The sequence below is a fragment of the Pseudopodoces humilis genome, chromosome 6, assembly GCF_049639895.1.
Source record: "Pseudopodoces humilis isolate 2021_Gansu_Grassland_sample_001 chromosome 6, ASM4963989v1, whole genome shotgun sequence".
In the NCBI taxonomy this organism is placed as follows: Eukaryota; Metazoa; Chordata; class Aves; order Passeriformes; family Paridae; genus Pseudopodoces; species Pseudopodoces humilis.
In genome coordinates this window covers 24,082,362-24,226,540 of record NC_142205.1, presented here as the reverse complement: position 1 = coordinate 24,226,540, position 144,179 = coordinate 24,082,362, and positions in this window count along the sequence as shown.

Below are 144,179 nucleotides of genomic sequence, written 5' to 3'. Positions count from 1 at the left end.
CATTTCTTATCTTTATGAATAATTTTAAAGACTGCCATGTAATTAAGCTATTTTTTAATCCTATTTAAATTGCACAGTAAAAAACAAAAAATAAAAAATTTAATTTTCATCTTTATTTCCTGCTGTACCAACAAAAATGTTAATAAAAATATGTTTCAAATATCTCTGCATCTTCCTTGCTTCTCATACCTCATACCAAGGTTCTGCGAACCTTGTTTACTACCCTATACCACTGTCACAGGATACTTTTCAAAAGATAGTAAAAACTTTTGCCTGTAGCTTTCCAAATATATGGACTTAGCTTCATATGACTTAGATCTCCTTTACCTCCTTCTTCTAAGTGATATAAAGTGAAAGGGTCTCATCAGGACCTGATTTACTTATGAATGCAGTCTAAATCATGTAATCCTTGGCAAATTGCTGAGCCCAAGATTAAAGCAGACTACTCTGCTCAGCAAGACTCTGTCTGCAATGGGAATTTGAAAAGTACAAGCCAGACATCTCCAGACATGCACTGTAAAAATCTTCATCAACATAAAATTTACATATCTGCTGAATAAAAATCCCCGCCTGCCTTACATCAGGTTTTGGAATGCTGCTGTCATGAACAAGTGCACAGATGAAGGGTCTTGGAGAGAAGCAGAGTAAGAAATGCTTCAAATCAAGTTTTACACAGAAGTCTTGTCTTTTCTTTCACTAAAGGAGATGCTGGAAATGTCCATATGCTATCATCCACCTTTCTGTTACATAAGCTTAAGTGTGTGGCCATTCCAATCTACATATTCCCATACATCTATAGATAAGTAAATACATCTATTTTTATATAATAGAAATCTATAAAAATTAAAAATGAGAGTAAAAAGTGCATGAAGTTTGTTTTATCACAAACTCTAGTATTTATGTCTGGGAATGTGAATTTATTAAGCAATATCTGTCACAGAACCACACAATTTCAGACAGGTTGAGGTTTGAAGGGGCACCCATAAATCATCTGGGGCAAAACATGGAGTTATAGGCAGGATTAGCTAGACCAGGGGGTTCAGGGTCACGTTCAGTCAGGCTTTCAGCATCTCCAAGAAAGCATGACTGCATCTTTGGGCAATGTGTTCCAAGATTAAACCATCCTCACAGTAAAACAGCTTAAATAATTTTTTTTATATTTTGGTTGGCACCCATTGTCTCTTGTCCTAGCATGAAGGATAAAATTACTCTGTCTTATTTACTCCCTCCACCCCCATCAGCTACTCACACACAGTGATAAGATCCGTGGAAGTTTTTTCTTCTCCGGGATAAGCACTCCCAGTACTCAGCCTCTTCCTGACGCATCCTTAGATGCTGTATAAGGCTGAGATGCTCAATTCCTTCTTTGTTCCAGTCTTCACCAACACGGTCCTCTAGAGCCCTGTTCTTAGGGGAAAAAAAATAGGAGAAGAACCATTAGCTGTAAATAAGGATCTATTTGGTACTACTTTGAAAAAATTGACGTACACTAGTCTATGGCACCCTATGGAAGACAGCTAAGGTGCTGAAAGAGATAGATGGCATCTTTTCAAGGCCATTTTCTATCATTTTGGAAAAGTGATGAAGAATAGAGATCTCTGAAAGCTGGAAAAATGCATCACTATAAACAATCAAAATTGTGACTTAAAAGTGATAGGCTTCCATTGAAATTTTTATTTTTTTTTCTCTGATATGCTTATAATTTTCTGTAGAAATTGCTTCTAGTAAGTAGAAATTTTATAATGTGTTTATTATTGTAACATTGATTTAGACATAAGGTGAACATCCTTAACTGCTGGTGTTCAAACTCCCATCTGAATACCTTATTGTACTGATATTCTATCATAGGTATTTTGTATGATTGCACAAAGTTTTTGTGGTCATAGAACTTTTCTGATGTTCCAACATTTACTATTTCTCCCATTCCATGAAGTAGAATATTTTAAGAAAATAATAAACTGCATCTGTTGAATGCCACTTTTTTCCAGATTTTGAATCCCCATATTTTCCCACATTCTTTTATCCACTTTGCCTGCAATTGAAAAGAAATGTGTTTTTGTATACTGGCATTTACTCATGATCTGCCCATTTATTTAAGAGAGAGGGAAATTATTGAAAATATGATGGAAAACTATGCTAATTCTGAATCCTGAGATTTTTGTACATTGCAAATGTTTGACAAAATTCTGGGTTATGCTTCTTCCCAAATCATTCCCTAAATGTAGTTTTGAGGCACTCCCTGAAGAATAATCTTGCATGTGTTTAAAATGTATGAGGTTTCTTTTATTAAAACTGTGTAAAAGTTAAGATATTCCAGCTTTAATCTGTTTTCCCAATATAGCATTTATTTATATATTATGAATATTTTTTAATGATTTCTGATGTCTTCCTTTGTAAATGGAAGTTTCCAGTCCCCAAAAGATAATTTCAGGATATTCAGGTGACCATCTTAACATCATTGCAGCTTCTCTTTGTTTATCATATCTAATGCTACATCCACAAAAGAACTTTTAATTTCATGAACCTGTGTATTAAACCAAATTTTTGACTTGGGGGGTAACAACATTTATTCACTGCTTCCTACATGTAGAGCCATGGAAAACTTGTAAAGGGAACCGTTGCAAGTAGCATGTCAGGATGCAGCAGATAAAATAGATAAAATAAGAAACTGTGAGTAAAGGAAGAATTGACTTTAAGAACTTAAGGATGAGAGATTTGAACATCCATGGAAAACTGGGACTCATTGACAAAATCTTGTACTTAGTTTCTTTCAAAGCTGAACAAGATCATTCCTTCCTTTTTTTTGGTGGTCCTGTCCCTTTGCTAATATGGGCTGTAACAGAGAGTGTGTGGGAGATTTGGGAATAGAGAAGTAGGAACCTGGGAAGCACTGAAGCACTGGATATTATAAAACTGTGTCTAATGAGCTGGCTTCTATCTTAAAATTAATGTAGAAGGTGACCATTTCAAGACTCCTCATGCTCAATTTAGCTAGTTGTGTTAAGATGGTGTGGCACCAAAACAGAGTTATAGTTTCCTAAGGAGTTTAAGTGAAAAACACCCTTAAAGATTATGGATGGAATTTTGTGAATTTTTTCTCTTGAATCATTACTTGAATTCTGCTCATGTTCTACCTCCAAAGAATAAAACTGCTTTTATTTTAAAATTTCTAACCCCTGAATTCTGTCTTTATAAGGTATTTTTATTTGAAAGAAAGCATTTGACTTCCCTTGTTTTATTTCCAAACTATTTGTAACCCTTCCCAAGATTACTAAAGGGATCATTGTCCTTCGGAGTAGAAGAGAACAGACTGCTCTGTTTTGTTGATTAGTAATTTGTAGAGAGGAGGAAGAAGCCATCACTTACTGAATGTTCATGCATTTTACAGGTCCCTGTGGTTTTTCAGTCCACCTTGTTCACTTTCCTATCTTGCCTGGAACTGATGGCAATATTCCAGAATAAATACCAGTGTGTGCTGATTGCCATTTCTGGTGGCTGTCCATGAATAAATATTTAATTAAAAATTCCTGCAAATCATCATTATGTGTAATATGCAGTGTGGCACTGTAACAAGGACAGCTACTGCCAAAGACACTGAAGGATACATATAAAACATTTATTTTTTTTTCAGAAATTTTTCCTCTTTTGTTTCTTCCATGTCAACCAAAATGGTGCTGTTTAATGACTATGCTAAAAAGTTGCTGAAGAGACAGCTTCACATCTGTTCTGAAGTGAAATTCAAAGAAAAGGAAAAAAAAAAACAACACAATATATACTGATGTGTTCTATGAACTTTTCAAAACAAAGATGTTCTTGGTCACATACAATCATGCCTCTACACAACTTTTTAACACTATAGTGCAAATACATACTCTATTCCATGTATATACATTTATGAGGTACTCTAAGGATGAATGGTCTATATAAGTGACAGGATTCAGAAATTTGAGTTATTCTTTTGATATTCCTCTGAAAAATTCAATGAACATAAGTAGAGATCAGCTTAAAATTCCTTTGAAAATTAGAATACTTTGGGGTTTCAAATGAGATGAGAAACATTTTTTGGATTTACATAGCAGAAGCCTGCTTCCAAGACAGCTGCAGATATCAAACAGAATATAATTAGGGAGAATTAAATCATTCTAGGGCAATAATACCACATTCCCTCAATGAAGAAACAAACTATTTTAAAATAGTATTCCTAATGAGTTATTTTTCTGTGCTACTTCTCAAAGATGCCTATTTAGGGACCATTTATGCTGCAATAGGGTGTGCAGCACTTTACCCATAAATCACTTTAAACACTTTGTATTATTCTGACGAACTTATTTGCAAGATCAATAGAAGATACTTTAACAGGTAAGGGGGTTTATGGTTGCTATTTTCTTTTCTGGTTATATGAAGGCTATTATAGAGACTCCCTTTGGGATTCTCAGTTTAAAAATTACAGAAACATAGCAATATTTTGTGAGATGCAGCTCTGGTTTTATTCCTTTATATGGTTTTCAGATTCCTAGGTCAAAAATTTAAAAGGGTTTGCCAGGTTCTAAATAACTAAAGAGAGATTTGCGCATCTCTGTGATGCTAATGAAACACGAGTTCCAGTATAGTGGTGCAAAAAGCAGGACGGAGGAAAAACAGCCAGGCTGAGGAAACAGTGGAAAGGTTGTTCCTCATGAACAGTGTAGGGTTTTTGATGTTTTTCAAGGCACAATTTCTGTAAGGCTCAATTCTCTGTGTCCTCTGTAAGAGGCATTGCTTGAATTTATTTACTCCTATACTCATGACATCCTCAGCTTTTTCTGTTGATCCTCTCTAACCCTGAAGCTGTATCTGCCCCACAAAGTGACCGAGGGGTAACGTCAGAGAAGGATCAAACCTGCTAAGCTCTTGTGCCGGCAAATTCTCATTCCATGTAGCCAGCCTGTTGTAGCTCTGATTTGAAATGTCCACCTGGGCTTGGAGTTATGTTCAGGACATAAGCTAAAGAGCCCAGCTGGAGAGCAACCTGCCCCACCAGTACTGGCTCTCAGCCCACAGAGAGACAGATAAAATGCAAGTCTAGAATCAAGAGCTTGAGCTTTTCCCCTCCAGAGCATGGTGCTTGGTTTAAATCCAAGGTGAGAAAAAACATCTGCATGGGCTTTGATCCATCCTGAATGACCACGTGGACAGACACCTACTGAGTCCCCACAAAGCAGCCCATTCCAAGGATCTGGTGTAGCCTGTTTCTCCCAGCAGCTCAGCTAGAGTGCTGGCATATGAAGTCTGCATCTGTGAGGTTTTCAGCACTCAGGGAAAACATTCCTTTTCCTAACACACAAGTTTTTCAGACAGAAAACAAAACAGGCCAGCACTTCCCAAGGTGCCCCTTAAAAAGGCCATAGTAGGTCAGGGTATGGATCATTCATATTCTCAGCTGCCTCTTCTGCCTGTTCATGTGGCTGGAAGCACTAAGAGACTAAAACACTTCTCTGTGAGCATCTAGCACAGATGCATATTCTCAGAAATAAAGAATACATGGTAAAACTTTACAGAAGACAAACTTGAAAAATCAGTGTCTTAAGACAAAAGACTTTAAATAATTTTTTATTTTTTGTTTTGCTTTCTTTGATTAAAAGGTTTTACAGAAAGCTGCAGAGATATAAATTTGTGGAAGAATATTCTTCAATTTTCAGTTCATACTGTTTCTAAATTGTCTTAACATTAAGTATATGAGAGATTCCTAAAACAACTGTGTGCTCTCTTAGGCTTACCACAAATCCCTTTTTCAGCACTCTTCACAATTTCTTTTGTGAAGGAAATAAACTATGGTTACTTTACCTTTCCCTCTTATTTTCCTGTACATCAAAAATGTAACATCAAATAACAGTAGATCAGCATTAGAAAAAAAACAGCCTTTACCTCTCATCTCACCACAAGGTGATCTGAAGATTCTGTGAGCAGGGAGCAGCAGTATGTTCACTTGAACATATTCAAGATTTGCTGTTTCACAAGATTACTTTGTTGGAATTATTTTATTTGGGAAATTATTATTTTTAAAACAACTGTTTTTTTCCTCCAGTTCCTTGCACATGCCTAGTCCTCCATAGAACTGAGTTCTAGGCTAGACTCCTCAGAGAAACAAATGAGCAATAATTTACCTAACAATTCCATTGTAACACAGAAAACTGACACTGCTTGACCAGAATTGGCTTTTACTGACCTGTAGTGACTAAAGAATAATGAATCTGCCTGTGCAAACTCTTCCACAGAGAGGACTCTGTGTGTGGAGGCTGATTTTTTTTAAATTATTTTTGACCTGTCTCCAACCATCAAAATCAGTTTGAATTTAAATAATTATTTTTTTTTTTAGAAAAATCTACAAAAATCAACCTCCCCTAAAACAAGAAAAACATTTGGTCAAATCATTTTAGCCACAGAACCACAGCTAAGCTTTATTTAGTTGAAGAGTTTAAGAAACTGGGAAAAACTACCGAGATGAAAATAAACACAGCTCCCTTTATTTTCTCAGCAACATTTTGTAGTGGCTGCTGGGTAGTAAGAGCAAGAATTGCCTTAAAGAGATATAGAACATTTCTCATCCTCAGAAGTATCCATTTTCATCTACTTGCATTAATAACACCCTTGTGCAATGGCACTTGCACTTCACAGAATACGTTTCATGATATCATAACCTGACCAGAGACATTCACAATTCATCTGCACCAGTTTATGTAGATTGTACTTATGTGTGATGTTTTCATGATCATTGCATAAACCAATGGATTATTTCCTGTGTCATGGCTAGAACACTGCTGTCGTTGAAGGCAATACCTAGCACAATAAAGCACCAGAGCACAGCTCAGGAAGCAGAGGGAAATGTCAGAGCAAGGCAATAAAATGGTGCATCTGCAGAGACATAACTATGATCGATATGCAGGCTTTCAGCAAGGGAGTTTTCATCCTGCGACCTCACTGAATGAGAATGGCAGTCTGAAAACCAAAGAGCTGGAAAAAAGAAGATTTTTTCATTTCTTGAGGGAAGTGACCCCAGAAATTATATACTTTATGTTCAGTTTCCAAGCACAGTCAATCCTAGGTGAAGTATTTTTTTAAGGTATGAGTGACACCTAGTTCCCAAGAAATGAACAGGGAAAAGGCAGAAGGCCTAGAAGTCTGATATAAATAGCCAATAAAAGGGAAAGGGTTTTTTCCCAAAGGGAAAAGTCTGTTCATTTCACACAGTTTCATCACTTTGAAAATGGACATGATGAGCAGCTGACTAATAGTAAAGTATAAAAATTTAATCATGGTGTTGTCAGTACTGGGATTCAGATATGCAGCAATTATGAATCCAGAAAGTCTAAAACAGAGCAAAACTTATGCATATATATTTGTGTATATATATATATATATATAAATAAAATAAATAAAAAAATAAATAAATAGGACAAAGCAGTTGAGAGTTACAGCAACTGGAAAAATAATATTAGGCCTTCTCTTAACATCTATTTTCCAGCTTTGTCATATCACGTGCATTCAGACTGCTTTAGAAGTCACCTGTCTGTGGAAGACTCCAAATTCATAATTGCAGTGAAGAAAGTGTGAAAACAATCTAAAGGACAAAGAGGCAGCAAGAGAAAAAACCCATAACTTCAGGCATGGTTTTGGTCCAAGCTATGTGTCTGCTGCGTTCAGATTTGAACAAATGTACTGAATTTTTTTGAGATTTGGGAGTCAGCAGCAGCACTGTCACTCCATGTTCTCTTTTTTATCTTTCCTTCCTTCTTCAGATTCTCTCCTTTCCACATAGCTCCAACAGGTCCAAAAATGAACCCAACCAAGGTTTTATAATTATTCACCTGTTCTACAAAGAGGTGTAGCCACCCTTTTTTCCCTATGTGCTGCAATTTGTGAAGACCCCCATGGCAGCATACCAGGTGCAGATTTGTGTTTGATTTAGCTAAAATTAGGATTAAATAAGATCAGTAGTGTCTTCTTGTCAGTCTCTTACAGGATGAATGCATGATACTAGAAACAATTAAAACCTGTGTAACTGTTACAATAGGAACACAGGAATTAGGTCAAAGCTACTCATTGTCTACAACTATTTAAGGATTACTCAGCTTGGTATTTAGAAGAAAAGCAATGTCAGAGCCATAAAATCTGATTATGAGCCATTACACAAATTACCATGCTGTGAAGATAAGATTTGGCTGACACCTCATTGTTGGTTTTCAAATAATCCTTCATTCCTGTACCAGCTCACTATGCTAGTATCAGACCTGAGTAAAACCATTATTTTTTGGGACCAGTTTTGTTCCTAGATCTGGATTTGTGATTCACATCTTTTTACTTTTGTTTTTCCCTCTTTCATTTGCCTTCTCTGAGATTTCTACATAACTCTGGAGATGGAAATATTTCTTCTAAGCTTATAAATTACCTTCAGCCAGCTTTACTTCATCAGTTCCAGAAGCTCCTTGAGTGTGGTGTACTGAGAAGTGTATTACACTAGATTTAGAGATGCCACAGGGCACCCTAGACTGCATTTCTGTGACCATCTGACCAGTCGGCCTAAATTTAATCAGGTAAAACTCAGTATGCCTCTGCATTTCACAACTGGAGAGAGGAAAGGAAGAAACTTCAAGAACAGATAAATCCTGATGCAGCCTTCAATTTTGTGGATGTCACCAATAAAGAGACACACTGCCAGGTAAATGACATCAATAGTTTTTCCCTGATCCACCAGTGCCGTAACTCCATTTTAGAATGCCACCTTATTTTTCAGTTGTGATTTGTCCTCTGTGGAGCCATGTTGGCTGTCACCAATCACTTCCTTGTTTTCTATGTGCCTTAGCATATTTTCCAGGAGGATTTGGTCTACGATCTTGCTGTCCATAAAGGAAAGATCAGCTTGTAGTTGTGCAGTTCTTTCTTATTTCTCTTTTTTAAAAATGGAGGTTATAACTCCCCTTAGTTCACTTCTTGATTATTGCATTCTTCATAACATTGCGTGATAATTTTTTGGATTATATTTAAATTGATAATCTGAAATATCACATCAATAATTAGAAGTTTTTCAGGTCTAATTCAGGAGATTTTGCTAGGAGAAAACATTTTAAAGTTACCACCCCATTTTGCTGTAATTGTAGATAGATGACATCTCTGACCCCCTGGTAGCAATTTTAATTATGTCTCTGCATGCCAGAGAAAATAGAAATGAATAAAGTATGCCGTTGAAACCATTGAACCAGAGTGTGCTGGCTGACCCACATGACTATGGGCAGGCCAGCTAGACATCAGCCCCGGGGAAAATAATGAGAGAGCTCATATGGAATTCAAAAAATAATGAATATAAAGGGCTGTAATTAATATAAGACAAAGAGTAAAAATATAATGCAAACAATTGACATGCTTTCCTAGAAAATGTATCTTGTCAAATTATTCTGTTTAATTATCTGAGAAAATTGCAGGTTTGATTATTAGAGGTAATAGCAGCAGGCATCTGACATACAAGCACCCTGTGTTCTGACATTAAAAATAGGGCTGTATTTCAGATTTCAGATGCTGTTCTCAGATGGAATGGCCAGGGAATATGGGCAAGGTTCCCCACAGGCTCAAAAACCTTTAACAATTTCTGGTCTTTATGCTGCGTAAATATGAAATAATACTTATTTTTAGTCATAAAATGAAAAGACCACACTGGAAGTCTAATAATTCACCACGAATTCAGAGCAGACATGCAGATAAATTCGAGTCTTTGATAATTTGTTGAGCAAAATGTATGTTTAATGTAGCCAGTTTCAAACTTTCACATCTGGAAAGAGATGACAGAAATACTGGAGAAGACTGTGAAGGGAAGTAGTGAGTCTAAGATAGGTTTACAAATCTCATGGACCAAAGCAGAGAACATCAACTTCCAAGATGAGGAATGGACAAAAACTGCATAACAAATTTTCACTGCACAAGTAGACAGCACTAAATAAATTGAGGAAGTTTTGTAAGTATTGTAAGTATGTAAATTTTGTAAGTATGGTATGAAGAATATGCAAGTTCTAGTGTTGTATTTTAAAACTATGTACAAAGATGGAAGTTAATTACAGCACACACATACACACACACACCAGTTCCTGAGAAATAGTTTAAAGTAAAAAAAAAAAAAATCAAACCAAAAAAGAAGGAATACAAATCCTAAGGATCTTCTTAAACAAAAATCCATGGTTAAAAATTGACAGTCATTTCCTTATTTGTGACTGCAAATGTAATGATTCAGTATTAAATGTCTTATTCAGTGGAACAATTAATTCATACACAATCAGTAAGTTTAACACCTGTGGAAAAACATACAACCCAAAGGATACAGGAGATGAAACTAAGTAATGTAAACATTCTTTCTTGACTTAAATAACACAGTTTGGTATGTTAGAAAAGCCTCACAGACTGAACCTAGTAAAAGGAAATTATCCATAGACACCAAATTAATTTTAGAAAGTAACTACAACCCTCTTAGTGGGAAGGAAAATGAAATGTAGATAGTATAATTGAAATGACAGAAACAGAATCCATAACCTAGTGACTAGCTTAAGATATGATTAGTAATGGGTATTCTGAATAGTTTCTTGAACTTGCTTTGATTCCTACATTATTTTTATCTAGAACTCTTGATATAATAATACTGATTATTATCTAAGAAAAAATGTAGAGATAGAGCAATTTATAGAATGCAGGCTTCTGCAAAAGACTATTCACAGACCAAGTGTATTATTTCAAGAGATAAAGGAAAACTCATTCCAAAGTAAGCAAGATTCATGTACTTATCCCACTTTCTTCTAAGACTGTTTTCTGACAGGGAAAGAAAATATCTGCTTTCTTTAGCTTTGCTAGTGCTTATTTTAGTACATGTATGAGGCAGATACTCTTTTCCAAGCCCCATGGGTGCATGACCCATCCCTAGTCTACCTTGCTGATGCATGTCTCCTACCATGTGCAGGAAAAAGGTTTTTTTGCTGGCTCTAATACACTTTATACATAGCAGATGAATGATTTCCACAATAGCACCTTCCTGAAACCTACATTAAAAAAAACCCCAAAACCAATAAACTCAAGCTGTTTCTACATGGTTTGATTTTTTGCTTTTGGTCATTTTTCTTCTCCTTATGGACAATTTTGCTCTTCCTCCCTCCCCCCAGCCCCACTCCTGCATTCTCTTCTTTTAGAAACACAATACCCCAGTTACAGATGTCAAAATGAAAACATTCAGTTCTGTTCCTGTTCCGTTCTAACTGAACAGGGAAACAGAGTAAATGTAGGTTGTTACCAAACGTAAATAGTACCTGGTATGTACACTTTCCAGTATGATTATTCAATTTCTTGGCAGGATGATTCAATTTCTTGGCAAGATTGCAGCTTCCACTTCTTACTAGCCTTGTCATTCTCAAAAAAATACAGAAAAAACAACAACAACAAAACCAAAACCAAACAAATAAATAAACCCTCGCACACAACCAAAAAAGAAGGAATGTTCCAAAACAGGGGCAGGTATTGCCATCCTTTGAGATCATACAATAAGAGCCATTACACCATTTTCCATAGCTTACTTCAACATTTTAGACTAAATTATGTAGAAGGCCTGAGTACTACTGAGGATCTGAAGAATCAATAAATGCATTAAATTATTGTGCAGTGTTGATTTAGAAGCAAAATAATACATGATGTTCATAGAGCATTCATATGAGATAAAAAGAGCACTTTCACCTTCAGCTTCTTTCTTAATGAAGAATCTTCAATTTTTCTTTAAAAAATTTGTTTGTCAGCATAGAAGACGAAACACAGGAGGGAAATGGAGGCGACACGAATAGGAAGATATAGGAGGGTTAATGTTCTGAAATATCCCTTACCATAACATCCTTAGCATGCCAGAAAACTGGACTCAAGACCACCTGTTCTTGTTCCTGAGGATATCTTACCCTTTCACACCTTTTCACTTTTCAGATTCCTACTAAAAGTAATCTGAGAAATGTAAACCTAACATTTAGTTTATTTATTACAAAGGTAAGATATTGTTCATTCTTTATTGCCGATCTCCAAGATCAAAAGCTCACATGTCTTTCTGTGTTTGACAAGTGGAAAAAGAACAACCAGTATTAAATTTTTTCATATATATATTTTGCATTTTATCCATAATGTGCAGTTTCATCAACATTAACATTTGCAAAATGCATAACTATTTCCACTAACACTGAAAAAATTAACCTCCCAATTCCTTGTTGAAAGATTCATGTTAGGAATATAAATTCAGATTCATATGTAGTAACTAAACGTTATATAAAGCAATTTTTGCATGCAATCATATCATGTGAAGCTGCCAAAATGTAATAACTTGTCTCAGTTTGGGTCTCCTACAACATCCTCATAAACCAAAGCACTACCAACTCTCAATACCAAAGGAAACATTAATTTAGAATATTTCAGGTGGAAACAGAGGAGTACCATCTTCTGTTTTCAAAAGGTAGACATCAGCATATTATTTAAATGGGTAAAATCACTTTTTTTGTCACATTCTATTAAAGATTTTAGCTCTTTTGCAATAATGAGATCAGTCTGAAATGTAAGTTGTAAACTTCAATGCAACTACAAACCTAATATATTCAAAATTTTCAATGTATCATTCCATCAATTATTTTTTTCTGAATCTTTCTGTTAATTAAGGATATTTTTAATTAAGGATACAAGAAATTGACATTCAGAAGTGTTAATTACTTAAAAGCTGTTTAAATAATAATGAGAACATCCCTGAGAAGGGTAAGGAATGTGTCTAATTACACCTACCATGGATCTCCTAATTGACAGGATCCTCACCTCCTATGGATTGTGTTGTGTATCTTTACTAATAAGTCCTGAGTCCAGAAGTCCAAATCACTGCTGAACGGATAATGTAAATATTACAAGACCTTTTTTTTTTTTTTTAAAGCATTTATTTTCAAATTAATAATATTTCATAAAATAAAGTAAAAATAAGTTTTTGCTATATTTGGCTTTTTCTGGGATTCTGATAATTCTGCAATATAAATAGGCATTTATTGAAAAGAGTTCTTTCAATACATGAGGTGGCTGGCATGCCTGAAAATAGATCTGATACCAACAAATCCTTTTACCAGACTAATTATGGGTCAGGGCACCCTGCAGGAAGTAGAAAATTGGAAGCAGTTAGATTTGATACAGGGGAAACAACAATAAATTATTAATTAGGCAAGATTATTTCTTTCACATGGTTGCATTTATAAATAAAACTATTAGACTACAAGTAGAGTGAAAACACAGAGCTATGGCCCAAGTCAAAGCTTGTGAAGAAAATTGCAGATTTTATTTCACAGAATAATAACATGAAATGCTTACAGGCCAAGGTGCATGATCTACTTATATACATGTTACATAAAAATGCCTGAACTGTCCAGAGGAATCTGTCCTGTCTTTACCAAAATTTTTGATGGAAGGTCTAGGAAAACAAAATTTACTTTTCCTTGTTACATTCCTACTGCATGTCTGAAAACGTTTTAACTTATCTCTCTAACGCTGACTAGGAAGGCAGGTACATTAGCAGCACATCCCACATTTCAGGGTGATTCCAGGACCTGTTAGATCAAGTGTCATCTAGTTCTGACACAATGACCTCCCCCTGCAATGAAAACGGGGGTGAAGGAGCTGAACCCCTTCCACACAGGCAATGTCCTTCCATGCATGGCATGGAGCAAGTCTGCAGCCAGCAAGTTCTACCAGATCTGGGAGCTGCCAGGTGCTCCTGGGGCTCTCAGTACATATACCAGCCATGATTTAGCATGCACTATTAGTCTTGCACAGTATTTGTTGCCTCTAGGCTTACATCAGATACCCTCAGTTTGGAAACAGAGTCCTGAGACACTGTCTTTCTGATTAATGTGAAATCTCCAGTTTTCAGAAATACCTGGAAGAAGATGTTTTGTTCAAATGAAATAAGGTTCAGGTGGCTTCACTTTGCACAAGGCAGGCTACCCAATAGTATTATGCCCCAGGGTTGAAGGTCAAACCCTAAGGCCTTTCATTATATTCATTAGACCATGCAAACAGACGTGCATAAAACCCCCGTGGCCGTGCTCATCACTGAGGTACACAACTGTGATGCTGTGATCAGTGGCAGACCTGATATGTGGGGCAGCTTCTCAGACTGAAAAAATGGTCATTGATCCTCCACTCTTGGCTGACTTACCTGTCAGAGTGAATGAGTTGACACAAGAAATTTCCAATCAGTTTCTCCATTTTTGACTCATCTTTACAATGCAGTGCAGTCCAGGAACACACTATGAAGAACCTCTGAAGAAAACTCTGTTTCTCTGCTAAAGCTTTTTCACTTGCTCTCCTATTACTATTATTGGAGAACTAATGTGAGAAGTTCTCTCTTTGCACAGAATTTTATAATGTGGACCTATTGATGTCTAAGCACAAATTCTAGGCAAAGATGCTGAAACAGAGCAAGTATAAAGGCACTCTTCTACTACCTCTTGCTCTCAGGAAGTTAAAGACTTACAAAGGTAGAGATTTCATGTCTGAGTTTATACAGCCTTTTAGGGATTCTTTTAAAAAAATTATTCCAAAAGTATGTTAAATCATCTTTTGAAACCACATAAGCTTTTAACAACTATGCCCTCTGGCAATGGGTCAGTAATTAGACACTTTGTGAAAAAAAATGCAGGGGTGAATATATATATTCTGTATGAATATTGACATTACTGCTTCTAGAGTTATATTGCTAAAAATGCTGCTTAAGTACAAGGACCAGTAAGTACTGCTTAAGTAAGTACCAATATAAGTATTTCTTCGTTTATGCCTGATTTGATAAATTTCTGTTATTTTTGAGTCATTCTTGTTTATTAACTGAGGAACTTGATCCATTTCAGGCTTCCTGAAGAGACACTGGCCTATAACTCTGACCATCCTTCCTGTTTGTCTTTCTGCCTATTTCACTTCTGCTATACTCTTTTACCTGAGTTCATAAAAGCTTGGTATAAAATTGTGGCTATACCAAAGAGGTATTCAGTGGTATAATCATTTATAATTTATAATTTTCTCTCAATCTTTTTCTTAAAACAATGTACTACTGTCTTTTTACAGCTTCTAAAGATGGAGATGATGTTTTTGAATCCTATTCAAGATGTCTTAAAGATCTTCTTTCAAAGTTGTAATGGTCAAGTTAAAACTCATTATTAGCTATGTATAGTTTATCTTCTCTTTCTCTGAGAAATCTTTGTGTTTATCAATGTGGAATTTCATCTGCTACTTCACTCAGCATCATGAGATAAATCAATCTTTCATTCATTCAATGGAATATAATACAGTGGTGTAACCAGAAGATCATTCTAAATAGCACAAAAGATCATGGGAAAACTACTTGACAATTACGCTGAAGCAAAATTAAATATGTTTTCCCGGTTAGTGGGTTACAAACTTCAATTAAGTTTTGTGGTGTTAAGGAGATTATCTTTGAAATATCTTCTCAGTTTGTGTTTTAATGGAAAAGGTGATGTCAGCTGAGATGTTTCATTAGAAGCTGCTGCATGTGAAAGAAAGAAATATCCTCCAGGATTCCCAAAGGCAGGATTCCTTGTCTTGGTGGAATCCCATACAGTGTGCTTTGGGACACCTGCCTACATCTATGGCAGACAAGCAGCAATGACAAAAATAAATTAGGACATGTCCTTTGATGATTAAGGAAGTTCATTCTATTTCTATTTTACTTCAAAAATTCTTGCTGTTATATGTGTTTTCTCTTGTGAAATGGGAGAAACAAGCCGTAAATAATTATGCCCTAAATCTAAAAACAATGTGCTAACAATCATACACAAATCATCAAGCTGGTTAATGGACTCCTAGTTTATTCATGATCATAAAGGAAGATTAAGCAGTTCTCTTCATAGCCACAAAACTATCCTCTCCCTGGATAATATTGATACATTAAAGGTATGTTTTGAATATTGACTTTATTACAGATGAATTACGAATCCATTATGCATGTGCTTATGAGGAGATCTAAGGCTTTTTTTTTTTTCCCTTCAGTCCAATAGGAAGAGGCTTCAATATGTCTCATGAGGTTTTGAATAATTCAAAAAAACAAGATCTGATAACCTTAAATAGGGTGCTCAATATTTTCTACAAAAACCAGTTTGCCTGTGAAATTAGTACTCAACACTGCTGTCACGGCATGGATGAGAAAAACCTGAGAAACATGAGAAAAAACTATGTTCAATGATCAGTCATTTCAGTCTTTCCAATTCTCCTTTAGGAAGATTTTATTTTTGTTAACCTCATATTTTGCAGGTTAAGGAAAAGATAGTGTTCTGACAAAATGTACACAGTATTGAGATTCCCCAGGCTTAGCCTGCAACTCTGCTAACTGAGCCAGCAGACAGGTGCTGAGCATTCAAAGCTAGTGAAAAAAAACTGAATACCTTTTCTGTCAAGAATATCAGGCTTAAAAGAAAAGCAGGATGTCTTTTCATGGAAAAGTAGTAATTTCTGCATTTTATGTCATAAAATCCAAGGTCAAAGTCATCAGGGCAGTGAAGGATAGTGTAGTTTATAAGTTTTAAACTAAAACCTAACAATTCCAGTTACTAGTATGATGCAGTAAGTCACACGTCTTAATCAATCTATTATGTTGACAAAAATCTGGATCAATTACGCAAATATTCATCACAAGAACAGTTTTAAAGTATGTTTTGATGACAAAATCCTGGTCAGAGTCCAGGATGAAACATAAACAGAGTTCCAGCCACAAAGAACAGAAGAGAACAGATGGACTGGGTCAGCAAAATCTGCTTGCTCAACAACTTCTGTTCACAGAAGTATATTGTATGTTTACATGAAAAATCTTGTTTAGAAAATGTCCAAAGGCAGTAGGGACCCAAGCCTTTCTCTATACAGTCAAGCTGCTGAAAGCAACACTGAAAGGAATGATAGAAAATTCCCAAGTCCTTTGCAGTGCCTGTGATTTTAGAAACAAGTTTTACCACTTGACCCATTTGAGTAATAGGTAAGAAGCAGCAATAATAAGAAGTATATTAACAAAGCAAGCCTGTCATCACAGACAGATCTCTTCTGTTGCACCCAAAAAAGTAGTGACTGAAAATATTAAGTGCTAAGGAAAACATCCATCTCAAATATATAAAAATTTTTAGTATCAAAACATCTCAGATGAAAATTTCATACAACTTTACAAAGCCATTTCTAAAAAAATGTGCTTTCTAAAACACAACTTAATACTCAGGAAGAAATATGCTACTCAAGAGTGAAAGCTTTGACAATATAACAAGCTTTGGACTCTGAAATAAATGGAGACTTCATAAAATAGCAGAGGTCTTAGAAAATTAATTGGAATTTTTAAAATATTTCTTCCTGGTAATCATTTTATGCTTTCCAATTGTTGTTTGATTTTAAAAAAGATTGGTGATGCAAATTTAATATCACAACCATTGCAAAATTCGTTACAAAGATTTGCAACATATGTTGAATAACATTTTAAACAATCATCTGCCAGGTGTCAATGTAAATTGCATCAAAATGCCACAAGAAAGCTTTAAAACAACTTTTTCCATCAAGCTCTGAAAAATATTGAGTTTATATGCTTATCCATCTTCTGATTTTGATTATATAATTTCCTGTATTGTTCTTAACATAGTGTTGAGAATATTTGGATAGTTTGTTAAATGTATTTGATGCTTGCTGTGTGGTATTCATTTTCCATCCTGTTGTGCTTTGTGTACATACTTTGTACATTAGTTGGATATAGCTGCATTGAAGTTTTTCTAAAACAAAGACTTGTAAAGATGCTCTCTTCCAGCAGAAGGTTTTTCTTCCCTCTCAAAGGGGGTCACAGGTATGGGCTCCTCCTCAAATATTTCTCTTTGCCATGAGCCTAATGATGGAGATCCCTTAAGAAAAAAAATAATTGTCCAGAAAACAACTATTCACACTCTCTTTGCTAAGGAAATGAGGCATAGATGACTTGGGAAGCACCTTGGATCCAGAGAAAGAGATCTCAGAGAATGTCCCAGGAGGATCCCACTTACTTTCTCTCCTTCTTCTATTCCCCTGACACAAGATGTTCCAGGGTGTGAGATTGGCCTTGAGGTGAAAACTGCAGCTGAAGGACTTCCCACTTGTCTTTGCTACTTGAAATCTGAAGAAATATGGGCTTCTGTTTCTTGCTGGAGACACATGCTAGAAAGCATGGTAGCACTTGGTACAGCTGCTGCATGGTGGATGGCTGCTGCAGGCTCTGCACCCCTCAACAACCCTCCCTTTCTCCTCCACACAGCCCCAGTCTCCAGAGATTTCAAGGTCTGCAGTCATTGTCAGCTGCAAGGACTACAGAGATTTTTTTCTATGAGGAAAAATACAATCTGAGGTTTTTTTCACAGTTTATTGAAGATGATTTAAGTGTTTTAATAAAAAAAAAAAAAGATCCAAATATGTTGTAAGAGTGTCACTGAGAACAGGGATGCCACCAGTGAATGGCTGTTGGAGGTTAATTTTTAACAAATGGGAAGGGACTGCCAGGTGACACATCACAACTTTTTATTTTGGGCACCAGCCTCAGCTACTGATACAGGAGATGGCACAAGCTCACATCTGCCACAGATGTCATTGTTACATGACATTTTAAAAGTTTTTCAGCCGATAGCATATTGCTAAAGCTTACAGACAATTATTTTAGCCAATCACTAAAAGCACACATACACCTGCTTCAGACAGTGCTTGCTTGTTTGCTTTCTATTAACAATACATAATACTCTGTCATTAAGCTTAAAACTTTCTGCTATCTTGGGAAGCATATTTTTATACAGTCTTAAGGTCTGTCTTAGCCAAGCCTAAAAACTGATCTATTGTTTCATGTCCTTGCATATTGTGTTATTGTATCTTTACTTTCAGGCTTTGCAGCCGCAGTCAGCTCTAAGTTCTCTGCTTTTCTTTTCTGAGGCCTGTTTTCACAGCCTCTGAAAGTCTTAAATTTTACTGTTTCCTATAAGTGGCTGCTTCTCCTGCACCTTCCCTCTGCTTTTTGCCCATATGGAAGCAGGTACTCAGTTTTCAGATTTAGTCTCTGTGCTAGCCTGGTCCAGGAATGGAAACTTATTCATGATGTCTGCTGGCTTGTAATCCTCTTTAAGAGCCCCAGATGCAGAACATCACTGAGTGGTCTTAGACAGTTTCTCCAGGAACCAATGGTTTCAAATAAAATGGAGCACTTGGCCCAGCCTGCTGTGAGCATTTGTTTTCCAAGGTGCTGTGACTGGTTTTTGTTCATGCTGTCTGAACTATCCAGAGGTCCTGGGGAAGTGTTTAGTGTGAACCAAGTGAAGCCTACTGGTGCTTTCTGAAAAGAGAGCTAGCAGACGTCATTACTACTCCAGCACTGGGGCTGGAAGCACGCTCAGAGCTCACCTTGTCACTGTTACCTTTTGTTTCACTGCTTGCAGGAGAGATGCAGTTTATGAAGTACAGAGGAACTCTTTCAACACAGCCATATCGGTTAACAGGCATTGCTTTCTTCCATTTTCTTTCCCATGTTTCTTTGCATTGTCTATTCATCTACTCACCCTGCATTGACTGCACATATCCCCACATTTCTATGAGGAGGTTTCCCATCTTTTTATTTTCTTTGTTTTCTATTTCCCTGCACCCCCTTTCAGTCTATTTCAAATGCCCATTTGTGAGAGCACACAGTCAGATTTGACTAAAGTACACTTTCTCAAACACTGCATATGACAAGATTCTGCTCAGAATCCACAAGAATGATTGTAACCTCAATCCGGTAGAATTTGTTGACCGTCAGCAAGGTCAGAACAGGAGCCATTAGAGGAGAAGTTATATGTTATTCAATTTTTTTTATGCATAAACCTATTGACCCTTTAGTTGCAGAGTTAATTGAAAAGAAAAAAGCTCACAAGTTCCATTCCCTGCAAGAGCTGAAAACCCCTCAGAAGCTCTCAGGTGACCACCTCCCACTGGAGCCAGCAGAAGCTTGTTTGCATCACACTGAAATCTTCCCACAGAAGGTTCAGGAAGGAGCAGAGAGCATATTCACAGATACAACCTCCTTGAAGAAGAACAGTTATCCATCAGACCCTATTCAACAAGGAGAGAATCTAGCAAGAGCATTCTGCTGCTGCAGAATGTGCTCTAAGGAGAAACCTCATCTGAAAGAATGCAAGTGTCTTTCATTTCCTTCTTCCGTTGAACAAGGAAGGCAAAAGCTGTGGAAAGCATACAAAAAATAGCTAAACTGGAACATTTGTCATGTTCTGGTCAGACATCCTAGAGAGCTGATAAAGAAACTCTGACAAATTAACTCATACAGGAATGAAAGTATGATGAAAAATAACCAATTTAGAAAACAGAAAAATAAAAATATCTCCCAGTGTCAATACTGTGGCCATAAACTTAACAAATAGTCTCAAAACAATAGGATGACACCATGTAAATAACTGAAGGATATGACTTGTGATATTTCCAAAACATTTGATACAGGGAAATGTTTACAGGGGACTACTTCAATGGCAAAAAACTGAAGGTTAAGTTCAACAGATTTGCATATGAAAATTTCCAGTTTTTCTCACCTATTCTCAGAGATAGGAGAGAGAGAAGGCAGCGTGGTGCTGCATGTCCTTAAATACGGTCTTCCTTTGAAAAATGGGGAGAATAAATACTTGTACTTCACATTTAAAATGCTGTTCCAGATTAGAATTAATCTCTGGAGAGGCACACACATAAATGTTCTTTTCTGATTAATGCCTTTATTTCCCAAGTCCTGCTGCTATCCATGAGCCCGAGGCAGTGATAGATAATGGCCCTCACAACCACCTTAAAATGAGCTGCCTGGTGCCCTTTAAGGACTTCTGAGGCTTTTGTCTTATTTTATAGTGTACATAGCATCCTTTGCTTTTTCGTGACATAATTCATAAATGAAAGGCTTTAATGAAGCCTTGAACAGTGCATAGTCCTTGCCAAAAACTAATTTGCACTGAACCTTTTAAAGAACTCTTTTGATTGTTTGCCTTTTCATGGAAATGTATTTAAGTAATCATAATGTGAGTGAAAGTCTATTACTATCTGTTTACCTCAGTACTTTGACATTTGAATAGGAATTATCCTCTTTAATTTTTTATGCCTCAGAACACAAAGAAAAAAAACACCAAAAAAGCCCACCCAAACAAAAGAAAAAAACCAAACCAAATCAAACCAATCAAAATTAAAAAAAACAACCAAACAAAAAAACCCAAGCAAACAAACCCAAAAACAACAACAAAAAAAGGATAGAATTTTACCTTGATAGTAGTACTTGGGTACTTATGACAAGATTGTAGAAGAATTAATTATGAAATGTAAAACTCCTAAGTTATCTCTTGCCCTAAATCTTACCTTTCCTTCTGTTGATACATAGCAGGGAGGCCAGAGGTGGCAAATTGCCCTTCTGAGGATGTTAGGAGTCCTTGCCATGGCAAAGGAAAGTACAGAAGCAAATGGTCTCAGTGTACACAGGTTGCAGAGCCTGGTGAGACTTGCTCACACCATCTGAGCAAGTCTCATCTGCAACAAATACACTTCACTCAAAATAATTCAGCAGCAGCTTAGCACTTGCAGACATGAGGGCTGAATGTTTTTATTAGTGTATTCCAGACAAACAAGGAATAACACCAAATTTATGGGATTTATCTCCGTACAGGCTGTTCACTTAAGAGCTGGGCTCAATGATCCTTGTCGGTCTCTTCCAGCTCAGAATATTTTGTTGCAAGCCACAGAACAGGGGCAGCATGAGGAGAGGTTAATCAGCAGAAAGGGTCTGGCAAAGCATGGGGGCTTACTGAAGCAGCTGTGCCCCGGATTAGCTGGCAGGGATCATGTGTATCCCAGAGGCTGGGGTAAAAGGAGACACTTGCAGACAAAAGTTTGCTTAGAAAATAGTGACAGTATTTTTCATAAAATCACTTTTTAAGTATCTACCTTACTAATTTTCAGTTCAGGTTTTAATTAAACTTGGTAAAATTTTCCATGGAAAATGGAATAAACACCACAATTTGGTCAAGTCAGAAAGATTTTGCAGATATCTCAAACAGAAAATTCTATTTTACAAGTAAACCAGGAATAAATATAGCCAAATCTAAATATCGTACAATTTAACTGCACTTTAAGACGTGGTTAGGAAATTAACCTCTTTTTGACAGGGAAAGGAAAGTTAGTGCTAGAAAAACTTCAAAAAATAATAGATCTCAAATTACTTCAATGATTATCAGAATACAAAAGCTTTCAATAGCATTAATGAGTTCAGTTTTCAACACAGACTCCTAAAGCCCTAACATTGGTGGAAGTATTTAACAGAAAATCTGTATTAATAAATATTTTCATGATGTTTCATTTGATTTGTAAAATATAATAGATAGGAAAGCATATATCTTTAAAACAGACTTCTGAAAATGAAGTCTTTAATATCAACCTCATTAGTTACGTGTGCTTCCTCTGCATTTAACCTTTTTGACAGCTCAAATGCATTTCATTACAGTCCTGAGGTTAATGTGAATACACAATTTTTTCCAAATTGGATTTCAATAAGTACCAAATTAGAAATATACATAGTATTTTTCTAGGTTTTCATTGTTTTCAAATCCAAACTAAAAGAAATATAATGAGAAAGTCCAGAGTTTTTGGAGTCTGGAGAACAAAGATGGAAAATGAATGCTAAGGGGTTGATATGCCTTATTTAACCTATGGCAAAAATTTGTAGGTAGTGAACACACACGTAGAAAATCCACTTCCATTGATAATCTGTGTGTTGTTCCATTCTTAAATAAATTTATTCTGAATGCCATGGGAAGTAGCCATGCTGTACATTTATCTGAGATGCACAGGTATTGAGTAACCACACAACAGCTTCACGAGCCATATAGATACAGCAGTCTCAAGGTATTAACAAAGAACTGATGTCTCTGTATGTGTGCTATCCCCTGGTTTTCACAGCATCCTCAGAAATGATGACGTTTCCAAGACTTTGGTGCTGATACTTGTTATCTGTTGATGCTAAGATGCAAAAATAATTCTTCATTTATTTCTCATCACTTAATGCTTGTAAACAGTAATAAAAAGTCCGGTTGCAATCTTTTCTGCTCATCTTCCTTCAATACCATCAAAGCAGCAAGATAAAGTCCAGCCATTGCTAGATGAAAAGTATAACTTGTAGAGATAACAGTAAGAATTGCTATTTATCCTGAGAGCTGCTTAAACATCCTTGCAATCATGATTTTTTTTGTTTTTTTTTAAAGTCTGCTTGCCCAGGAACATAAGAACTACTACTACTGATACAATCAACCAAATTATAAAATATTTTTTGTCATCTGATGGAGAAACACCTTGAAGCATGCTGCAGCTCATATCAACACTGCCATCAACAAAATCAACCATTCCAGAAGCACTCCCAAGTTCAAATGAAACTGTAGATCTTTCAAGATGACAATTAACACCTCCTGGGGAAAAAAAACAATAAAAAAGTTGCATCCAATAGACCAATGGTATGCCCAGAGTATTTGGAAAGAGAAGAGAAACAACTGGGTAAGCAGGCTGCTGCAGTTCTGGCCACAGCTGTGGGCTTTGCAGTGACAGTCTCAGCTCCTGACAACCTGGTACATCAGAGCTGTAGGCTCCAAATTAAACCAAGTGTTTTCACCCATTTGAAAAAGAAGAAATTAACAAGACTCATGTAAAATGTTCATTTGACCTGGAAAAAAAAAAGATCTGGGGTAATCCAGGTTTTTTTTTCTTAATGTCTTTGCATTTCTAGATTGCACATATCTGCCCTTCAGTACCTCTGTTAGGTTTTTTCTATGATCTGACATGGACACACATCTTTATGAATCTCTCATCATGCAGAGGTGCAGAAGACAGACCTGAATAAAGTGTCAAGGGCATTGGCAGTGCTGCCTGAGAGCAGAGCTCCACCTGACCCCCAGTGCTCGGCTGGGAGCAGAGCTCCAGACTCAGCTCCTTCTGAACATTCTGTGTTAGACCGAACCCGGCTTTGCTGGAATGCCTGGTTTATTTTCCACTGCCATTTTACAAACCAAACTGGGCATGGGTATCTCACTGCCCATCTGTAACCTCCTGCTCCTATTAGTCTGTCTCTTCCTTAAACTTTTGATTTTTCTCCATCTATGGATTTTTCACAGGTGTTTCTTTTCTTCCTAAGTAACCACAAAGTTCTGGATTAATTGTGGACTTTAAGGATTGAGAAGTCCAGACATCATAAGAACATGTATTTTTCACTGTTCTGATTGCAAAAATTATTTCCAAATATTAACATACCACCTACACATACAAATTAAAAAATATTGGGCCACAGCATTCACTGAAGAGAGCTTGTAATATGGAACATGATCTGGTAATACTTCACTGACTCTAGTATTATGTTTTAGAAAATTCTGATGAATGCAATAATTTACAGACAGCAAAAGTTTCAGTTTTTCTTCTGCTACTTACATATCACAGACATATTAATAATTTTTATTTCAATTATTTTATAAATGTTAAAAAATCTTTTTGGGAAAATTTCCTGGCAATTTATGGGGTTTGGAAAGCTTGCAGTCCCACCTGCAGCTTATCATTATTTTGGCACTGAATTTGTTTTTGACCTTTCCAGATCTAGATAATGCTGCCAGGCCATCAGCCAAGAATGACATTGGACTGAGATAAGCTACTATTCAAAATTACTGGTGGGTTATGACACATCAAAATTATTATACAGTTTGTGAAAATAATCTGTAGTGAGGGAGTTTTCAGTAAACAGGAATCACTGTGCCAAGGGAAATGCCTGATACATAGTGTCTTGCCACATTAGGTTAACTTATTACTGAAAAAAGGAAGTTCTCTAGTCATTGAACTAGGGACCAGGGATTCTTGTGCGTGAATGAAAAGAAGCAAAAAAGAGACAATGATGACTCATATTACAGCAGATAGGGTAATCTAAGATTCTCAAGGGAAAATTCAAACTGAGCCTTGACAACCTATAAATAAGAATAATTCATATTAAGGTTTTCTTTAAAAACCCTGTATCATTGGCCAGAGCCAGAGTAAAAATCTAGAAGATAAGCTGCAAAATTGGGAATTTTGCTGAGCCAGAAGTGCAGGGAACCAAGCTTTTACTGAATGTGAGCAAGATCATTTCAGTCACAAAAGGAGTAAGGTGGTGGGATCAATGCACACAGCATGGCCAACAAAGAGGAGCTGGAAGCCATTACTCTGAGGGAACTGAGGTGGTTCATAATGGAGAAAAGAAGGCTCAGGAGGACTTATCACTCTCTACAACTTCCTGAAAGAAAGTTAGGTGTGGGTTGGTGTCTTCTCCCAAAAAAACAAGAAATGAAACGAGTGGAAACGGCCTCAGGATCCAGCAGGGGAGGTTTAGATTAGATATTAGGAAAAAATTCTACACTAAAGGAGTTGTCAATGATTGTAACAGCTGCCCAGGGAAGCAGTTGAGTCACCATCTCTGGCAGTATTTAAAAGACGTAAATGTGGCATTTAGGGATGTTCTTTAGTGGTTGACTTGGAAATGTTGGATTAATGACTGGACTCAATGATCTCAAAACTCTTTTTGCAGCCTAAAATATTCCATGATTTTGCATTTTTCTGTTATGAAGTATGTGCTTAAATACCCTCTTGCTCTTACCCTATCAACTGCAACCCTATCAAACCTGCATTTTTCAGGAAGAAAATGGTCTTAAATTCATATTTCTATTGATGATACTGCAGCTTAAAATCAAATTTCAGAATTTAAAATGATGGTTAAACATATTTCATAAATAAAAAGAAAAAAAATTTGTTTGAAGGACTTCAAACTTCAAACTTGGTAATTCTGGGTTAATTCTAAATAAGAACAGGAATCCAAACTTGCACGATCTGTAGAAAGATAAAAAAAAAAAAATCCCTGCTTATATTTTTAGCCATTCCTGATCTTTTTTTTTGTTAGATTTTCACATCAAATTTGTTTAGTTAAAGGATAATTCTAAGAACTTGCATTACAACTAATTTTTAGTTTAGGGAATTTCTTTTCTCAACCCCAGCCGTGCTTTAGTTTCCAATGTGCAGGCACTCTATTAGCTCAGCATGTTTTTTGCCATGGTGATGTCAAGTGCCAAAAGCAGAACAGCAGCGGTCCTCCTCATGGTGTTACATCTGAAAATGCTTAATGAATAGTGCAGCTTGCACATTTCAATACATTTTTAATTATATTTGGCAGAAAAAAGAAAGCATGACCTGGCTTAAAATGTATCTCAGTCAGATCCCTGGTATTTAAGCAAGAAGCTGCCTCACTGGAATAAAAAAAACTGTCTAATTGTTTTAGAGAAATCACACTAAGATTAAGCTTTCTAACTGTTCCCATTTCTAAATGTTTCTCACAGTATCTTATACATACTGTGGTCTGTTGTTTTTTGTATTTTACCCAGTCTTTTTCAGTCATGCCTTCTGAAGTGTCCACTGGTAATGAGAACGTTGCACGTTGTTTGTCAGTGAAAGTTATTGTGTCAGTCAGGGAAAGTTATGGTATAGTCCATGACAGCATATTATGACTCTGAGATGGCTCTTACCACTGGTGTGCTTACTTTAATAATGTTTTTTTCATAAGCAGAACTCCTTTCCCTCCTACCTTTGGCTCAGTCTACACTTATCATTAGTAGTAGAATTATTTGCAGAATGTCAACAAGAGTTTTTCAGGAAAAAAGGTACAAAAACAATTTTTCTCACTTGAGCAGATAACTTTGTCTGCAGAATAAAGCAGAGGATTGCACCTCTGTCCTGAGGAACTGACTTCTGCTGTACAAAACTCCTCTTCCAGGCCCAAAGCCTGCAGCCCAGAAGCCAGATGCTCTTCACAGCATCTGTCCCATACAAGTACTCTCAATGCCCTGGAGCAGAGAAGCTCACTTACCACCTGGAGATGTTTTCTCCAGAATTTTTCCTGCTTCCAAAATTTTCCAGAAATTAAGCTCAATCTGCTTTTCAGTCTTTTATCAGCATCTGTTCTGTCACCAAGTAGTATCAATTAAGAGGATTGTAATACATATCCAGCTCACATTACAACACAGTGGTCACCAAAGCACCCATGGGCCCATCTGGCCAGTGGCTGAGATACAGAAAATTTGAACTACAGCATCCCCTTTAGACTTTTTTAATTAATTTCTCATATATTTCATCATTCTTTTTCTGGCTGTCATCTTCTATTGCATATCTACAAGGCACTTTTGGAGCTAATTAATTATTCATGTGCTAGTTATTTAGATAAGCCTTATTGGGAGGTTTCTAGATCTTAATTCATATAATGCCATATCATTGATTTTTCCTGTAGACTTACACTCAATGTACTCTAACGAACACATCCTATTTGTTAATTAGTCATCAACCATGGTTAAAATACCCTGCTACCTGCTTGACACTGCTACAGAAATGAGACTTTTCATGTAGAGCCCATGGCCTATATCTAAGAATATTTCCCCCTATTCCCTTCAAAACTCCCTCCTGCCATGAAATGTTCCTCAAACTAGACCAATTACTATTCCTTAACTTCTGTTATAAATCCTTCTATAAAGTCTTCTAGAAAGCTGAAACATCATGAGAAACTGACCTAACAAAAGGTAATATATTCAAAGTGCGTATTTTTAATAATTCTGATAAAAATGTTTTGGATATGTTGTCTCATGTTTGCTCTTTCCATATTGTATGTATTTTGCTGCATTTGTAGACAATAATTATAATCCTTATGAGTTTAGGGGTTTTTTTTGGTAGGCTAAAAATCAAGCTTTTTTTTGGTCCCCTGTCACACAGAAGGCTCTCCAGCCTTTCCCCATCAATCTTTAACTCCCGGGTGATTCTGTATTTAATCAAAACATGAGGCTGAAATTGTATCATGTGGTATGCCCAAGACAGGGCCACTGTGTATTAGTGGGCTGTATTCCTTTTTTAATCTTTGTATCTAGAGAGTACCCATTTTGTCCAAAAGCCCTTTATGTGAACTTTGCATATTGTGCTGTTATTGGTATCATGCCTCTGAACTTTTTCACTCCAGGCTTTGAGGGATGCAGCTCTTCCTGTGTAACATCATAATCTTTAACAGTGTTTTTCAACCAAGATCTCTGACAACTTTTAAGAGTTCTCCTGCTCTTTGTGATGAAATCATTAATACTAATTGCCTGCTTTTCACAGCAAAACAGATTTATTATGCAACCAGTGTTCTCTAAATAGAATGCACAGGGCTCTTGATTTTAACAACCTGCAGCCAGCTTTCACAGTTGATAACGATTTGGAGATAAAAATCAATCAGCCATACTTGACTGGGCTGTATAACTGTCCTACCATGCTTAACTAGGCTTGTAAAGTCACCCCATATCCAAAATTCCTGCTGCTTTTATTTACATAATCTTTTTTCATTTCTTTTTGTTAGCAACTTGAGTACTCATGAAAGACAGTAATTCCTTAAACCAGAATTATGATCAAAGATAACATTGAATTATATGTCAAATTTTCAATATTTATCCTTAAAAAATCCCCAAACCAAACATAAAAATGCATGTGTTGCCTTTCAGAGAGGTATACTTCAGAGACTCTCAAATATTTTGAAAGCTGTTATAAAAAGAGAATTATCAGATGTTATTTTAAATCCCCTTTATAACTTCCCGACTTTTTACTAAGTTACTTTCTGTGCATGAAACTCACCGTGTATTCCAAAGGTCTGGGCTTGTAGTAGACTTTGTTGTTACAAGAAATATCTTTAACACTTTATTTCTGGAATGTGACACAGGAGATTTTAAAAATCTATAAAATCAATCAGATGATTTCTGTGAATGTGTTATGAGATACACAGCTGAAAATAACTTTATAACAGTAAGTTTATATAAATCCCATACTACATCAAGGAGAAAAGACATTAATTTAGCATTTTTATTACAAAAAGGAGTGACAAAGATGTATGGAAGAAAATCCAGAGAGGCTTTAAGCACAAGGATTGATCATTTTATGAATCTCCATCAGGAAGTGAGAAGCACTGGGGGGAAAAAAAATGATCCTACAATGTTGTAAAATAGGGTTTGCTTGCAGACTTTCTTATACACTTTGTGAAGGAAGTCAGAAAAGTTTTTTTTTCTCTGAGGAGTCACAAGGGAATGGCATGTGCTGAGGTTTGCTGTCTCTGAAGTGAATGGATACAGATACACCCATTTTCTTTCTTCTCTTTCTGTTTAGTTATCTCTAGATCCAAGGGGTAAAACATGTGCAGAAGGCAAACCAGTTTAAATGCCGAACTTGAGCATAACTTTCAGTACCCTGATGGACATGAATCAAAGTATACAACACTTTACACAATGGGATTTTTTAAATACTCTTTGGAATAGACTGCTGGGAAATGCTCAGCTGCCTGAACCTTATTTCTCCTGCAGCAGCAAAAAGAACTGTGAATTTACTGTTCTCCCCTTCTGGGGTCCTCAGCCAGGTATGGAAGTGGATGGTTGGTCTTGCTGCAGCAGCTGAACACCACATAGCTCCTCTAACACTGTGTGTCTCTGAGAAAATACTGTGACTGATGCTTCAGAGGAAATTGTAATCAATAATACTAGATATCTTGGGAACAATTACTCTTACTTGCCAGTGGAAGTGAGGAGTTAATATCCTAAACAATATGGAAGAAAGATATCTTCCACAGGGAGTTTTGTAGATAAATGTCACTGCGCAAAAAAGTATTTGCCTGAACCATTTAAAATACATTAATCTTACTGTCTGTGAAGGCTTTTCTGTATTTATATTATGGGAAGGGCGTGAACTAACATTCTTATTATAATTTCTTATTTAATATATATCTTTACCATAACAGATTTTATTGTCTTGTAACAAACCTTCTCCCCATTCCTTTCAAATTAATTAGTCCAGCTTCTTTCAATCTCTCCTTTTAGGGAAGTTCTTAATCTTCTAGACTTCAATAATTATAATTTGCCTTCTCTTTTCATATATGTGACAAATTTTAAATTGGTCCCTCTCCTATTCAATGCTTTGCATTTCTTCATGTTTAATTGCAGCAGCCATTATGTAGTGTAATTGCATAACAGCTTTAGAAAGTCTTTTTTTTCCTGCCCAAATCTCGTCAAACCTAAATAACTTCATCCTTATAAAGCCTTATGACAGGACTGTTTCTGTTAGATTGAATCAATGAGGAACATCAGAGAATTAGAAAGACCATGTCATCAATTACAAAGTAGAAAATAATCAGAGGATAGTAATTTCTGTGTATTATATTATGACTCAAGAGAATTTGAATTAACAGAGAAAATACAAGCTGTGCTGGTTTTGGCTGGGATGGGGTTAATTTTCTTCACCATAGCTAGTAAGAGGATATACATTGGATTTGTGCTGGAAATAGTGTTGATAACACAGGGATGCTTTTTCACTGTTAAGCAGTGCTTGCACACAGCTGAGACCCTCTCAGCTCCTCACCCCACTTCACCACTGATGAGGATGGGGAGTACAAATTTAGGAGGACACACATCTGGGATAGCTGATCCCAGCTGAACCAAGGGATATTCCAACCCATTTGGCATCATGCTCAGCATGGAGAGCTGACTGGTGAAGAAGAAAGGAAAGGACTTTCAGAGTGATGGTGTTTGTCTTCCCAAGCCACCATTACACATGACAGACCGTGACAGACAGGCGTTCCTGGGGATGGCTGAACACCTGCCTGCCCATAAAAAGTGGTGAATTTACAGCTTGTGTTTTGTTGCTTTTGTGCAAGGATTTTGCTTTACCTGTTAAACTGTCCTTATCACAAGCCACAAATTTTATCTGTCTGATTGTCTCCCATCTAACTAGCAAGGAGTGAGTGAGCAGCTGAGTGGGGTTCAGTTGCTGGCTGGAGAAAAAGAACAGAGTTTTCTTTCCCTGCTCCTCTAAATTTAGGACACATCTGTTGTTATACTTCATTTCACAAAAGATGGAACTTTGGTCCTCCAGTGACACTTGATCACACCAAAAATGAAAACATTCTTCCTATTCTTAAAACATTTTAATTACTTTTACTTATACATATACACACACAGAGGAATGAGGAAACAAATATAATTAGCTAATTTATCTAGAGAAAAGGCACAGGGCAATCCCACTGTAGTTGTCAAGAATTCTTTTTTTATGTCTTGACAAAAAAATCACAGAGAAAATATTTTGAATACATGAAAAACCTGCAGAATTTCTTGTCTTTCAAAGATATTTTGATCCAGAACACAATTTATGGCTGGTAGGGCATGCTTGACATTAAAGTTCTGTATGGCTTTTGTTTGGTGCCAAGTTTTGGTGAAGTGCATTGGTGAATTTTCCTGCAAAATGTTGGATACCAGTATTGAATGTCCAACAGCCTGGAAACCTCAGAGGGCTGAGAAGCCCCTAAGGACTGTGTAGACTGAATTTGAGTAAGGACTACTCAAACTGATGTACCTGAAATACCCGACACAGCACTTTCTGGGGCCGAAAAACTGCAGGATCCTAAAAGCAAAACTTTTAGATTTTTATGAGTTTAACAATCTCCCTAACTGAACAGCTAGTTTTGGGACTGTACTTGTCAGCTTGGATACTTACAGGTTGTTGTTTTTTTTTTTTTCATTAAGCCATTATTTTAGAGGCCCATACACATAACTTAGGAATCACCATTATGTTCTGAGATATCTAAGCATATTTATTTTGGTCATGCTACTCATTTTATTTTAATGGCAGTACATATTACAGACATAAATACAGTTCCACTACAGGTGATCCATACCTATTGTAAGAATACAAAACTTTAAAATCAGAAAAATATGTTTCTCAATTTATATATTCGGGAACTCCTGCCTCTGTATAACAAGGATACCTTGCAACAGGCCTTTATCCTTAAAGATCATTTGGATGAGGAGATTGAGTGCACCCTTCACAGATTTGCAGATGACACTAAATTAAGCAGGAGTGTTGTTCCACTACAGGGAAGGTTCTGCAGAGGGATCTGGACAGGCTGGATCAATGGGCTGAGGCTGATTGGATGAAATTCATGGCATGGTGGTGTTCAGGCAAAGGCTGGACTCAATGATCTTGGAGGTCTTATGTAACCTCAGTGATTCTATGGTTCTATGATTTTGTACTTAAATTAGTCTTAAATGGTGACAAACACTTCAATTTTAATTTTTTGCAATGAAAATTTCCATAGTCATTGTCTGGGCAGCCTTGTGTTACTGCTGTTTCTTTAGAATATCTTGGATCAAAAACTCTGAAGTGAGAAACATTTTATGCAAAGGTAATCCTGCATTATGTGATGCATCTGCAAAATTGTATTTACTTGTTTTCTCTACCTCCATATATTTTTCACTTTTTTGTGTTTTATAATGTAGAAAAGAAATACTAAATTCTTGTAATCATAATCAAAATTTGATTAAATTTGAAAGTTTACATCAAGAAAGTAATGAAAGCTTCACATTTTGAAAAAAACCCAAACTCATTTCCATTGTAAGGACCAAGGGAATGTTAGAATTGCTTTTCCGTGAAAAAGAAATGATCATTACATAGATACCTTGTCTCATGCACCTGCACAGCTTGAGTCTCTCAGCAGCATTTTTCTTGTTCAGCCAAGCATCCCTTGAGCTCTGACTTCAGAGCCTTCACCTCATTCTTTTTGCCTCCTGATAGACTTTCACTACCTGTGTGAATTTGTTATCTTCTGGAAACAACTTTTTCTGGTAAAGCAATAAGGGAATTTTACAGGACAGACTGGAAAATCACATCTGGATGTTGGCAAATGAAGCCATCAGAGAAATCTGAATACTGGCCAGGCTGCTAAGTAGTTATTTATGTTACTTGAGAATCTCAATCAATAATTAGAGTTCTACTGCAAAATTCTATGCATATATGTAATTATATCTTCTCAGCTCACAGGTACTCTCTTTTTCTGCACCAATATTGCCTTGAGTCCTGGAAGCTCCCACTGGTGCAATGAAGGATACATCCTCTCCTGGCCACGGCCACTGCAGGTGTTTGAGGATCTATTTGCCTCCCATGGCTGTGCCTGAACCTCTCATCAGAAAACAGCTGATGCGAAATACTGTCCCTGAAACAGAACAGGGGCAGCAGATGGAGCAGGTTTGGGTTTTTCTTACAGATGCTTCTCAAATGCAGCCTGGGTGTTATTACAGAAGATGTCTCAGAGCAAAGGACAACCTGGCAGGGAAGGAATGCACAATGGATTGCTGTGAAAAGAACACTGGGGTGGGAGGAAGGATCTGTTCTGCACTGCTCAGAGTAGAGGGTGAGCTGAGAGTGTGACTGATTCCCTGTGGTGGTTTCACCTTTCCCAGAGCCCACAGTGTGGGGACATCCCAGACTGGACAAGAGGGCCTCTGGGACCAGGGGCAGAACAGTGAATTCTCTAAAGTTCTGCCCAAGGAGCTAGACTACATAGAATATTCTGCAGAGGTGCAGGTTCAGGCACAGTAGCATTTGGTCTTCTCAAATCAGCATAATCTAAAAGACACTTTAGGAAATAAAAATCTCACATATTTGGCAACTGGGGCATGCAGACACATTTCTAGTGTCAATAATTTCAGTGCAGCTGTCACCTCACCCAGCTTTTACTGAGGTTGCCATTATGGCACATTACTGACACTTTCCAAATAGACTTATCCAGTCTTTATATACATATATTTATAAATACTTCAATTAAAATATAGCCAAATATGCAAATCAGTACTTTTGAGGAAGAGCCATACTATGCCCATTTCTGAGCTAACCCGTTTTTATTCTTATGGACAATGTTTTTGAAGATCAGGTTATATGCCTGAAAAGTGGGAGCTGCAACCATGCTTGGAATACTGCTTGAATTATAGTCTCAGTACTATGTTTTACATGGTATAGGAAGAGGGTAAAATAAGGATATGTAATAAAAGGGTTATCTAGTAAAACAGGTTACTAACTAGCTGCCTGTAGAGTCTCTCCATCCTTTCCCTTCTAATCCCATAAGGGAACTTTCTGTTTTTGCATTGCTTTCAGATTATAGTTGGGACATTTTTAAAATCTATATCATTTCTGTCCTTCAAAAAATTTGTCTTTGGAAAGCGTTTCCTAGCAACAATGTATTTATCATTCTCAGGCAAAGAAATGACATCTTGCCATTCAGATAAACTAACCGTGATTTTTTTTAATTTTTTTTTTTTTTTTTAAGATAATGAAATAGCATGCACTCAATGCAACATTAAATTAGAAGGAAGAGAATTAAGAAGAAATAATGGCAAACATGACTAGAAAAAAAAAAAACAACCTAATATTATCTGTTTGCATAGAGGGGTTTTCTTGCCAGTGAGGCTGTCACTGCCATATAAAAACAAACTGATAGTTCCCAGACACACATAGCTGAGTAGCATACATCACATTTAAAAAGCAAGGAGGTAGAATAGGTTAATTTAATGATTTATAACTTGAAATACATTTTTTAATGGAAGCATACTTCATCTTCCTTTGTTAACATCAGTGGTGTGTCCTCTGCTTGTATCTGATGCATGTGAAGAGCTGAGCATGTTACCAGCTGGTGACTGTAGGTCCTTAATTCCACTGATGTCATACACTACTCTCAGAGTACTGTCAGACATTTTATCCTTTGCTCTGTGCTTGTAATGCATCTGTTTTAAAATACTTTCTCAGCATGAATTTTGGAGACACTAAATGAATTAAACTTTAAATATATTCAAGATTATTCTTCATGTTTTGTTACTAAACAGGTGAAAGAGTATTATCATGATGGTTTATCCTTAGCCAGACCATTTTGACCTTCTGATAACTGGGGATGCTCAGCAGGATGGCTGTCCTAAGCAGTTCTTCAAAACTGCGTTTGTTTGCAGCTGAGGACAAATATTGCCTGAAGGTACAGTGGAAAGCAATTCCTCTAACACAAATTTATTACTACTAGAACCTGATAAGAGTGTTCATTCTGAAGTGTGTAGATATGCAACGTTTATTATACTTCAGATTACACTTTCCTGTGTATTGACACAGGTTGGATCTATATTACCTGAAATCACTGGATCTTAAGTGCTTAGCTGTATCATGCTGGACTTCATATTTCTTCTTTTTCTTTCTGAGCCTCCCTGTCCTTTTAGTGATAAATGAGGCAAACAATTTAAATGTGTAGGCATTGAAGGAAAATACATTGTGGTACTATTGGGGGAAAGTAAATTGATTTTACATGAGAGGAAAAAATTCATTATTAGTGGAAGAAAAAATATTATTCCTATATTTCCGTTTAATTACACAAATCACGGATTAAAATATGTGCTCAGAATATTAGCTTGATTGCCACATAGACAGATAATTAAACACAATATGTTAAATAACTTTCATTTAACACTTAAAATGTGTATTTAAAAATGCTCATTCTTATTTCCATCAACCTCATTTCTCATGGTAATTTTGACTGGGGAAGCAGGAAGAAAATTAAAGGTGGTGTCAGGAGTACATTTTGAACCTGGAAAGTCGTGCTATCCATGAGTTACCCAATTGAAAAAAAAATATCAATAGAGGAAAATTATTTATGTTTAAATCAGACCAGCTTTTTAAAATATGGAAAGTACTTCACAATAACAGTGTAAAAATCCTCTCCTTTCCTCACTTTGATGTTAAAGAAATAAATAACAGCAATAGCTGTCTGTGAAAAAGAGCCTATAGTGCCGCTTTTAGCATATTTTCATAACTTTTTGGGGAAGCAGCCATTCTCAAACAAAAATCCATTTCATTAATAAGCCAGACACACTGCGAAGAGTAGAATGACTGACAGAGCTGGATGGGGACTTTTTATTGCTTGAGTCTTATTCATGGTAGAGCTTTCTAGAGTTATTTATTTTTCTTCATATTAGGAAAGCAGAAATAACAAGTAGCTGCAAGAGTAATATAACAGTATTCTGGTATAAATGGGTTGCCCCATGTCAACATGTCAGCAGTATGAATCTCCACTCTCTGGAAACCTCAGTATCCCATTGGCAAGAAGCTGAATATTTTTTAGGACGTCTCTGCTACCACCAGCAGAGAGGATCCTTCTGAAATATAATGAAAATCCCTCAGGATGAAATTCCCTTATGGACTAGTAATTAGTCTCAAGGGCTTGAGGGCTAAAAATAGCTCTTTGACAGTATTAAATATGCTTGCTAGGATACTGGGTATTTAATTCAATTTGTGGGAGCATTTTAAACATAAATTAGCTGATTGGTCCCAGTAGACTAGTGGGTATAGTTTTAATCTGCAAAACTATCTCTCCCTCTCAGAGACAAAGCAGGAGCTGAATAACTCATGCCAGGCCAAGCTGGAATATGTAGAATTTCACAGGACTGGACTGGCTGACTTTTCATGAAACAGTTATTGTCTTTTGGGAAAGTTTGTCTTTGTCTCATCATCTTTTGATTAGAATAACTCTCACCTCCAAATAGAAAATTAGCTCATTTTTCTAATTGTTATTGTGCTATGCAGAAAAAGTTGTGTGCATTTTTTTCACTTCACTGATAGTTTTCCAACAAACTGAGCAATACACAGGAGGCATAACCACCAAAACTTTGGCATATATTTTTTGCATTATGTTTGGGAGAAAATTTTACAAACTGTAAAAGCATCTGAAATAGTAACTTGTTAATAACCAAATTTACAATAAACTTCATCAGCTTTATGCGTCTTTAGAAGGATTTGTGACCATCAGGTATCTCAGGCTTTTGAAAGACTGGTATTAAAGCTGGCAAGAGCTTAATTTTCATACTGATGCCTTTCCAATGGGAAAAAACCCTTATTACCACATTTTGAATTTTGCATGCTGAAACACATAGAGGAATACACAAAGGAAATTAGCTTTGTCTGTATTTGGCCAAGAAGCTGTGTATACTTTTTTCCTACCCATGTTGTCAAATTAATTTAGTGAAGCTTTTTTCACTCCACACTGGTTTATTTCTATATATTTTTTCTTGAAATGACATGTAGAAACCACATTAACATCTGAATGAACATTGAATTTATTTGTTTGGGGACCACTCTTGTAAAATATGCATTTATATCAGAGGTGAATGAAAATATTTCCTTTGAACTGTTCACTCAGTTTACACAGTTTTAAATATTTTGGGCTCCACACAATTGAAGTGCTTCTGCAGCCACACTAACACAAACTGTCTGAATGGTAGAATACAAACTGGTTGAAGGAGAAAATCAAGACCTGCATTAAAACCCCTGGTAAATAGTTTTTAATTGCAAACTACTGTTAAGAATTGCTTTGCAATGATACAGGAACCTTTTGTTCCCTATGCATGTGTGATACATATCTTGGATGTGTAGAAAAAGAGATACCTAACTATCTCTCTTTCATAATAGAGTGTTAAGCTGAATTCTGGGACATTAGAAGCAAATTTTGTGCATATACACATATGGAAGACACCCTCTTATGCAGAAAAAGAGAAGCCCTTAGAAATATCAATTACTGCCAATATTTCTTCTTTGAAGATAGAAAAATCAATTAACATATCTTAGGAAGCTGTCTTTCTAAAGCTGAAATAAGTAGTCAGCAAAAGATAATGAGTAAAGGTGAGGAAGTGTTAATAACTGCTGCAAAAAGTAAAACAAGACATTTAAAAAGTGTTCAGGACAAATTGGAAGTCTGACTTGCTAACGACTACTCAGCTACAGGCACATTCAGTAGCATTTATTTCAGTGGACTTCTCCACTACTGCAGGGCCCATGTATGTTCTTGTACACATGTGTGGGGCTGTGTATGCATTTGTATATATTATTTTATATAAATTATTATTATTATTATTATTATTATTATTATTATTATTATTATTATTATTATTATTATTATTATTATTATTATTATTATTATAAATGTGTATGCTTACTACACTGAGTAACATCCAATTCAGGCCTCTGGTTCTGGAAACAGGCCCCAACATAAAAATCTTTTACCAAAGCTGTGGATGAAGCTTTAATATTGACACCTTTTGTGGTTCAACTGGACATTTTGTGGAGAGGATAGGGGTACCATCCTCTTCACAAGCTGAGAGATTTCCATATACCCAGATCATACTCATCTGGTAGGCATCTTTACTGGGACTCACCTGTTTCCAGCAACAGACAGCATTAATGGTTCTGAACAGCTTTAATATCATTGCATAGAACTACAAATGGTAAATGAATGTCACAGAAAGGAAGGAATTCAGGCAAGAGATTTAAGAGCAGTTAGTGACAACATTAGAAATGGGACCTTCTTAGCCTAAGTAATTTCTCTCCATTCCATCTCCAGTATTAGTAAGTAACAAGTTTTCAATTCCCTTTTTAAATCAAACTTTGCTAAATGTCCTAAATTAACCATTAACCATCTGCACAACTTATTTTCCTACAGCTCAGGATTGATCTTAGTTTTAGCACTTTCATTCAGGTGTGAATGAATCCATGTTTGAAATCCGTAACTCATTCTCACATGGCTTATTTCTAACAATTTAATAGCATTAATAATTTACCTAAGTTATATTATGCAGCTGAAATTCTTCAGTATTGTAGAATATTTTAATTTGTTACAAATTATTTCTTTGGCCTCCAGTAATGTCAGCTGTTTATTGTTAATGAAAGATATTACTACATTAAGAAAGCAATTAATTTAGTAATTCATTTAGTGTTTTGTAAGTTTGCCATTAAAAAAATTACTAATTGGTGTTAGAGACAATGGATCAACGTCATTTGACATAACTTACTGTCTTCTGTGAGTCAAGAATTAAATAATTTTCACTGCACTGCCAAAGTCTACAATTCTTCCAGGGACCTGTTCTGCTGTTTTCTCATATCATTAATTATCTTTAGTGTTGAGGGAATTGCACCTGAATGCAACAGGCAAGTAAACATCATCCTTAAAATTTTAGCACTATAACTTGAATATTCTTTCATGATGCTGTTGGAAGTGTTTGTATTTTCTACGCTATTTTTTACCATCTCTCTTTAATAAAAAACATTCTATTGAATGGATCCCTGAGAGAATATTGCTGCTATCTCTTCAGCTTTCTGGTAGATGTTAGTCCTTTGTCTACCCATGTGTTGTGAGTACACAAGACAGACCTTCACTGATGTTGACTTTAAAATGCTTTGTGTAACACAGCATTTTTTTTTCCTCATATCTTACTTTTTTGGCTCAGCACATGGCAGAGTTATGCCAGTCCCAGAAACAACTGTTCAACAGGTCTTTTTAACAACTTTTAAAAACATCCTTTTCCAATAATCCTGTGCTCCAAACTGCTATTCTACCAGAGATGTGTTGAGACAGGGATTGGTAACAGAGGTACACTCATTTTTATAGAGATGACTTTAGGAAATGAATAGCATTTTAGCCACAAGATTTAGAAGTTTATTTTGCCTCTCAATGAGGAGAACAAGGGTCACATAGTGTATGTGCTTCTTTTTTTCTTTCTCTGAAAGACATAATTTTCAGATTTCACACTAAAAAGCAAATGTTTAACTATAATTCATAATATCACTTCAGGACATTTCACTATTCCCTTTGTGAGAAGAGACTTGGAGATATTAGAAATGCTCCTTAGTGCTTTTTAAAAGTTATTTTATTTTACTATAGAATGACTAGAAAAGACATAGAGCATGAATAATTAATGGTAAATATGAGAATAAAAAGGCCTTGAATCCATTTTTTTCTTTATATCCCTTGATGTAAGACTGAAGACTTGCAATACTTTGCCAATACACTTTTAAGTCTGCATTTACAGTTAGTGATTTCTGACATGAAAGCTATTGGTATCTTCAATCACATACAATATACAAAGACAATAGTCTATTAGACATCATACTGGAAATAAAGTAGACCACCCCTGGCTTTAAAGAATTAACAGTTTCCGCATACTTGTATTTTTCACCTGCAAAGAAATAGATTGCTTGTACTGATTCCATACCATATTAGTACCTATTCAAAAAGATACAGGAAGCTTAACACTTTTTGAGAGCTTGAAAAAACTCTTCAACACTGTGTGTGTATCCGTGGGAAAGCCATGTTTGTAATTTTAAACACCTTCATGATCCAAGCCCCTAAGAGCAAATACGCTTATCTGACATGAAAAAGCAGTGCTCACTTGCAAGTTATGGAAAAATAGTGGGATAACAAAGTAGGAGTGTCTTATCAGCAGCCTGATGACACCCTTTGACTAGAGGCCAAAAAAAGCACTTGGTATATCCCAGGTATATGGGGAAAACAAAGGCAGGATGACAGCTGAAGAAATACACCCCTCACTCACCAAAACCCAAACCCAGTGCCAGGAAGAGGATTAAACTAGCCAAAAATCCATGAGGGTAATAAATGAACTGGGCACTAACAGTAACATGGCCTTATTAACATCTCTTTATATGTTAGTTTTATAACATTCTCACTATGAAATGAATTTCTGATCTATTTTGTTTGGCACAAACCAGACACAGATTATTACGGTTTTATTTTTGGTTTCAAAGGTACTCAAGAATCTGCTTAGTTTGTTTCAGCCACATGATTTTTCATGCTTGAAGAATCAACTTACAGCGTGAAAAAATGTATTTGTGACAGAGAATATTTCAGTTGGTAACTACAGGCCTTGGAACAAGCCCAGAGGTATGTAATAATGATAAAACCTTTAATAATATCAAAGAGGAAGAATAAAAGTAGTAGTACACAAGATTCAGCTGCAATAAAATATTAAGCTGTTCTAGTAAAGCTGAAAAAGACATGAAGCACTGTAAGTCTACAAGTAGAAGATACCCTAGACATAAATTTTACAGAATAAAAAATTAAACCTGACTCATAATTTTCTCCAGGAATCAAAACTAACAGTAAAGGTTAAAGAAGTTACTCTTCTTTTGGAGAAAAAAAAAATACAAATAATAAAGGAAAAAGTAGGAAATTCATTGTTTCACACAAATATAAAAACATCACTAGCAAAAATGTAGTTATGAAATATTTTTCTTGATCTGTTAGTGAGATGTTCCTTTTATGCCCACTGTATGTCCACAGGTTTTGCAGTTACATAAAGTGTATTGTGTTAATAAGTTGCTTTTTTATTATTATTAATTTAAAGAACAGGCAATTAAGTTTTAAAACAGCTTTTTCTATTTAATAATGGTGATAATAATGGTGGATAAACTCAGTTCATAAGCATTTGGATTCATTCACCATCTAAATTCCCAGTGACGTGCTATAGAAAGGTAAACATCATTATTTGATGCCACTAAATACATAGCAGGTTTTATACAGAGAGATCATAAAAACTGAGATAACCATATGAGTGAAAATGCTGGATTAGCTTTACTGAAAACAGAAAATGTTTAAGGCAATACTCTCCAAAATAAACCTACATAAAAATATTCCTATACAAAAAGTAGGAATGCAGCATGTTATATGCAGAAGCAGGGGCCAGGCATTGGAAAGAACAACATACTTTTTCTGGAAATGCTGTATTTACTAATGCTAATAAGAAAAGAAATCCCTATTAAAATGTTACCTAAGGAAATTCGGGAAAATACAGAAAGAAATTTTAGACTTACTATTTAAAGTATTATTAGATTACTTTCAGAACTCCTTCAAAAAAGAAGTTGAAAATATATTTTTTAAGGAAAAAAGTCTATAAAATAGTTTTTATTGAAAAAAGTTCAATTAACATATTCATGGGAATTTGTAAAAAATGGTTAAATTTGTATAGGCTGTTAATTGTGTATTTTCACACACTTCTCATGAAACAGCTGACACATGGTAACTTGTTAGCGTGTCTATGATCTCGTACCTAAACCTTACTGCACGATTCATTAGTTTTATTACTGTGTGAAAGTATTTTATTCATTCCAGTGAGTGCTCATACATGAATAATGTAAGAACTCCAAGTGAACTATATGGGGGAAACAAAATTTCGATTATATGCACTATGAGACAAGCAGAACGTTTGACATAGGGTGGTGAGATGTTCCTATCATACAGACATACATCATTATTATTGGTGTTCTAGAGTACATGAGATCTTTATTGCACTGCTAGCATCTGCTTTATCATCATGTTATTATTTTTTAATCTTCATACCACAGCAGGTCTTTGTTCCACAACATTTGTCAAGGGAAGGGGAAAACCTCCATGTGCTGTGTCGTTCCAAGAGCTCCCTTTAACTGAAACAGGAGCAGAGAGAATGTTGAGTCAGTGGAGGATCAGAGGAGACCCTTCACCTGTGAAGCTGTTTGCTAAGTGACAGGCTTCTTCATAATTAAAAAGAAAGCTGTTTGCCCTGGGAGATTATATCAATTTTTTACTTGATAATTAGGTTAAAAGACAAAGCCTGAACAGTAATACAAAAACAACTGTACAGGATTTTGAAGGCACAATTACTTTGGTCAGCAGCTAAATGGAATGACAGAAAAGATTTTTAAGATGCTCATAGTAGGGACACGTGTCTGCCTTTTTCTTTAACCAATAACAAAACTTGAACTATAGAGCTGGTTTTTTAATGTCTTTGAAGAAAGGGACATTCTGAATTTAAGATTATTAGTGATCATAATTATGTAGTTAGAGCATAAACAGTTAAGCTGTGGTATGCACTCGAGATACATATATTTGATTTATTAAATACTTCTCCTGCAAGAAAAATCTCAAATATTTCTTCTTTTTTTCAAAATTTATGAAACAAATTTAAATCTGTAGTGGTTTTCATTTATTTTAAAAATAAATTTCTTCATTCCTTGTAACAGTGGCGGAGAAATTCTGCTCACAAAGTTCCAGGATTCAGCTTAGGGCTCTGGAGTCTGGTATTTGCCGTAGGCTTGCTTCCAAGCCAGGTTCTCACTGGGTTTAGAGCATTAAAGGGGAGAGGCATGCTATTCATTGAGACAAAAAAATGATGGCAGAAGCTCTTTTCTGGGGATGAAAGTAATCCCAGACCTCACTAGTTTCAGGATATTTTCTTAAAACTCAAAACCATCAAATTAGTTTATTTCATACAATTCCTGCAGTCACATTTCAGGTATACTTAAAAGTTGATAGTATTAAACTTTCTACAGAAACTATTAATACAGGCTTTCTTGTAGACACCACCATTCAGATAATATAATTTTTTGGCAATTTCTAATATATATTACAAAATTCTTCATTTATCTTTTCAAGGTTTTGTCATCTTAAATTTCTTTCTAGGTCAGTATTTTAAAACTGAATGTAAGTGCTTGGACTCATGTCAGTTTGAGGCTGAGGTCAGCAAAGGTGGTTGCCAACATCCCAACACTACACACATTCTGTAGGGATGTGAGAGTTACATCTGAGCACCCAATGGGATGATGAAATCAGCCACCTGAATCATTACTGAGAAACATTACAGAGCAGGATGGCACAGTACTGATGATACTCTGTTTTCTTATTTGTTATATAATTTTCAAAATGAAACTGTAGGTCTCAGGAATTGATGTAAAAGTTACAGCCTTCTTCTTCTTGCATAATCTCTCCTTCCATCTAATTTACTTCTCAGAAACACAAGCCTGAATCATCCTCATTCTTAGCATGGAGTAGATTCAGCAAAATATGTTCCCTGGTGTTGTCCAGAGCGCGCCACAGGAACCTGAGAGCACATTCTAGGTCTCTGAAGGACAGATCGTGTCTTTAGCATCTCCAAATCTAAGTCTTGGCTATCTGTCCTCACATCTTCAAATCCCACTTTGAAGTAAATCCTGGCCCAGGGGCAGAGCAGAAATCTTAAGTCCACTGCAGGACTGAATGCACCTTGAGCCAAAACAAGAGAAAGAGGATAATTTTCTGTTCTCACACCATGGACACAGACAGCTCTGGTCCTCTCCATGATGTCTGGGCCATGCATGTTTTCTTCCTGGATATGGGTTTTCTTCAAAGCTGAGTTTTAGCAAAGAATACTCACTGATTTCACCACAGCTAGCAGCAGGGCCACCATGAGCAACCTGTTCCATTTTTCTGCAAGAGCACCCAGCATTTGTGCTCTCACTGGAACTACAGCCTGGGAAAGAGTTGGGTGTTATATGCCTGTCACTGTGCTTTTCATTACAGTAGGCCTGCATGCTGCAAAAAAACCCAAAAGTTAATTAATTCTTGAGTGACAGTTTGATGATATTTTTGCAAAATTTTCAAAAAAATTCACCTAGGTCTAGGTTATTTTCTCACAGGTAACTGCTGTAGTTATAAGCCTTTATCAGTTGCCAAATGTGGCCAAAGCCACCATCAATCTCATCAGAGCGTAATTCACTGACACAAATCTGAGCATCTGCAAATATTCTCTAGTCATGGTTCTAGATGCCACAGTTCATGAGTGATGTCTTATCTTTAAAGATTATAGCCACACTCCTTGGAAAATTGCAATTGAATTGAAGATGAAAAGAACAATTGAACATGCTGGTTTTTCAAGCACTGGAACTAAGATAGCTCTGGGCTAGCGTCTTCCTCCCAACAAGAACTTCCACTCTTGAAAGTCTCTCTTGCCTTTTTTTCTTGTTTGATGTTATAAATCAGACACCCAAGAGACAGAAGGGAACTAGGACAGACTTTTCAAATGCCACAAACAGAGCAAATGTAGCTGGGTGGGTCAATGGCAATTCTCAGTGCCCCAAAGATTAGAGAGCAACACTTTTTCTGAACTGGCACAGAGAGGAGGGGAAGGAGGGAGCCAGGGTGAAAAATAAATAAATATCTATTTGTAATTCCTTTTACTTCAGCTGAAAATGTTACCATGGGAACTCCCAGCACAGGAGGTGGAGCACTGGACCTGACAGTTTCTGGGAGCTGGTTCAGGAGCAGCTGACTTGTTTCCTGTAATATTCAAAAAGGGGTGAAGAATATAAAAAATGTTTTATTTACTTTTATTTCCAAAGTAAAACTCAAAGCTGTAAGTTGTCAGCTTTGTCTGCCATAGTGTCTATTATCTCCACCCATTATTACTAGGTCACTGTCTCTGGAAGAAAAATGGAGTGGAAAAATCATTGGGCAGAAAACAATTGAAAGCTTTTATGCTGCTGCTCATTCTCTACACAACGAGAGTGATTTTTGAACAGAAAATAAATATTGGTATTCCTGAGAACTGGCACATGGTCCTGCTATGGTAGTTGTTAGATTGTCTGTCAGATGATTTGAAACTCTATGGTTTATATCGTACAACCTGTCAGAAACGAACATGTACATATTTTCTGAGTAATGAGGGGAAAAAGCTTACCATTGTTCCTAGGGATATTCTGTAGTGGTGCACCAGCTCTGAATACAATCCAGTCAAAAAGGCAAGCAGCAGTACACTTATTTGTGGTTCAAAAAACATTCTTACCTTTCTATGTGAATTAAAGTGTGAGCAGAAGACTTCAAATTATTAATTCATAAGATCAATGGGAGATGGAGCCTCTAACCATTAATACCAAACACTGTATTAGCCCAGCCAGACTTCAAAGTAACTTAAATATGTAATGTGAAAATTGCTTTGGTGAGAACTAGTAAGAAAGCATGACACTGAATGTGCTAACTGAATTCAGCTGAAGTCTGGAGAATAGGCTACCTAAGCACATTTTAAGGGCAGAAAAGTTTATAGAATTTTATAGAATTTTTTAGAAGACCCAATGATATCCTTAGTACAAAGAAAGAGAGACTGTTCATTTACAAGTTTACTGACTCATCCTATGCTCCCTCAGATTAATTTTAAAATATTGAAGGATCACTTCAGAGAAATACAAAAGATTTTTTCAGACACTGTTTCACCTGGTGGCTTCTCAATGCTAACAGCTAATATGGCCTAATAAAAGGATATTTAATCATTATATTGCTAATTAGTCTTCTGTTATTAATAATCTGCTGGTAGATTTTGAAATTTTATCTATAAAATATATATTCAAAAAGTTCAAAAGCTCTTGTAAGGGTCTGAGCAAATTATAAATACAACTCTTACTTTTTCCTGTTAACTACTAAAGAAGTGGGCAGGAATCCTGGATATATCCCAGGACATCCTAGGATAGCTGCTTAAATTCCACAAAAAAAAGCTTGGAAGAAAAACTGGTAAGAAATTTCAGTATCTATATTTTCCATTTTTTACTTTGGTGATAGTCACAGATCAGACAGGAAGTATAAATAATTCCCTAGGGGAAAGAAATTACTCTGTGATGGTATTTATCAGGTTTCTTTAGCTCAAGGTTTATTAGCAGCAATTGTTGTCCTAGGAATGACTTCCATAGAAGTGTTCAACCTACCCCCTGTCATTAAGGGATGTATTATGCTGCTGCTTAATTAATTTGGTACCTTTTCCTAAACCCAAATTAAAACAGGAGCTCAAGCATGAAAAAACCCTCATGTGAGGAGCAATAATGTAGATAGTTGACTCCAGATTCTAAAACTCTTCTTTCCATATCCCACAAATTAATGCAGGGAGTTTATTTCCCATATATATACAATTTTAAAAGGAAATCTCTACATCTTGGCTGCAGTACTGACTTTGAACTTAATATTTCTCCTCAATTCTTGAGCATTTTCAGGTTTATATTTTTTAATTTATTGCTTTTGTAACATGAGCTACTAGTCTTGACCAGCAAAAGTAACAAAGAGACTGCATTTCACACTGACATATCTTTTTAAATATCATGTGACTGCCAAATCATAGAAGCATAGAATGGTTTGGGTTGAAAGGGGATATTGAAGATCATCTAGTACTGATCCCCCTGCCGTGGGCAGGAACACTTTGAAGTACACCAGGTTGCTCAGAGCCCCAGCCAATCAAGCCTTTAATACTTCCAAGGATGGGTTTCCAAAGCTTCTCTGGGTACCAGGTTCCAGTACCTCACCACATTAACAGTGAAGAAATATAATTTAAACCTCCCCTCTTTCAGGCTGACACCATTCCCCTTGTCCTGTCACTACATGGTCTTGTAAATTGTCTCACCCCCTCTTTCCTGTAAGTTCCCTCAGGTACTGAAAGGTCATAATTAGGTCACCCCTAAGCCTTCTTTTTTCCAGGCTGAACAATCCCAGTTCACTCAGCCTTTCCTCATAAGAGAGGTGATCCATCCCTCCACTCATCTTTGTGGCTTTCCCCCAATAGCTCTGTGTCCTTCCTGTGCTGGGACCCCAGAGCTGGTGCAGCCCTGCAGGTGGGGTCTCAGCAGAGCAGAGCAGAGGGACAGAATCCCCTCCCTGGCCCTGCTGCCCACGGTGCTCTGGATGCAGCCCAGGACACGTTTGGCTCTCTGGGCTGGGAGTGCCCATGGCTGGGTCATGTCCAGCCTCTCACATCACCCCCAAGTCCTTCTCAACAGGGCTGCTCTGGGTCTGCTCATCCCCCAGCCTGGGTTGAGATCACAGTTTGTCCTGACTGAAGTGCTGCATCCTGTACTTGGTCTTGTTAAACCGCATGAAATTCCTGAAGGTCCACTTCTCAAGCCTGCCCAGGTCCCTCTGGATAGCATCTCATGCTTCAGGAGTGTTATCTGCATCACTCAGATTGGTATCTTCAGCAAATTTTCTGAGGGTGCACTCAACCCTTCTGTCTATGTCATTAACTAAGATATTAAATAGCTCGTCCCCAGTAGGGACCCCTGAGGGACACGTATCAAGGTGTCAAGAACAACAGCTGGGATGATTTTGAATTGTAAAATAGATGCTTGCTACTTTGTAGCCTCAGAGGAAATCTTTCTACCTAGTATTATAACTACCAAAAAAAAAACCAAAAACAACTGAAAACCAGAAAAGATAAAGAGGAAAAAAGGAATACCTACTGCATTCACAATTTATAGATTGATATTTTGGTATTTAAACTGGTCTACCAATATCAGAGTTTTGTAAAGGTCACAGCTCTGCAAACACAGAGGCCACCATGTAAAAACCAGTGTTTGACAATGAACCAAACCTTAAAATTTTTCACAGAGGTGGCAAATTATATTTGTAAAATATCAATTGCATGTCACATCCTACTTGAGTGCAACTGTAAACTTGTGACAGTATGTTGTTACTGTCATCAACTATCTGTCCATATTATTTCCAATTAAATATGAATTTGGTTGTTTGAGAGCTTGATAGATTATGGATGCTAGCTTTGGAGCAGGCTGCAGGCCCCATGGCCTCTCAGTCCTGCCTGAGAAGCTAGCCTGAGAATTCATAGGAGGATTTCAAAACAATCCTCAGAAACAGAAAACAACTGCCAGGTGCTGTTTGTCTGTCCTCTTGTTTTCCTTGCAGGAGAAAGTCAGGGGGTGGTGAACCCCACTGACCAATGATGGTGATGTAGTGATTTACTAACCAATAAGAGTTTCCTTTCTGTACTTTCCACAAACTAATCTATATAACAAGCCTAGAGCAATAAACTAGGAGATTTCTCCTGTTCTGACTCCTTTGAGAGTCTGTGTCGTTCTTTCCCGCCGTTCCCAATTAGAACGACAATAGATCTAAACAAAAAGATAGATACCAAATCTCACATGTTTATTTTCATTCCATAAACAAGCAAATTTCACTTTACGAACAATGATCTCATGCTCCCACATGCGCTTTCATTCTTCTGCCTTACACTGTGTCAGACCTTCCAGACAGATGTATTTATTGGACCTACATGAAAGAATTGGTGTAGACTACAATCAAAGCAGAATAAATAAAATATACCTGTAATAGTATCAATAGATCCCATTTTTAATTCCTCTTAAATAAATCAATAAATCTACATGGGAAACATGTAGTGTTTCAATCTACATGTAACAATGGTTGTTTATGAGTATTTTACAGAAGTAAGAGGAAAAGAGTTAAATAATCTTCCATAGAAGCTGAAATATTTAGAGAAACAACCTTAACAGTACCAGTAAGATGGACAAAAAAAAAAAAGCAAAAAGCCATTTCTAAAGAAAAGAGAACTTCTTTGAATTATTAAAGGGACAGGTTTGACTCAAGTGTCTTTTGTCTTTGTACTGAGTCAGAGAAGCATTTATTTCACCCAAATCTCCAGCATCAGAGAGAGCTTTTAACAGTGGAAGTTATTTATTGTGAGGAAGTTTCTTTAACAGTTTTTAGCTAAAGAGCAATGCTACACTGAGCAGAAACTGAAAAATTTTATCTTCACTTGAGGAATCTAATATCTTACTTTAATTTCCAATGTCTCCTTCCACTGTTGGTCTTACATTACCTCATAAATAATTGACAACAACCTTATGAATTACTGACTGCACAATTGTTGCCTCTTTGGTGCTGATATTTTTCATTTAATGCAGTTCTGACTTTTACAATTTCCCCCTAGTTGTAAGAAATATTTTTAGTTCGTTGCTAATATTAGAGATAAAAAATTAACTTAATTCTTTATAACAACCTGAAAAAGGAAAGAAAGCTGTGGAAAATTACTTGAATATATGTGGTTTTCAAAAGATTAAGACATTTCAAATTAAACGTACCCACAAAATATATAAATGAGAGAAAACAAAGGAGATGTACAAATGTCAATTACATGTGTTTTATTAATATTACTGTAGCTTACCTGATTTAGTAGTTTTGGAGGTATGACAGTCCCCAAAGTGATCATTATGTAGCTATAAAGTTGGTGCTGTTACAGACAATTAAAAGGTATGAAAAAAAAAATTTACACTTAAATATAGATGAATATAAAATACATATAAATGAGTTTTGAAAATACAGCTATTAAAATATAGGAACTCCAGAGTTTTAATCAATGTTAATTGACCTCTTTCTCTGCTCTGTGGGACAGCCTTCAGTTATAAGATCACTAATTTTTTTTTACAGTTTCACATATAACAGTGAATGTCTCTTCCACAAAATGCAAGCTTTCATGTTTGTAATGGTCTCATATCTATGTCATTAAAACTGATAGCAAATTTTATTCAACCTACCTTTCTTTCATTAATCATAACACAGAAATTCATATTTGACACCTCTCCATTCAGGTTTCCTGAATTAAGAATTCCATAATCTTCAAGCCAGACTTTTCTGGTGTGGAAAATCAGTCAGTCACAAATGAGATGATACACAGCTCATAACAGATTATTCCATCAGTTCTGTCAGACTCTGCAAAATATTTCATTTAATGACCAAGCATCAGATTTTAATGTAGAGAGGCTGTAATTGGTTCTAAATTTCTGAACCCCACATTGATTCAGTTTAATTTAAAGACCTGTCTTAATGTGTGCTGAATCATTCTTACATAAATTGTGATATTAAACCAGCTGCTCACTCTAAAGTGCAGTCAGAAATGCACTTTTTAGGTAAGAATCAAAAGTGCCCTTGCTAGGAGTGCCATGTCACATTGCTCTGTGAAAGAAACACTTTGAGATTAGAAGAAAGGACTTTAGAAGAATAAAAATGGAGAAAAGAAAGCAAAAGAAAATGCAGCGGCATCAGTATGGGGTTGATGATTCAATGTGCATCTGTTCCTTGATGAGGCTTAGATGGGCTTGCCCTTAGCCATCAGAATTTGGGTCAAAAAGACAAAACTGGTTGGTCAGTTTGGAAAATTTCCCTATGATTGCTACTGAAATGCCGAATTTTAGAGGTTGTGTTTGTGTCAGGAACTTTTAGGCTTCCAGCAGCAATAGGTAAACATGAACCTAGTTTTTTTGTTTGTGAGCTCGCCCACATGATGTTAAATCAAGCATAAATACCAGGAGAATAGTCTTGTGTAGGCAAGAACTTTAATAAGCTCCTTTGGTTTTGAGATCAGATAGGTAAGTGAAAGTCAGAATGAAAAGCAGGACTTTGGAGGAAGAATTTGTTTTGGTAAGTTTTCCCAGATCTATTAAGTCTGATTCCAGAACGTTGTCAAGCCCACAAAATTCAAATTTATATTAGAGAAATACACATTCATTTATGTAATAAACATGCTATTCTCCACCCCCCCGCCTTCTCTTGTTTATCTTCACTCTTTTCACACTTTTGTTTCAAGAATGTTCATGTAAAAGGTCTCTCCATTTATAACTGATCCTGGGTCTGGCTGGGTAACACTAATGTCCTTCAGAGAAGCCCATATGCTGCTGTATTTTCACTTTATGGCTAAAACAGTGCTGAAAACACACCAGTTAAGAGCTTTGGATGTTATGAACTGTGCTTGTGTAGCATCGAGGTCTTACCTTTCTCCCACTCTGCACTCCACATGATTAGGCTGGGAGCATGAAAGGCTAGAAGGGACAAGACCAGGACCCAAAGTGGCCAAAGGGCTATTACACACTATCACATCCCGTCCCTTCATATGATGTCATCCTTCCCAATAAATACTTAAGGAAAGGACATCGTGGGAGGTGAGGTACTTGAGTGGTTTCTTTCCAGGTAACCTTTGTCAGTACTGAGGTCTTCCTTTCCCAGATGTGGCTGGACAACTGCCTATATAAGTAGAGAAAAGTGCCATTTTTAAGTTCTTTGCTCAAGTGTACATCTTCTGCTTCACTTTATCTTGATCCATGAGTTTTCTTGCCTTCTTTCTCTTTTCTCCCCAGTCCAGAGAAATGGGAATGAGTGTGCTCTCAGTCAGTTTTGGGCTACCCAGTGCCCAGAGACCTGGTGATACTGTAGATAGTCCAGCAAAGGTGGCCACTGAGATGGCTAAGAGATTGGAACATCTTTCATATAAGGAAAAGCTGAGAGAGCAGGGGCTATTCAGCCTGGAGAAGTCAAGGTTCAGTGAGGAATCTTATCAATGTAAGTACCAGAGTGAAAAGCATAAAGAAGAGGGAGCCAGGTTATTTTCAGCAGTGTCCAAGCACTGTGGACAAACTGCAGTAGACACACACTAAAACACAGGAGGTTCTCTCTAAAAATCAGTAAACATTTTTTTATTTGTGAGGGTGACTGAGCAGTAGCACAGTTTGCCCAGAGAGGTTGTAAGATCTTCCTTCTTAGAGATATTCTAGCCATCCTGGGAAAGGAGCTGTAGGTGACCCTGCTTGAGCAGAATATTTGTACCAGGTTTCCTTCCGTAAGTCTTTGTCCTCAGCCAGACTGATTTTGTGAGCGGCTGTGTTGGTGTCTGGCTGATAGCTGGGTCAACCCACCACACCCTCTTTAGATTCTTAAATGCAGACAAAACTTAAAGGAATCAATGGGGGCTGAAAGAAGCTATACATTAGTTTACATTAGAGTTTCAGAGGAAATTCTACTATTGTACAATATGAGTCTTTAAGAAATAAAGCAGGACAAAGGACTCTTTCCTTACGTCTCAACTAAAGTCATCTGCATACTTGGATTCCTATTAATTGCCATATATTTTTTGTTACCATGAAATGAAATATTCTGTTTCAATGTGGGATATGATTTTCTGTTCAGTTCTGTGTGTCTAGCCTAATCAGTTCCCTGCTGGGAGCACGTCTTCAAGTTGCATATCCTGGTTCTGATTCACAGGTCAGCTTCAGAAACTTAGTCTAAAGTATTTAGGCTTCCTACTGGCTATATGGATAAAATTTAATATCTTGTGGCAAATGGGATCTAAGTAGATCCCTGTCCCTTTAAAGCCCTAAGCTCTCAGAAATAATTTTCTGGCATAAAGTCTCAGAGGAAGACTGGAGAGTCATCTCCAATTTGAAAAAAATTATTATAAATATTTAGAATCAATTACAATCAGCTGTTTTGTGGCTGTGTATGGCTAATAACAGGTATTGCCACTGACGTGAGACAGTACTGACATACAGTTACAGCTCTCATCCTTTGGAAACGGGAGAGGAATAGACCTAGGAGATGGAAATGTCTGCTTTCTTGGCAGAAAATTATTGCACATACATCAAAAATATCTATTTCTTCACTTTATTCCACTTAATTTCTTTTGTTGAACTGCCCACTTTCCTGATTTTCCTGCCCTCTTGCCTTTACATGCATAAAGTTACTTTGGGAAAACCTGTCTCTTCCACTGGGAAATCAGCAGTGGCAAATTAACCACGATTTGGCAACCTTTCACAGATGGTGCCAGCAGAATTTCAGCCTAAGTCAGTAAGAACAAGGCAATTTAAAAACATTAAAAATGCATTGACAGCAAAGAAATAAAAGCAGCCACTCAGGTACAAGCCAGAATAGTTAAAAAGCTTTTGGACAAAAACAGGCTTTTTGTTTTTTATTAAATACCTTATTTTGCACAGAGAACTCAGTAAGTAAAGAAAGGCATAGTAGAGTATTCTCTACTCAAGATATTTTTTTGGGAAAGAGGGTTGTAATATTTTTGTCTGCTCTAAACTGGTATCAAAATAAATATTCAAACCAAATGAATACATTTCTGTTTTTTATTTTATTCATGACGATTTCAGGTCTCGTCTATCATTTAACAGTCTTCTGAAAGCTATTGTCTCACACACAGGCATAAGAATTTCATCCACATTTGCAAAGCCATCCATTATACATGAAGAGCTGTGCTGTGACTACTATGGGGGAAGGGATTAGCAAGTGTGTAAGACAGTTCTATAAATATTTGTCCTGAACTGGGACCTCATTACGGTGTTTACTACAGGAATGTGAAATACTAGGCTTTCTGCCCATTGGTTCCTTTAGGAATGCATTTACTTCTGGTCTTAAAAAGTCTTATTTTTTCCTACATTACTACTATTCTAATGTGGATTTTTGGTAATTTCCATCTCTTTGAAATGATGGAATTCCATCAGCTAAAAGTGTGTATAACATATGAATATGTAAAAAGCACAAAAATTATTTAATATCTATAATAGATGTGATAGATTAAGATTTGATAAATCATTTATAAATGAATTTTGCTTTCTTGACAACATAGGTGATTTCAGTGTTTCCAAGTGCAATATCTTTTTAAATGGTTGCTGGCAGGCAATTTATTAGGATGTTTACTCACTATTTAAATTTTCCATATCTAGCTGGGTCATCTGCCATCTTTGCTTTGAAACATAGAGGGAGTAGGTAACAGGATAAAACTGCTTATCTCTGATCTTTTGAAAGTTGTGTCAATTCCTGGTGGGATACATAAATTTTCTAATCCATAACTGTATGTTACCATAGAAAAACCTGGTCATTGCACTTCCAGTTAGAATTTTCTGTGTGAATAAATCAGAAAAAAGCACAAATCTTATTTGTGAGAGGAAACATTATAACTTACAAAGGCTGTGTCTGCAGCCCTCTTTTATTCTTGTTTTCTGTTGCCAATATTTTATTTTTTTAACCTTTCTAAAGTTGATTCCTGATACATTGATTAAAGAGAATGCTCATACACTTAGCCTGAATTACCAAGATAAACCAACTGGGCCTTTTTAGTTTTGTCTCTCCATGCCACAAAGCACAATTCTAGGGTTTTTTACAGCAGTTCTTTAAGTGTTCAGTCTTTCTTTAAGTGTCATGATCAGCTTTTTGTAGAGTTTTCTCAATAAGCTCCTTCCACCACTTTTTAGTTTGGTTCCCATTATGTGGCATGCCTCAGAACAGCGACACAGGCAGAATGAGGGGAAATATCCCCATCTACCTTTTCCACAGCCTGTGCATAGCAGTAGGTCATAGTCTCACTGACAAATCTGTTACAGTCATATTTTAATGTTCCTTTGACATTTTCTGCTGGCTAGCCATGGCTTTATTGCAGAAATTTGTATCAGTCATTGAATACGTGACCTTTTAATTGTGATACTCCATTTGTATAATTCTTGCCTACAAGACACCCAATTTTTCCTGTAGGATATTTTCACCTTCTTTTGCAACAGTTTTACTGCTATTATTCGATTTTTGGAACACTTTACAGCCCTTCTGGACATTTTTTTTCTTTTATCCCTTTGTCCTGTTCCAGCAGTACTGACCAGAATTGCCATTCAAGCCTAGCTTTAATAAGCATCCTGTGTTTCATGGATATGTGGAATGAACCATGGAGAAGCTATATCAAATAATCAAGGCTAGCACTACCAAATAATGTAAAATTAATTAGATTTCTTCTGGTGAATTTAGTTTAAAGAACTTCATCTTTTAGTAAAAACTAACTGCAGATCTCAAGAAACATCTTTTTTTTCTAGAACTCTTTTCCTTTGCACATCTAAATTAAATCTGTGGCTTCATGTCTGAGACTTCATGAGTTACAAAAGTTACAAGAGGTATTTTTTTCTGACACTCTTAACTCAGGTAAAAAAAACAAAACAAAACAACATGCAGAAAACAGTTATAGACAATTTGTCTAAATCATAATTCTATGATTCTGAGTATTACAGGAGAGGAGGAAATTGTTTTTCCCTCAGCTAATTACCCAGCCTGTTTTGGGAATATTATTGTAGGTTGAGTGATAAGAATATGTAAATCCCATATCCTCATGGGAGCAACAGTGTTTCCACTTTATAAGGGAGATTTAATTTTGTTCATCACAAATTCATAGAAACAGTAACACATATACCCTCAATGATCACTGTATCCTGAAGACTGTATATATCTATAACCTGCAAATTATTTCCAAATGTCACAACTTGCAAGGTTCTTCTTTTCCAACACTTAAAATTATCTTGCCGTTAGTTTAGGAATTCTCAGTGGCCAAGCCAATTCCCTTTCTGCAAGAAGAAAATCCTTCCAGGGTGGCTAAAAGATGCAACTCAGACCCGAGTACTGTTTATTTTTATTTTTTTTAACAAAGTGCTTTTTTTTTAGCAAAGTAATTGTTTGTTATGCAGTCTTACAGTCAGAACACAATCTGGTTTTGTATAAACTAATATTTTTTTGAGCTGTGAATTATGTGAAAGGTAAATCAAAACAGCAGTAAAGTGTTTGCCCAAAAATGTAACTTTGACATAGAACCACAAAGACATGAGTATGGCTGCATCCAGAAATACACAAATTCTCAAACATTTATCATTACATTTTCAGTCAGAAAGAAAAATATATCAATTTGGCTTAATTAACCCACCTTTTCCAGAAAAAGTATTGAATTTACAGAAGGATAGAAATCTTAAAACAGAATTGATAGCTCTATTTTTCTTTTTTTTTCTTTTTTTTTTTTTTTTTTTTTTGTTGTGAGTAAAATAATATAAAAAGGATTTGGACAAGCCTATGGATGCTTCAAGAATTCTAGAGTTCCTGGTTCAATTCACAGTTTTATTAGGAGCTTTAAATTTTGTGAATCTACTATGTCCATCCCTATCTCAAAAGAAGTTGTGATATTTACTCTGTGCAAAAAACGTAGCATGTTGTAGAACTCTGTGAGATATGTGCTATGCTTGAATGACAGGTTTATTTAATTTACATATATTCTTTTATTAATTGACATAAGAACAAGTTTTATTGAAATGCATAAGAACTGATTTACACTTTTAAATAATAAAATTACCAAGATCGAGCAGCAGATTGCAAGGCAATATAAACATGTCTCTAAGAGAAAAATTAGAACATTATAGGGAAAATTGAATTTCTTTAAAGCACATTTTATACCTGAAATCTCAGATTTTTGTGTGAATATCCCCTGTGTTTATCTAAGAAAGCTAATTACCATATATCTTTTCCTCAATTAAAATTAGGACCAATTTTGCTGGTAATTTTTACAGGGGGTGAACATTTCATCCTAATTGCATGTACATTCTGACTTCTGATATTACATTTAAAACAAAATTCCAGTAAAGAGAAAATTACTTTCTTTGCATGCTTGCTTATTAAAATATGAAGTTATTTTTTTGTTTCTGAAAATGTTTTTACATCTCTCTTATCAACTTCTGTAATCCCATGCATTGACCTTGCCACAGCCTAACCCCAGCTGGCAGATAAGCCCCATTCAGATATTCCATCACTCCCCCCAGGTCAGGATGAGGGAGGGAATCAGAAAGGCAAAAGTGAGAAAACTCATGCAAACAAAACCTTTCAAGTGCCTGCACCACTTCCCATGGGCAGGGGGTGCTCAGCCATCTCCAGGAAAACAGGAATTCATCACATGTAATGCTGGCTTGGGGAGACAAATGTCACCACCTCAAACATCCCCCATTCCATCTCCATCCCTCAGCATCATATACTGAGAACAACTCCATATGGTCTGGAATATCCTTTCAGTCAGTTGGGGTCTCCTATCCCCGTTGTGTCCTCTCCCAAACTCTTGTGCATGCCCAGCCTTCTTGCTGGTGGGGTGGTGTGAGGAGCAGAAATGGCCCTGACTCCTTGTAAGCCCCACTCAGCAGTAATGAAAATTATCCCTGAATTTTTAGCAGTGGTTTAGCATTAATCTAAAACACAGGCCCATACTAGTGACTATGAAGAAAATCCCCATCCCAAACCAGTATAATCTCCATCTCAGAACATCAAAAAACCTTACAGAAGCAAGATTAAGATGTAAACTATCTGAAGAAACATTTATTTTGGTAGCTGCTTTTTAGGGGAAGCACTGAGCAATTCAAGTACTTCATCATGATTAATATCTATGTCTCCTCATCCCTTCTGAGTTTGTACAGTTTTTGAACACAGTAGGTATGATTACACCTTTTTTTGTGTATTAGAGATTAATTAGTAGACATAATAAACATTCACCTGATATAAAAGAAATTTTCAGACCTTAAAATTGTATCGAGGAAGACCACCAGTTCTTCAGTGACTATTAGATAGGTGTGAAATCACCAGAGCACGAAGCTATCCAGATTTAATCCCGAAGTGCATTCTGACTTCTTTTACCTTTGATTAGTCTCAGACAAAACAAAGTTCCACCATTATTAGAAATGACATAATTAAGAGCTCCTCCAATGTAATTAAGAGTCCTCATGCTTAGGTTAAATGAAATTTATTTCATGGTGAAAGCACTAAAATCTAGAAAGTGAAAGGGTCAATGGAAAAGAAAATTTAATTAAAATAACCCCCCCCTTCCCCATGCAGATTGAATATTATTTCCTCCACCGTGATTCATATTAAGGCTTTAGAAAGCTGCTAAGGTCTTGAAAAGGAGCATTAAATTAGCTGTTGACTGTAAGAAGGTATTTTTCCCTCCTTTTTGTAAAAAAAATATAAAATATACAAAATTTCAAGGACAATAATACAAATAATTAAGAGTGTAATCCATATGATTGCATCACTAGCTACAGCATTCATGCATTTTCCTTAAATAAGATGTCTAAGGGTTTGTTTTGTGATTGCATTTGGGATCATATCAAAGTCTGATCTTGTGACCTCTGAGAACACAGAATTCCTTTAATTATTTCTCCTGCTAATCAGAAAATTCCCTTATCCTCCTTTAATGGAAAGCAAGCCAGGGTTGCAGGGCACCCTCTTCTCTCTTTCTGTAGAAACTATTCTGCTACTGAAGATTAAAACCAAAAGTATCAAAAATCTTGGAGCAATTTCTCTCCTTCAGGGTAGCCAATCCCTGTAGTTTAATGTCCCAATTCTTTGCCCAGAACATTTTCACTACTATCTTCAAACTTTGACATGAATATATTTTGTATTCTGCTAAAGAGCAGTCAAGATCTTCATTAAGTGTTTCAATCTGACCAGTGAATGCAAGCTACTTCAGGCCAGAATGTTTTCTTTCAGAATTTCCTTCTTCTGTTCAAAGATGGAAAAAATATTTTTTTAAATGTTACAATTCTTTCTAATTAAAAACTTCAAGAATACGCTGTGAAATGTGAGATAATATTACAAAAATATAATAGATATTAACAGTAATTAGATTATTTTTGTCCCCTTCTTTTCATCAGTTCCTACCTTCTAAATAGAGCAAAAATTACATGTTCTTTTCCCCTGGGTTGGGAAAATTGCACTTTAAAAATATCTCTGCTTTGTATGAACGTTGCTCTTCTCAGGATTATTTGTTCAAATAAAAGAAAGTTTTCATTCCTTCTCATGTATTATGGAGAAATCTAGAGTACAGTAGATTTTCATAATCAGTAGCTTTCCTTATTATTGCCTTTTAAGTCATATATGAAGATGAAAAACTTTTATCAAGTGCTGTGTCTAGCTATGAATGGGCCATATTTATATCAGCAGTAATTGTTTTGGGTTTGATGCCACTCATTTTGTTATCTTCAATTAAATTTGTAGCATTATTCATCTTTCTGTACTTTCAGTTGAATTCTTGTAAAGAATCTAAGCTCAAAAAAGCAAAGCATTTTCATTCCCAATTCCAACATCTGTCAAAAGCAATATATAGTCTCTTCAACTGCTTTTATGTTAGCAAAAAATTCTTACCTGCTGTTTTCTTCACTAGTGGCAGAGACAGACAATGGAAAATTTCAAGCTTCTTTTCTTTCCAGATAACAAATGATGAATATCCAAATTTTATTAAACAATATTTATGATGTCATATTTGTATATGACTTATATGAAGTCACATCTGTTGATTCATACCATTTTATAAAAATGAGTTTTCTTTTTTCCTGTTTTACCAAAGCTTTCTAAACACAAAAGGTAGTTGAAAACAAAGACCTTTTTTTCTCTCTTCCATGGCAACATTTTATCGCAAACTAAGTAGGGAACAAAAATGAGACAAGTAGAGAAAATAATTAGCAAGAAAACAGTTTGATGTACCTCTGTTCATAAGAACAGACTGTCTGTAGCTAATTCATATTACTTAAATTTCACAAAATTCATATCATAAATTATCTATCATCTCCCAGAAGGAATATTAATTTATCTGGATTTACATTCCATTGTCTAAAAGTTGTTTGCAGTATTTACAATAAAGCTAATCACCTTGTATACCAAACAGAGAATACAGACAACAGCAGCGGTGTTAATATGTGATGTAAATACTTTTAAAAATAATGTTTTGGATCATTAGCCTTCAGTTATCTCATTGTGCAATGTGACCTGATATACACTTACCTTTTACATTTAAAAATATTCACATTCTTCCTTCCATAATGATAAAATAGCTTGCATTATATTCCCAATTGGAGCTATAAAGTAGTATCGAGGAATAATAATTTCAAGGAGTGACCTGCTAAATATATACAAAGACATAACTGAGTTGAGTATTGAATAGTTGAATATTATTTCAATTACTTATTTTTGTCTGTAATTGTAAAAGGATGTCATATATGTGCATAGTATAATGACAATAGAGTAGAATATTAAAAACTTTAAAGCTATTATTAAAAAATGAAAATACATTTATGTTTAAATATTGAATGTTCCATTTTTACCAGTGGAAGACTATTATCAAAAGTATTTTTTAAATGTAGGTTGGCACAATCAGGCTATTTCCCCTCCTGAAATGGAAAATCAATTAGTACAAGATTTTTTCTAAAGTGAAGCAAATATCAGGTGTAGCAGTCCCATGAGGATCTCATGATATTTAACAAAACCAAGGGTTATGTGCTGCACCTCAGTCAGGACAACCCCTGGTATCAGCACAGGCTGGAGATGAGCAGATCAGGCTACATTTGTTTGTTCAAGGACCCAATTTGAAGGCAAGCATTTTAAACTCTGATCTACCTCAGCTGTTCTGTAGCACCAGTCCTGCAAACTTCCCATCCCCTCCCACGTGGTCCAGGGGAATTGTGACTTGTGCTGACCTCTGTAGGTGTCACAAATTGAGCTCAAGGCTCTTCACACATGCACTGCACAAGAGTGTTGTAAGGATTAATTAGTTAGTGTTTAGAAAGAGCTTCGTAAAAGTAAAGTACTAAACATTATGGTCACATTAAAGACAAGCTGGAGGCCCTTGGACAGAGTTATTGTATTATATGGGCTCTTTGTGCAGTTAATTATACATCATAAGATATTCATAATTATATCAGTAATTCAAGTTACTCAATCCACGTTATGCATGTCTTCTATAAAGCTCCAGCTGTTATGTGATCCATTAAAGGTAGGATCTCCAGAACACAATTTCAAACCAATCTAATGCTTGTAAAATGTTTGATCAGAGAATTGGGATGCCTTTTTAAAACTTTAGGTGTGGCTCTGTGAGTATCTGTAAGTATCACCACCCATAATATGTCACACTAATTACTAAGGAAAGGCAATTATTTCCTTACAGACTGCTATTTTGACAGATTTTCAGAGATTCAAATAGACTATGTTGAAAAGTATAAAAATACTGGCAGAAAATGCTGAAGAAAAACTTTTTGTTTGTTTGTTTTTGAGTGTCTCATTTCTTTCTCTTTTCCATTTCTAGTTACCAGAGTATTTACTCTTTAGTCTTTAAATAGCCAACTTTTCATGACAGCACTGCAGGTTTTTTTAAGGAGTCTACAGATGAAACAGAGTGAAAGGACTTGAGTGAGTTCTTAAAATTTTTTTTCCTTCTTTTGTTTTTTTGCGGTATGTATTTACATTTTTTTAAATCTGGCTTGATATCAGCATCTTTTTTAACCAATTTAATAATTTTAAATCATGTTTACAGAGGATTAGAGGATACAAATGTTTAAAAAACATTCTCTGTAGGAAAGAATAATATCATAAGCTCCTATGATACTAGCAGGTAAATATTTCAGCCCTTAATGAGTTAAAACTATAATAGGGAATACAATTCTCAACATGGAAATCTTATTTTCTTCCTGCATTAATGCACAGATATTTATAATTACAGTATTACTTTGGTACACTGGAGATCTGGGGTGCATTGGGAAGGGCTTTGCCAGCAGGCTGAGGAAGGTGATCCTGCCCCTCTCCTCAGCCCTGGTGAGGCACATCTGGAGTGTGGCACATCTGGAGTGCTGTGTTCTGTTCTGGGCTCCTCAGGGCAAGAGAGACATGGAGCTCCTGCAGCAGGCTGAGCAGAGAGCAGCAAAGATGCTCTAGGGACAGGAACATTTTTAAAAGCAAAGGCTGAGTGAGCTGTTCAGCCTCAAGAAGACAAGAGGATATGTCTGGAGGGGAGGGTGACAAAAGGATGGAGCCAGGCTCTTGTCAGTGGTGCCAAGCAATAGGACAAGGGGTAATGGGCAGAAACTGATGCACAGAAAGTTTCACTTGAGTGTAATGAAGAACTTCAGGGTTCAGGTGTCCAAGCACTGGAACATCTGGATCCAATCTGGACAAGATCCTGTGCCATGTGCTCTGGGATGTTCCTGCTTGAGCAGGGCCGGGGGTTGGATCGGATCCAACTGTGATCCCTTCCAACCTGACCCATTCTGTCATTCTGTGGTTCTATGATATAAAACTGATTTTGAGAGGCAAGAACAGCTTACAGAAACACAGATATGTGGTATTAAGACCACAGGGCAAAACCACCCAGATAGTCTCAAAAATACCTAGCTCTGAACACAGGTTAGCTGAACACAAGGCCATGTGAGATGCAGAAGTTGTTGGAGCTGCATTAGAGTATTTTTATTCTTAATTTCAAACTTTTTGTTAAGTGATTTTCCATAGTAGGTTTTCTGCTGTTTTTACAAGCATGGAAGTACATACTACTGAAATTTTCTGTCCATTTATTCATTCTGACACTCAATAAATCAGAAAAAAAAATAGATTTCTTCCTTGTTAGAAAACAGCACTGAGAAACAGGTGTAGAAAGCTTTTCAAAAGTAAGTATTTGTTAAATTGCATTAAGATTTCAATACATGAATAGATCCTCAAAATATCTAATTTTTTTTTCAAATTGTATGAAAAATTTAGATCTGAACAATTGCTACTATATTTTCAGAGTATTAATTGGGTCAATACAATAACGTGTTTAACTGATTTATAAGGCAGTTTTCCAAAGTACTTGGCGGCTTAAATTTGCTTCACTAAGAGTAAGAGCTTAACCATGCCTATCACTGGAAGTTGATATGATACAATGTTGATATTTTCATTAAAAATCATCCTTTTTGTTATATAGTAACCCAAAGTAGAACAAAAAGGAGCCTTCCAATTTTTAGCATGCATTTTATTTCCCTGAGTCTGCAGCATGAGGTAAAAGGAGGTAGAAGGATATTCCCATTATTACTTGACCATAACTACATCAAGACTTGCAGTAATGGAAGCACTGAATTCATTCAGGAAGAAAACACTAGTCAAACAAGTGTGAATATATATTTCTGTAACCAAGCAGGAATTTCCTTATTTTCAGTTTACTATTGTTTTAAATGTAGGCAGACAGTAGTGAGCCAACAGCAGAACAAGTTTTGGGAAAAGGCTTTGCTTGTTCTTCATGAATAACAGCTTTCTGAATTGCAATGAATAGGCAAAAATTTCCAAAATTTCATCCCTGAGTTTTTCCTTGAAAGACACACAAAAAGGAGGGTTTTCCTCTTTTATCAATTGTAATACTAAATCCAAAATATTTTAAAAAGAAGAATTCCATTTACATCCATTTTACTCTCCATCCTTTAGATGTTGGTCAGCCTTCCTTCCTGCAAGAAAGACTAGCGATCATAGGTGATGGAGTTTGAGACTAATATGAACTTGAAGGAAAAGGTACCTAAAGATACCTAAACAGAAGTAGATGAGATCTTTTTTTGGGGAAAAAAATAAATCCAGAACCAGAAAAGAATAATAATGTGTGCTGATAAAAAGATACACTAACTTAAGTTCTCATCCCAGACCATGGGAGCTGCAGAGAAAATGGCATTACAGCTGCTCTTTTTAACACCTCAGGATTCTTCCAAATAATGAGATGTTGACAAAATTGATTTAATTTTTTATTTTAGAAGACGGGAAAAAAAAGTCCTATTAAAAATGTTTACCCTATTCATTTCCCTTCCCCCAGCTTCTGTTCTTTAGAACTATAATTCCCAGATATGACTGATAAGAAGATTTATTTTTCTCATCAAGTCATTAACATTAATGTAGAATAGCTCCTCTTTATTTCTCGCAAAGATATATATGCTGAACTTTTCACACTGTTAATTTGTATTTCACAAAAAATGCTGTGAAAAGAATCAATGGTTTGTTTGATCAACACTTCACCAAACCCAAAAACTACTCATTCCTTCTCTTTGGTCACTTCATCAAGAAGATATTTTACAGGTTCCTACAATAAGCATGAATTAATATCCAGCATCAGTGCAGTCTTAAAACCATGAACGTAATTTATTTGGTAACTGCTGTGAATAGGAGTAATAAAATCTAGTGAACAAAAGTTCAAGTAATACCAGAAGATGCTTCATCAGCATTTTTCTGATTATCTACCATAACCTCTGGATGAATAGCCATGATTAGCATCTCTAATACTACTTGCTATAGAAACAGTCCAGATCCATATTAATATTAAATTAAAATGGAGAAAGATAAGATAAAATCTACCAAGAAAATGTTACTTTTTATAATTTGCACAGGAATGATTAATGAAAGCCTGACAAATGCTTGGCTGGGTGGCACTAGGCTACTAGCAAGGATTGGTATATTCTCCTGCAGTTCTGCCCCTATAAATTTTCATTGATTATAGTGATAAACCACTGAAGGGTATAGTGTGTGTTTTGTACATATAGGTATTGAAAAATTATTTGCTAGGCTGCTGCACCATTACAAGAAGAACCTATGCAGAACAAGTGAAATTCAAGAATAACTTCCCTCTTTCAGGGAACACTCTACTGGGTTTTGTGGTAGGCTTCCCTGTGTGTCAGACACATCCCAGATTATTACAGAATTTTTTCAGATACCGAGTATCTGATATGTTTTCTCAGCTAATAGTTATTTACCACAGCTTTAGTGTGGCAAGCTTGAAGCGAGAACCAAGCTCTTTTCCTGACATTCATTTTGAGAACAGGTCTAAAAATGGATCCAAATATTCAGAGATGTAGAGCATTTTCCAGAAAATGAACAAATCTTATCCCATTTTCCCTGAAGTGAGAATTTTTAGGGGCTGTTGAGAAGTAATACTGACATCTCAGTGCAACAGTAGCTTAATGAGAAAGCGCTGCAAAACTGTTTTCAGAGATGAGCAGCACTCTTGGGCTAGCTAGTAAAGATTAAAATCCTTAGCACAAATACAGTTGTATTTGAACAATTTTTTCTTTCCTGCAATATGGCATAAATGAAGCAATCAAGACTGTAAGACATGAAGACATCAAGTCTGTATCAGTTAGTGCTTAGTCTGTTGGTGAGGAAGAATTGGAGAAAAGGATGCTTTTTCTTACACCTTTAAACTTCTTAGTTGAAGCAAAAATGAGTTTGTGAAAGAGAATAGGACCAGTTACAAACAAAAGTCTTTTTTTTTGAAAGAAAAGGTGAGTTTCAGGTAGACAATTTGCATGAGGCAAAGTGACAGGTACTAAACTAGAAGAGTAACTAAAATGTCTCACAACCAAAGGAAGTCAATAAATGTTGGCACAAAGCCTTCATATTTTGTAGTATAGATCTGTCACTGAGAGGAAATTGAAGATGTGTAAGTGCTATAAAAAGGGATGAGAAGAATCATTGTCACATTCTCTTGCTTCTCATATCATTTATGAAAAATAGTAATTCGTATGCCCACCAATCTTCATGTGAACGGTGACCAGTCTTTTATTTAAAATCAGGCTAGATTTTCAACACATAGGAAATAAGGAGAAAAGATCTAATAGACACCAAAATATGATCTACATATACTTTCCAAGGACAAACCCCTGTATTCAAAATTCAAAACAATTTCCCAAGTGAAAAAGTTTACATGGTAAATCTTATTTTTTTAACAGGACTGCGAGGAAAGGGAGAATAAGAGGGGTGAAATACGCTCTGGACAGTAATTTTTTTCTCTCATTTCTTTCTAAAATTGACACAATTTAAGCTGCTGCTTTGCAGCCATGAAAGTGGAAGTCATTGCTTTTCATGGATTCAATTCCAAATTTCTTCTGGAGAGTTGTAGGTGGGGTACTGTAATCCAGCTTTCAGGACAGTGAGCTTTTTAAGTGGACAAAAATAAGACAAAAATGTAAAAAAAAATGTCCAATTATGAGGATCCTAATGCATAAACCAATGGTTGTAGGATGTCCTGTTATAAAACTCTTGTCAGATAATAAAATCCTCCACAGAACCTGAGCTTCATAATAGCAACCAGTCAGGCAACAGCCATATTCTCATTGTGAATAAATACTGGTGTGGTTATAACACAGACAACCTTTTATGGAAGTCACTGCCTTAAAACAAAAAGATAATGTGCTCCAGAGGCAGTGTGGTATAACCCGCTGTGATTTTGAGAAAGCAGTAATTATAATGCTTAACCAAGATCCTTTAGAGTAATGTTTAGAGGTACAACCTACAGAACAATGATTGAATGTTCACTGCAATCAGTGAAAAGATTTAGTTTAGACTCAAAATGCTTTTAGTTAGATAAAATTAAAAAAAACCACTTGCCCTGAGAAGATGAGGAGATGAGGATGGCAACTGATCACAGTGGTGAAAAACCTTAGCTGTATGCTTGAACCCCGAGTTTGGTATCAATCATTATTTTCAGCACCCTTTGGAGTTTAGAAAGTTTGCTTCAGAATTGCAGCCCTGACTATTGTCTTCTAAACAGAATGACAAAATCCCTCAGAGGGGTAGTTATGAATTAATATTTATTCCAAATCACATAGGAATCGAGAGAGCAAGGCAATACTTCTTCCCATCCTTTTTTATAGCACTCACCTATGTTCAATTCCTTCACAGTGAAATCTATATTTCCAGCAGCTAGGGCAATACCCTGACCTACAAGTTCCTGTTGGAGATCAAACACTGTTGGAAATAGTTTAGGACTTCTGCAATCAAGAAGTACTTGAAAGAATAAGGTCTGGTGACCCCTCAGTGAGGGCACTTACTGGAAAGAAGGTGTTAATTTCTGCTCCCTGCTTCTTGGACGGGTTATGCATTTAGCCTGAAATATTAATTACATAAAATGCATGATATTGTTTTGTGGTTTTGTACAAACCAATTTTAGGACTCATTCAAATAAAGCTAGGTAGATTCCCCCTGTATATATACAGATGAACTTATTGGGTTTGTGAGGCTAACAAGCTTTTTAATGGTAATCACAGCTGAGAGTTTCAACTATAAAAATCCTTCCTTCATATAACCGTAGTGTATCTTGATATATAAAATCCCCATAAGTCTGCTTAAAGAAGCAGAGAAGTGTGAAAATTTATCCTCAACAATTTTCTAAAAATTATTTTTGTTAAAAGTGTTTTGAATTCAGAATTTCAGACAGCTTTTAATGTGTAGAACAGTAAGGTTGGTGAGGCTCCCAGGAACCATTTAGACAAGACATTGCAAATTCCCTTCCCTGGTTCTGAGCTCCAAGAAATACATCAAAACTGAGTAGCTAGGGCATGAATATAATTTTAAAATGCTTCATATTCAAACCTCCTGCTTTGTTTAAATGCATATTATGGGTGAGCTTTTCAGAAGAGTAGGACTCTTGTAAGGCAATGTTTTTATCAGGAAACAATTAGCTTTTAGGAGAGACTGGAGTGAATACTGTATCATATTATCACTCTCAGCATTCTCAAACTCCACAGAGGGAGTTTGGAAGTAACTAACAGATGTCTTTAGGAGACTTATTTCCTATTCAGGTAAAATAGAAATATAATTTTCAAAACATCATTAAATACATTAAAATAGGCAATATAATTTAAGATGTCTACGACAGATCAAAATTTTAAGTTAGACAGCAGACAACAAAATTCATGTCCTCTCCAAAGCCACAGTAAAATGAGAGAAGAAAGAGGCTTTCTGCTGTGCTTTTTCAAGCAAAGTTTTTTTCTGACAAAAAACCCCATTGCTCTGTGTTAAGTACAAATCCAGATGCTTCCCTCAGGAGCCTTGTACCCCTTCAAGCTCCTGTGTCCCGGAGAAAGACATAAATCTTTCTGCTGATAGTCTTAAATCATTGTTGGAAATACAAGTAACACTTTATCTTCCTTCATCAAATAAAGCACATGGTCACCAGAAAATGCACAAACACACACACAAATAAGTATTTTGTTTGTGAAGCATGTTCCTGTCACTAGTTTGGATATGCAGATAAGTGACAGATTTGCTAGTTCCCAAATCAGGCATAGTCTCAGTACAGTTGAAGGCAGACGTGCAGCTCTGCATAAGGCAGATGGCAGGTAGTGATATCTTTTTATTCTCTTTAAAGAGTTAAGAATTGCAATTGCATAGGCAATCTGTGCTGAACCTCAGAAAGAAGAAAAGGCTGTGGGGTAATAAAGGCAGATGGATTAATTTAAAGTAGTATATTCTATGAATACACAATCAAAATGTACTTTCAAAATACAGAATGAGACTTAGTGACCAGGGACTTCTGAAAGTGACCTCAGTTTTCAGAAAAACCAAATAATCCCCTAAATACACCATAAAATGACTCTATTTTGCAGTCATTGTAAAGTGTATTGTAAAGAATACAATCAGTGGAAAAGTTACACATCTTTAAGGATGTACCTCCTCTAACCTATAAATACTTAGAGAAATACAATTAAGATATATTAAAGCGGGAATAAGTTATTCTTCTTCAGTTTATTTTGTGCACAAGGTAGCACCCTGCATGTAAAAAATCTATTCCTTGATATTCTGCTTTATTCTAAAGTTCCTACACATTTTATTAAAAAACTTGCTATGCATAGTGCACATTTGCTTCAATGATTTGAAGGCTTGAGGCAAGGTGATGATGTATGCAATAGGGAAAAACTCAAAACTCCATTTTTTCAGAGCTGTTATCATTAGTTTTTCATATTGTTGTAATGCAAGCAGACAGAAGCTTTAAGAGTTACTTTCAAAACCATATGCAAGAAGCCAAGCTAAGACAGGCAGCATATTTAGTGCAGCTCAGACAATAGTTCTGCTTGGGAAGCAGCTATCTTCAGGAAATTAAATGGACAACAGGGCTGTCCAGTTTTAATTAAACTACAATTATGAACAAGGTTTCAAAGTTATGGTTATTGTAACACACAGAAAAGTTTAAGGCTTGACTAGAGACTAAAGACTTTTGACCTAAATGGAAATCACTTGAAATATTTTTTATGCAAATGAACAGATTGTGTAGTCTGTGGAACACTGTGCATAGATATACATATTCACATATCACAGGATCCCAGCAGATTTGACTTATCTATTTTGCTCTGAAAAGACATGTTTTAATTTCATGGTGATACCTCTCAAACACAACATGAAAAATGTGGAGTTAACACCTTAAATGAAATTTTATGTATTGAAATGTTATTAATGTTTTCAAGGGGTTTATATGGATCTTAGTTCTGGCATCACCTCTTCATGAGCTGTACCTGTGAGCTGCCTAATCAAGTAAATAGTAGGAGACTATTTGGTGACCATGGGTACATATTCAAATCCTAGCTCACAGTTGCAACATTCACTTTTGACATTAAAACCAGAAAGGATTGTATTACAATTACTTATTTTAAAAATCTATCTTCTGACATCACCACTGCAACAATACTGGTGCAGGATCTGACATTTTCTCACTAAGTACTGTCTTTTTCACAAAAGGTAGAATAGCCACACTTAATTTGTTGTTAGTTAAGCTGAAAAGATGTCACTGACTCTGACAGTGGATACCACTTTTCCCATTACTACAGTAATATTGTCACACATCAAGGCCCTTGACCTCTGCATTATTACTTCAGGAGTTCCCTTGCACATAATCTGATTTATTGCCTCAGTACCAATGCAGATAGCCAAGTGGATGAAGAAGGGAAGATGATCTCCTTTCATCTACACAAAGATATCATCTCTAATCAGGCTTTGCCACAGGACCCCTAGCCCATGAAATAACTGCTTCTTGAGAGTTTATTCTCTTGTCCTGTGAAACAAACAATAGGGGTTATTTTTCCAACTCCATCTGTGTGAGAAGAATACCTTTATTTTTGTTCTGTTCTCAGACACATTTTCAGCTCTTTCTTTACTTGGTGTCTGGGATTAACTCTTGGAGGCTGTATCATGTTATATTGAGTCATGTGCTGTGCAGAAATCATCATTTTTCCCTGCACCCTGTTTTTGGCAGAGATGAAACAAACCTTTTGAAGCTTACTCTTCTGAAAGAAATAGGATGACACTAAGTAACATGAAATTACTCAGTTTGAAAGTATTATAATAGGGAAACCTGCAATGATGGTATATTCAGAGCTGCTACTACAATCACTGGTGGTATCAAATGTACCAAACAGTTATTATGAAACCCATCTAAAATAACTTTGGTGAGTGATTGCATGCTTCAGAACATAACACTCACTGTGACATAACATATATTGAATGTGTAAAGAGAAATGTATAAAGATTTAATGTTTACAAATATGTGTGTATGAAATCATACTATATAGAGAATACACTACTTATGTAAATCCAGAGACTTTTTGCAACTTATTTACATGGTAGAACACAGAAATGTTATTCACTATAATAGAAAAATAAGGGCAGAGGAGACAAAGAAACTGTGAATAGATGGAACCACAAAATAAATGAGCTAAAATCTTTATAAAAGTTCTTATTTTTGTGTTCAAGTGACTACCATGACAAAGAAAGAAAAAAACTGCAAGTAAATCCAAATACACTAAAACCTGTTTCAAATGCACAAGTAATGCAAAGGTATTTCCATGGCACAGAAATTACCAGTTTTATTGGTGATAGAAAGTTTCCCTCTGGGTAAGGTTATGTGCCAGACTCCAGAACAGACCCAGAACAAATTATATCTCTTTATTTTATTGTTATTATTCTCTTTCATATTGTTCATAGCATTCTTTTGTGAGGGTTTGTGAACCTCATTGCTGCGTTCCCTCATCTGAGCAAGCTTTTATTGCTGTTTAACATTTTTCAGAGACATGCAAAATTAGACTCAGACTTGTTAGCTACAAGCACGCCACTCCAGGACAGGTGTTTTAATAAACCAGCTGCACATTCATGTGAGACTACAACCACCATTTGTGTCTGAGATTAAAACTGTGAATTTTTGGAACAGCTTCTCCTCCAACACAGTATAATGTACAGGTAACTAACACATTGCAATGTGTGGCTCTGATCAAAGGCTTGGAATATTTATATCAACTATCCTTCCCCCTACAGTTATCTCTAATAACAGACTTCATTTTTTGAGGCAAGGTCATGTCTACCTCAGAAGTCTTAGTTACAGAACTTTGTGTAGTGGTACATAAACCCATCTCTGTGGTGTTAACATACAAACTTGTGTTGCAAGGCTGTTCCCTGGTAAAGGGACAAGGACTTCAAACCTTTCAGCAATAAATTTGTGTTTCTTGCTGTGAGTGTAGGGTCTGAGCAGCAAAGTCAAGCTGGCTTCTATGTTTGTCTTGCATCGACCCCTTGAATGGTAAAATAAATCTTCTTGACTGAGAGGGTTTTTAAATAGTGAGCACTACATGGAAAGGACAGTGTTAATGTCATGAGCAGGTGCATGTGACAAAGCTTCTTCCCTTGCAGTCATTACCTGATGGACTTGTCCAGAGCCCAGAGAACATCTCTGACACTGTGGGAAAGTGGACTGAAGAAATGTGACGTTCAAATGAGAGTGATGAGGGAAGAACTGATGTAGCTTAGGGGACTACAGTCAAGGGAAGAGGTTTTCTCACTTTCCCCTTTGCAGTTCCATCAGTTCCTTGACAAAACTCATCTAAGTCAGGGACCAGGACATATTCCTAATATCTGCAGTGGAACATACTTTGTTCTTTATTCCACTTGTACTGTTAATTGTTTCTTCCTCTTGCACCTCCTCCTGCTCTTCTCCTGGTCCCACATCCTTCCTCTCGGGGCAGTGCCCTCCCTCATGTCCCCCCTTAAAGCCCTTTCTCAGCCCCTGCCCCTCTCCAGTGCTCCCTGCCCAGACCCTCACAGCCAGCCTGCTTTCAGGCTCCTGAGAGCTCTTTTAAATAGCTTTGTCACACAGCAGGTGAAAACTCACCTCAGCAGTGTCATTGGATATTGCTATTATGCTCCGAGAAACTCTTCCCATCTCTGCCCAAGACTTTCCTGACTTCTCCTGAAGACTCCATAAAACCATGTATGTGTATGCATGGTATAACCATCCCCACTCTCCTTTGCCACTAGCCCAGCATTTCCTTGAATATTGCATTAGGAAATGGTAAAAAAAATTAATGACAGAAGGGAAAACCCATGGCCTTATCACTTCTGCATAATTTTCAGATTGATATCTTCTGAAAAACTGGAACTTTTAAAACCTTGGGAAATTATTTTATTGTTTTAAAACTAATAAGTAAATGTAAAAATATGAAATTTAGACCTTCACTCACCCCCCTTCCCCCACTGTCTGCTAACATAAATACAAAAATATGTACCTCTTTAATTTTATAAAATTTGAAATATAGGGGTGTGAAAAAGAAATTATTCAAAGGCACCAATATATGTCCTAAAAATATGTTAATTGCTAAAAAGTAAGATATATTTTTATTTCTTTAAACAAGTTTATTTAAAAACATAAACAATGTCTTAAAAATTTTTTAATCAGTATTATTTGACTTCAATCATCTAGTTAAGATTTGTACTAAAAAATTGACTCACAACCTAAACACATATTCAGATTTAATGGAAAAGAAAATCACAAACAATACACTAAATAAAACTGACATTGATTTTATATCAAATATTCAGTGACAACATAATGTTTTGAGAATTTAAGTTGCCTTTAAGTTGAAAAGAGATTGTCCTGCACTTTCATTTCTGTTTACAACCTAATGAAAAACTGATTCTTACATATCAGAACAAGTTCTGAATGTGGATACATCTGGATATATGTTCTGAATGTGGATAGAATTAGCCAAGAAAGGAAGTTTAGCATGAATAGACTTTGAGTAAATGAAAAATCAAATAATACATCTGGACAAAAATAATTCCACTGACTTACTTGCACTTTTCAAATATCTTAGTTTTATTTATTAATTTACTGTTTTTTTCCCTCAATATAATGCATGCGGACTCTGTACTCATTACAGTATTACAATGCTGTGCATATACACCTCTGATTATAGAATATAAAGTCGTTTGTTTGTAAGCAAACACATCTTGAAAACTCTGGTACTTTTGTCCAAGAATAATACCTATCATGAGTTAATCTTTAGGATTTAGCCCTGCCATACACTTCATTATATCCAGAGCCCTGGATTACATTAGTTTGAATTTAGCTAGGAATAAATTGAAGTTAGACTGCCCCTTCTGGTTTTAAGGTTAAATTACCTTATCTCAGTAGTCTAAAGGAATATCTAAATACCTTTTCAAATTTAAAATGGAGACATCTTCTCATTGGAATACAAAAAAACCCATAACACATTCACATTTAGAAAGATGTGCTGTGCAAACATGTATATTTTGTATATACATGTATATTTTGCCAAAATTTACTTTTAAACAAGAATGAATTTCTGGAATTAGCAGGATACTCTATTTTTACATGTGAAAAAAAGACCTCTCACAAGTTCAAATGCTTCTGTTTGAATATGTAAAATAAAGGTGAAAGAATTAGACAATTTAGTGCTGTCAAAACAAAACTTTCTCACCATTAGTTTAAGAGATCTTTTCTTACTGAATTGTTTCAATTTTCTCACTTGCAATTCAGCTCAGATTAGCCCAAAAGTCAAAGTCTCTCATTTATATATGCAAAAGAACTTTCTCACTCTTTCTTACAACAGTAATCCCAGTGCAAATGTTTTTAAGGGTTTGTGAATATGAAAGAAGCTAAATACACCCCAGATGTCCATCTATAATTTTTCATAGTTAAAAGCCTCATGTTTTCAGTCCTATTCAGTGGAAGAATAAGAGAAAGAACTCTGACTGTGAGATTTCTAACACAGTTTCCAGATGAAGGTAACTGATTTGGTTATTGGGAAGGTTGAGAGGGGATCTCATTAATGCATACAAAAATATCACATGTGGATGGTGACAGAATCTCTTCAGTGATGCTCAGCAATGGGACAAGGAGTAATGGCCATAAACCAAACCACCAGAAGTTTCATTTCAACATGAGGAAAAACTTTCCAAACCCACCCCTGCCCAGGTGACCATCTCTTGTCAGAGAGGGATAGATTATATCTGGAGGTCGCTTTCAACCCTAGTGATTCTGTGATTTTGTAATTTGGGCAATTTTTGGAATTTTTTGATAGCTTTGAAGTGTGATTATGATTACTTATTATTTTACATCTTCTTTCACATGTCTTTGTTCATTATTGAAAAAATATGTAATGATATAAAACTAATGAGTTTAAAATCTGTTGGTTTTTAGTTGTGACTGACAGAGATATTGAAGTTTTAGAGAAATAAGTTAAACATTGTATGTATTCCACTGACATATTGTAAAGATGTAAACCCTCAAAGTACTCTTTTTGTGAAGCAGATCTGAAAACCCTTGCTAAAGCAAGTGGTAGCATTCCTGCAGCAAAACTTCTTATGCTATTTCTGATTACAGATCATTGCAGGTTTTATTCTAGATTTTAGGTGTTTCATAAAAGTTTAAGGGAACATACTCTATGGATTCCCCAGAGATACATAGAATGTTTTTTTCACGCTGAGAGAGTTTGAAGCAAATACCTGTTCCTCAGAGACAAGTTTTCAAATAAGCATCTGTTTTCTGGTGTGATCTCAACATGATTTTATATGTTGCTCTGCATTATTTTCTATTATTGAAAAATATGGCACAAATTAAAGAAAAATTATCTTCTGTTGTTTAGCAAGCTACAGGAGTTATTAAGTAATAGTTACTATGACTTTTTCATAAATATTTAACCAATTTATGTCAATGAAACTGTGGTTATGTGCCCTTGAAAGTGGCAGGTTGAACAGTCAGGGTGGTGGGAGGGAGGCATCAGTTGATGGAAGTGGAGAAGAGAGAAATATTCTCTGGATAAATCAGTTTACAAGGAGAAGAAAAGCAACCAGGTGTTTGGGAAAGAGATTGGCCCAACAGTAGGGCATGGAAGGTCATTGTTTGAACTTGTTCCTTCAAAAGACTTTGTGGGAGTGAGAACTGAAACTGCTCTTTCAAGTGGGGAGCTGACCAGATAACAAAGATGAAAAAACTGTCTTCCCTGAGAGCAAAAGAGACACTGGAGTGAAAAAAAACTATCTCCTAGTGGAGGAGAGTTCCAAAAGTGACAGTTGAAAGGGAAAGACTTCACAGAGATGACCAGCAAGAAAGGAAGACCCAGTGACTGCAGCACAACAGTAGACGGATGGTGAAGGCAGAAACTGCATAAGTGATGTGAAGGAACATGGAAAATGAGATGTGGGAGACTGAGCAGGAGACTAAAGAGCTGCAGTGTTTGAAACTGAGAAGTAAAGAGGAAAAAAGGATCTGAATACAAAGGGTTATCAAAGAGGTTGCTGTCTGTTAAAATCCTATGGCAGCTCAGACAAGCTAGTTTAAAGACTTGGGATGTTAGATTAATTTTGAATATGCATTACTCATAAGTTAAAACTGTTTCATTGGAAGCTTGTCACTGATGTTCATGAAAACAGTAATACAGTAATAGTGCTTTTAGACCTGTAACACACTGTTAAAGGTGTTTTCTCTGATCCTTGGGCAAAAATATGCACAAAAGAATTACACAATGCAATGCATGAAGAGCGATTTTCAATGCTGTAGAGTAATCCGAACTCCAAATAGAATCAACAGAAAGGACAGAACACCCCCTTTCTGTAGTAAGCATCAAACACCGAGCTTAATTCAGTGAGACACACTTACTTTGGCCAGCACAACACAGGCAGTCTCTCTGGATGCCTGGGGGATCCCAGCAGTGTTTAATCCCATGGGTGCTTCCCACAGCAGAAGCAGGAAGCCAGGACTGGCTGCAGTTCACAGGGATTTCAACAGACCCTTGACCAAGCCCTCAGCCACAGGGAGTACCAGAATGAAGGAAAAAAACCTACCATCAGAGGGGTAGTACAGATGAGGATTGTGGTGTCCCAAAGAGGTAGGAAGTTTGTATAGATGAAAAAAGAGGATATGAAGAAACAAAACCTGCTCTCTAGGTTTTCAGCTCTTGGTTTTTCTTCCAGTCTCAGAAAAAAACCCCAAGTTTTTTCCCTCTCAGTGTTCTCTGTGTGTCAAATTTCTTCAATTTTTCAAGTTTTTTTAGGTAGGTAAATCAATTCTTGCATTAAGTGAATTCCTGGGTAGTCTGAAAAACCTTTAGAATTATAAGGTTTTCAATCTTAATGAAGTCTATGAGATAAGGTTAATTAGAATTAGCTGCTTCTATAATATACTTACATTGAACACATAGGTTTCATGCAGAATTTAAAGGATGTAGAATAAAACTTTCATTCAATATGTATTGTATTTTTTAGATGATGGAAAAATTTTCAGTTCTTTCCACTTCTTCTGACAGCTTGTGTTTGCAACCAAGATGACTCAGAGCAATGACGACATTTATGCTGAGCTGACTTTCTGAAGTTGACGCATTGCTCCAGGATGTGTTACTGTTACTGTGTGACTGATTTCTTCCTGTTATAATATAACTACAGTTAGACCTACCTAGGAAGACTTCTATGTACATAATTTATGCAACTGCTTGCAACGAGATGATTCAGGGTTGCACTGATAAGTATAACAAGGATAATATTATAACTGATAAGGAATTTCAGTGACTTTGAATATAAAACCAGATTCTCTCAAACTCTTAAAAAGTATCTTAAAAAAATCAAGCCCTAGGGAAATGATGACTGATTTTTCACCAAACCAGTAATTTTTTCCTCATTTTGCTTTGCTACTGGGATGATAAATATGGTAATAGAATATGCCATGATAAAGACTTTTAGTACTAATTTGAAAATTCCATTAATGGCTAGTTCTTCCTCAGAACAGTCCCCTCCTAAGTTTTCAATGAGTGGGCATATAATAATAATGTTGTATTTTTAATTGTCTTAAAGAAAAGATTAAATAGATGCCCTGAAACGGAATTTTCTACATACAAACATAGTCATACCCATAAGCCATTTTGTTCATCGTCTGTCCAAAATGAACCTTAGACTATTCAACAAATCAATGTCTATATCCAGTCCTGCTGCATTTTAATAAAAGTAGAATGCCATAGGAGATGCAGTTGTCCTGATTTGATCCTCAAACAGGTTAATTGCATATTATCACAGATGTAATACAATTTTCCCCACTTTCTCAGAGACTCCAGTCCCACACCTCATGACTATTCAGGACTGAGAGGAAAGAAGCCACCAGCCCAAAGCTTTTCCTGACTCCTTGTGGAAATCCAACAGTGCTGAGGAGCTGGAACAGAATAAATGCTGAAGCAATAACCTGGCATGTGAAGTTTTGAAGTATGACTTCAGAAAATAACTTGGAAAAGAAAACATTTGGGTTAACTTCAATTTGGGATATCACTTACAGCTAAACTAAATATGTACATACAACTACAATATATACAACTAAAATGCACTGTCAAAATATTGATGGATATGTCATAAAACATGGAAATCAAGCTGTTCCACAAGAAGCATTTTAGAAGAATATGATGAGACAAAATTAAAGCAAAACATTTAATTCTGGTGGTTATTAAGTCTACCAGCTGGTAGCTGTGATGCTTCTTTCTTACTTTTCTTCCATAAAGACTTACAGTCTATTTCTCTGCCAGTTGTTAAAAATTTCAGTTGTCTTCATAAATTTAAGTCAGAATTTCAATTTAAATTTCATATAAGTAAGGAAAATTAGGCTTTGGCACTGAACAGCGTGTTTTAGGGAGCAGGACAGAATAGAGTTTAAAGGATAGTTTGTCATGTGTTACTAATGCAGGCCTTCCTCACCTTGAGAAAATTCCTGTTTTGGTCAGCATCAGAGGTAAAACAAGTCTAATAGCAGTGCATATGATTTCATTTATTACTGGCAATCTTCCAAGAAATGCCAGAAAAGTAACATTAGAACTGGGCAAACATCTCTATAAGTAAACTTGATAAACACAGTGCTTGTTATAGTGCAAATAGAATGTCTTCACAGATACGTAGCTTCAGTGACAAATTATATCACATAAAGTGCTGCATCCATTTGTTTGAGATCTTCATGGTTCTTACAATATTTTTTTAATTTATTTGCACAGCAACAAATGAGTCTTGAGTATTTAATAATAAACTTGGAGAGTAAGTTTCCAATCCATGGTTCACACTGGAAATCTAAGAATTATGCTTAACCAATCATCAAGCAAAGAAGCAAAAATATACTAGGTGATATATTTTGATGATGAACAGTACAAATTTTGAATAATGAATGCTTGCAATAAACTTCTAACAGACAATCTTCAGGGTAAAAATTTCTCAGAGAAATAATACAATGAATGATGAATTCATGAGAAAATAAAGGCCTGAATACAGACAAATATTGTACAGAAAAAAAAAGATCAAATATAATAAACAAATAAATAATTTGTTATGAATTATTCACCTGTATTCCTGCTTATAGAAAAGAGCAGGCTTTCCTCTCACTTATCCTGCCATAAGTCCTGAGCTACCTCATTGATTATATCCACTCTTTTTTCAAAATATATCTGGACTGTGCTAACTTCTGTGTTACCTGGCACCAGTGTTCCTGAGACATCAGTGTCCTGAATTAGTCAACACCAGTTTACACTGAGTGAGATCCTGGATTGTAGTTCCCATTCCCTGTCTATACTGATGTTCTTATTTGGGCCCACTTCTGTTAATGAACTACACCTTGTGATCTGAGTCAAGTACAAAATTATTCATATATTCATAGATGTGAAAGTTGAAAAACACTATTACATCACCCTACCTGCTCTCCTCTAAGAAAAGAACCATAAGATTTGTCAGTTTCGGAGTTGAATTTATTTTTTTTTAATAGCCCTTAGAGAAAAAAAAATGGTGGAAAGGAAAAAAAACCTACTCTCAAAGTTTAAATAGTTACCCTAGGTCACAGAACTTACTATAAGTCAGAAAGCCTTCCACTTTATACTGCAGTTAATTAAGCTACAGCATTTTTCACTGGATTTCCCAAAATCAGAGGCTGAAGGGAGCAAATTTAGTTGAGGTTCGTGACCTGGAGAGTATATAGGTTCCAAAATACAATTTCATGCTTAACATTGCTGAAGCCTTTTTGTTTTGAGTCACTGCAACTGTTAACATCCCTGCTTGGTGGCTATCTGAAAAACAGAATACCATGAAGGACTATTTCAAGACTTTATGTTCAAAAAGGGGTGAGGCCTAGGAAAAGGAGAAAATAAAGTTAGAAAAGATGTGCATATTTTATGAAAACATCCTGAAAACTCTACTGCATAATTCCAACTCCTTTTTGCATTGTAATAGTGTTGTATAATTCCATAGGTGGGCATGTGAGACTCAGAGAATACTTGCATTGACAGTGAAGGATATTTAAAGACCCAGTGTGCAGTGCTATAAAGGTTTATGTTGTGAAAGCATTTATGTATTTATAACACTTCAATTGCAGGGTATCTGCCACGTGAACAATGCTGTTATAAAATGATAGATTTTCTAGAATGACACAAAATGACAAATTCAGTGCTGACCCAAGGGGACAGATGAGGCAATCAGGTACAGTATCTGTCATTTCCCAATCATCTCTGGTTTTGCATCAAAAACAGTCTGTACATACCCGGAGAAACCAACATCATACACAGAGATTCCAGTGATTCAGCTCTCAAATACCTCCATTTCTTCAACTGGGCTCTCTATTTTCTTATATATTGTTAGTGCTGAACCAGATATGTTCTCAGAGAATTCTGGGTTTGGAGGGCCTTGTTAATTTTTGCACATAAAATCTGTTTTAGAAAAATATTAACTATTTCACACCTTGTCAAGAATTAGAGATTGATATAGCACTAATTTAAACAGACACATTCATCTTGTCCTACTCTTGCACTTCTTAGCCATTTATGTGTCATAATGACTACTTGCTCCATATGAGAAGGATGAGCTCCCATGAAAGCCTTGGAAGAAGCAAGCAGCCTGCCATTCCAGAAACTATACAGTCTATCTGATATCACATGCATTAGATAAGAAAATATAAACATCTATTTAGCACAGGCTTAAAGAGAAGTTTATATTGTCTCTTTTCAGTGTGTTCTTTGCGAAGCTGTCTAGTACAATTGCTCCTTTGAAAATGAGTGTACAGTCATTTAGCCAGCCTGGGTATTTCTTATTATCCAGGAAAGACATATTTTCTTAGAATTTACTGATGTTGGCAGAAGCTCACTTATTTTCAGAATTAATTTGGAGTCATTGCCTAGGGTCTTCCAGCTTTATTCTAATTGCATAACACTTCAGTTTGAAATAGAACCCTTATAGCCAGAACATAGTATCCTGAGTGGCAAAAGGAGAACCCGTGTTAGGGAACTCTTGCATTTCTGGGACGTCTAACTCTACAGCAAGCAAGAACACAGGGATATGGATCTGTCAAGGAAATGCTGATGTGATACCAAAACACATTTAACATTGTCTTGGTGGATATTTAGCATACTGAGCCATCACCAAATTTTGCCATTTTATGGCAATGGCAATGATAAGTGGTAAAACCATTACCCAAGAAAACTGCATGTATCTTGTACCCAGCATGTTCACTAAGATATTTGCATAATTTGTAGACCATGCAACATAACTGTCTCCTGTAAATTATTAGAAAAGAAAATTCTTTTTCCTTCAGTTTGTCAAAACTTCTTATCATCCTAATGATAACCCTACTCTAGACTGAATGTGAGATGACAAGTACACAAAGGTAATTGATTTATTTCTTGCATATTTACAGCTTATTTAGAGGAGTATGATGTAGATGCTTATGCAGTTTAGCTACATAGTTAGAAATTATAATTGAAGAAAAAAATATATCTTTTTTGATATAAATATAATGGTCAGAATATATTGTTTGATTTCCATTCCACTCATTAAAATCTATATTTGGTATGTAACAGAATATCTGTTCAGCTCAGAACCTGAGATAGGCTTACCCACCTTATTTACACACAGCACAGGTCTCTCCAGCGTAATTATCTGTATGCCTGCAGCAATCTTTCATGATTACTGTCAGGCTGATGTAGAACTGTTAGTTGTGTCCCTGTGTGCTACTACTGTCACAGAATCTCTGCAAAGCCCACATAATGCCGTGATGATTTTCTTCCCCTCTAATGAAAGTACCCTCATTTCATAGATTGTTTCAATAGTTCTAGTACTGCTATTCTATTTGCATAATGAAAATAAAAACTTCATTTTTTTTTTCTGTCATTGATATTAGGATTAATATTGCTGCTGTGGATGGTTTTCAGTTCCATGTGTTCACAAATATATAGTCTCCTTTTCAAAACTAGATTTCTTTCTCTCTGTTTTTATTTGTGTTACATATGGATAAAAACACAGCTATAAGATAAAATTAAGCAAATCATCATTTTAGGTAGGTCATTCATGATATTATGGGAAATTATTGCTCGACATCCCCAACTATCTCAGGAAGGACATCTGTTTTGAATATTATTGGCCTTGTTATGAAAAATAACACATTTCATGTGGACAAATGCACAATCTTTCCAATGTTTCTGATAAATGGAATTAGAGGGGTTTCTTTTGTTTTTTTCCCATATACAGATTAAATCCAACCAAATAATGAAGGATATTTTCAGTGTTACTTGCCCAAGGCTCCTGTTGCCTTGTCAATTTAAGTATTACCAGTGAATGTTTCTCAGAAATGTCACGTTTAAAAACCAGCAAGATTAGCAAAAACTCCCACCCAGTATGTAGAACACTTTTTTCAATGCTTGTATTTTATTTAAAACTTTTTAATTATAAAATTACTCTGTTCTCTTAATATCACTTTATAGAGTGCATTTTTTCTAGTCTTCCACCATGCTCAAGATGTGACATGCTTACTACTCCCAAATTTATCTTCATATAAGCACAATCTTAACTTTTAGAACTGGACTGGATAAAACAAATATAAGAAGTAAAGTACTGAATATATTTTTTAACCCCGTTCTTGGGAGTTTGTCTGGATTTACCAGGACTGAGCATCATTTGGAAATTCTGTGCCAAACCGTACAAAAAGTGACTCTATTATTTTTATTCTAAGGACTTTGATTTTTTTACATGTGTTAGAATTCAGTGATAAACACCAAATTATTAGATATGTATGCAACTATGACTTTCTAAAGACAGAATTAATCCTAAATGCAAGAGAAGACTTTAGATGTTGAAATGTTTTATATTGAGTGGTGCAGGCCTCCCTAACATACTCAGTCATGTTTGACATATTGGATGATTCAGCAATGACCCAGTCTGGTGGGGAAATCTGGGTATATATACATTAATTTCTGAAAGTATTATTTCTTTAGTGAAAAGCAGAAAGGTTCATTCAGAAGGCTGGATATAGATTTGTGTGTGAGTGACCGTGCACAAACGTGGGTGGGTGGATGGTTGTGGGTATGAAGGAGCTGTACAAAGGGAGCACAAGAGTTTGCAAGTAACCCCCAAGTCTGGATTTCCATGAAAGAAGAAACGTAAAGTACTTTATTACATTTTTTTACTTTCTAAAATTACTCTAATGAATATGTTTTGCCTTTCTGGTTGTTTAAATTTCAAATACAGCTTGTCTGCTTTTGAATTAGCAGCTTTATTTTTTTGAATTTTTTTACCCTTAAACTGAGTAATACACTTAAGATCAGAGTTTGAATGAATTCATAAAGGTAAAAGTCATTAGCAGATATTAGTGTAAGGAAAATTATTTTTAAAGTTAGGTTAATCTAAATGTATCAGATGATACAGATGACTGATACATTCCCAAGGAAGTGAGGGAAAGGGACCACACTGTATAACAGAGGCTTTCCTTGAAGCTGCTTTCTCTGTGCAGGGAGGAAACATAACTGGAAAAATTGTGCATATGAGCCCTTCCTTACTGAGGTTTGGAAAACAGGTCTGATCTGGACCTACCAGGTAACAGATAATGTGTTCTGGGATGGTGACTGACCTCTGTAATGTCTCTTTCCCTCTCCAGGAACAGAGTGACAGCAGGAAGGAGTCAAGGCAGTGGTGGCACCAAGAGTATGGAGCAGAACACTCTAGGGAATAAATTGAAAGAAGGCTAAGATAAAATTGAGGGGGGAAAAAGAGGTAGAATATGGAGGAAAATACAAATTTCAATCATTCAGTGGCTTTATTTTACCATGATAGCTGCTGCTGCTTAACACCCTTAAGCATCTTGTGACAACAGGCAACCCTTCCCAAACCTTCTACCAAAACCACATTTTTCCCAATCTTTTTTTGTCTTATCCATTTAATTTAAGTTTTTTGAGGCAGATCTGCATGCCAATACAAAAGGTTGTGGAAAGTTCATTGTGACAGCAGGATGACGTGGGTGATGGATATTGCAGTATACATAATAACAGGCAGCATAAAATGAACGTTCACAATTTTTTATATTTTATTGGGTAAATGGTAAATTTACCTAGTTCCAAAATTGTTCTGTGCACAGCTCTGTCTTATTTCTTAACATTCTTTACATTAGAACTCAATAGAAGTCTAGAAGTGATGAAAATGGACCAGCAGTTGTTTAAATTAAACAAATGAATCCCACAACATCATAAACTCCCTTCATCAACAATTTTATATCCTGACACTAGATAATTTGTTGCATTTTGATATAGTGTGTGTGAAGCAATGTAAATACTTGTTAGCATAATTACTAACTCCCATTTCACTAAAAGTTAGTTTAAATTTCATCTTGGCTTAATGTTTTGAGCAAAGAAAATTTTGCGTGTGAATGGACACTCTTCTTGTTTGGAGCAGAATTTTTCTGATTTCATGTTAGAATATAAATTTACAGAACTTCCAGAAGAATAAAAATGTCAAAGTATGCTGCTTAACAGTAGTTGCAGAATATTTAAAAGATGTACTATAAATTCAACAAAAAATTGACAATTCAGATCAATTTCATTTGCATTTAGAGATAATCAGTTCCAAGAATGAAATGTTACTTGATCAGGTAATGGCTTCATTAACAGCAGTTAATCACATACTACCTTCACCTAATTTTCAGAACTTGGAATTAGTTATTCAAATTATAGCAATTAAAATATCTCAGTCAAGGACTTGACTCATTTGAGAAAAATACTTATGCAAACGCAACACAGATTTATCGATCATTGCTAAGAGCCTGAATGTGAGTTGAATATTTAATTCTAAAAGAAAAAACGTGATAAATATGATTCTGCATGTAGAACAAATGGAACCATGAAAAAAATAGGGTTTTTTCTTTTAATTATAGGAAACTTGTCTTGAATTTTACTGCCTCTTCATTAACATGAAACAATTAGAATTTCCTGTGTTTATGAACCCAAATAGCATATTAGTGCTACTAGAAAATTAGTTAGTTACAGCTCTTAGAAAGCAGTGATCCCTGGAAACAGATTTCAAGAAATAATTAACAATCACAACAAAAAAACCCTGCTCACAGCTTTCCTTTTCCTGTGTCTTGAATGCAGTCTAATGGAAAAAGTCATCCTTTTGCTGTTTGGATACAGCACAAATAAGCAGAGAAAGTAAATAAAGAAAAGCTGCATTTCCCTAAGCATTATGGGATTTATGAATATTGTGATTTTGAATGCTTCATATAGTATTGTATTTTAATCACCGTATCTTCAAAAATAATATTCCAGTGTATTGGGTGCCAGGATGTAAACAACTGCAAGTTCTGTGCATTGAGGACTTTCAAGGGTGGTGCACATGAGCTGTACCATGTGTCTTGTGTACAGCCAAAGTAGTTCTACTGGCTGTGCACAGTGCATTGTCTTCTGTTGAGCAAGGACCACCTGACATATGCTCACGTTTTGTCACAGCAGTTGAAATTTCTAAGTGATGCTGCCTGACAATCTGCAATATACATCTAGATAGATAGATATTTAGATTTTATTTCTTTGCTTTTCTTCTCTCAAGAGGAAAACCTTAAGGTGAAATAGAGTGCTTGCAGGTCTCAGGTACACCGTGAGGAATTCAGTAACAGAAATGCAGCAGTCTTGTTTCATTTAAAATTTATTCAGAGTATCCTGAGAGCTGCTTAAAATATTTTTGCTACTCAATAAATATTTGTTATACAAATAGAACAGTATATGTCTGAAAATTTCCTGAACCACTGGTTTCAGTGGAGGTAAATCTGCCTTTCCACATTTTACATAAATGGATCAAATTCTTAAAATGCCCTGAATCTTCCCCAGTCTCCAGCATGGGATTGAAAAGCAGTAATAGAGGAATGTAATGGGAAGCTCATACCTAGTGTATGGTCAGCGCTTCCATGCCTCCTACTCTGCACAGCCAAGGAAACCTCTGCAGACAGCACGAGATGCAGTTTCTCTTTCTGATAAGGTAGGGACGTTAAACATGGATTAATTTGATCTTAATCGTCCCAGGGAATAAAACTCTTTCCCTTCTCCATTCATCCCACAGTTTAAAAAAGAAGTAATGCCAAAGAGATGTCTGAAAACTTTTCTAACAATTAGTAGAATATATAAATAAACTGACTTTGTTCCTCAAATGAAAAAAAATCATGTAAAAATAAAACTGCCATAGTGTTCTAACTGGCTGAAGGTGCTTTCTTAGTCTTGAACCCATGGTCAGTTTGCTAGGAATGAGTCAAGTCAGGTCTTTTTACTGCTCCTTACCAGTGGCTTTTGTATCAAGAGAAAAAAAGTACAGTTGATTTTTAAAAAGACATCATGATCACTTTCCTAATTAGCATAATGAACAGCTGTTTCATAATTAATACACTACCTAAGTTCTGTTACTGAAAGCATGCAGTGCCCAAGCTAAGTGAAATTTGAAAGCACCATGAAATCAGGAAACATTCCCATTTGTCGTCCCTTCCATGGACCCTTCCTTTTCCTAACACGTGTTTGAGCTGAATATCTGTCTGACATAAAAGACCACAATGTGCTTGGTCTCAAAAACCCCAGGTACATAAGGTGTTCACTGATTACTCCTCAGTTAATCCCAGATTTCATAGAGTGGTGAATCAATAAATACTTTGGGTTATCTGAATGATTTACAGTAAACGTACCAAGACCTTAGTGTATTCTGATTTTTAAAATATTTGTTACTGCAATATTATTCAGACATTAAAAAACTTCATTTTAATGCATGCATAAAAAATTGCCACAATTTGCTATAATTACCATACCTTTGCATCAGAATAGATGAAGACCAAAAAATTTAAAAGAGGAATATGTTTTGTTCATGTTTCTATAATGTATTATAAAGCTTTGAAGAACTACAATTAAGCTGACTCAAGAAACATACATTTACAGTTTGCTTTTTGTCTGATACAAATGTGAAAGGTTTGCCATTCATCTGTTTCAGCCCATTTGCCTCAGAGACAAAACTCTCTGTTTTTGTTGGTCTGTTCACCACACCTGATTCAGAGCATAATTTAAATCCCTGGAGCTTGGGATACACATCAGGTATAATTCTATTTTCATAAAAATAGTTGAAAGACATGGTTCCTACTATTCTGGAGTTCCATGCAACAGAGGTCTTAAGATCACTATCTGCTAGAAAAAAAAAAAAAAAAAAAAAGAAAAACAAAAAGAAATGGAGAAATGTTATTTATCTTTCAAGGAGTATCACTCCTTGTGGTAAATAGATTTGTTCAAACATACAAATCCTCTGCTGAATTACTCTGCTTGTTGTACAGCAAGTATTCATTTTAATTGAGCTCCAGGTCAAAAACTCTTGTGTGTTATACAAAGGAAACATGTCCTACTCACATCCTAATAAGTGCCAAATCCCCTTAAGCCTTCCTGCGCACCTTAGTGGTGCACCTTAGGGCTGTCCTAGCTGTTACCAAAGGCAGGCTACAACTATTGTATTTCTGAGGATGGCATTCATTTACACATCCTTTTCTTTATGGTTCCCTGCATTTTGAACACTTTCCAGAGGTTTAAATGCTGCTTTTGTTATTTCAAATATCACACAGCTGTCCTTTTTTGAGATGATTTCTCTGAAATTGTACTATCGACTTTTACTCTGTGTTCAATACTGGATACACCTTGATTGCTTTGTTAATCTTACCATAAAAAAAAATGAATGCTCATATTGATGTGGCTAAGGTACCAAGAGTCTTTAAGATGCACATTTACTGTTTTGTGTACTTTACATCTTAGAGAAATCTTGCAAAGATCTGACTCAGTCCAGCAGTGTCTAATGTTTATTTTCTTTCTTTTCTACTCATTTGTATACTGGGTTTTTTTAAGGGCTTTGTTTCTAAATGTACTGAAAGAGCTGCTAGATTCCCAGAAACCAAGAGATAGGAGTACATAAGTTCAGATATTACTTCAAAAATTTATAAACATAATACAAGTAGAGATAAAGGAAAAACTAAGGAACATTTACAATTTCCAAAGTTTCTCCTTGTGTATTTTTCTGTGTCTTGATATTTTGGAGGTAGTTAAAGTATTCTTTTTAACAAATGGAAAACATTTCCCCTCAACCTTTCCTCTAAGTAGTTTTTGACACTTTAAATGTAAAATTATCACTACTCCTACTGCTATTGAACAATCACAATCTTAACTTCTTTGGAAGCATGACAAGATACTAAACAAAGACAATTTTGTTCCTAGCAATCAATTTTTCAGAAAGCTGAAAGTAGAGAAAATCTATATCCTAAAAAGCAAGTAAAGTTGCTACTCTAGCACCTACAATAAATGTCATAATTTCCAAATTCTAGCTTTGCAAACTGAGTGTGTTTTATAAATGTATCATTAAATGACAAAAACTGCTACTTGTCTCACCATCCTAGGCAGTATAGATGATAGATGACAAAGAATATGAAAGTTTTGCCTCAGAACACATTTATTTATTAAAAATATTTTTCTCTGGTGGTGGTCTCATGCAAGCAGTCTCATTTCATTAACATTAGCATCATTAACATTAACATCATTCATTAACATCTCATTAACAACCTCGTGGAGCACTGCTCGTGCAGTGCTACTCAGATGTGTTTAGTGCACTTAGGAACAGTGAATCCTCAATGTCTGGGAACAAAGGCAGACGTTTCCAGACACATTTTTAAATTTATTTCCTTCTGACAAGTTAATGGGTGAAACATTTCTTAAATCTAAACAAGAAGTGTATTACAGATCAGGAATTATTTTCCCGTTTATCTGATGGCATCTGAAGTCTGTTTACCTTAGAGCCTGAAAAGCAGTGGTTATTAGTGAGTGGAAAGAGTGTATTTACTTCACAAGACTTGGAAGTCACTCTCTCCTCTGTGCTAGCACCCCCGGGGTACAGCATCTGCTCCTGCAGGAGGACCCAACAGCGGCTGAAGGGCTGTACAGCCCACCTGTCCCACCACTGCTGCAAATTCAGTGTCTAACCAGTGCCACAAAACAAGGTTCAATGTGGTACTGGAACACCTTCCTTGGAAATGTCTTTTATCCAAGTTAATTTTTAGCTAAGTCCAGCTGAGGAGTGTTCAACAGAGGAGTAGTAAAGTGTGAGTTAAGGGCCTGTGATATGCAGTAACTCATAAGATGTACCCTTGAGCAGCAGGAACCCGTGAAGTTAATTCGTCTCCTCCTGTCAGGCTTCAAATACTTTTCAGTTGCCTAACAGGATTCTGTTCTTCAGAAAGTTATGATCTGTTTCATACAACTTTTTACTCCTTCAGACTTTCCATTGTTTTAAGCAGTTAGTTTTATGGCTTATAGTGTCTTTCTGAAGGTCACCAAGCCTCTGTTTTCCTTGGAGTCCACACAACACAGGAGAGAGCCTTTGCTGCAAAACATTACCCAAATACAGCAATCAAGGAGGGATTTTGAATCTCTGTGAAGAGCATTCCACTGACTGTTTTCCCAGCATACCCCTCACAATATTATGGTCAATTTAATCCAGGGAACATTTTGTTCTCTTGTAGGATTCACCATCAGTTCAAAAGCATATTTTAAAAATAAAAAAATCAAAAATCAAAATATTTTCCAGAGACACAAGGAGAAGGGAAATTATTACATTTTTCTGTAATTTTATAAATAATTGTGCAATTTCACAGGTCAGACCGCTTTCTGGTATCAGATGTAGGAAATCTAGTCTTTTAAAAAATTGCATTTAAAATACTCTTTTAAAATAAATCCACTACAGATTTCTATTAATTAAAATTAGTACACAGAAAATAAAAAGTGATCTGTTTATATGAATTAAGAATATTTAGGCTCGGTTCAATGTTTCTAATTACAGACATTGAAGTCTTCTCTTCAGTGCCAACACATAAAAAGACCAGATTTTATTAATTCCTGCAACTTGAAACTATTCCATCTACACCATTCCAACACACCATTGGAATTCAAAACTCCTGGCACAATTACCTTGAAGGAGTAATTTTGGCCTGAAGCTTTTGATTGGAATGGAGGTTGAAATCAGGAGCTAATCATATGACTCTATGTATAGAGTAGGTTATAGAAAACAGAATAGATTTTGCTTCAAATTCATTTTGTAGGAGCTAATTTTTCAGGCTTAACACAGCTAGAAAAAAATAAGGTTCAAACTGTCCTGAGTAAATGATTACTTTTAGAAATACAAAATTCTTTGGAGAGCAATTATCAAGAACTCCATTGTAGCAGATGATCATGAAGTATGGAAAGCTGTTTTAGTGGAGAAGCTTTGCATTGCAGTATCTGGTTTGATTTTGCAGTGAACTCATGCCAGCTTTAGTTAAGCAGCCCTGAAGTTTAGTATCAGTCCAGCTGCAGCAGCATAAGTCTACTGAAATGTGATAAAATATATGATACATTTCCCTGTCTCCCCTTTAGGATGAAGCTAAGTACTCCAGAGCTCCTCAGCTTGGGAAGGGGCCAACAGAAGGGACACAGAATGGGCACATGAATCATCCCTTTCTCATGATACAGCTGCCTGGTGGTACCCAGTGAAATTACCAAGCTCCAGACTGAAAAGTGACACAAGCTGTTCTCACAATTTACATTAAACTTTGAAATTCTCTGCTTCAGGATGCTGTGTGTTAAAATTCAGAAAACTGCTGAAAGATTGGCCCATCAGGGAACATTAAACACAAAAACAGAGCAGGTGCAGCAGCACAGGGAGCCCTTCAGCTTCTGCAGGGGTGTATTAGAGAAGAGGTCAGTTTGTACAGACACTGTTTTTTGAACCCCTTTCCTGGATTTTCACATCTGGACATTATTGGAGAAAAAATACATGAAAACATCTGGGGTAAAAAGATTTGACTTACACACTCGTATGTGTTATTTATCCATTTTTCTAAGACCACAAACTAGGTTCATAACTGTATATTCAAGCCTCAGTATTTCTCTGAAAACATAGTTCTTGAAACAAAAATAGACTTTTTTATACTTCTTTGAATTCTGTTGCACCACACTAAATCTGAGTTCATTCACCATGATCTCAGAGTAATTTTTTATTGTTTTGCAATAAAATACTGAAAAATCAATCTGACTACATACAGAAGAAATAATATCCATCTGAAGAAATAGTCTAGTGTGTGTAGGTGTGCGAGATAAAAGCTATTTCTGAGTCTTTGGTGAAAAATTAAAGGATTTAGCAGCTTTAGGCAGCTCAACATGAAAGAAAAAAGCTTCAAAATTAAACTCATTTCTTTCTGTCTCAGGCAATTCTTTATTAACATTTAACTATGATTTCTCCTCCAAAATTATGTGTTTGTAACAGGGTGGAGAACATATCACTTGGGCAGGCTCCATCAAGGTGGTGAAATCAATATCATTAAGCCTAAAAGCTCTGACTAAAAGCCTGTACATCATAGGAGATGGGAAAAAACAGGGCTTCTAAGGAAAATAACTTAAACAAAGGAATTTGAATAGATTTCTCCAGAGATTCATGAAGGAATGATCTCAAATACACGTACTTTTTAGAGATATAGCACGTTCTTCTCCTTCTTTTTCTTTATTTAGCGGTAAAAATGACTGAAAAAATGTAAGGAATATTTTTTTAAAGCAGCATTTTTGAGAACTGCATGTAATTTTTCTTTATATTGATTGTATTTTTCTCTCAGTTAAACATTTCTTCTCCTTTCAGTTGTCATAAACATCAAAATAGTTCAATGATAATAATGATTTCAATAAATCTGATTTTTTTTTCCTTAAACCAATTCATAAACCAGTCTACAGTTACAACTGGAATTTATTTGAAACTTTACCTTAACAGAATCAATATTTATCAGGTTTCTGAAATTCTTCTAAGCTTATTTACTCAAGAAAATATTTTTCTACTGCTACATTTAAATGCAAATAAAGAAATAAACTACACAAGCTTGGTTGTTTTGGTTTTTTTCTATTAAAATGGTGCAGATTGAAAATGTCAAGAAATTACTTTTTTTTGATCAGAATTCCTGAATAATAGACAGTCTACCAGATAGCTTAAAGAAAAATATTTCTCCTAAAATTTGACTGTTCCCCATCTTTTGTTAAATATCAGTTCATTAAAAATGCTCAGCAGACTTAGAGAATTAAAGTTTTCATAATGAGTAAATTAGGTTAATGTAATCTAGCTTTCTGAAATCACAATGAAGGCATTTCACAGAAATAAATATATTAGAATTGTTTTCCTTTGTGTAGGACACATTTTTAGAGTGACACATAATCAGATCATTTGTAATAATCTATTACACTATATCATTCAAGGTACATATTTTTCATAAGCACCAGTACCTTTATGTTCAAATGGTCCTAATTTTAAAATCTTTAAAAAATAATAAATTTAAAGGACTCAAGTATGTAACGTACACTTTGTTAATCAATTACACCGATAATAGCAAAGGAGACTGTTTCAGATCCTTTTATTGACATAATATAGGAATAATTATCTTGTGTAGAAATGCTTCAGTCTTGCATTGACTTCAAGAATGTCAAGCAAAATATAACCTGCAATTCTAAAATTCTTCCATAAATACGGAAACCTGAACCCCCATGTGCAATTTTTAAGGGAAAATGACAATTTAACTATAGTCTGTCTTCTAGTACCATGCAGTATGTGACTTGAGAAAATAGTCATTCTTTTCTGCCCTCTGTTAAACTGCACACACTGACATCTCCTCTAGTATCTCATCATCAGTCAAAAACGATTTGGCCCATTTTTGCTGTTTATTAGCCATATTTAGCAGTTACGTTCAAATAGACTGCAAATAAAAAAAAATAAGAGTTTTACTTGAAAAAGCTATTCTGAAAATATGTTTAAGAACTTCATCCATGACATCTTATATACAGGAGGTAAATAACAAAAGCTATGTAAAATCTATGGCAAGCTCTATATTTCACTGATGCTTTCAAAAACATCTCTCTCAGTTGTGGAGAATGCAAGGTCTGCTCTAAATCAGGATGGACTTGACTTGCTGGTGAGTGCCACCAGTCCATTATTACCACGGCCACAAGTCACATAGCTGTGGGGAAATAACTAGGTAATGATTACTCTTACCCTCAGATCTTGGTCATTTTCTGTGCTCTGCATTGACAGTCCATATAATAATGATTATGTAGCTCTAAAGCTATAAAAGCATATGAAATAAAAAAAGTTTGCATCCCAAGAAGAAAAGTGCCTAAGCAAACTCCTCTATTTCTTTCTGGTGACCTAGAGTTATTCTGAAAAATAGATTTTAAAATCTCATTACTCACTGTGCTTTTTCACAAGTACAGAAATCTTAATTACTTATAAACACTGATGGATCATAATTTATTTCCTTGCATGACATTTCCTTGAATGGCATCAAGAAGAAAAACTGAACCTTGATTTGTTTAATCAAATTCACAAATGTTAACCTATGTGCATGATTTTATTTCACATTACAATTCAGCGCTGTTTTAGGACAATGATATGTGTGAACTTATTACTTCCAAGTTTTTGGAGTTACATATTTTAAAGTCATGTTTCCTCTGACCAAATCCAAAATCAAAACCAGGGTTTAGCGAATATATACATTACAAAGTTTTCAAAAGTTACCTGAAAAGGTTTTCTAATTACACTGGCACTTTTAGAGTGGAAAAGATGAGTACAAATAACAAAGAGATGATAAGATGGTAGGTGAAATTGCATGGAAAAGGAAGTAATATGCCTCAGAGACAAAAAAAAAAGAGACATATATATATTTAAGAAATAAAACCTTTAGATATAATAGACAGGACCGTGAAAACATATTTTGAGTCCTTGGTAGTCTCTTAAAAAGAAAATGGAATTTTAGCAACTATTGGAAAACTAAAACAAACACACAAAAAAAAACAAAGAAACAAAAGAAAGTTATACCTCTGTATAAATCCGGGATGCCCTTTATCTTGAATATTGCTTTGTTACCATAGCAGAGCTGGGAAAGTGGAGAAAATGAAATAGGTATGTCTAAAGGTATGGAATGACTTTGTGTAAGAAGTCACTGAATTTATTAAGAGCAGAACACTTCAGGCTGAAAGAGCAGCTGGAGGGGAATGCAGCAGCACTTTACAGAATCATTACAGACACTGAGAAGATGAGTAGGGACCCACTCACTGTCTCTTCCAATACACAACTTAATAGCCATCAAATAAACCAGCAAGAGGCAGCTTCAAAGCAAAGCACGGATGTATTTTCTCATACAGTGCAATTCCTGGCTCTGAAACCCCCATAGGACATTTTCCACAGTAAATGTACACAGGTTCAGAAAAAACAGAGCACATTCAGGGAAGAAAGCACTGAGGACTGCTAACTATTAACTTATTACCTCCCATGCAAAAAGTCCCTGAAACAAAAAGCACTGTATGTTGTGGGCATACCACTGTGCCCTGGCCATGTGCTTTTAGTTTTCCCCCTGGGCCTCTGGTGGAGGCACTCCTGGATGAAACCTGGCAGGAATTCTCTCACCTCTCCTGGCTGTTGGATACAGAAGTACTACAGAACAACTCAACAGTTCTTTGTGGTGTAAGAAATGTGCTTTATATTCAAGACTGACAAATTAAATATCACCTGTCATTTTAATATTCTCTAGAAAGCACCCCAATGGTCTTTGTGAAGGTTTCACAAGATCCCTGAAAGGACACCCAGCACAGGTACTGACTGTATGGCTTGAATCAGTCGATCTTCAGTGAGGAACAGGTCTGTCTTTGCTACATGTCCAAAGTTTCTATCCCACTTGATAAGAGATTGACCTTAAAACTGTAGCCTTAATGGATTTATATCTGGGTACCATGGACACTAAGCAAGTACCAATACTAATCTGGGCTTAAATTCAAAATTGCAGAATAAATTAGTACAGTCTCATGTTTAGTTACACGTAAATTTAGCATGACAATAATAAAGTTACTCAGTTTTCTCTGGGCTGAAGATTGAAACAGCAGCATTATAGGAAAGCAAAATCAGATAAGTGTCAGTGAGGTGAGAAAGAGGCTCTAACTATCAAATATAACTTTAAAAAAACACATGCAATGAACAAAAGAGAAAATTTCATTATTTTCTACTTTCCTGATTTGAACAAAGTAGAATGTAGATGGCATGTTTAAGGCATGAAAGAAATAACCACTGACAGTAGGTAAAAAACTTTGGAGTAGGATGAGGAAAAGGGAGCAGCTCAGAGCTGGATAGAGTTGAACAGAGATAAGCACCACAAAAAGGGTGACATATTTGCCTTCAGAGACATTCTGCAGTAGATACATTAGTGAGATTTTCCTAAAGCAAAACTTGGATTAAATCAGAGAGAAGCAGAGACAAAAGAAGGGCTGAAAATACGAGATGCTGTTGAAAAGCTGAGCTAGAGGAAAAGGCAATTTACATTATTGCAACAATTCATGGCATTGGGAAAAAATCTGCCTAATGGTGAGGGATTGGGTCTTATTCTCACTAGAAAGTCTTTTATCCATTCAAAAGATATTTGTAATTGCATTTTATGTGGAAAGAGTGGATGGCTCCTGCTGCAGCTGTACAGGAGTAACTGGATCATTATGAATTATTTCTGTATCAAGGAATGAACTACAAAATGCTTCACCCCTCAGATGATGTGAAGAGCTGTGCCAAGATCAAGTAGTGACACTGGAAGGGCCCTTCGAGGTACAATAAGGGACACTTTGTTGTGAAAGCTGCATTTAAGGAACAGAAGAGTGTTCTCCTAAAGTCACAAGAAGAGTGACCCTCCTTACCTGTCACTCATCTCTCTTGTACAGTGGCATATGAGACTGCTGATATCCAAATACCAAATGGAAGGCTAAGAAAAGGACAAAGGGCAAGGTGCCTAGCAGTACTTGCTGACTTCATCAAGCATAAAGGTTTTCATGTACTTAATGATTTTATCCATTAAATAATGTGGGATAGCAGGTGGCTTTTGTTTTTATCAATAAATATCTCAGAATTCATTTCAGAGGAAAAAAAAGTAATTTTGAGAATTAACTATGAAGCTAATACAGAACTTATTCCTAATAAATTATATTGAATTCTAACTTGCCATTGCTTTGTAAAAGAGTAACCATAATGAAAATGTACTATTATTCAGAAATAATGCATGTCTTTAGCTTTTTGGAATACCATTATTCTCATTCTTCAGCTTGCAAAGTACCATTAAAAACAGTCTCTATGTCTTCATATAGTCATGACACAACCTAATTGACAGTTTCATTAAGTTGTATGAGATTACCTTGGTGAAGGACAGGGGAGGGTATCTTTGTATTCTACAAAAAAAGAGAACACTAAACATTTAGTGACACAAGCACAACTTTGAAGGGACTACTGTTAGCTGTTGGAACTATTAAATGTCAGACACATGTGAGCATGAATGAAAAGCAGCTTCAGGATTTTGGAAGGATTAAACCAAGAATAAACAAATATACCAATAAGATTTATATTTAGATTTATAAACCAGGATTAAATAATTAAAAAAAAAAAGGTGGGCAGTAAGAATGAAATCTTAGATGTCTAAATTTCATTCTCCTCCTTGCAATATTTTGTATTTTTGTTCTTTCTTATCTCACAGTAGATGAGACACACTACAACTCCAAAGATAGCTTTATCTTTATAGACTGGAAAAAGAAAGCAAGCAAGCAGAAGCTTACTAGATCATCAGAGCTATGAAACAGAATATTTTCAAGAAGAAGGAGCAGGGCTTCCCTTGTGCACCACTATTAGGCTGCATTGGTGCATCACTTATTTTGATACACTTAACTTTAACTTTGTAGCAATATGGATGATGAATCACTCATCCAGCACTTTAGAAAGCAAATCTTCCTGCTGAACCAAATTATATCAGACAGGGACTTTACCAACTCTGTTTGGTAGATTAAAGAGGCAGAGAGAGAGTGATGGAAAATGGTAATTCATCCATAGACTGAAAGCTTCAACGCTACTTAATAAATCCCTCTTAGAATAAGACCTGGTTTCTTAGGCTTCAGTTCTGGTTATGTTTTAGAACAAAGCTTTAGAGGTACCTGGAAAAGGTAGGTGCCTATTTCTCACCTCAGCACAGAAGGAAAGCGTGCAGACTTAGAGAGGCAGAATATTCTTTTTTCAAGGCCTCTCTCCTCCAGTTCAATACCGACCCTGCAAGTGTATCCTTCTGCCTTTCATGGTTTGTGTGTTTGCAGAACAGAAGCCTCACAAAGCCCACACAGTTTGAGATTGTCAGGCATAATGACATAAAATAATTAATCAAAAGTTAGGCTATAGTATGTCTTTCACTGTTGAGAATAAATGTCTTGCAAATGAAAGACGTAAAAGAAAATTTGAAAAACACCCCAATCAAACAATACAGAAGCATGGAAAAAAAAATAAATCTCCCAGTGTTAAAGAATGTCCAGAGCTGTTTTATCCTTTATTTCTTGAAAAGAAACAACAGACACTGCAGGGTTAAGAATGAATATGGAAATCTTTAGTCTTATTAGAAATCTTTTTATCATGGGTAATTATTTAAAGCAGAATACCAATGTGATACCAGTTATAGGAGAACTAATCTTACCGCACTCTATGCAGAAAATGAAATCTATCCCAGTGTAGCAACTGTGTTATAGTTAAAATTTATTTTACAATTAAATAAAAGTATATTTCTTGAACAGGTTAATTTATACTTTTGATAATAAGGGCTTTCACATCCATTACCCATGAAATCTCAATGGAGTCTAAGTCCAATAGAGGTCATCCCATTAGACATTTAAAACTTAACAAACAGAATCAAACATAAATAGCAAGTAATTTTCATCAAAGCATCCTACTGATATCAAAGAACAGGATATAACAGACATAAACTGCATTGCATGTGTATTAAGGATACCAATACAGGCAACAATTCACCTTTTTTTCAGCTTAAACTTTTTCTCCTGTAAGAAGCAGAAAAGGTTCTTTGTTGCCCGTGTAAGAAAGGGAAGTCCTTCAAGGATTGGAAGAGCCAGGTTTTTGAAGATTTCTAAATTTTCAAATGCACCTAATTTATCAAGGTGATTGTGATAAAGCTGCTTTTAAGAGACTCACAAGCACAGGAGAGGACTTCACATTCCATGATAAATCAGATGTGTTTTCCTACTTGAGACATACTAACTGTCTCAAGTAATGCCAAAATAAAGCAGGCTGGGCAGAAGCACAAAGCACATTTTTTCTCTCCTTGCTGCTGCTGTCTGGGGAGTTCCACACTTCTACAGCTTCCAAATTCCTACAAGTGTCACCCCTTGTGAGAGAGGATGTGGCTTCTTCTGCAGTGATGGTCCTCTAGTGACAGTAAGGTCTACACATTCTTTCCTTTTAGTTTTTCCTGCAGGTCTCCTGGCTCCTCTTGGGAACAGTTATCCATATGGATTTCTTTTGCTTCTTCTTTTCTTTACTCAGGAAGGAATTGTACAGATGCATTTCCTCTGCCTCCTGTAGTTAGTTTACTGCATTCAAATATTTTCCCCATTTTGGAAAAATCACAGGTATCTGTTGTCCTTGGGTAAATTGTCCTTGGGTAATGACCAGAACTTACAGGCTTAAAAATTAAGAAGTTGTTTGCAGCAATAGAAGGCATGTTTCCCAGAGCCTCTTTTTTGTCCCAGTTTTTACTGTTGGACATAATTTTCCCCGTGTTGTTTCCCCAGACCCTACTAGAAAAGTGCGGGCAGTAAAATACACTCTGTCCTGCTCCAGAGGCCTCTTCAGCAGCATTCTTAGGGATTTTTCATTCTTGTATTACTTTACATTAAAATATTAAAGGCCTGTCACTGAGTTTCCTTGCATAATTTTGCATTACCTTATGTAATTTTACCATGGGAGTTGTTTTCTTTGCCTCTTAGTGTTTGGTTTATTCATCATATGTCATGATTATTAGTCCTCTTCCACAGTGTCAAATCTTACTGAACCTGTGGCTCATTAATAAACTACTTGTCTTCAGTGATTAAAATGGAACACAGCAAAACATCACCTGCTGTTTATTGGTGTGTCTGTGAAGCTACAGGCTTAAACAACCCTGGCCAATTTGTTTTATAGTCTTTGTATGATAAGATATGTCTGTTGAACTATAAATATTCTCTTGTGGCTGAGATCACACTTGGCATGATGCTGAGGAAAATTGTGTTACTCTCCAACCGGAATCATATAGCATAAGCTTCAACAAAATTGTGAAAACTGAACTAATGAAGACGTACTTTGAACAGATAAAATAAAACCAAGATATTATAGTGTACATGCTAAACACAAGAAAACACTGATGGAGACTGTTTTTAAAAAACTTTCACTTAAATCTGAAAATTATTCTGAATAAAATAAGTGTCAGTTTCTTTGAAGAGAGGTATGTGCTGCTTGAGTTATATATTAGCAACTTGTACACTAAGTTAAAATAGTAAATTGGTGTATGACTAACAGTGTTTCTCAACTGTATTGCAGAAAATTTTCTAATAAACAGTGTATTTGACTTCAGTTCTGTTCTGGTCAATATAAATTCATACACTTTTCCTGATATTTAGGCATTTTACATATTCAAATGCTTTGTGAGCAGAAGATATTAATTTCTTAAAATATACCAGAAGGGAAAAAAAGCTTCTTCTGTTTTTTGGTTTTTTGGGTTTTGTTTTGTTGCTGGTTTTGTTTGTTATGGGGTTTTTTATTTGTTTTGTTATTGTTGTTATAGTTTGGGTTTTTTTTAATTTCCATATGTTTTATGTCCAAAATGTAAAAAGGACTGTCCAAAATAAGTTTCATAGGAATAATTGCCAAAGAGGCAGTTCACACATATAACGAGTGGTGGTATTCAACTTTTCCACCATGTCCCTCTCCATGCACCCAACCTACAGGTGACCATTCATATACTTTACATTCTGTCCCTTTGATGATAATGAGATATCTAAAGCTTCATGAGCATGGCACCATTATTTTTGCTCATGTTTAGCAACATGTTATTTAAATTTCCCTATTGAAATCTGTAAGACTTCGAGTGAACAAAGTACCAAACAATTGTCAAAATCTATCTCTTTGGGAATATTTCAGTTTAGTTACATCTGTCCTCCCATGGAAAGAGCCTAAGGTGATGGTGGGTCCTTACTGGAGATGTGATTCTACAAGAATAGATAGAGGAAAAATATAATTTATGTTTATTCCCTACTAGTGCTGAAAGTTATTCTGAAGTTCAGTCACAGATTGTTGCCTGTGGTCAGGGAAATACTGCCTTTGATTTAGAGACACACAGAGACAAAGTGCTAAGGTTAATGTGCCAGGTCTAAACCAATCGATTATACCCATATGATATCTTGAAATCACTAAAGGAAGGATTAAATCAACACAAGTAATGTTCTTGACTACTATAAAAAATCAGTAAGAGCATAGATAGAGTGTATTTGAGATTACAGAAGTCAGCTCACTGCAGGAGAACAATTGCCTAATGTCCTGCTGGGGATTGGAATGTCATTATTAGTACATGCCATTATTTTTACAAAGGTAACATACAAAGCTGCGTTATTAATAAAACACTCACCTTCTACTCTTTATTTTCATTCTGATGATAGTGCACCTGTTGAAAATATTTCACAGTTTCTTCTAAAATGTGCCATTATCTTTGTATGAAGTTGCTGTGAAATTTATGACTCTCTCCAACAAAATATGTTTTTGCATGGTCTGTGGCATCTTAAAGACTGAAAGGCAGACAACCAGTAAAACTTCAAAGACCAAAAGAGGAAAAGAATTATGAGACTTCCACTCTCAGATGTGCATATGAATATTTTTCCTGTTCTTATGTCTAGAAAGATGAGGAGCAAGATTATCATCGTAGGTACTTTGTAGTAATCCACCATCTATGTCATGGTATTAGCAACATTAGCTAATGCTCAGACTCATTAAGATCTAGATTATCTTAGCCTGAAAATGGACCCTAAACCATTTTGCAACAGATTAAAAGATCTCATGGTTGGAGGAATTCAGTTGTTTTCATAACACCTCTCATATATAAAATCATTGAAATCCTTAAATAGACAGCATAATAGTGCTTCAAGGTCTGGAAAAGAAAAATAGCTGGTGTCGCCTCCATTAGAGACAGAGGTATGGGTACTGGCAAGGTAAAAATACAATTCTAAGTGAAAAGCTGTCACTGCAGCTTCCTTTCTGTTAATATAATTGTTCATATATTTTGATATAAGGTGAGCTCACTGTGCTTGAATATTTAATAAGAGAACTGCCCGTGGAGGAAGCTAGACCTAGAAACTTTGGACTTGTCTACTTGTCTGATGTAGTCATTTGTTTCTTGGAAACACAGATGTGGGTTCCAACATAGGACCATCAAATGCCACATGGGCTGTACATCTCTGCAAATTTCAATTGCAGTTGTCTGGTAATAAGTGCACTTTCCAGCAGAGACGAGCAAAGTTCCGCCATACATTTCCAGAGTAATATTTTAAACAACACATTTTTCTGTCAAATTTGTACTCTAATCTTAGCCATGAACAAATGGCTAACACTGCATCATAAATCTAATGATGTTAACCTAGGAGGCTTTCTTCTTCTTTTTAGCAACTTCTATTATTAAATAAAGTAGTTTATATATAGTAAAATGAGGGAAATATTTCTCATACCTCCTTTGAAAAGGCTAATACAACATCCCATAGGAATGGTAGTCATATAAAAACTTCAAAAACCACCTTTATAATTTTAGTCTGATATTTAAAGTTTAAAAGTATTTAAAGTCCTTCTGCCCCACAGTAGAAGCTGTGGATGGAAACATCTCCATATGTACTCAGGCTGTGAGGATACAGGTAGTGAAGCTGACGTTTTTGCCCTTTGATTTTTCTGATCTGAGGTATAGTCTGATACAGCAAAAATACATTAACTATCTAATCACTGCTTGGCATGTTTACTGTAATGGGTCTCTGCTTATCGCCTCATCAATGGTCTCACCCTCAGCTGGGATCTAAATGCCTATTTCAAACCACTCCTGATCACAGGCTGGAGTTAAAAGGCTGGCAAGCAGCTATGAGTGCTGGGAAGCTGACTCATGGCTCAGTGTAGAAATCCACCTTGAAACAGAGAGAGCTCCATCTCTAAGAGTAGAAAGGCAGAAATTAACTTTGTGACAAATAAACCAGGATGAGCTGTCAGATGAAAACTTAGCTTGTCTTTTCATCAGTAGTGAAATAGCAGCAAGAAGAACCTTAGTGTGTTTGTGGATTTGCTACCTGTGTATCCTTCATCCGTGCTGCTTCCAGGCCACAGCTGAGGCTCCAGGCATCCTCCTAGTGCTCAGGAAAAGGCAAGCTCGGCACTGCTGCTGCAGCACCTCACAGTGTGGTCAGGCTGGCCTGAGCCCTCCAGGCAGCAGGGCCCAGTGCAATAACTCACATTTTCTTCCCCAGGAGGATGTGAGCACTTGCTGAGCCCCAGTTTGGGCACGGTATTGCTACACGTGTGTGGTGGTAGTGGGCCCTGAGAGAGTGTCTGGAACCTCTGTTTGTTCTGTGAAGCAGCTCAGATATATGGGTTTGACACAGAGAAATCCTGGTAAAATAATCCTTTAGTCTATTGAGATGTTTGCAGTACACTGATGGAAAGGATTTTAATTCAGGAAAGACAGTTCTGAAGATCTCCAAAGCCAAAGCAGCCTTGCAGCCCAGAGGGCTGTTTGGGAGGCTTGGTTGGAACCTGGTGTTCTGCTGACCTTCTTCAAACAGATTCACCAAATGGCCTGGAGCAAGACAGTGCTGCTCAACCCAGGGACTGCCATTCCAAGGGAGTGATGAGGTGATGCCAGATTTCCCTGTTCTGTGAAGTTTAGAAAGTACCACAGGAATCTAGATGTCCAATTCCACCCTGAGAGACCAGTGATCTCATGAATAATGTCTACTCTAAGATCATTTTAAGCAAGTCAACACATTGGTTGACATTTATAAAAAAATATAAAAAAATTTTGTCATTAGTGGATTGGCAGCTGTGCTTAATATAATGCAGGGCATACCTTAAGATGAGGCTCAGCTCTCTCAGTGATATCAATGGTGATAATCATTAGAAAAGCTATTCAGCTGTTGCTTTTAGATTGCTAAATAAATTCATATTCAGCAATGATAAAAAGATCACAGATTTGGAGCAAAGCTTGAAAATATGGTTTGTAAGGCAGGTAAAATGGACTCCTGTGTTTATAGTCTAAGTGTTTTAATCAATTTAAAAATATCATGAAACAAGGCTGTTTTTCTTCTTTTATTTTGAAATGGCTGGATCTGACACTGATTATATTGCTGTAACAGTATAAAGTCAGAGCAGTAATATCACATGCTAGGTACAGAGCACTTAAAGCAGCAAGTGGCCATCTAAAATTGCTAACACTCCAAATATCTTTTGTATAATATTTGTGTAACATTTATATAGTTAATAAAGAGGAACATTGAATCAACCCACACTCTAATTAGTAAATACTATAAACAGTTCACACCTTAATTTCTCTCCTTCCAGCCCTCGTTTCTACTATTCCCACTGAGTTAATTTTAAAATCCTGTCCAAGACTTCTGACTATGAGTCTCTGAAGTGGCTCAGATAATGAACCTCTGATCTGAGTGATTTTTTTTTTTTTTCTGAGTGCTACTGTATGAAGCAAGATTACTTCATTAGTGCCTGGAATGTTGTAAATACATATGATAATTTGCCATACACTTAGACACTGAGCTTTTTTATGTGATATGGAAATCTTTATGAATTATCTATGGCTGTATAATGGAGGATGATGAAGGTTTTAATTTTGCATCAGGCTCCAATATTGTAAGTGAAGAACTGATAACTGAAATTGTGTTACTTTTGCTAACTTTAAAACACTAATCTCAGCTGAAGTCCAAAGTGACGAGACCACTTTTCTGGTGTATTCCTTCACTATCAGGCTATCAGATGTCATTTCTTATGATCTGTCATATCCTCATGCCATTTCTTGGGAAGATGAGTGATCAAATCCCTTTATTCACCTTGTGGACAAATAAGAATGTTCTTTATATTTATTTGAAAGAGGAATGCCATTATTTTAGTTTCTAGTTACTGGAAATTTCAGTGGACTGTGGATTTTTTTTGGAGTGAGACTTTAATAGAATAAAAAAAAATTCTGATCTTAAGCAGAGCAAGTAATAAGATATTAACTGGCTGAAATAGTCTCTCAAATGTGTTTAAACATACTCATTTAATTACTTATTGCAAAGTTTTCGCCTAGGGCAAATGGAAAAAATGCAGAGCCATCTCATATACAGAAGACTGGAGTTACAACTCTTTCTTCAGATCCATGTGGTCCAGGATTTCCAGGAAAGCTCCCTCTGTTCTATCTAGGGTCATCAGGAATAAAAATTTCTGTACTGCAATCTGTGTAATTGCATCCCTGATCAACAAAGGAGCACACCTCCTCTGGCAGCACAGATGTGCTGGGAAGCAGTGCCAGGGCAGTGGTGTGAGATCTGCCCTGTGGTCTTCAGTGATGTCTGGTGCTGACTCAGCCAGGGAGTACAATGTTCAGTCCATGCCATGGTACACCCTGGAGGCAGCTGAAGCTGAGCTGAGCAAGAAAAAAGAAGGTATCTGTTCTGAGTTTCCTGGAGCAGGTACTCTAGGGAGGCTGATTGTGCTTTAAAGTTACCTCCATGAACATTGTAAGAAAGTTTTTTAGGCACAGATCTTAAGTTTCAGTCACAAATTTTAGTCCCCTGTTGACTGTTACACACTGTAAAAGCTAATTACCCCAGCGTCTGAGGTGTCTGAAGCAGTTCTCAGGGCAGTCTAGCAGTGCTTCTCATACCCTGGCTGTATTTTCTGTTCTGTCCCCTCCCAAACCCACTCCATGGGGTCCCAACTCTACAGAATTTCTGAGTTGCCCCATTTAATATTGTCTCACAGTACCTTTTACTACTCTGGCAGTAGTCAGGATCAGATCCAACAACAGTAAATACTGCAGGTTGTGCACAATAGGTATTCCTTTTCTAAAATACATTAACTGCCAATGTTTAATTCAAAATCGTTCAAATTCAGGTTATGTTGAATGAGATCATTTGTCATTTGATCCATTTTCTCCATTCTCAGCATACACAGTTTTATTACCAGTCTGAGCAAACCAAAGAACTTTGCATCATCATAATCATAAAACACTTCCTTTTGTCATTAATTAGACACAACTGGGCAGGAAATAACACAGAGGCCATAAAACCCAGTGATGTATACGCAGATCAAGGCAATAGATTTTTTCCTTTGATTTCCAGAAACTTTTGATAGAGCTGGAATAAGTTGTACTCTTTTTTCCTTCAACAAATACTTCTTTTTATACCTCTTTACCTTACCTTTCTTTCTGCTTTCTCTAGCCCATGAAGTGAGACACCCTGATGTGACAAGGAAGGCAAGCAGCTGCAAAGAGTAATTTATTTTAAAGGCACTTCCCATACATACCAGAAGTCTCAGTGACACTGTGAAGAGTATGTAGAATGTGTTGTTCCTTTTACAAGTTATATTCCAGAGTATTGCAGAGGTTCATATATGTGAAAACCTGCATAATTTGATGAATTCAGATTCATGCTGTATCTAACAAGACAGCTGAATGTGGTTATTTGGTTGCAATGGCTAGATAACTCGGGGGCAAGAATTGGGGCACAAGTGCAAGGACAAGTCCTCAGTAAGGATGTTCTACACTCTTCAGAACTATACACTCTCATGTACAAAGTGGGCCTGTCAGGTAAATTCAGCTTCTCCCTGCACTTGGACAGCCCACAGCAATGGCAGAGCTGCTGCATTCTTGCTGAGGAAAGTGATTGTTGGATTTCTTGTGATGAATTTCATAGCCAGGCTGTCAAATCTGGAAGCATGTTTACTGATAGATATGTGTATGTGTGTGATACCAGGAATTACACCAGAGCACAGAAAACATCAATTCAGCATTGCCATAGGTCTATGAAGTCTATGAATACAGTCAGGAAAAGTGAAAAGCCCTTCACAATATAGGAGAGAATTCACATCACATTCAGCTATATCATGTGCATGCACAGAAAAAAAATTAATGACACCTGTACTTATAGATGCTTCACAGACGCAGAGCCACCAATATCTTCTTTAAAGGAAAAAAAAAAAAATCATTTTTATAACTCTTTTTAACCCAAAAAATTCCCATGTAAGGAAAACAGTACAACTGGAAATCTTTAAAGTATATGGTACAAGCCTAGATCACAATTACGATGAACTGCTTTAGATTATGAGCTTTAAAGAACTAGATGGGAGGACACAGAGTGGCTGCTGTGTTGAACTTCTTTGCTCAGACCTCAGTGCTTGCTGGGAGCAAGGCAGTTAAGAGCAGGTTTAGATATATTCATAGGGTGTCTGTGAATATGGGAGGGATACATTTTGACAGAATTAGAGAAAAACTTTTGCTCTATGTCCTCTTGTCCAATACATCAGTCCAGGATTTTAATTTTTTTCCCCAAATTTTTTTTTTAATTGTTCAGAGACAATAGACTTGAACACGATGTTATTAACAGATATTTTGGATACTTTGAAATGGATACATGTAACAAGAGCCTGTTGACTGATAAAATATGAATAGCAAAAAAAAGCTAAATTTAAAAATCAGCATTTCACAGTAATATATAATGGGTCATTTAACACAGATTGTTACTGACAGTGATTCCTTGTCTGCTGGCTGGTTTTGTACATGGTCATTCCCAGGTGTCACTGAACATTGGTCCTGGTCAGAGTGAACAAGTGGAAATGGACTTTTGTGTTTTGGCAATCTTTATCATATTAGTTTCAAAATGGAAAGCAGAAATAGATTGACATCTTTCTTTTTATTTCAAATATTTTAAAATAGTTTTTCAAACTTTTTTCAATGTAATAATATTTCAAAGTAATTTTTCCAGTGGTCATTCTGCCCTGAGTGAAAACAGTAGTCATCTTTGGATTTGAAATAGAGCTGAAAAATTATGTATCCCTAATAATTTCTGTTATTCTACTGGTGATGAAGTACAGTGTCAGCTTACAAAATTGAAACAGAAAAATGTCAGTGGTACAGTCTTCATTGGGAGATTCTTTACTGACCTGGATCACACATTTGACTCCTAGAATGAGAGGCTGTGTCACTGTTCATAGCATCTCCAGTTCTCCCATGAATATTTTTAATCAATACACCTTTTCTCCTAAATTGGAATTACCAACTGATTGAGCATTGTGGGTGTGATTTCATCATAAAATACAGAAAAATACAGATCACAAAGTGGCAATAAGGGCTACACAAACATTGTGCTAATTAATGAATGACATTGCATAATTATAGTTAGTGTGCATTTCCATCTCTCACTGAGGCAAGGAAATTAATTCATTTTGTGCAACTTAATATACTCCAAGTTATCTCAAACATTTAAAATTTAAAAGATAAAAAGGAAAGAGAAAAGGAGAGGAAATAACTTTCAAAAACTATCCTAAACTTCAGTTCAGGAAGTCATAAATCTCCCTCCACTAATGATAATCCAAAAATGTTTAGCTAAGATAATAAAAATGTCTTGCTTGCTACCATAACTTATTTTCATGACCTACAATAACTGTTATGAATGTTTCCCATCAGTACACATATATCTTTTATCAGTCTAGAATATATGAACAATGTTTGCTAGACAAAGCCATTAAAAAAACTTGTAAAAATAGAAAACAACCTGCATCAATAATTAAGCTTATTAAAAAAAATGTTAGAAAAAGCAGAAGGAATTTAAATGTAGAGCAAGTGAGCATATACACTGAGAAATTAAATTAAGGATTTGAGAAGATCATCTGATTCAGCATATTCAGTAACTATTTTTATTCAACATTATTTTCTGAAATCAGAAATTGTAATCCTTTAGCAGCAGGATGTTTTCTCTCTCAAAATCAAGTTACACAAAGAAGTTTGTTGTTGCCAAGAAAGATTAAAAAGAATTTACTTTGTTTCTAATTGGCTGCAAACTGTGGGAAGTAAACAAATACCTTATATAATACAAATAGTATTAATGTGGTGTACAGAAAAGGTTAATTGAATTCTGTGGTTTCCTTCTCTCTATAGAACTGACTGAGAAGAATTTTTAAAGCAGTTGGTGTGTTTCTTTTAGTTCTTCCATTATTAGCACTTGATCTACACTCAGTTTGTGATCATAAATGGGTATTTTTACTTTCATGTGGTGTTAAGCCACTTCTCATTTTTTTCTTGAGAATGTTAATTGATAGCACAGAGTGAAGAGGGCATTTAACAGCCCTGGTCAGATTATGGTATTCATTTTTATGATCAGAATGGTATTCTGCTGATATGAAGATGTGAGAATGCAAACAGATATAAGACCTGTCACATAATCTTTGTGAAAATAAAAAAAAAAAAAAAAGGAAAAGTTCTGCTGCATTTGAACTGTGTTTGTTTTAAGAAAGAGATGGATTATTGGAAAATTCAGTATAAGGAGAATAACAAAAGGGATTTCTTTTGATTAGGAAAGCTTGAAACAGGAAGAAAAATATATTTCTTTTTGGGAAGGGTTTTATAACAACCATATTATCAGTTACACTTAAGTCTTTTAGAGATAAGATGGCTGATTGTCTTACTTGCACAAAATCTGTGTTAGGTTGGATTTATAAAAAGGATTTTCAAAAGGATTGATACATCAGTCCCAGACCTGGCTCTGTAGGAATATTATGGAGTGTTGTTTGTCTGAAGCTGCAAGAACAGGTATAATAAACATCTGTTGGATATGGGAAAGGAATATTTGTCCTTTCAAAGAGATAAAACGTGCATGCACACACACATAAATAAAGAAGTGATTCTCCAAATTAAGCATGTCATAATATCTTATAAACCCCAGACATTAGAACCTAAAACTGTCAGCTTCTTTTCTCCCTCATTAATCTCAAAATATAACTCAGCTTCCTGCACAAAATTACATGCTATAGATTCAAATAATGATTTCTGTCTAGTTAAAGAGAACAATAAAATATATTTCATGGTTGTCAGGCATAGTTTCAAAACAAAGCAGATACATTTTAAAACTGAATTCAGACTTACTTTCTGACTGATCAAATCTGTGTTCATCTTCAACAACATACACTAATTCAGGATACAATAAAAATTACTTGTGGTCATTTGTTCCTTGGAATTTTATACTATTGTTTAAAATATATTCTTCAAGGATATATAATTTTTTTTTAATTATTTCTCTACTGAAAAAAAACAAATCTTAAAAAGTAGTTATAAGATTTGTATCACATCAGCCAGCTTGTGACCATGATGACCATATCATTGTGGAGAAGAATGAATGAGTGATGCTCTCAGTGCTGGAGAATACCAGAGGCGCCCTGTGGAGATTTGTGTTAGTACCTGTGGTATGATTAACAAATCATATTTATGAAAAAGATACTGACTACAGAGGCCACAATGTTTTTAGGAAACACAAAAATAATTAGCACAGTGAAAAAACAAAGTTTTTAGAAGTGTTGTAAAACGTTCTCATAGCACTGTATAAATAGAGGCAAGAAAAAAAAAGTGGCAAAAATGGCAGACTTCAGGTTTTGTGTGCAAAGAAAAATATGTGGAGTAAAAAAGCTGCATGTACACCATGACATATCTTAAAATGACAATTACTATGCAAGTAACAGAATATGAAGTTTTTACAGGAGGATTAAAAATATCTGTTCAGTTCTCAATGGCAATCCAGAATGGAAATAAAATGTAAAATATATTAAGAAAAGAATTGAGAATAATTCCTTCTACTGGATGAAATGTTGTTAACCTACAGCCTCAGCGCTTCCAGCTTTTCTTATCTCATCTGCAAAATAGCCCATAACTAAAAAATGGGTAGATAAAGGCTACAGGGGTGACCAGAGATATACAGCAGTTTATGTATCATGAAAAAATAAGTTAATACACTTCAGCTTGGAAAGCAGAATATATTAAAAACTGGTTAACAGAACAATTTTCTGAGACTTCTTATAGTTTCTCATGATGAAAAAACTGAGGGTACACAGTGAAATTACCATACAAATTATAATTAAATTAAGTAATTCATTACCACACTGTGTTGCAGAGGCCAGATTATAAGTAGGCTCAGAAATTAATTTTTAAAACAGATTAATGAAAGAAACATTCACTAGAGATTATTAAGTCTTTATAGTGGTGGCTTTAGAAGTCCCTAAACTGTAGATTGCTGAAAGCTGGAATGACACATGAGGTAAACTGCCAATGTATCTATTGTCCTGTTCGTGTTCTCATTTCTGCAAAGCATCCACAAATGGTCGCTGCCAGACGGGATGCAAAGTCACTTCCAGACTTACCTAAAGGGATCTTTGGTTTCACCAGGAAACCTCTTTCAAATTCTTATCTTAACAATGTTGCAGAGAAGATATGTAAGGTCATAGTTTAAAAAGATATACTTGAACAATAAATATTACCTAAATTAAATCATTACCTAATTAATACCTTAAATATATTAACAAGAAATAATAATGCATCATTTAATAATCAACTTTATTACATTTGTAATAAGTATATGGCCAATGTTTTTCATATTTGAAACCATGTCATCCACCAGACTGCAGAATTCCTAAGCCTGAAATTTGTGAAAGGGCCACAGGAATTCCTTACTTCCTCTAAGTTTTGGTTCCTCCATTGCAAACGATAATTTCTGCTAGTTGCTTCCTCTTTCAGCTTCAGGGAAGTTTTTTCATTGAAGTAGTGGTTTAAAAACACATAATGCCTGACACACCTTCAAATGCAAATACAGTTCTGTCTACAAACCATAAACGTATATACTATGTTTAAATATAACCGAAAAAGATAAGATGGTATTTTAACAGAGAGGAGAAAGAATCTGTGAGTTATTTGCAGGAGTCACATTTTACAGAGGTCAAATATTATGGAAATATTCCTTTATCTCATCTGTTAGAAAATCCTTAGAGAGTTTTTATTTATCTACCAAAGGCAGACTTACAAATTTCTATCTTCAGAGGCAAGACACAAATTTCTTCTACATCAAAGAAGAAATGCTCAGTTCTTGATATCTCACCTATTTCACACTGAAATCACTCCTTACAGAAGTTTACTTCACAGTGTCTGAAGGTCTCTTGTCAGTGGACAATTTATCATTAGGCAATGACATCTGCTGCTTCTCCAGTATGATTCCATGTCCAAGCAATCAACACCTGGGAATGTATCTCCAGGAGCAGGCTTCTTGCCTATTGAAGGACCCCCCCTGGTGCCACCAGTAGATGAGGTTTTTCAGAAGCTGCAGAGTCCTTCCTGATGAAAAGCCAGTAAAAGAACAAGAAAAACCTGCTGTTATGTTGGCAAGCTCTTGTGGCATAATAATTTGGGCTGAAGTCCTTTTGAGTTTACTCCATACTCCATTTAGAGTTGCCATTTCTGAGAGTGTTCTGAGAGTGACCAGGTAGGTGAGTGTGGCCCCCGTATAGCACACAACCAGGGCTGCAGGAGTGGTAGTCTGGACACAGCCTGGACACAGGATGGCACCCATCCACAATGGGGACATCATTGTAAAGCTTTCACATATCACATAATCAAGGCAAATTGAAGCCAAAAGAAGTGTCACCTTGAGCTAGGCTGCAGGACTGGAAAATGTAGCTGCAGCAAAGACAAGCCAGCCCATGGTTTCTTCCCCCACTTCACAAGACCTTGGGAAGAAGGAGAGGCACAGTCCTACTTTCTCCTGGTTATGAGCCTTTTAAAACATTTATTTTTGATTTGGTCCTTAGAGAAGAATTTAGAAATGGGACTTGTGCTTTAATTGTAAACAGGTAAAGCAGTCAGATTTATTTTGGGCCTGAATCCTGACTTAGAAAGAAAAGAATATGCTATATTCTTTCCTTATCCTGACCTCCTAGATCTGTTTCTCCAGGCAGTCCTGCAATATGGGTGTTTGTGGATCAAAACACATGAGCCACCATAGCATGGTGTGGGGCATGTGGACAGAAAACCTGCCAGCACACCACACATGAAAGGCAATTTCATTAAATAAAATTGGTAAATTCTGAGTTTCTGAAATAGAAGTGAAAAGGAAATAACATTTGCTAGAAATCTGGCCATCCTCCTCTCAATGGAACTATTTTCCTGGTAGAAAAATAAGAAAACTATTAAAACTTAAAAAACTACAGGAACTGCTAACATCATAAGCTGCGATTTATATGAAAAAGGCCCTTTTTGCTTCTCCAGGGCATTAGAGTTCCTCATCTATTTCTTTAGACTACATTTGTTAACTCTAAAATAGCTCAAAGGACTTGGGGAATTTTAAAAACACCGAAAAGTCTGCAAAAAAAAAGTGAAGCAACATTTTTATCTCTTTCCCAGCCGCTTTCAGCAGGTGTGTGCAGTAAGACTACATAGCTTTTATGCATTGTAAAGCTTACATAATTTAGACTTCATGCTCTACACATTTCAAATTGGTTTGACCCCTTCATCTCCCAGGCACACACAAGCTCACAAATGAATTTCTACTGTATTTTTCAAGTCAGTGTATCCTCTAATTTATTCAAGTTTGTCTTTTAGAGTGGTTAAAAAAACATTTTAATTAATGTTTTAGTCAGAAACCTTCCTCATAATTTTGTGGTGAAGAACCACACAGAAAAGTGACTCTGTGTGCATATTGCATATTTTGTTGCAATAGCCTTATTTCTGGATATAAACTAGCTGCCTGGGTATTTTTTCACACCTCTATGACTGAATGGCAAAAATGTATGTATTTAATTATTAAACTCTACTTTATTGAATGACTTAAAACAACATCCTCATAAATAAGGAGCCATCAAAGAGTTTTAAGGTTTTTTTCTGCCTTTCCAGGCAATTTTTTTTGTTCAACTACAATTTCCTATGCAGAAGGAGAATTCTCAGCTGATTTCACGAGCTGAGGATTGTGCTGTCTTCCTTATTACTATTCAGACATAAGAGAAAGACAAGAACAGAGCAGAAAGCAGACATACTCCAAGAACTCCTAGCTAATCTAAGATTTATGCAATTAAACTGAAGTTGAGAAATCCCAAGGCTATTTCACACTGTTTTGAGCCAACGTGGCATATATGTTACTGTAAAGAAAAAGAAAGATATCATCTGTTTCTAATTATTCTATCATTTTCTCTTTGAAACAGCTTTTGGAGAGAACTTTGATCAATAATTTCATAGGTGGCCTTGATTGTCCTTACCACAAAATAGAATATTTTCCATTCATATGAATTAAAAATTACTTTAAATAAAATGGACATACCTAACAAGTGGAAATTGCTCAATGATCGTCCATACCTACACCTCTGAATAGAATCATAGAATCACAGATCCATAAAATTGTTTGGTTTGAAAGGGATATTAAAAGTTATCTATTTTGAGCCACACCATAATAATCAGTTAGAATCAGTAGTTACATTGATTATAAACAGTAGAACAGTAAGGAATAGCATGATACTGAAATTTAGACATCTAGGTGTCTTTTTTTAAGTTGTTAGCATTGTGAGAGGATTGGTTTTGCTGAGGAGACAAATATCTGAGTCGTTTTTGTCAGTGACTGCGGTTGAGAAAGGGATGTACCAAAAAATGTCACATTATTTCTAATGCCATACTAGTTTTCAGTAAAAAATTGGGGAAAAAAAACCCCAAAAAACAAACCCAGAGAAAATCAAGTTGGAAGGAATCCCTGTGGGTCCAACTCCTTTGCCAAAGTACTCCCAAAGTTAGTTTCAGCTTCAAAGTTTTACCACACTCTTCAGGGTCATATCTTGTCAAGTTCTGAATATTTCCCAGGACAGATATTCTAAAACTTCTTTGGGCAGAATTAATGAGAACTTAGAATGAGTCAATGAAAATGCAGATCATTTGCTCAATAAAAATAAAGAGAAAAGGGAAAGGAAAAGAAAACCAATAAAACTGCTCTGGAGAGAAAACTGTTTCAGCTTTCAGACCGGACTTGGTCAGCGTTACTTTTGAAATTATAGATCACAGTCTGACTCAAAAAAACATGTTTCCTCTGAATTAATTTTTGGTTAGTTACTCACTTGATTTTAGATTTGGACAGGAGACTACTTAGCAGCAATTTTGTGAAGCCATTTATATACAAAAATCACAGAAGTGCTGAGGTTGGAAAGGGTCTCTGGAGATGAGCCGGTTCAATCACTCTGATCAGGAATGGAATCCTGCTGTCATGGCTAGCTGACAGAAAGGAATAATTTTTATACTTCCTGTGGATTGAATTCTGTTTGAGAGAAAAGAAATTAAATCTGTTTTCTACTGTTAATGAGAATCTTATATCTAGGTGCATCCTCCAGAAAAATCACTGGAAAAACTTTCATTATATTTGAAGAGAATGGATTTGTATTCAGGGTAAGATGTTTAAAAAACACAATTGGAACTTAGATTCCTAGTAAAAGACAATGGTACTTTTTTAGACTTTTGTTCAGGATAGATATACGTGGTTATCAACTTTTCAGTTTGGAAACAGAAAATTTTCAAATAATTTTTGCAAGTGGTTCCATACCACCTTGTAAATGAAATAATATGTTCAGAAAACCTAACTGGTTTTCAAATGGGGTTTGATGAAATTATTTAAATTATTTATGATCTTTGCATTACAGTTGTATATTCTACATACCTGCTATGTTTAAGTTCAAAAAATCTGGATAAAACATTACTGAAATAATGGAAATAAAATAATTTTTTCATTGTTTAAAAAAAAAAAAACAAAACTCATATGGTTTAATTTCAATCTTAATGATTTTATTTCAGGAAAGTGACTTCCAATATGAAATGAGAAATCATACCAAAAAGAGGTGTCCCATGGTTATAAAAAATGAACAAAAACACCCTAATAAAGTTGACATGGATCTGATTTGAGAATTATTTTGTTTGTGACTTTTTCCTTAACTGAAAGACTATTCTAAAATTTTACATAAACTTTTCTAAACACTTCTGCTGCTGGACACAAGGCCAGAACTTCCCCAGAATTTAGCAGGTGTGTTTCAAATTCCCTGTTGATAGATTAGTAGGAGCAGAGCAGATGTGGCCTGCAAGGACAGAGCTAGAGGGATGGTTGCTGGGAATGAGATAAGTAAACTGTATTAAAGTGAGGGAAGTAGCATACAGCAATAAGCAGCACAAAGAAGTACACACAGGCATTGTTATCAGGAAATGTTACAATATTTTTGAATATCTGCTTGTTGGCATGAACTTTGTTGGAAAAACATTTTGTGTAAACAATCCTACTATTAATTTCAGAATAAAAATGAAATTATGGAAAACATTTCTTAGGTGCTCTTTAATACTTCACATCAAAGTATTTACTAAAGGAAATGTGAGAGAATACACCACAAGAAATATTCTGTCATTTTATTGCCATTTCTTTGTGCTTAAAAAGAATAATAATATGATCTTTATATTTGGAAGTTTATCTGCTACTTTGATGTAAATAGTTTTTATTCTTAAACCCACCTTTGTGGGTTTTGAGGGCTCTCACTTAACATGAGAACTGCCAGCTTGTATGGAAACATGATTAAGGGAAGTGAAGACTCTGTCATTATGAATTTGTGCCTGTATCTTTCTGTTCTCATTCCTTGTGTTTCTAAAGGCTGGTATTGGCCAGATCCCCACTGTCTACATTTGGCAGAGCTCTGGGTAGCTGACTTAGGGCTCAGCTTACAGCTCTTTTTGTGAGGAACAGCAATTTTGTCTGCCCTGTGTCGTCTGCTGCCTGCTTGCTTCTGTCAATGAAGATAAGCTTCTGCTAACATTCCAGCAGGGAAGCCAGAAAGGCACCTTTTCAAGAAGGTTGTGCCTGCTAATGAAAGAAGTTATCTGAAGTCTCTGTATTATTTCTTGTTTTCCTGAACCACCTGCCGTGAATGCGCTGTAAGAAATTAAAAATATTTAATTACCCATAGTATATAATTGCAATATAATGAAATTCAGCATTCTTAGGGTAGATTAATGTAGTGTGTAATTTTACTAACAGAAGAACATTTTAAAGTTTTTAATAATGGCTTAGAGGGAAAAGAAAAAGATATTAAAATCATTTAAATAGTCTACCATGAATTAAAATTATATTAAATCATCTATTAAAAAAGAATTGTACAAAGCCTTGTTGTTCCCTCAGTTCCAAAAAAAAAGTTTAACCTATGGAGGGGTAATTCGGGAATGTTTCCTTCTTACTAGTAGTAGACATTTGGTCTGGGATATGATACTGCTGAGCTAACACTGGGATGACTCCTGAGTTCACAGGGAAGAAGGAACCAGAGGTGTATTCCTATGGATCTCAGAACTGTGTGATAAGGGAGACAGAGTTGTGTAGACATCAGCCAGTAAAAAAAATAAGCACTAATGTCTGCATTCACGGTGATGGGAATTAAGTGAGCACATTTAAGCAAGTGTCAGACTAGAGAAGAATGAGAATTCCATTTTGACTGCCTTTAAACAAGTGCTGAGTGCTGATCATATCCCACCTTGCTGAAATACAGAACCATTGCTCACATTTTAATTTTCCACAAACATAAGTTTGTTGAGCTTGAGTTATTTTCCTTTTATTAAGCACCGTTTTTTATTCTGTGCTTCTTTGTTACAACTCCTATTCAGAAGTAAAGGATTTAAAATACTTGTTATTTACTCATACAAATGTTTTAAATAAGCAATGTAAAAATCAATAAAGCCAATTAAGTTAGAAGATTAATATTCATTGTGTAAAATAAAAAAAGGAAAATTGACCAAAAGAACAAAGGCCTAGTAAAGCCAAATCCCTAACATTTCATTACGTGTCACATCTTAATAAAAAACTCAATAAAGTTAGAGTGCAACCTTCAGCTTTGTTATATGTAAAGTCACCTTTGTCTAGAGAGAATGTAATTGTTCAGTACTCTGGATATATGACTGCAGAGGAGATAAGGCACACCTAGGTGTGGGACTGGATGTGTTGGCTGTCACTGAGGGACACATCACGGAGACATGGAACGTGTCTCATTAACAATAACCCACAGTGGGGAAGTTCTCTGTACATTGTACAGCACCAATGAGAAAATGTTGTGGTTTATGATGAACGGATGAAACCAGCCAAGCTTTAAAGTCTTTACAATAGCTAAAAAGTGAAGCAAGAGTATAGAGAGGGGTGCATCACAAGCGATTGAATTTCCTAACAAGCGTTAGTGGACGTAGCAGAATGGCACTACACATACCTACACTAATGCCATTGCTCAATGAAAGGCCAGAGGCCTCTCACTTGTAGGTATTATGGTCAGTACCTTTTCCTGAGATCCTAGGGTGTCTCAAACAAATCAGAGATTAAGTGTATTCTGTGGGTTTTATAGCTTTGATTTCTGCTAATCTCCCATGAGAGTGTGTGACTTGAATGGCATTTTACCTAACAGAAAAAGATGCAGCTAAGTACTGTTGGGTGACATCAAAAAAACCCAGTAACTGAAAGGGGACTAAGGAACCCAAGGCAGCATCTCTTCCCATGTGCCAATTCAAGCAATGATCTTGATGGGTTATTATATAGTCAGTCAATACTCAAGCTTTTAACCTACATACTAATGAAACTAACTGGAAAAAGATAAGCTTAGCTTTGCAAAACATTCAGCTAGATTCCCTCAATTAAACATCATTTTCTCCTACCTACCAAGCAGCAAAAAGTTCATTTGCCATAGAAGTTGTCAAACCCACTTGATGAAGATTTCTTGAGATGCCTCTGGTGCAGACCCCTATATACAAGTGTACAATATGCCTTCCAGACATGTTTTGGCATGGAGACATCACTCAGCCACAGCTCCTCTGCAGAAAACAAACCCACAGAGCTGACAACACAATTCTTGGGAAGAAGACAGCTGTTCAGCTGGCCTGCCCAGGCTGAATGGCACAGAGCTCCTCTCATCAGCAGATGCCTCTGTGAAGGAAGAGACCTCCTTCACCACTGGTTGTGTGCAGAATTTATGTAGGCAGACATTCACAGAAGAAAAATTAACGGCTAAAAGAAAAAAAAGCCCAAGAGCAGCCATAATTTGATGTTAACTTTTTAGGGTTTTACACTAAAATTCAAAATATGCAATGACTGGCCACATAGCCAAAAAAGGTATTAATACGACAATGTTTTTACTTATTGCAATAATCATATAATAGTTTCTTAGGAATACATACATACATGCATGCATACATACATACATACATACATGCATACATGCACGGTTATTTTGTTGGATTTTTTTGTTTGTTAGTTTTTGGGGGTTTTTTTAAAGTTCCATTTCTTTAATCCTCAGTTTGGTTTCTGACAGTGCCTACAGAAGGAAAACTGTAGGAACTTGAAAGTGTTGTAAACTCCAAACTTTTAAAACTTTCTTCTCCTTATGGTACTCTCCTCCCAGTTACCCACCCTTTTTATCTGGTACCACGTTAGCACCTGCAGCAATGCTTGCATCCCTCATGGAATATAGAACATAACTCCATTTTTAAACAACATAATACTGGTAGAACAGAGGCAATAACCTGGCCAGAAGATGCATTTTCCATCTTTTCTCTGCAGAACAAGAAAATGATTAAAGAAAACCTACTGTGTTGTTAAGTACTCCATCTCTTTTATTGATATTTCAAAGCAGCAATGTATTATGTGACTTATTTTACTTATTTAGACAGAAATCTTTTGCTACTAAACTGGCATAGAAAAGTGCATTAGGAGAAGAATATTCAGCTTTAGAGTCTAATGTATCATTAACACAGCAAGGTGGCTGCATAGGTATGAGTGTATGCTTGGGTGTGTCCAGAATCCTGAATATCATTCTGTTGAAATTAATTTTGATGGAAATGGCTTTGAATTCTCAGAAAATAATTTGATCCAGAAGCATGAAAGCTAGACTAACTGAAATCAATTCAAATATAATCCATTTAAGATAAATTGCAAAGAGGGCTGTCACCAACCAGCCACAGAGCACTGTGGAGAAGCTGCTCTGAGCAAACAGAACAGGTTACATACACTACATATGTAACTGAGGAGGACTATATTTGCTTTTTGCAGGCCAGAACACTGCTGAGAGCATTCCTTGGAACCCTTCTTCAAGCTGCAGTGGCTCTTTCAACTGTGACTGTTCTGGTATTACATATGAAAAAAATGCAGCTGCACTACTGAGATCTGAAATGTCTAGATTTACTGTTTTGTAGTCCCAGATGCTTGTTTAATCAAATTGCCTTCTCCAGAAAGAAATTTGGTTCCCTCAGACTTTTTAAAATTATTTTTCCCTCAGAGATAGCTTAGCTTGAAACACAGTTATCTTTCCCATTCCATGGGATGCACGGCAAAAATCCCATGGCATGTTTCCCCCTGACAGCACTCAATTCCTTTTAGTTTCTCTTTGTCCATTTTGGCCTCACTGGTTTTTAAATGTATGAAAAAAAAAAAAGTAGTACTGCAACAGCACATGACTGAAAAGCAAAGGAGGGGGGAGAGCAGATTTAAGTGTAGAATATCACTTTTGGCAGCTGGCAAATGTGACCTAAAATAGATTTTCTAATATTGCTTGGAAAATCAGGTTCTACTGAATAAAGAAAAAATCCAGAATAATAAAGAGTACTTAACAAAAATATAAAAATAAGAAAGGAAATATTGAAAGCACAAATTTTATTGGTTTTCAGGGTATTTTGACTTTTCATTTCTTCACTGGTCCTTTCATTTCATGATCAAGCATTTATTTTATTTTTCAAGACTGAAGTTTTAAAGGTAAAAGCAGGAAATTTTTCAAACATTGTAAGGAAATACTTCTTCCTTGTGGAATAAAAAATTCATGTTGACTTCTATAAAACACGATTACATTTCAGGTTAGCCCAGACCAGATACTTAATTTTATTTGTTAAGTTGTTAAATCCAAATCCTATAATTTTATATGTGTAAATAAAGCTCCTGTCTCTTGGTGTCTATTAGAGGGATATTGATCAATAAAAGCATTTATTAACTGTCTTGTTGCCAATTTTCTAAGGTAACAGGACTGAAATAAATTAAATAAATAGTCTTCATTAAGTAAATATCATCATATTTAATTAATTCATTTTCTTCTAGACATGTCAGGGATTCTATAAATGATGAGTGGCTTTTATGGAAATAAAAAAAGAAGTTTTAACTAGTTTTTCTCTCCTTTTCTGCTAGCTTTCTAATAAAAATAGAAATATCTTTAAAAGTAGCTATCTTACAATGGCTAGAAACTGTTGCAAATTGTTTTCAGGCATGAGAAACCAACTTCAAAAAATATAAATTTAGTTGTTTAGGCTACAGTCAAATTTTATTTTACCATACCAAAGACCTTAAACCTTGTATTTTGGCATTCTATGATTAAACTTATTCTAAGTCAATTACTAATCCTGGTTGATTTAGTTATAAATTAATTTGGCAGAATTAAATATTCACAGTTTCTAAATTATGTTCCCTGGAAATATGCAATGAAAAAATCAACCTTGCTTCGAAAAATCAGAAATTTGTAAAGTGAAAATTTCATCATTGTCTGCCAGTTTGTAACTAGACACAGCACTGAGGAAAAGGAGAGAGAACAGAGACAAAAAGAGAAACTACAGGCATAATCTCCTCTAACTAAATGTTTTGAAGTGTTGATTATAAGGGAGAGTTGCAGGTGTTCAGCTGACTTCTGATCTGTCTACTGAAGTGCTCTTTCAAGTCTGTTTTTACCCTTACAGGTGTTTTCTGCAACAAGATCTTTATCAAGATTTCAGGTCAACTCTGCTGAGTAGCACACATATTCCCCAATCATAGCACTGTGAAAGGAAAAGGTTCACATGAACTTTTCCCTTAACACAAGGGAGAAAGCTGAAACAGAAACAAAACCACCATTTTTCCTGATCATACATACTGTGACCTTTATGGAATCATTTAAGCTCTAGTCTTCCTCTGTAAAGCAGGGATAACCTTCACCAATAACTCAAAATGTACTGTTAATGCACTTGCTGTGAGTTACTAAATACCTATGACAATGAAAGGGGTAGATTTAATAGGAGTGAATGGAAAGAGAAATAAGTCATTAGGGGGAGGCTGCCTTTCCCCTAATTCTGCCCAAGGTGGCACAGTCTGCCAAAGGGCTGGTACAGCACATCTGGACAGGCTCCATCGTGCATCCCTGAAGGGGCACTGCTGATCTCATATCTGCCTAGAAAAGCACATATAGCTGTCTAATGGTGTTGAGAGAGGGCATTAGACCTTACATTTACATTAATTCTATTATACCACTATAAGGTACTTTCAAATGAGTACAATTAGAACATAAGGGGGAAAAAAATCTATCTAAAGCGTAGCATTAAATTTTAATAGGGAGTTATACTTGTCTGCATTTTATAGTGAAAAGCTATTACTGGAAAGCAATTGGTCACTTTTAGTTTCCTTTAGGCTTTTGAACAAAATATGGGCTTATATCACAAATTAACTATCTTAGAAGCAAAAGTGTGTTGTCAAGACCCTTAACATTTTTATTTAGGAGCTTGAAACTGCATGCCTCAATAACAAATATCTTCTTTATATTATCGACAGCCAGAGAAATATTAAAAATGTGAAACATGTTTGCACCCCTTGACTGTCCACAGTCATTGTGAAAAGCAGCATCCATTTTTTGGGGGGTACCTGTCTGTAGTCAATCATATTAACTTCATCAACTTCACTTGGTTCATGGACTAATTCTCACCTTGAATGAACTGGCTCTATTTGGATTAATTTGTCAGGAAGAAATCAGTAAAGGAAACCTACAGCAGATAATTTATTTACCTCCTTTAATGCTTCTAAAGTAAACTAGACTGTCCTTGAAAACAGACAGCCCACAGAGGACTATCTTCTTGTGGAATTAAAGCCATTCAATTGATGTTCCTACTACATTTTGAGTTATCCAAGTAGGATCTGATACTGTGCTCAAGTCCACAGCCATCTTGAATTTGTTCTCTTTAACCAAAATTTCATTTACAAATGTAGGCACATGGCAGAATCCAGAGCATCTCCAAGAAAAAGGGTTCACACTCTAACATGGCATTTTGCTATAATCCTAAATCTGACTTCATACAATCTGAATAAATCTTGAATGGGCCAAGCCAAGTCGAAAGTCAAACCCTTTGATTCACTCAGTACACACATCTGGGGCTTTTTCCCTTTAAGTTTCTAGTACAAAACAACACTGAGAATTGAAGTATTCAGACATTTTGACTTACTGCCCCTACCAATCTCCAAAACTCCTTTTTTTTCACTTCACTTCAGTATCAACATATATATAGTCAGAAGATCCCAAAGGTTGCAGTGTCTTTAGCAAAATGAGAAAGAAAACCTGACCAGGATGAGGTTGGTAAATCTGAAGCAAAGACCAAGCTTCTGCCAGTCAGCTAAAGTGCACAAGTTCTTCAAGCTTTCTCCTGCTTTCTACTCAGACACCTCAGTGAGCTCTTATAGCCTCCTCTCACAACAACAAGAAGTCCATGTTCCAAGCATGGCAGTTCAGAAAGCTTTGGAATCACTATCACTTGAACTATTGTGCTCCACCTTCTCTTCCAGCAGGTGACAGATGCTATTCTCTGTATATTTGTTCCTGCCTAGGTATCACCCTCCAGTTCCATTTCCCATTTATTGAAAATACTTGAAGGAGATCACTTGAAAGCTCAGTATATTGTGCCAATAAATACAAGAATGTCCAGAACAGATTGAAAATCTAGGATTTATGTCACAGTTCAACCCTTGCCCAGATATGTGTGTACATAAGCATTCAAATATTGAGACTAACACAGTAAGCATACATATTCTTAGATGAATCACAAATGGAGCCTCATTTCTCAACTGGAAAAGTCATTTACTGATCTGTTTCCCATGATACAACAGGAGATGATTTTTATATGTATATATTAATCATATATATATGATGAAAAATTAATGAGAACATTTTCTTTCCAAGACACAGAGTTTCTGGTTCATATGGCCACACCCACATTTTGATTCAGTTTTGTTGGTCCTATGTAGTCAGGTACTGTGCATCTTCAGATTGTGGCTATGCTAGGCAGAAACTAAAAGTAAAACTATGCTGAATTTCAAGTTAGTTTTATGATGCATGGAGGCAGGAATGGATAAATCCACCATAAGTGAGAGTCATAAAGTGAAAGAGACATAGAATATCCTCTTGTATGACAAAAGTTATTAATAACACCCAGGTCATGAGGAGAAAAGAGACACAGAGTAGAGAATGGCAGCAGCGCTCTCTGAAGTGTGTTCTCTTCAGCAGAGATACAAGTGGTCCTTACCTCCAAAAATGATAAATTGCAAATATGGTTGTAGTGGAAAGGATATGTATGTATAGACAAGAACAAAATTTACACTGCCTATATACACAGAACATTGTGGGCTATAAAAATGTATGTAAGATTAGAAAAAAAGATGTTAATATCAACATAGGTCAGCTAAACATTTTTTTCACCAAAAAAATAAAAATTACATTCAGCCACCTGTATGTTTACCAAGGCATAATGTCAATACCTGGAAATCAAAATAGGAGTGAAGTTAAAAAACTCGGAAATTCTCTGAGCTACTGCTTTTAGTCCTTCTCTGTGATATTTAGCATGAAGCCTTGCCTTGTTCTCTCCCAAACCTCAAATTCCATCTATTTCCTGGGCAAACATAGAAAAGAAAGGGAGCTGTAGGTAAGAATAACCCCTTTTCTGCTGCAAGTCAGGTAATATCTTCACATTCTGGTAATCCTTCATCCAGTCTTCCCAATTCTCAGGCATAAACAATAATGCACATAACACCAAAGTTCCGTCTGTTAGCATGGCTGTTACCCCTTGCCAATTATTTTAGGCAAGAGAAATTGTGGCTGTCACATGTTCTTAAATGAAAAAAATTAGATGAGAAAAGAATATTTTGTTTTATTCATCTCTATTTTGTCTTTTTTCTGTTTCTGTTCTGTTTTCTCAGCCTCCAGCAATTAAAGTTGGTATCTGAAATGCTGGATATGGTTTCACTAAAATCTTTTATTGCATTCTGTGCTATTTTTCTATCAACAACCACTTTCCTTTCACAATCCTTTTGATAAATATGGAATAATCTTTGGATTTTGGAGAAAGCAATTCTACACCTATCATGTACATTTTAGCTTATAGGCCAATTTGGGAAAGCAGAAAGAAACATTTATTTTGAAGAATAACTATTCTCCCATTGCTAGCAAAACATCTAATCTGAAACACATTGACTTGTTTTTATAGCTATACAAAAGAAATATAAAATTTGAAATTGCTGCTCTAAATGACTCATATACACATATCCTGCCTTTTTAATTATAAAATCATTAACACTTTATCTCAAACAATTTTTAGGTTTATCTCAAACTGGTTTTTAGTAACATAGTAAAGAAAAATAAAGAAAATATTTTGTCTTGTAGAAAAGTTAATTTTTCAGTAACTTTCAAGGAAAATCCAGATCTAAGTGGAAAAAACATTTTCTCTCATAACAAGACAGAGTATTTTTTGAATCTTAAGCATCTTCCACAAATTTTAGTAATTTCAGATAGAGTTCTTGCTATTTTCCATGTTGCCTGCATGTATTGTACTCATGTTTTCCTTTTTTTTAGTATATTCTCATTCTTACTGCCTTCATAAATTTTCTGTCTTTGTCTCCTGTTATCCAAAACCAGATGGCCATCTCAGATCTCAGACAGAAATTAGTTATTCTGTGATAGCAGAGTTATTTCCACTTCATTTCCCATTTTTTCTGCCCATGTCAAAAGAAAAGGCTGAAACAGGAAACCATGACTTATTTTCACCTGTTTCTGAGCAAACTGATATAATTTTAAAAGAATTATAATTTAAGTCTCCACACCCTGCTTCTCTCAGGTAAAATAAGAAAATATATTTTATTTTTAATTCAAATAAAATGTTTCACATACTACAAATAACCAAGTTTCTTGCAAGATTCAGTTTGTTTTTAGAGAAGAAATTAATGTCTGTTATTATTAGCATCAGGCAGAATAGCATAAGCTTACTCCATACTGTTGACATATGTATTTCATTTTGCTGGGGAAAAACCCTCTGGACAAGTTATGTTTATTGTCCTCCAATTCTTGATCTTTTGGTGAAGCTGCCATTCAGGATGTAGTTGTACTATGCCTGTAAAAATATTGGGGACTTTATGGACATTTTGGATCAAAAGTTCACAATCTCAACAGACCCTACCTAGGTATTACAAGTGTGATGGAACTGGAGATCTCAACAGTGGTCCTTATCCAGCTCAATAAATTGTTTTTAGAAACTGGAAGAATTAAAAGAAACAGTTGTTTACTGTTTTAAAGATCATGAAGAATTCAAAAAAACAAAAGCAGGAATTCATGACACAAACTAAGAAGTGAAAGGATGATGTCACTCCATCTCACCACTCCACAGTATAAAGACTTTAAAGCTTTCAGAATACCTGACAACAATGAAAATATCCTCAGTCTGGACAACTATTTCATTGAAAAGCCATCAAAGCCCTCACATCAAGAGAACAACTTGCCCCATAATACCCTTGAATTTGGAGAAAATACAAATCTTATGCTCACTACTAATGGTATAGCAATGTAGCAAGCTGCAATCAAAAGCTGCTTGACTGACTTTATGACTGAGGATTCCTTGTCTTCTCCCTCAAGATATCAGTGATACAAAAGCTGTGCTACATTTTGCATTTTTCAAAGTATCTTGGATGTATTTTTTCTTCAAGTCTTACAAAACAAAACAAAAAAATTTAACACCACCTTAATTACTTCCTTAAAAACTTATGGCAGCTGAATAAGTCTCTTGAGACACCATCCTTGATTTCAGAGCAATTATTGTTGTTTCCTATTAGCAAAAGGAAAGTACAAAAGCATTCAGTAATGTTAATAATACAGGGAGATCCCATGGGTCAACAGCTAGCTGTATACTTGGTGTCAACAACAGGGATGTGATTTTTATGACCCGTGAGGATCAAGGCCTGAAAGAGAAAGACAGCACTCATCCACCTGCATGGCACAAAAGCATATTTGCCAACCAGCTGTGTACATATCTGGGGATCTGTGTACATATCTCTGCTAAAGTTGAAGCAGGAAATCCTAGACTTCCACTGTGCACCCTGCAGAAGCATCACTGCCTCCAGACAAGGAATCAGTCATGATATTTATGGTAATTCTTTCTCTTTCTGCCAGTGAGTCACAGTGATGCTTCTGCAGGGTGCACAGTGGAAGTCTAGGATTTCCTGCTTCAACTTTAGCAGAGATATGTACACAGATCCCCACAGTTTTGCTACAATATAATACACAGCATAAATAATTTTGAAGTTCAGTCCACAAATTGCCTTTCTGTTCAGACTTAGGATACTTTAAGTGAACAGCCATCAATGCCTTCATAGGTTTTCTCAGCATTTCTTGCAGGTAGTCAAAGTTCTGACACTTTTGATCTGATCACATCTGATATCAGAGGCTCCATCAAGACTTCTAAGGACAGCTTTGTTGGTGATCTGATGCTCAGATATTGCCACTGTTGCTAGCAATATCAAATCAAACATGGAATGAAAAAAGAGAATGACAGGATGGTCAATGAGGAGTGAACTTTTGGGACTCAACAGTCATGTGTATTGACAGCTTGCCCCTTTCTCATGTGAAAGGTCACACACACACACCTGAAAGCAACAAAGCTAGTCTGGCTTAGGCATCTCTGCAGCTTTATGCACTAGTTCTGTTTAAACCTGAATTGGACAAAGCATATACAATGTCATTTACTGTCAGTTTATCATGGTTCCCTGGTCCTTTCCAACTATATGACCATTCCTTAATTACTTTTTTGCAAAATGTCATTAAATGCCTAGCCGTTATCCATTTTACAGTACACCCTGACTTGGCCTTTCCAATATAAAATATTTTGATAATATCTCTTAAAAGAGAATGCACACTTAACTGTAGGTCTGACTTAGCTGCAGTTTGTTCACAATCTGTGAAAACACCTTTAGTTTCATAATATCTCAGGCATTTTTAAAAACAGTTAACAAAATTACCCCTTGGCTAATTTTACTTCCAGTAAATTAAGAGCCTTGCATCTGAGAAATTTCAAAGCCTCTACACAAAAATACAGCTATGCTTGGGAACTGAATAAGATCATATGTAACAACTCTTAAAAATGAGATAAGTCTTTGAAGGAGAGAAAGTCTTCAGTAAGGCAATGTTCTGAAAAAAATAACATATTTAATCCCAATATTCACAGTATCCTGTGTGTCCCAAAACACACAGGATACCCAAAGGCAAACTAATTTATGCTCTCGGTTACTACCATGCCAAGCACAGCCAGTGTTTTATGTTACTGTTAGGAGGAATACTGTTACATGGAAATATATGAAACACATTTTCAGAGTGAAAGTAACCACAATATAATCTATACAAACAGATTCTACAGATTGACACTGAGTTTCAGACTCTCAGGAACTCAGATCATGAGCTCTACCTATGTTTTATTTCTTTTTGTTTCACAGTACATAAAAATAAAAGATGCTAATCAATCTGGTACACTGCAGTAAGTCCAAACCAGGAAAAATTTAACTATGTGCAAAGAGTAATTAAAAGTATCTTGCTCATGTAAAGAGGAACTCAGTGTAAATCAGCACTAAACACCTGACTGACTTTGAGTCTAAATTTTCCACCCCCTTTCTCTGCAGCAGAGAGACAGCTGGGACAGTTTAAAAAAGCCAAGCACATCTTGGAACTAGATGATGGGAAATTGGAGTGAGTACTATTTGCACTTAAATGCAATGGACTTTGCTTGAAACTTCTGTAAAGAAACATCATTTTCTTTAAAAAGTTATGTATAACAGACAATAATCTCTGTTTCTTGCACATATATGTTCATATATGAACACATATGTGTTCAGCAAGGTACAATTAACCAGTTACATCTCTCCCTTCTAAAATATGTTTGACCACTTGCTTATTCTCTTAGTTTCCAAGTGCCAAACTCAGGGTAAAACATCACTCAGTTCATTGTGTATGGAGGAAAACACTGGAAAAAACATAAAGGTTTAGGTACAGTTCCGAAAAGTCCAAGTTACTGTTCCAAAAAAACTCCATGTTACATCTTTCTTACCACTGACTAGATGTGCCACATAGACATGCATACACACAGAAATTATAGCATGTATTTCTTATGCTAACACCTGTAATCAAACATTAAACTTTTACATTTAACTCTTGTAAATCCAAGGAATATATAAAATGAAGAACTAATCTAGGGGGATAGCCTGAGGCTGTGAGTTAAAGGTGGTCCAAGAGAGGAAGTTTTTATTTAAGGTGTGCATAATTTTAAAATACTTTTTAATATAAGTCACATTTTAAGATGCTGTCCTGTAGGCAAAAGTTGCACAGCTTTCAGGAATTTAACTTCTGATTTTTCAGTAAATGTCTCTGTGTCATGCCATTTTTCACCCTGCCTCAGAGAATGAAAAGCTGCTCTCTGGAAAGCAGTCAATGTGCAGTGCAAAAGACTGATGTCTGACTGCTTTCTTGCAGACTTTCAGCGGGGTATGAGGAAAAAAGAAATGCCCTGAAAGGACAGAGAAAAATAAACTTATAACATTGTGGTTAGGTTGACAGAACACAACCTAAGGGAGCCATGGTTCCTGGACAAGTCACTGTAGCTAAAATTTTTGAATGTGCACTCTTTATTTTTCAAATGCTTGGCTTGCAATATTTGTCTAATTTATCCCCTGGCATTGTTTGAATCCAGTCACATGCATAAACCTTTTTCATTACTTGAGGTATTAAGAGCTTAAGTTTTCCTAGTGAGATCTGATTTGTTGGCTGCTTAACTGTACAAGTATTTATAAAGTGTAATTTATAAAGACTAAAAAGATTTTAAAATTGAAGGAGAAGATTATGGTACAGAGGCCAGACTGGAATGGAGGCACTTGTGTCCAAGCTGTTAAATTGTATTAGCCCCCAAATCAGGGCTGCAGCAAACAAAGTGCCCTTGGTCATGGTCCCTGACCTGCGCCATTTGCCACAAGCCAAAGTCACTGTTTTGCTTTGAGTTTAAGGGATTGAATTCCAGTATTTGAGGATGTCTCCTGGCAAGTTAAAGTTATTGGCATGGGAGGAGCCCCCAGTGCCTGGATTTGGACAATTTCTTGCAGGACAACAGAAGGAAAAACTGGCACCAGCCTACCTCCCAGATCAAGCCCTATCAAAGTTTGTACCCAAAATGGGAAGCTCAAATGCTTTAAATCAAAATTGATCAGCTTTATTTGTAGCATTGTTAAACATAACTTTCTCAGAAGTGAAGAAACCATTTCTATGCAAGTTTTCAGTCAGGGCTGCAAGCTCAAAGAATGCCATTGAAACACTCCGGAGGATACACCCAGCATGCACATCTTTAAAATTGCTAATAGGATGATCAGCTGAAAACAAAGTTATAATAGACAGGGTCAGGCAAATAATGAGCTGTAATTCTGTAATTTACATTATTAGCCATAAATCAGTTATTTGTGATGATTATATTCAACAATTTTCCTAGACTACAAAATTGTGGAGATAAGGTGTCTTGACACATGTCAATAATGTTGTCATTTTATTACAAAAATGAGATCTAAATTACTTACAAATCCCTTGGCTTCTACTGACTCACCAATAAGAAACAAACTTCCACACCATCTTCTGGTGTTTCATTTTGTCCCTTCAGACAGATAAATTGATTAACCTTGATGGAACCCAACATGCATTGATTTCACTTGAAATAGTAAATTAATGAGTTTCATTTATTCAATTAAATCTAGTTTTCACTTCAGCTATGTCCTTAATAGCAGCTTTGACTTTTCTTTTTTTACTGTTGACACAGAGTGAAATATTGTATAAAGGAGTTCATAAAAAAGCAAGCCAAAGTAAGGCCATGAACTGATACTCAACTCTTCTCCTAAGAAATTCCATTATGTACAAGGAGACTTTCATGTTACATCCATTTGGCACTTTTTTTTTTGACCATGCCATAGTAAACACACACATATTTTATTTTTTTTTTTTTTCATTTTAGGACTGGTATCTCCAATGTTCATTTTTATCTTCAAGCTGATATGTTTACTAGGGTAGTATTCTCATAATTATTCTTCAAAAGTAAAGACATATCCTGGACAACATTTATTTCAATAAGAGCATTCCCAAAGGAAAAAAAACTGGAAAACAAACTTAAATGAAAACTAAAGAATGCAAACAGAAACTTAAGATTTCAATTGATTTTATAATATTACTCATAATTTTGGTCATAACTTCCACTTTTGCTTTTACATCTCCCAGAGTTTTTAATAAGTATCTGCAACTTTGTGGGAAAGAGTTTCTGGTAAGCTATAAACCCTGTTTATTCACATCTCTATCCCCTGAGGTGTAGAAAGTTCAGCATAAAGTAAGATCTTCTCTGAAATTATGTTTGAAAATTACACTATTAACAAGCTATTACTAATGTTTCTTTACATGCAGAGCTGTGGGGTGGCATGTGAATAGATGTACTTGAGCAATTTATGATGCTGTTTTCAACTGCAGTCTTTAATTAATAACAGCTAATCAACACTGATTAGTTGTTCTCAGAAAACCTAAGAGGAGTATGCACATACATGATACATGGAGAACCTTACAGAAGAAATATAGAGTCTGATAGGTGTGTAAGTTTCTGTTCAGATTATTCAAGCACATCACTCTTGGGTAGGCACATGTCCCTTTCTGTCTTAATCTGTCTTAATTCGATAGCTATTGAAACTGGTGCCACCATTGTCATGCCTTTTAATTGATTATAAATGTGATATTTTCTTATTTTACCCTGTTAAATGCTGCAGAAAGGCAGTGGCATCATTTTAGACTTTTTCACTTCCTAAGGAACAGAATATCAACAGATTATTTTTCCTTCTTGTTGTCAAAAAACAGCAGGTTGGGAGTGGTGGGTTAGTCTGAGAACACACAACATTGGGAGTTATGACACAGAAACTCAAAGATAGACTTTTGACTGAACAATAAACACTAGAAGATGTGCCTTCACTCACTGGAACTGTCTGTAGAGACAAAACTTCCTGAAAGTCTGGAAAGAGATCTTTGAGCTCAGCTCCAAGTTCTGGCTATAAGTCACATGAAGCAGAACTGAAAATGTGAATCTTGTTGCTAACAGCACTGCCTGGGCTGTGCTCAAAAAAAAAAAAAATATTTTTAGATTTGAGAAAACTGTCCTGTAAAATTCATAAGTTCTAACTGACATGAATATAAATACAGGAAAAAAAAATGCATTTCCACAAAAGGAACATTAAAATACATTCTTAGCTTAGTTATAGCAATAGTTAGTAAGTGATTCTTTTTCACTTACCTTTTTCACCTTATCACAAGAGTTCAAGCAAAACTTTTGATGTTTAAAGAGGTTTCTAAATTAAAAATTCTACAACAGCTAAAAGATAAGTAGGGAAAAAGTTGTGAAATTCTGCAATTTTTAATACTCTCTTTTTGGAATGCCCAATCATGCTGTAAATTTTCATCTGAATTCTGAGACTCAAAAAGCATTTATGAGTCATATAAAATGCAAAAGGTAAATTATCAGACAACAATCTGCAGACAGATTGATGATTTAACATTTCTTAAAGTCTATTTGAATCTCCTATTGTTCTTTATCTTTCACTGAGATTTTATTTTTTCTCTCGTCTTTACACTCCTCATAGCATATGAGGAATGGGTTGGAGAAGATGAACTATCAGCCTTATTTCTGAAATCTCTTCTGATTTTTTCCATCTGCATTCTGCCAAAATTGCTTGGAAAGAATAATTTGATCCCAGATGACCATGTAAAACTTACTGAAAAATTAAAAATCTCTTTCAGAGACCAGTGTGTAAGTAATAATGAGTTAGGCAGAAACTGACACAGCACAAAATGACGTCCCTTCAACTCCTTAACTGAAAATCAATTTTTTTTACAATTTTTTTTACAAAATCATTGATTACAACATTCAAGATAAATCACTTATTAAAAATTTGAAATGTTAAACATGCTAAGCATTTTATCACACTCCTAAGGCCTTTATGGTTAAATCTGAGCTTACTGAGTTGGTTAATTTTATTCGTTTGCAGCAAGCTAATTATTTTTTAAAGTCCAAAACTTTTACTGCCCCTATGCCTTATTAACTTGCCAGTTAAAACTTTCTTCAAAGTTCTGAATTCTGCCCACTGGAATTGAGGGATGTTCAGCATTATCTGTATGGATTCATTGCAGTCTATGTTTAACACCATAATGCAAAAGAAGAAGCTGCAGAGCAGGAGAAGTGATATTGCTGAACACCAGATAGGAGAAAAGGTCTTGTTTCTGAGCTGCAGGGGATTATTATATCAGCAGAAGGTACCTAGTCACCACAGGGTCTGGAGGTTACACCTTTTTTCCCCTGTATTCCCCACCAGGACTTGTTCCTACACCTGCTAGGTGATTATGGCTTTTCATTCCCAATGTGCATTCAGCTTTCATTATACAATTGTCTGTGACCTCCTGACTATCACAGCAGGTTCATGTTAGGCTGCATGTAAATTCCATTCACATAAAAAGGAAAAATGCCTCATCCCTGGAAGTGTTGAAGGCCAGATTAGATGGGCTCTAAGCAACCTGGTCTAGTGAAAGGTATCCCTGCCCATGGCAGGGGGGTCTGGAACTAGATCCTCTGTAAGGTCCCTTCCAGCCCAGGCCATTCTGTGATTCTGTGAGGAAAGAAAAGAAAAGACTTATGAAAGATAATGGAAGTATTTATTAAGGAACTACAAGTACTGTAAAGAAAAGGAAAGATAAAAGAAACCAGTTAATAACCACCAGTTTATCTCTTGACATTACAAGATATTTAATTATCTACTTACTTATTCTTTCAATATGTTTCCAATTTAAATGGAGCTTAGAAGGCCCTCACTATCAGGATGTCACATGCAAAATATTGAGAAGTAGGAGGAAACTAATTTTTCTAATAACCTTTCTTTAAAGTGTTCCTGCTATCCAGAGATTTGAGGGGTAAAAATTATGTGGGAATAGAAAAAAAGATATGGAATGACCAAGAAAAGAGTCCAGAAAGTCCATCTTCTGATTAAACAAAATTCTCTTTAAGCCCATAATGGCACAACCCACTAACATACATTTATACCATGGGCTAGTGAAAACAAATTTACATTCTTAACACACAGGCTGGAAAAGTACAGGGAAAAAACTGAAAATCTGCACAGAAGGACAGACCTTCCATCATGCATATGCTTTATTCATTAGGATCGAATTTTACAGTACTGAATGACAAAAAAAAATAGGAAGAATTTAATGTCTTTATACTTTCTGTAGCAACTCCTCTGTAGACAGAGCAAACATTGTCTTATATCACAGATCTGTAAATGGCAACAGTCAAATAAAAAATGCAAATCTAAAGAAGCCTGAATGGGAAGTTGTAGGAGTGCCAAAAAGTAAAATAGAGTCTGGATGTCCCCTAACTTGCAGTAAATACATTTTTGATGGCTCTAAGATTATGTTTTATGGGAGGTGCCTCTGTAATTTCATATATTTGTTGTTTGGAGGATAGGCTAAAACAGTGCTGCCAGTTTCCTTTCCTGGGACAAAGAGTGATGTGAATAATGTGGAGTGTGTGCAGCCTATGGATTGTTTTATGCATATATATTGTCCTAAAAAATTGAAGCGCAGATCTCTGGGTTGGCATTTTATAACAGAGCTGTAATGCTTTCCTTTACATCAAACACTCTTGTAGGTGGAAGATACTGGTTAAAATTAACAACACTATCATTGCAAAACTACACTCTAAGAGTATACTTCGTGCTTCCTCAAGAAGTTTTCATTTCTTTTTCCTCAGCTAATATGCCCTTTCTTGAAGGGCAATGCAAAGCAGAAAAAAGAAAATATTACTTTGGGTCCATAAGAGCTCCTGCCATGATGGCTTTCAAAATAGCTGTTTTATGCACTGAGAGAAAGCAACATAAAACTTTAAGGCTCTTTTTCATCTAAGTAAAATATGCCTATTTCTCTGTCTGCTGCTGATTTATGAATGGTAATAGTGAGAGCGTTATAGTGGCAATGAAATGTCTGTGATGGCTTATTGACAGGAAACTCTCCATAGACAAAATCAAACAAAATCAAACTTTGAGACTCTAATGTTTGTCATTGGCCACAGGAGACAAAACTCAGGAAGAGTTGAGGTTTTCTTTTGTTCAGATAGGGCCTCAGAGCAGGTGCCCTTAGCTGTCATTAAGTGAACTGAGGATATGGTTATTTTACCAAGAAGTTGGTGAAAAAGAGGATTAGGACTTCAGGCCCAAAAGAACCAGTCTGATCAGAAATTTTACATCCCCACAGCATGAAGCAACAGACATGGGCTGAGGGGTTTCACCAGTGGAAAGAAAAAGGCCACTGAGATTTGTTCATTACCCAGAAAACCACTCTCCACTGTCCTTTTTGAGAGATTCTATAAACAGCATTATATCCTTGTAGTCTTGCTGCTGTTTTCATTCCCCTGCAAAACAACAAACCAAGTGAATGCACAATTCTCTTGTAACCATGAACTGACCCACTTCAAAGTCTCAACACTTTTCTTTGTCTGTACTTGTGAACGTGAAACTCTCATTTTTGATGGTTGTTTACATCAACCAGGATACAAAAAATATACAGAAGTCATACAATAGTTATTTGCAGTTCCAGCTTTTTTTTTTCTACTACCACAGGAGAGCACAAGCAGAAAATTCAAAAAAACCCAAATCATTGAATTGTGCATGTCAGCTAAATAATATTTGCTGATTGAAGTAGATGGGGGATGAAAGCTGAAGAAGCAAATCTTTAACACTATTCCTTTTAGTCTGAGGAGCTGCTTTTCAAACTCTATCATTCCAGGTGAATTTTGTGGGGGGAAAAAAAAATCCAAGGGCTTTGGAAAGCCTGTGAATACAGTCACTTATTCCATACTTTCATGCCTGAATCCTCAATATTTAAAATCCAAAACAATGTGTTTTGCAAGAGAAGGATAGATTGCTGCACATGTTATATGGGTGCATTTTAATAGGAAACCAGTAAATGACAGACAGGGAAAATGATGGCTGAGAAGACTGGAAAAATGCTTGGATGAGTTTGCATAGCAATTGCATCTTGCTACAGCTAAAGTATATCCCTTGTGCAAAAAATATCTCTGCATTTAAATGAAGTGTGGAAATAGCTGGGTTCTTTTCTGCTTTACAGTGTCCTGGGTATACTACTCTGATCAATGTAAAGCAGAACCATTCTTATTCCTTTTGAGACTTCTCACTTCTGTGGCAGTTTTAACTATCCTGTTAAATATCTTTTTCAGAATCTGCCTCTGTAACTTGATGACAGGAAACTGACCTTGAAAGACAGAGGAGTCAAAGTACAAATTGTGGGTAGAAGGGAGAAAAAAGGGAATAACCTGGAAGACCTAAGAACTAAGGAGAAGAAGTGTAAATGCTGTTTCACAGATATTTATCATCTTTCCTGACTTCCTACAGAACAACATATTAAAAACACAGCAGTGTTGATCCATATGGCCTCACTTGTATGCACTTTAAGAAATAAGCTTAATTTTCTTTATCATTTAACCTTTTCTCTGCCCTGCAGTCACTTTCAATATTTCTGCATTCTTCTTCATTACAATCCCCAACAACTGCAGTTAAAAAAAACTGTTTCATGTATACTGGTAATGATTTTGAACAGCCCAGACTAACCCATCTTTCAAAACTGCCAGGCTTACTCACAGCTTTAAGCACTTGAAGCCCACTTTGCAGCTGTTTATCAATGTTTTACAAAGGCTAAATTTTTTTTGAATGTGTGATTGTGTAATGTTTATATAGAAACAATAAGAAAACAGCAGCTTTTCTTTTTTTTGTGAAGGGATGTGTTGTGAGTTGTTTTGTAAGCCTAAATATCTCCAAAATGTCATGTGTGTCCCTTTATCAGGACATTTCCAGATACCTTATTTTAAGTCTTTCATTAAATTATCATATATTTTCAGAGTATTAACCAGGAATCAGCATTTGTGCTCTGTTACATTTCACATTTGGTGCTGAACCAAATCACATTAGCCAGGGAATGTAGGAAAGGGCTCCATTCAAATTGTCTCCAGCACCAATGGGGAACAAGCTTCTCTGATTATATTCTTGAAGCAACCTGAGCCAAACTGCAGCCACAGTCTCTCACAGCTGCTGGTGAGTTGACTGGCAGAATCTTGTTTCTAGGGCAGAGAACTGGTGATCCTGAGCCACATTTCCCAGAGGGTTCCAAGACCTTGTCATTGTCCTTTTTGAGCAGGGTGGCTATGATGCTGTTTGTGCACCAGAGATTTAGGACTCTTTTAAATCAGGGACAAGTTCCTAGTTCCTCCTGAGAATCTAAGTCCATGGAAGAGCTTACCTCTCTTAGATGGTGTCAGTACCTTGAGAGTGGGTACAAAAAGTGTGTTTGGCCCCTCACTCCTAGACCCATGGGGACATGTTCAGGGACTGCAGCTGAGTGACTTCATGGAATTTCTTCCTCTATTTTTTTTTTCTCCTTGTTTAATTAGAAATTTCATACCCATAACCTCTCTATAAAATTTAATGTTGTCTGGAGGTAATTGAGGTTTATGTAAATTTTTATGACGTACTAATGGCTTGAATAGAACTGAAACTGGAGAGTATTTCATAAAGGAAGCTGAAGACTGCTGATGAAAGATCTCTAGAGTCAGCATGGAGAGAGACAAAACTGCCTTTCAACAATATAATTCTAAGCTGAGCTAGTCTGTTTTCAAATATAACATTTAGACCTTTGGCTATTAACAAAAAAATAGTATATAGCCATATTTTCCCATACATTTCCTGAGCTGAACTGGTGGTAGAAGGAAGGACTTCAATATACTAATTTACTTCAACGTTCTGAACTTTTTCTATCACAATATGCTCAGACCATTTGGAATTTTAATGCCTGGAAATAATGTCTTTTAAAAGTGCCAAAGAATTTGGGGGAATTAATTCTTATTAGAGCAGGTGAGAATACAGCACCCTTGGGAAAGATAATGTATAATAGTTCTTTGCCTTTGGGTTCATCTCTTCATAAGAAACCCATCTGATCACCATCTTAACATTTTATTACACAGTAACTAGTCACAGAAATTCTTATTTCTATGTTTTATATTGCTACTGAACTGAGCAAGGATCAAAAGCAATCACTTTTAAAGGAACTGCAGTCATTTTACTCCCACAATATTTTATCTTCTCTGCTTTCTCTTGCTCCTTTCTTCTTCCATTAAAATGTTGTTATTGTTGGGCTTCAAAGTCATTGGGTTTCAACTAAGTAAAAGCTTGTCTTTCATCACTGAAAACTATTCTCTTCAATGACCTGAAGATTTTTATGATGATTTATCCATCAGAAGAAGGGGAGAGGAAGGAAAACTATATTTCTCTAGGTTTACAAAGTGATGATTCAGTATTCTGGACACCTTAAAACAGCTCTCAACAGAAAAATTAACTTTCTTTTGATTTCAAGAAACTATGACTAAAGCCCTATATGAGCAAAAAAATATGCAGTGTGTATTTCATTATCTTCTATTCTAAGTCTTGCTGGATTCAAAAACCTTTCTGCCTCTCCTTAGGACAACTTTTATAGGGAATGAATGGTTTTCTCTTTTGCACTTCAAATATTTTTTTACTTATCCACACAATGTCTTAGTAGCCTCCAGTATGTGACCCCAAGAAAGAAGACTTGGCAACTGTTAGAGCACTTTAAAAGCAAGATAAAGAGTATTCAAAGAGCAATAGTAGTTTTGCAAATTAGCTGAATTTTTCCTGCTACTGGAAAAATTCCTTTGAACCTGGAAGCAATGTGTATTCAGAAGATGGAAGGGGGAGAAAATACTTTGAGTGTCCCAGAAACCTCTGAATCAATAAGTGAATATTTGGGACCTGGGCCAGTGCTCTCACTGAAATTGCAATGGAGCTCTATGCTTCAGATCAGAGCACTCCCAGGTGGTCTTAAAAACCCATCAAGAGAGGATTTTCTCTCTCCGTGGTTAAGCTATTTCCACTGTAATAACTGACAAGACACGGAAAACTTCCATGTGTAATTTGTTTGCAAAGGCATGCAGCCAAAGGAAATGTCAACATTTTTACTACAGAAAAACCCTATTAATATAGGCAAGCAAAATATTTAAAGTAGAGAAAAATAGCATCAGGTAGGAGATTTAGGATTTGTGTATGTGTGTGCAGGACTCATATATATAAAAATATATTAATTTTGTTATTATAAATTATCACTTGTATAGGAAGAGATGGGGTTTCAGACATGGGTTTGTCTGTGGTGTTTTTGGATTTTTTTTTTATTTTTTTCTCACAAGCCTTACAGAAATTTAGTTTACAAAATGTTTGTTTCTGTTTAAGGATTCTCATAGTAAAGAAAGAAAGAGAGGTACATCTCATAGCTGCCAATATGAAGAGAAATTAAACAAATAGTTCAATAAAAACACTAGATCCCACTGAAAGAATTCCAGAGCAAACACTTATTTTCATTTTTATATTAGTAAGGGAATAAGTTTTTTACACTATCAAGAGAAGCATAAGCATTCCCTATTTTTCAGTAATGAAATGAGGCAAGTGAATCCTTAGGATGCCAGTAGCTCAAGAATACTTCTTATTTCTTTTATATTTCTTCTTTATAAGAATACCTTCTTATTTATTTTCAAACTACATATGCTCAGTTTTTTCTATTTATTTTGAATTTGAAAAGCAAAATTTAAACCAAAGAGACAAGACACAGTAGTAACAACATCTTACTATTTTGAACTACTAAGGTTATTAAGATATTTTCCTTTAGGATGAAGTGTTCTCATGTGGCAAAGTTTTGCCATTAATTCAGGTGAAAGAACATGTGCACCTGTTTGATTGAATGTCTTTGACAAGTGCTTCATTGCTCCTGCTCCTGACAAATCCCACTGACCCACACACGGGGCTGTAGGCAATAAAGCCCTCAGCAGAAGCATCTGGCTGACTTCTCAGAAATCAGCATCCTGTTGAGTTGATTCAGGGTGCTTTTCTTTGCTTGAGTGCTATGACACTGCCACTGATTGCTAACCTGAATGTCACAGGAAGAGTTATGCTTGGAAGTTATTTCAGAGCTGTATTCTGACATGTTGCTGCTACATTTCTGCAAAGTTTAGTTGAACTTGCTTAACATAAGCATCTGAGCTTTCTTTGCCATCTTTCTAAAGTTTCTTTGCCATCTTCTAAAGCTTGGCACTACAGGCAGTTAATAAGGTTTGTTTAAGGCCAGTTTGACTACAGACATGGATTTTTCATGTTATAGTGACTTCAGAGTACCTATACTCTCTTAAATATAGAAGTTATGGGGAAAGAGAGTATTTATTTAACAGCATCTTTGGGCAGTGAGAGTGAGGATTTCAAGGTTTTTGAGTATTTTGTAGTTCTGGACATCTACTATATAACTGATGCATAGGGATTATGAAGTCTGCAGAATGTTCTATGAACATGATAGAAGTTTCCTTTGTTGTAATAGTTTGGAACAGAAAAAGATTTTTGCTTTTTTGTGTAAATAATAAACTACCTCTTTAAGCTTTTTCTAATTCTAAGCTTTCTGATTTTTACTAGCTGAGACAAAGTTTATTCAACAGATTTCCTGTGATACAAACTGTGCTTTATGAAATACAATAGTACTTTTTCTTTTTTAAGTTTGTTTGGATCAAAGCTAGAGGCTTGCTGATTGTGACAGGATCAGCTAGATCTGCTGAGATAATAATACAGAGTGATATAAATTAGAGTGCAGTATAAATCATAGCATTTTTATCAGTCTATGGCCTTTACTGTAGGATTGGTTTGCTACAGGTTGGTCAAGAGCTTTCAGATATATTTCAGAGGCTTTTTTTACAATAATTAAAAGGCAATCTAATAATTTTTGCAATGGTAGAATAAAATCTGCAATTAAAAATTAATACTTTGTTTTATTAAATAATTTAGATAATTTCTTGCTTTTTTTCTTTGCTGACTCATCAGTGTTACATCATTAGTTGTCATCTAGACAAATTATAAGACCAAGTTTGACTTTTACATTCTTGTCATTTAGCACTGCAGTGTGCATTTAAAAATATTCAAGATTATATCTCATGTAAGAATAACTGACCACAAAACATTTATAAAAGGATCTACACCAGGGGTACATGAACAGATCATTGCATCAAATCCTCATGCATACAAGCACATGCTGGACATAACTAAAACTTGCTGTGTTCTTTCTGAAGCCCTGTCTGGTGACATATCTAAAACATTCAATTTTGTTTCTGAATTATTTTTAGTCTGGTTGACTCTTATGTCAATTGCCATTTTCTCCATGGTTATCTCTTCAAAGTAGAACTTCCTACAAACTTGTTCTATGTGAACAGAAGGCTAGAGGATTTCAGATCAGTCACAGCAATTTATGTGCTTTCCTTATAATGACCTTCTCAGAATTATCAGAGAAAAAGAATGGTGTATTGCCCTGAAACTTCCAAGAGTCTCTGCAGGAGACTCAGGACACAGTTACCAGTAATCACTGAAAGAGTCCTGCACACTCTTTCAGTGCAGGAAAAGAGAAGTAAATGCAGTTTAAAAGCTGTCACATGAGGTTGTCTGAAGTCTTTATGGAAGCTGACAATGTAGTAACATCACCTGCCTCTTGGTGACAATGGAGTGGATTGGTCTTTCTTTAGAATAATGCAGTACAGGCTAAAAAGGGACAGGTTTACAGCTCAACTACAAAAACATAAGCTGCATAGTTGTTCAACAGGTGACAATCTGTAGGATGCATAGGGATAGATGACATTCTCTATACGTAGCTTCTGTTAAAAAATAGAACTTATTTTTACTTCTACAATAAAAGAATTGAAAATCTTCCATTTAACCATGATAAGATGTACAGTCTGCAGCAGAATTTCCAGGAGCCCACCAAATGGGGGAAAAGGTGTAAGGCTTAAAGTGAACAGTTGACAACACAGAAGTCAGTTTTGATGCAAAGAAGAGCAGAATGTCCAGGAAGATTTTAGATTTACAAAGTAGCAAGGGCTGTGAAAACCCTCTGACTGGGCTGAGTCAGACTGGTGCCTCTCAGTCTTTCTTCTGGAGTAGAAATTAGGTAATGTGTGAGATTATGGGCTTGTTTGGAGTAGATGGAGGAATCATGGGATGTTTCCTTTGACCTTGATATTTGGATAAAGAAATTATTTGGCCATCTCTTACTGAGAATGTGATTTAGATGTTGATTTAGCCAAGGTATACAAACAGAGCTTAGCTGTTGATAATTTTTTAATCTCTGTTGTTTTCAGTATTCAGATGGCTTAAACAATAGTCTAGAATCCAAACTGAGAGCCTGATAAGTTCATCATTCTCATAGTCTTGTAGGTCCTGGATAAAATAACTGTGAGGAAAAAAAAAGAAGTATCAACATAAATTACAGGTTATGTGTCAATGCATGCTGTAAATCCCCTTCATTAGCACTTGTTCAGGTATTCTGGCCAAGAGCTTAATAGAATACAAAGAGAGAAATTAAATAGAAACACATAAAATTAAGTTAGATTATAGTTAGTTTCCAGTCAAAAGAAAAATCTCTCAGCACCATATGGATGCATGATGTCTTTTATTTCCAGCAATCACTTGCCTTGTTGGTTTTGCAGAAGGATATCAGATTCCAGTGTATGATTAGAAGTTCCCTGGAGGGAGGATTTTTCCCAAAGAATTGTTTCATATTGTTTCTCAAGTTAAGTGTGCAATGAAAATACATTGACAACTCTTGCACTTTGAAACTCAAAGCAAACTGTTTTGGAACTAAAGTCTTAATTCTCATCTCAGGTGCTATCTGGAGATATTTTATATTATTACAATAGAATTTTGCATCATGCATTTTGCTGCTTTAGAGTCAATAATTTTGTAATGAAGCTTGAGTGACTAGATACAAAATGGCATAGTGGCATTTTAAAGACCTTTTGATACATTTGCATTTCCTACTGTCTGCTGCATAGGTAAAAATTATAGGAGTCCGTAATAAAGAATAAGAGAAAAGAACAGTGGTCAGAATACTGAATAGCCTTACAAGGCTACAAAGTGATTTTTTTCTGTTTATTTATGTTATGTGGGTTTGAAGGGAAAATAGGACTTTTGTTAAGTTGAGGTTTGTGTGTCCTTGGTGACTACTTGCTGTTTGTTGAGGTTTTTTATACTTTTCAGACTACCATGAAAAATGAACTACCTTGGGAAGGGGGAAGTGGAAAAAAAGGTCAGTAAAACAGAGCTATATTGTACACTCAGTACCAAAGACTGCAAAAGAGTTCAAGCACCATGGGATTTTAATTTGCTCGTTAAACCAAAGCATCAAAAGAAATCATTTTAGTATTCTTTTTCATGGTGTTTATGAAAAAGAAAGTTTATATGTGAAGAAAGACTTCTTTTCTAAATAGGAGTTTTGACTGGTCTGCATGAAGAACGCAAGCAGTATTTTACTTCACTTGGGAATTATCAGTTCAAGCACAATAGAAATGTGTACAGCAGACGTGCAGTCATGGAAACTGCATGTGTCAGTCTGGGATGAAATTATGCATTTTATGTGGGGATGGGTGAGTTTTGCATTCAAATGAAGAACAAAACACTTTATAGACAGCACAGGGTGCACTGTTGCAAAGCATTCATGTCAGTTCCTTATTATAATTGCTCTGTTGGCATAAAGTATTTGCTTTTCATTTTGAAGTTTCCAGAAAATATTTTATGTGTACATACTACAAATGAGTCTGGTAGTATTTTTCCTGCATTTTTTTTTTCCATATTATTGTAACAGTTTCCATAGGCTGATACTGCAAGGAGAATTGTGAATTGTGAAAGGAAGGTTAAACTAATAAATCAAGACATTCAGCAAGGATTTGAAAGGGCTGAAGCAAAGCATAAATCTGAATCTGGCAAAAGTGCTGTGCTAACTTGGACAATAAAAGAAAACATGGATATCTTCCAGTCCCCACAGAGAGGCAAACATTGTGTACTATACCAACTGCCACTTTCTTCAAATACTTTCTAGTGTTGTCAGCGGGAATCAAGAGGCAGAGACTGTGTTTCTCAACAGCAGAGTGTTAAACACCATCAGATTTTACAGGTGAGAGGGAAAAGGGCAAGCTGCCCAACAGCTGCCATGGGTTTGAGGTGACACTGACCCTTGGCAACCTGGCCAGGTAACTTCCATTCATGGGGCCATGCCTGTCTTTAGAAAAATAGTGGGAAGGGGGTTGGAAAGTGAACATTGGAAAACTTCTCCAGAGAACTTCCTTTCATTCATTCAGTCAGGTCTGTCTTTTTTAGAAGTAATCTGGTATGGAACAAATACCAAGTACTTTCTTCTTTTCTTCTTTCCATTTAATATGAAAGAAAAAAGTTTTGAGGAGGCTTGAGAATTTCAAATGGTTTGGATTGCTTGTCTTGTTTTCTATCTGTGGGAGACTGAAATTTAATGACTCAGACCATTGGCTATTTCAAAAAGCAGTGGGTGCTTTGCTGACGATGCACGGTAACAGCCCAGGTGCAGAGGGGTGCACACCCAACACCAGAGGTTACAAGCTGGAGTTTGAGCCAGACAAAGGAAAAGGCTCATAAGATGCAGATCCTGCTAGGTAAGATAATGCTTTTTATATGCCAATACTTCTCCTTACACAACCTTAAACAAAAAAGTTTTATGCTGTGGTATAAAACTCCTCTATCCCCTCCCCAGGAAGTACCAAGACATTCATAGAGGACTGAAGATATTCATCCCTCATGATGGAGTATTATTGGTTCAACTATACTGATGTGAGAGCCAGCTGTCATGTCTTTGGAAGTGCCATCAACCATCAAAGATCCCTGAAACGCCCCCAGACTCATTTTTGGAAGGACAAGGCATGACCCATAGTGTTGCACCAGACATTGCAAAACTCCCCCACCCCTTAGCAGAGGTACCTGGGCCTTCCCAGCTGAATCTAAACATATATTAATCCATTGCACTGAAAATTCCATGGGCTTTTTCCACCCCTGACAGATCAAGACTGTGTCCATCACTTTGACCAATGGATGTTGGAATTGCAACAAGCAAGTCTCATTGCTGGATCCACAGGTGGTGATGCCATTCTACTGTTATCCTTTCTTTTCCACTTTTTATTTTCTATTCTTTCTTTCCTTTTATATTTTCTTATTTTATGTTGTTTTTTTTTATATGACTCAATTTCTAAAGATAATAACCAAAATGGCTACCTACCTCTTTTCCAATGCAACTAAATTGTTCTGAAATAAACCTGCCATATACACATTTATAACCACCAGACATCTATTGTGGTTTTCCTCTAATCTATCCTAAGGGTTCTATTACTAACAAGAGCCTCAGTTGCCCTGCCATCAGGGGCAGGTCATAACACTCTCTTTTTCTGGAAGTATATTATTTTCCTATATTTTTTTTTTCTTTTTGCATGGAAAGCACTGAAACAGCATGAGTATTTCATCATACTACTTTAGTGTTAACTCTTTAGCACAGTCTAAAGCCCATGCTTTCATAGAGGCAGTATATGCTTAAAACTAACTTCCAGAGCAGCTGATCTCTCAGCAAGAAAAATTTGAATTTGACAAGGTTTCCACACTTAATTAGCTATAGAAATTGAGCTAATTTTCACTGTGAAGAAAAAAAAAAAAAGAGAAAAGTCTAAAACCTCACTGGTCAGAGTGCATGAAATTCTGCTCTAAAAAGCTCTACATGGAACAGCTTATTATCAAGTTATTGCTGACACATTTAGGTGCAATATTCCTAAGGTTTGAAGGTTTAGTAGCAGGAGCACATTGCTCACACCTCAGCTACTCCTGAGTTGCCTGGAGAAGGAGCACTCTGTCAGATTCACCAGTGAAGAAAACAAGCTGAATGGCTCATAACCTATCTTCCTAAAATACCAGTGGAGCTTGAGTGCTGTACCTTGTGTTGGATGATGAGGTGAAGTTCTGTATTTAGTGTCTCT